The 129817-nt window shown below is 42.4% G+C and overlaps 1 protein-coding gene across 5 annotated transcripts; it reads left to right on the forward strand.

Moving 5' to 3' along the window:
* The first annotated feature begins 14107 nt into the window (after positions 1–14107).
* Positions 14108–120646, forward strand: colq (collagen-like tail subunit (single strand of homotrimer) of asymmetric acetylcholinesterase). Of its 5 annotated transcripts, none has more exons than XM_063069291.1 (18): positions 14108–14135; positions 17104–17302; positions 50230–50339; positions 51794–51895; positions 58474–58518; positions 60030–60056; positions 64150–64221; positions 66318–66380; positions 71935–71961; positions 73581–73625; positions 73812–73847; positions 89118–89198; positions 101113–101209; positions 102318–102457; positions 105631–105750; positions 107662–107782; positions 116839–116941; positions 118412–120646. In XM_063069291.1, exons 2-18 carry the CDS (start codon positions 17137–17139, stop codon positions 118479–118481), a joined length of 1425 nt encoding a protein of 474 aa, XP_062925361.1. In that variant the 5' UTR covers positions 14108–14135; positions 17104–17136; the 3' UTR covers positions 118482–120646. The 5 variants fall into 5 exon arrangements, with proteins under 5 accessions (XP_062925361.1, XP_062925360.1, XP_062925362.1 ...); XM_063069290.1 differs by lacking the exon at positions 14108–14135 and adding an exon at positions 14749–15001; XM_063069292.1 differs by lacking the exon at positions 14108–14135 and adding an exon at positions 14749–15001 and having other exon boundaries at positions 17160–17302.
* Positions 120647–129817: the final 9171 nt, after the last annotated feature.

The raw sequence follows: 129817 nt of genomic DNA on the forward strand, positions 1-129817 counted from the left end.
TAATAGAGATGTCAGAGGCAGGATTTTTACACAGATAGTGGTTGGGGGTATGGAACATCCTGCCAGGTGTGGTGCCAGATGCAGATACATTAGGAATTTAAGAGACTTCTAGATAGGTACGTAGATGATAGAAGAGAAGGTTATGTGGGAGAGAAGGGTTAGATTGATCTTAAGAGTAGGTTAAAAGGTTGCCACAACATTGTGGGCCTAACGGCCTGTATATTCTAAAGCTTATTACTTATTTTTAATGCTTTTTTTGGCAGGCTACAGATTTTCTCATGAGGTATACAAACAGGTGCCATTTTCAGCAATAATTCATCTATCAAATGGTTTTAACCTAGGCTAGTGACAAAGGGAGAGTGGGCCAAAGCAGGATTAAAATCTCCTCTCGAGGGAGAATCCTGTACAAAATTTGAATGATTTAATACAAAACTAAGTGGCTTGAACCAAAGCCAGAACAAATACTTCATCCAACAAGGCACTTATAATGGTACAACACTTTGGGATAGATGATTATGGTGCAGCAGGGGACAGAGCATTTGATCAGAAAGAGAAAAGCAGACTGTGAGGGATTCCAAATGGTATTGCTGATTCTCTGGAAAGCCAAATTAAGTCAGTTAGATCTTCTTTGGATATCTTTCTTCCACATCTTCTGCCCAGGCCATGCTAAGTCCTCCTGGTAATGGAGATGAAGAGTGCCACCTTTGGCTGGAGTCATGCTGCACAGAAATAGGCCCTTCACACCACTGTGTCCTAACCAGCCACTGTACCTATCTAGCAAATTCCATGCATCAGGACTGAAAAGTCCTGGCCTGAAGCAACGATTGTTTACTTCCCTCCACAGACTTACTTATTTATTTTGAGGTTCAGCGTGGAACAGGACGTTCTGGCCCAGCAACCCTAGCCCAATGACCAACTAATGTCCAAACTGATATGCCTTTGCAATGTGTGAGGAACCAGAGGAAACTCACACACTCACAGGAAGGATGTACAAACTTCTTACAGACGGTGTTGGAATTGGACTCCGAGCTGTAATGGCGTTGCGCTGACCACTACGTTACCATGGCGCCCCACAGTCAGTCCGATGATGCTTGACTTACTAAGTTCCTCCATCAATTTGTTCTTTCAGCTCATGATTAATATACAACTATATATTCATCAATATTTTTGATTAATAAGATACATTGAAGCTATAGAGTTTCTAATGAAAAAGGATCTAGAGTTTTCCTGGTGTATCTGACGAATAAACTCTTCCTAGGCTTCCAGCCAGGTACAATTATCAGTTTTAACCAACATTCTGATGACAAACTCCACCACCTTCATCATGGATGATACCAAGGCACATCTAGTTCGGTGGTATATATACCCCTGTCTTTTCCTCCTGATTGGTCTGTCCTCAACCAATCACATTTCCGCTGTCCCACCTTATTTACAACCGAATTCCAGTTCCTACTTTGAGGAAGACCTTCATTTTTGTTTAAGTTCTTATTCTCTAGTTTTAATTTAATGGCTTCCTTCACCATGCGGTCCCAAAAACCATTGGCTTCGATGGCACAAAACACTGCGCCACACTAACAAAAACAGCAGGAAAAAATCAGAATCCAGGAACACAAGCAACATGAACATCAATGTCCTCCAAAATGAGTCCACAGTGTCACCGACCAGTCCTTGCAGCATGGAACCCAAGGCTCCTGCACCTTCCTCCGTCAGCGAGAGGGAGAGGAAGGCCAGTTGTACGCGGGTAGACGGCGCTGAACACCCATGTCCTCATTGAACACCCTTGCTCGGTGTCTCAATCAGAGAGAAGCAATGGATTTGCCCTCGATGCCTAGTACAGCAATATCGTTGTTAAACTTTCATACACACCCAATGTGCTGCAGTGGTCTAACGGTAAAAAGGGGAGGGCATGCAGAAGAGATCAACATTCTTACTGAATTTTTACCTATTCCATTCCAGATTTCAATTCACCAAACTAATGAAGAAAGAAAACGATCAAAATACTCAGTGGACCCGGCAGCATTAATGGGGATAAGAAACAGAGTGAACAAGCCAAGTCACACGGCCTTAGATCATCCAGACAATACACATACCTATGTCAGGATGCTGTTCGTTGACTATAGGTCAGCGCTTAACATCGTCATTCCCACAGTCATGATTGATAAGCTACAGAACCTTGGCCTCTGTACCTCCCTCTGCAATTGGGTCCTCGATTTTCTAAGTGGAAGACCACAATCTGTATAGATTGGCGATAATACCTCCTCCTCGCCGATGATCAATACTGGTGCACCCAAAAGGCGTGTGCTTAGCCCACTGCTTTACTCCCTCTATACCCATGACTATGTGGCTAGGTATAGTTCAAATACCATCTACAAATTTGCTGATGATACAACCATTGTTGGTAGAATCTCAAATGGAGATGAGAGGATGTACAGGAGTGAGATATGCCAGCTGGTCTAACCTTGCACTCAATGTCAGTAAGATGAATGAGCTGATTGTGGACTTCAGGAAGGTTAAGACAAGGGAACATGAACTAATCCTCATAAAGGGATCAGAAGTGGAGAGAGTGAGCAAATTCAAATTCCTGGGTGCTAAGATCTCTGAGGATCTAAGCTGGTCCCAACATATCGATGCAACTATAAAGAAGGTAAGACAGTGGCTATATTTCATGAAGAGATTTAGTTTGTCACCTAAAACACTCAAAAACTTCTATAGGTGGTTTGTGATAGGCTGCTTCACTGCCTGATGGGTAGGGCGGGGGGTGGAATGCTACAGCACAGGAGCAAAAGAATCTACAGAAAGTTGTAAAATTAACTAGCTCCATCTTGGGTACTAGCCTCCATTGTATCCAAGACAATTTCAAGGACCAGTGCCTCAGAAAGATGGCATTCATTACTCAGGACCCCATTCCTAGGACATGCCCTCTTCTCATTGTTACCGTCAGGAAGGAGGTACAGAAGCCTGAAGGCGCACACTCAGCAATTCAGGAACAGCTTCTTCCCCTCTGCCATCTGATTCCTAAATGGGCATTGAACCCATGAGCACTACCTCACTTTTAAATATATATTATTTCTGGTTTGCACTAATTTTAATCTATTATATATATCTATATCTATATCTATATCTATATCTATAGATATACTTAGTGTAATTGATTTACTTATTTATTTTCTCTCCTGTTGGGCATATCCAGAAACTAGGGCTAAGGTCAATACAAGGGGGCATAACTTTAAGGTGATTGGAGGAAAATATTGGGGGGGGGATGTTCCTTTCAGGTTTCCTTTCCACTCAACTTGATCCACCTATGGTGCAATAGTCTCTGCTCTCCACTCTGTACGGTCTCACCTGGAAAAGGGGGTCTCATATACCAGACTGTTGTTGTTTGACTTCAGTTCGGCGTTCAACACCACCATACTGCAGAATTTGGTGGGGAAACTGTCCTCGCTGGGTCTCAAATCTTCCTTCTGCAAATGGATACTGAACTTCTCAACAGTAAAGCCACAGTCAGTCTGTGTGGGCACCAACATCTCTTGTCCCATTACGCTGAGCACTGGCGCTCCCCAAGGCTGTGTGCCCAGCCCACTGCTGACATGACTGTGTCGCAGCATCCAGCTCAAACCGTGTCATTGAGTTTGTGGATGACACAACAGTGGTTGGTCTTATCAAGAATGATGACAAGACAGAGCATAGAGAGGAAGTGGAGCGACTGGTGGATTGGTGTGAGAAGAACAACCTAAGTCTGAACACGGAGACGACTAAGAAGGTCATTATGGACTTCAGGGGAAGATGCAGACGAACCATCCCCCTATGCAATAACATGGCTCCTCCATAGAGAGAGTTAAGCGCATCAAGTTCCTGGAAGTTCACATCATGGATGACCTCACCCGCTCCCCTCATATCACCTCCCTGAACAAGAAGGCACAGCAGCGCCTCCACTTCCTGAGGAGATTGCGGCAAGCAAGGATCCCCCCCCCCCCACCCACCTCATCTTACAGGAGTACAATTGAGAGCATCCTGACAAGTTGCATCTCCACCTGGTATGGGAGCAGTTGAGCATTGAACCAGAAGTCCCAACAAAGAACTGTGAGAACGGCTGAGAGAATCATAGGGGTCTCCCTACTATCCACTGGGGGGCATTTATCAGGAGCACTGTATATGCAGGGCCCTTAATATTATTAAGGATCCTACCCATCCATCCAGCATCCTCTTTCACTTTCTACCATCAGCCTGGAGACTCTGATGCATAAAAACTAGAATGGTCAGGAAAGGAAACAGTTTCTTTCCCCAGGTCATGAGGCTTCTGAACTCCCTGCCACATCATATTTGAAGTGTCTCTGGTTAATTTTTTCAGTACCTTACAATATTTCATTTATGCACTTTAGTCTGTTATTTATGTGTAATTTTATCATTACCTTCATAAGTTATTGTATGTTACGTGTATTACAGTGCTTTACATCCTGGATCGAGAAACATTGTCTCATTTCTATATTCATTATATGGCTATATATGTTATATACATGTATATAGTTAAATGACAGTAAACGAGCTGTCTTGAGTTGAGGGGTAGGTTTTTTTTTACACAGAAAGTAGTGGGTGCATGGAATGTGTACTCGAGATGATGGTAGAAGCAGATACATTTGGGACTTTTAAGACACCTTTAGGCACATGGATAGGCAAATGAATGAAGGAAGGAAGAGTTAGAATGACCTTAGAATAGATTAAAAGGTCAACACAATATTGTGGCTGAATGGCCTGTACTGTGCTAAAATGTTCTATGTCAAAGACTCATGATGAAACCATGCTTGACCACTAATTCCTCCTGTCTGAGGATTACTGATAATTGGAATTGTCCATCCCAGAGAAGTGAATATTTTGTATCTGTGGACAAGGCAGATATTTGTGATTATGGGGACCACCATGAAAGTGAACCCAGTGATCACCACATCCACCCTGTCAGCCCCTGCTTCGCTCACTCCTTTTCCCCCACCTTTTTACACTGGCTGTCTCCCCTCTCTCTTTACAATCCTGAAGAAGGGCCTCGGCCCAAAACATCGTCTATCCATTTTCCTCCCTAGATGCTGCTTGACCCATTGATTTCCTCCAGCGTTTTATGTGCGTCTCGCCAATGATCCCAATAACAATGGAGAAGGAAGCTTGAGAGTTCAGCTCTTATCCTGAACACTTCTCCTAAATAAACGTGTTTTCTTTTCACTCCCCATTCCCATCCAGCGGCAGAGTACTGCAGCTGGTCGAGTTGCCCAGGTTCAACCCTGAGTACTGGTGTAGAGTTTGTACATTCTCTCTGTGACCATGCAGCTTTCCCCTCACATTCTTAATGGATCTGTGTGTCTGTGCTTCTTGGCAACAGTTCTGTCCATTCAAGATTATACCAACAGGTGGCAGTAAGCATTTGAAGTTCAATTCAACATTTCAACATTTAAGGAGATATTAGATACAGTCAGTGTTGTATTACCCAAGTCACATAGATAGTTCATACCTAGATTTAGCTCGGTGACCACAAGACCCTACACAGAATTGCGAAGACCACTGAGAAGATCACTGGGATCTCCTGAGACCCATCTGAGATATTTATCAGAAGCACTGTGTATGAAGGGCCCTTAGCATTGTCAGTGATTCCTCCTATCTATCCAATAATCTCTTTAACCCCCTACCATCAGACAGAAGGTACTGTTACTTTAGGACAAGGACTGTTAGGATGGGAAACAGCTTCTTCCCCAAGTCTGTGAGACTACTGAACTCCCTGCCAACACCCAGGTCTCATCACATATGAAGCACCAGTAATGTTATGCTGTTTACTTTTGACTTGTGTCATATATTTGTAAATTTGTTTACAGTAATATTACTTTATGTGTTGTATATGAGTTAAATGTGCACCTTGGTCCTGCGAAACGTTGTTTTGTTTGGAGGTATACAGGTACAGTATAACAATAAACAGAACTTGAATCTTGCACTTATATAATTTATCATTGATAAGCAAATGAATTCTGAGTCATGATGACATATCAGAGCAACACACACACAAATGTTGGAGAAACTCAGCAGGAAAGGCAGCATTATGGATGAAAATGGACAGTCGGTGTTTTGTGCTGACAGCGTTCATCAGGACTGGAATGAAAGACCGTATGACATAGGAGAAGGATTAGGCTATTCCACCCATAAAGTCTGCTCTGTCATTTCATCATGGCTGATTTACAAACCCCTTGCAAGCAGTGGTGGGAATTGAACCCAAGTTGTTTGTACTATGCTACCGTGCTACCCAGTGATTTAGACTCCACTGCTATTTGTGGCAATGAACTCCATCTATTCACTGGTTAAAGAAATTCCTCTTCATTTCTGTTCTAAAGAGACAGCTTTCTATTCTGAGGCTGTGCCCTCTGGTCCTAGACTCCCCCATGACTGGAAAGTTCCTCTCCACGTCAACTCTATCTAAGCCTTTCAATATTCAGCAGATTTGGTTGAGATTTCCCCTCTAATTTTTCTAAACTCCAGCAAGTACAAGCCCAGAGCCAACAAATGCTCCTCATACATTAACCCTCTTATTCCGGGATCATTCTTGTAAATCTCCTCGGACCCTCTCTAGTACCAGCACATCTTTTCTTAGATATAGGACTCAAAACTGCTTAGAAAAGTGCAGTGTGACCAATATCTTATGAAGCCTCCGCAAAACATCTTTGCTTTTTTTTCATCTAGTCTGCTGGAAATGAATGACAACATTGCATTTGCCTTCCTTAACACCGAGACAACCTGAAAGAGGGGAGATAAAGTCAGTGTAATGAGACAGGAGGGAGGAAATCAAGGGCTGGTAGGTTATGGGTAAATGTAGATGGAGGTGGGGGCTGATAGGCAATTGTGGTTTTAGAAGGAAAGAGGACATCTCATATGGCTTGGACTGAAATAAGAAGCCCCCCCACCCCATTTGCCCAAGTAGCGGGTACTGAGGGGGGAAAGGAATGTCTGCTTCCCACTTACAGGGAGCTGCAGCGCCTCACTCTGAACACACATGGAATTGATTAAATTAATGTTAAAATGTGAATTCTTGAAGACAAAGTTTTTCAACAGCTCACTTTCTCGCTGGGTACCGTTGTGCCGCACGAATTGTTTTGCAATGAACTTGAGAAGTTCCATTTTCTAATAGTAAAGCATATGGCAATGTATTGGTTAATGATATAGACCATCAGTTTATCAAGTGTTCATCCAAGTACTTTTTCTGAAAAAACTTTAAGGATTCACCATTCAAACTTTAAAGTTCAAACCTTGAAGTAAATTTATTCTCAAAATACATGTATATCACCACATAAACCCTGAAATTCATTTTCTTGTGGCATATTCAGTAAATCTGTAGAATAGTAACTATAACAGGATCAATGAAAGATCAACCAGCATGCAGAAGACAACAAACTGTACAAATGAAAATATATAAATAAATAACAATAAACAACCAGAACATGAGATTGTGTGAAAACGAGTCCTTAAAGTGAGATCATTGGTTGTGGGAACATCTCAATGGATAGGCAAGTGAGTGCAGTTACCCATTTTTATTCAAGAGCCTGATAGTAGAGGGTAAGTAACGGTTCTTGAACCTGTTGGTGTGAGTCCTGAGGCTTTTCTACCTTCTACATGATGACAGCAGTGAGAAGAGAGCATGACCTGGGTGGTAGGGATCCCTGATGATGGATGCTGCTTTCCTATGACAGTATTTCATGGCTGCTCAATGGTTGGAAGGGCTTTACCCGTGATGTACTGGGCTGAATCCACTACCTTTAGGATTTTCTGTTCCAAAGGCTTTGCTGTTTCCATACCAGGTTGTGATGCAGACAGTCAACATACTCTCCACCACACATGTAAATAAGTTTGTCGAAGTTTAGTTTCATAGCTATTTCAAACTCCTGGGTGTCAACTTCTCTGAGGATCTATCCTGGCCCCAGCAGATCAATGCGGTTACAAAGAAGGCACGACAGAAGCTATTTTTCATTTGGCGTTTGAGGAGTTTGGCATGTCACCAAAGACACTCACAAATGCATCACCGTCTGGTATGGGGGATGGGGGCTGTTGGTGGGCGGGGGGCTACTACACAGAACCAAATTAACTCAGTCAGCTCCATCATGGGCCTTAGCCTCCCCAGCATCCAGGACATCTTCAATGAGCGATGCCTCAAAAGGATGGCATCCATCCTCAAGGACCTCCATCACGCCGGACATGCCCACTTCTCATTGCAAACATCGGGGGGAGGGGGGGAGGCACAGGAGCATGAAGGCACACTCTTATCCCTTCAGCATAAGATTTCTGAATGAAGATTAAGCTCCTGAACGCTACCTCACTTTATCTTCCCCTTTTGCTCTACGTATTTAACCTTTATAATCTATATATACTTCTTACCGTAAGTTGTTATTATTGTTATGTATTGCAGTGCAATGGTACCAAATAGCAACAAATTTCATGACATATGCCAGTGATGCCAAACCTGATTCTGAGAACCCTCTAAGTAAGAAAATTCCATCAGATTCCCTTTACCAATTGCTTTAAATCTGTTCCCTTTTAGTGTTGCCCTTTCCACTAAGGAAATAGAGCCACTTATGTGTTTGTATCAGTCCTCTGATAATTTCATGTGCTTTTGTGTAATTCCTCCTCTGCTTCAGAGGAATTTTAACCCACTGAGTCCTTCCCCATTGTCCACTTCTTGCAAAGACCATGTGAATCTCTACTATACTGTTCATGTGAAGTTGTCATGATTACACCACTCTCAGGTTGGAGGAGCAACACCTTGTATTCTGTCTGGATAGCCTCCAACCTGATGACAAAACATCAAGTTCTCTAACTTCCAGTAATTTCTCCTCCCTCTCTTCCTTCTCTCATTTTCCATTCCCCATTCTGGGTCTCCTCACCTGCCAATCACCTTCGCCTGGTGCCCCTCATCCTTCCCGTTCTCCCATGGTGAATTCTCCCTTCCTGCCAGATTCCGCTTTCAGCCCTTTACCTTTTCCACCCATCACCTCCCAGTTTCTCTCTTCATTCCTCCCTTACCCCACCCACCCATCCTCCCTGTCACTTGATCTCATCTATCACGTGCTAGTTTGTGGCTCTTCCCCTTCCCACACCTTCTTATTCTGGCCTCTGCCCCCTTCCTTTCCAGTCCTGATGCAGGGTCTGGGCCTGAAACATCAATGGTTCATTCCTGTCCATAGATGCAGCCTACCCTGCTATCTTCCTCCAGCATTTTGTGTTTGTTTTAATTATTTATTGAGATACAGTGCAGAATAGACCCTTCTTGACCTTTGAGTCACGCAGCCCAGCAATCCCCAATTTAATCACGGGACAATTTACAATGACCCATTAGCCTACAAATTGCTACGTATTTGGACTGTGGGAGGAAACCAGAGCACCCAGAAGAAACCTACTTGTTCAAGGAGAGAATGTACGAACTCCTTACAGGCAGTGAACCCGGATTGCATGGACTGTAAAGCATTATGCTAACCACTTTGCTACCATGCCACCCCATAAGCCACACTACTTACATTCCACTCAACTTATTCCATTCGTCACACTGGGTCATATAGCACTTGGTCACCCTTCCCACCCCAAGTCATTAATGTTGACTGTAAGCAGCTGAGCCTTCAGCTCAGTCCTGAGACATTTCTTCAGTCATAGTGTCCTGTCACGTACCCTGTGACGGGTTAAAGAACCAGCAGAAATGGAAAACACTTTGGAGTCCGGTATTGCTGTTAACTAATGCTATTTATTAGTAACTACGCAATACAATAATATAAAATCAGATATATCAAACAGGTTAGCAATGATTATACTGTATATATAAGTGTGGAAATATAAAAACCAAGCTTCTTCAAGCCTAGGGGTAAATGGATACAGTCTTACGATGATGAGTAAAGTTCAGTTCAGTTCGTGGTATTGAGTTGAGTAGTGATGGAGAGAGAGAGGTGTTGTGGTTGTCCGAGTAAGCTGATGCCGTCGATTCTTCGCGTTGTCCTCTGAAGTCCCTTAAAAGTCACCAAATGTGACCACAACAAGGGGACCGTTTTATGTGGTGGAGTTATCTACCCAGGTGAGGGTTGGACACACTAATAGCTTCCCACCAGTCATACCTTTTCCACACTGCGAGAGCCACTGATCGATTCTCCTGATCGATCCTCCAAAAACCCACCTTTCTGGGGGCACAACAAAGCTCATCCAGTGTCCAAAATCATGTGTCTGTCTGTCTACCAGCTGACCTTGTATTTATCTCAGCATGCTGAACACCAGCTGTCCATCAAGTAGCTCCTCCCTTCTCTCTCTGTAGGAACTCAGAAGCTGGCAGTGTCCTTGAAGAAATTCCAAACAAACTGTGAGCAGTCTTCACCTCTCTCGCTCTTAAAAACAAGGTGTTTATGTGGTACAGCTCTCTCTCTCTCTTTTTAAAAGCACAGTTCATAAGGGATAATTCAGGACCCCCATCACAGTCCAAATCAGAAAATGGGGGGGGGGGTTATTGCTCCTCACTGTTTATGTCTGTTAACTAATCTTCATTGCACATGCATCCCATGAGCTCTAACTTTGTATAAATTAATTTCTTGCCCAACATCTTATCAAAGACCTTCTGAAAGTCCAGGTGCGCCACATTCAGTAGCTCCCCTGCATCCCGCTTACCCAGACTGCTGGTTATAGTTTCAGAAATGGCATCGCTCTCCAAAATCCTTGTTCACACTCCTCAATACTGTTATTAGTTTCTTGTGTTCTAGTATTTCAGGCACCCCTGCTGTCCGCACCCCCACACCACCGACCACCAATATCAGGGTAATTGGTCCATAGCACTCAATGTTTTTGGAATCGCTTCTTCCCCTTGCCGTCAGACTCCTGAATAGACAATGAATCCATGAGACACTAGCCCTTCCTCTTTTTTTGCACCGTTTATTTAATTTGATTGTCTTGATTTAATTTGATATACTGAATGCTGCTGCAAATTTCACAACATATGTTAGTGATAATAAAGCTGATTCTGATCCTGAATTGGAACTCCTTCAAAGTCCCAGTGATGCATTGACTTCGAGTCCCACTGACGTCTCCAAGTTTGCATTTGCAATTAATGCCTCTTTCTTTCCACGCTTTGTTCATTCCAGAACTATTATTTTCCAGGAAGGTTTGCTTTTGCGAGGAGAGCAAAAAATGTGATTAATTGATCTGCTCTTTCCTGTTATCCAAGATAATTTTCCCATTGAGAGAGGACCCAGGTGAACTTTTCCTCAACTTTTCCTTTCAACTTCTCAGTAGAAGTTTTATGCAGATGATTTTCTTTTTGTAGTTTCTGCTCAGATTATTTCAGTGTTTTACCATCACTTTCCTTATGAATCATTTGGGTAACCTTTGTTGAATTCTAACCAGAGTTTAAATGAGGCCATGCCTGTTGTCCCAGATGTTCATGTTATGCAGGGGAGTTTTTCTGCTGCCTCAGGGAATATTTACCATATGGTGGATCTGAGTCAACTTGCAGTGTGTAAATTGACAGAATGCCACTCAAAATCATGCATAAAATGTTTTGGGGCCTTCCAATTTCTTCAAACTGTCCATTAAGTAAATTAAAGTATTCCCCATGGGAAATTTTGAAACTAGAACTGCAATGGGTCACAAAAACAGTTTCTTCATATAAATTTAAACCAATACTTTCCAATATAGAGAGTGCAATCAGAAACAGCAATACTTCCCGCAAAATAAAATAGTTACCAATCGACAGGACCAGCCACTGAACTCAGTTTTCATGTTGGAAACTAAATACTTAAAACCATGATTCTAGATCTCAAAATCAACATAAAGCATTCCACATTTCATAGAAACATAGAAAACGTACAGCACAATACAGGCCCTTCAGCCCACAAAGCTGTGTTGAACATGTACTTACCTTAGAACTACCTAGACTTGCACATAACCCTCTATTTTTCTAAGGTCCATGTATCCATCCAGAAGACTCTTAGAAGACCCTCTCGTTTCACTGCCTTCATTTGCCGACTGTCCATTCTGTTGGATATGTGTTAATATAAGCACAAGAGGTTCTGCAGTTGCTGGAAATCCAGAATAACACACACAAAGTTCTGGAGGAACTCAGCAGGTCAGACAGCATCTATGGAGAGGGATAAATAGTTGGTGTTTCAGGCCAAGATCCTTAATCAAGACTGTGCACTCAAAGATAACATTTAAGAGAAATTTGGATAGGTACTGAGTCCTGAAGAAGGGTCTCAGCCCAAAACATCGACAGTTTATTCTTCTCTATAGATGCTGCCTGGCCTGCTGAGTTCCTCCAGCATTTTGTGTATGTTGTTGGATACACTTGCCAGGTAAGCGCTGTGGCATTGACCCACTGGCCGGGTCAGAACCGGGTTTGTTATTTCATTTCCAGATACAACGTGGAGTAGGCCTTTTTAGCCTATCGATTCACGGCCCCACGCCCCCGCCAGCAATCCCCGATAATCCCGATTTAACCCCGACCCTAACCAAGGGACAATTTGGCTTGTGGGAGGAAACCGGAGCACGCATGGAAAACCCACGCTTTCCATAGGGAGGACATAGAGAGGCTCCTTATAGAGGACGCTGGAATTGAACTCGGATTCCTTAACAGTGTCGTACTAACCACTACGCTACCGTGGCATTATCACCGACTTCGTCGAGAAATGCGACGTTTTGCGGGAGCAGTACGTGCAATATTTAATACACTCCATACATTACAAGAAGTATATATTAAAAATAAACGAGTGCAAAAAAAAACAGAACAAAATATGGTGAAGTTGTATTCATGTTTTTTTTGTCCAATCAGAAATCTGATGGCGGACTGAGAGAAGCTGTTTCTAAAACAATTGGTGTGTGTCTTCAAGCTCCTGTACCTCCACCCTGATGTCAGTATTGAGAAGAGGTCGTGGAGGTCCCCCTTTTCGCGGCATCGCCGTTTGAAGATGTCTTCAATGCCGGCGAAGTTACTGCCCATGACGGTGCTGGCTGCATTTACAACCCGCTGCCGCTTCTCTCCCACTCTCCATACCAAGCCCGTGAAGTCCACGATACATCTGTAAAAATCTGCTAGTCTTAGCTGACATACCAAATCTCCTCAAACTACCAACGTACTGTAGCCGCTGGCGTGCTTTCTTCGTAGGCCGTCAGAAATGTTGACACCAAACCGCTGAGACCTCGATGAGGAGAGGTGTATGTTCCCTCCACTTCACCTTCCCGAAGTCCATTATAAATTTGGTAAATCAATGATTCATTTTCGGAATATTTCGTGAAAGCTTCTTGGAGTTCGTCATCAGTTTTGCCTGCAGTTTTAATTAATTGAATGGAGCACTTAATGAAAGAGAAAACGATTGATTTAACCTTCGATTGCTTACAAAATATATTAGTACCCACTATACACACTGAGGAATAGCTCTCTCCTTAATTGCATAGCTACTAATTCAAGAATAAAGCGGTGAGGTTTAAGCGATTTGATTTACTTGGTGGAACGGATCAATAAGCATGTTACCGTCTTCCAAAGCGGACCCGTCTGCGTTAGACTGACCAAGCGTTCGGAACGGTCTATGCAGACTGACCAGACTCCGAGGCCTGGTAAGATCTCATACCGAACGGTTTTGTTGGGCTGACCAAATTCCAACGCGTGGTAAAAAAAACCTCACTGGGGCTTTGTTTAAGCCACACGCAGAGGAGAGATATACTGTATGCCAACCCGTTCTGTTACGGGTTAGTTCCCGAGTTTAACCGTGTCGGGCTGAACATACAGTTCAGGTTACACGCTGGTGTTCCGTGCACAGACTCAAACAGGGAAGGGCGACACCATTAGCGTTACACCTGTAGCTGTTTTACGCGGAATAGTCAAGAGTTAAAAGAGACAACCGCAAACAATTCATATAACTTTTATATTAGGGGAGGAGTTGATATATTGATCTTAATATCCATCCCGATATTCTCGTAAACCTCGCACGAAGCACCATCACTAGATTCAGATTTTTTATCACATGTACATCGAAACTTACTGTACAGTGAAATGCGTCGTTTGCGGTAACATCCGACACACCGGCTTCACTCGCCTCGGCGCTGAACAGGTTCCGTGGCTGTGGATTCACTTTCGTGGACTCTGTAGTTCATGTTCTGTGTGTTATTTGTTCGCGTTTTTAATTGCTTGCACGTATACCTGTCGGTCTTTGTTGTGTGGCGTTTTCCGCCGATTTTATTGTGTTCCTTTGTTTTAGGCCGCCAGCAAGAAGATGTTTCTCAAGGTTGTATACGGTATGCATACCTGGAAAATACATGTTCTTTCAACTTTGAACTTTGAACCCTGGGGGATGTCCTGGGTGCAGCCCGCAAGTGTCGCCACACGTTTCGGCGCCAAAATACCATGCCCACAAATGTTAACATAACACCACCGAACACAAGCAACAACGGGCAACAGTCATCTGGTTTAAATGTGTCCCCGTGGAGCTAGATGTGGGGATCTGTCCCATCGATAATGGGGTGATAACAGGGCAGGTTGTTGCCTTGTTATCGTGTTTGGATAAAGGGGGAGAGGGGAAGGAGCGGGAAGCGCCGGAGAGATCAATAAACCAAATGTTCGCGAGCTGTGTCGAATGACCGTGAGGGAGATGCAACGCGATCTGCCAAACTGCTGAGACCTTCTTTTTTCTCGATTTCTCGTCGATCCCGAGAGAGAATGCGACTTCTCCAGGGAAGCCAGTCGAACTTGAGACATTTCTGCATCGTATTACTTGCCCTGGCTTCAAGGGGAGGAAAAGGAGAAACATCCAAAACAGAACCAACGCAGTGAAAATAGATGAAAATCACACTCGATACTGTCCCAGCTGCCTGGAGAGCAGAATAATTCCCTACTGATTTTGAGATCTCGACCACACGCGCCGGCAGAGGGTGAATTGCGTTGACATTGTGTTTACAGCCGGTGCAATGGGATCATAACAAAGAGGGACGTTAAGATTAACCCCTCAGAAATAAATGATCGAAACAGGTAAGTCAGAATGAAGCGGTCAACAAAATATTTTTAAAGCCTCTCTGTAATTTGCTGATTCAAATTTTAATCACTTTTTCCCGTTTAAATTGAGAAACACAAGCTACCCTGTTGCCCCTCTGATTAGTGCGCTGAATCTTTAATGCATGTCTTTACCTACTATTACAATCTGCCTGGCTGCATCACTGTGTGGTACGGAAGCTGTAAGGCATCGGAGCACAAGACGCTATAGAAGACAGCAAAAACTGCCGAGGATCACCGGGTTCTCCTTCCCCGCTATTTGTGATATTTACCGTGAGCGTTGTATACGAAGGGCCCGAAGCATCGCTGAAGACCCATACCACCCATCCCACGATCTCTTTGACCAGGAAAGAGGTATTGGAGCCTCAGGGCTGGGACTGTCAGACTTGGAAACAGCATCTTCCCTCCGGCTGTGAGACTAATGAATACCCTGCTACCACAAGATCTCGTCACTAGGAGAGCGAGCTATTTACTTTTTACCTGTGCTGCGCACTACATGCGATTTGAATTGTATTTTATTAACTTATTTGTGGTAGTATGTTGTCTTGTGTGCTGTGCATGATATATGTTCTGAAGGTACACCGTGATGCGGAGGAATGTTGTTTCGTTTGATTGTATATATGTACGGTCAGAGGACAATAAACTTGAACTTAATCTCAGAATTTCGTGGGGATTATGAAATGCTTCATTCTATGTGATCTTGAACAAAAAAAACTGAACACCAACACTAAATTTCAAAATAAGGCATGTATCAAAAAGGCTTCTCCTTTTGAAGAAACGACAAGAGACCTGACTAGACAATAATTCGAACGTTCTGCATGGGGGGGGGGTGCTGAATTATTAGAAACCTTGGTTTTAGCGTCAAAGTTAGTAAAGCGGCATTTGGTTTGCTCAGGGAGACAGATCAAAGATTAGTCTAGTACGAGAATTAGGATTAACAGGGTGGATATGTTTCTTTTTATTGGCGATAAATTATGTGGTTAATTAATTCCCTATTAACATATTTATGTTACTAGAGGTGATATAGGACGTCCTGTAATAGATATAATAATACTAGATAATAATATTGATAATATATAATAATAGAACAGATCCAGCCCTAAAGAAGGGTCTCAACCCGAAACGTCTCATCTCCATAGATGCTGCCTAACCTGCAGAGTTCCGCCATCATTTTGCGTGCTCTTTTGGATTTCCAGCATTTTTCGTGTTTTAGATGGTGTAGTTCCTCTAATTGAGTTAATAGTGGTGCTACTTGTAGGGTTGTTAGTTAATGTGAGTGACATCCATCAGGGATAGGGAGGAAAGGGACGTTGTCGCCATTAAGATTGATAATACATGCTGTTTGTTTTGGGATTAAGATTAATAATATATTGGCGTTAGTGTTGAGAGGCCGACATTTGAGCTCCTACTTTATTGTTGGTGACTGGGTTTTTAAAAAGTAAAGTCATTGCTCCTTTGAAGGCTGGCAAATTTTCGCCCAAAGTTGACGGCAAAAAAAAAAGACAAATTAACAATTCCGGCTATTGCATTTCAGTGCTGGCGCACGCAATGCAGATGACACAGAAAATGCAGGAGGAACTCAGGAACCAAGGGTCTCGTAAAACGTCGACAGTTTATTCCTCCCCATAGATGCTGCCTGACCTGCTGAGTTCTTCCTGCATTTTGTGTGCGTTGCTCTGGATTTCCAACATCTGCAGAATCCCTTGTGTTTCTGCTTGCAACAATGGCACGATTTTAAGATATTAAACTGAAAATTTAAAACGATGGATTCGGAAAGGTGGTGTGTGTGCGCGCGCGCGCGCGCTGGAAATTATTGGTAGTCATTACGTTAAAACAAAGCTTCTGTCGCGGGTCCTATGAAAGACACCTTCGGCTTCAGAGTTTGAAGTGATCGATATGTTGTTTGACCCGGGCCACGAAAGCGTTGCTCTTTTCTAGGGATGAGGGTTGGGGTTTTCGGATATCCATGCTGCCTGACGGTTCAGATCTATTGATCACGTTCAATGCGCGATGCCAGTGTCTAATGACCGCGGTGGGGCTTGTGTTATGAAGGCAGCTGATTGCTTTCTGGTTAAATATAGCCGGTGTGCGGCAAGGAAAAGATCTAATGGGAAATGCCCGGCATTCCTCTCCAAAGGGCTCCTGCGACGCCAGCGTCAGGTTTGAACGGCAGCCGAGCCGGGATGTTCCCGATCGCTTTCGGACTTTGGCTCCAGCTCCTGCTCTGCCAAGGATTGGCTGAATCCACCTTCTTGGGCAATGTTTCTCCCTTGCAAGCAGGTATGATACAATATTATTCTGCCAGCCAACATATTTTGCTTGTAGCTCTGTGCATGTCGTCTGCAGTGTGCGTAACTGAGCGAACCCAACACCCCCGATTCGGCTAAGATTGTCCTGGTGAACGTAGGGACCCACCGGACAACCAGCCTGGCGTGTTATCGGGACATTAACTTGTTTGCATGGCCCAGTGTTAGATTTCTAATACCGTAAGTTGGCGCGTTTCTACGTCCATTCTATTTCCGTCCCTCAACCAGGGAGAAAGGACAGGGTCCTAACGCAGGTTCTCTTTCTAAAAATATTCCGCGTCTCTTCCTCATTTCTATGGGATCCAATCGGACGTGAATGGGTAAACATCAGCTGGCTCCCAACGTATCATATATTCTGCCAGGTCTCCTGAAATAACTCGCTCAGCCGACGAGACTTCGCGGGAAACTATTTCTAATTGTTTGTGGTTGTTGTCTTGGGAACCACCAAATTAGCCAGGAATACGCATAGTTAGTCCGCGTTAACACAGCAACTGAGAAGTTGTCAAAGAACACATTTAGTTTGAAAACCATCTCAGATGTAACGATTGTGCAACTGAACTTTTACATGATATTTAGAGTCTGTATAATTTCATTAAAGGCCGCCGTTTTCACCTCGTTTTATAATAGAACATTCATTGAGATTATTGAGACTTGGCCCGAGTAGAGTTTTGTAATACTTTGTGCACTACGAGCTGACATATGTTGTATCAAATACAATATTAAACTGGGATGACGGCCTTTTTAAATTTGATAAATACTGTCAGAAAATGTAGAGGCTCGACTGCAAAAACAGAGCAGCGGAGACGATTTAGTGGTGACCGATAATAGACCACAACATAACAAGCTACGAGGGGCCACCAAACAAGGGAGACCCGAAACTAAGCACAATAGACAACTTTAGGCAGAGAGGCTGAAGGCTAAGAGCAATTGGTGGAGACCAGCGGGTTCAATGAGTGGACGTGGACTGTAGATGAGAACTGGGATTAAATAGGCTGCAGGTGATGAGTCTGGAATGAGCTGCAAGTGAATCCAATTAGCTGGGTGGAGATTGGGAGGTTCAAAGGTGCATTTTATTATCAAAGTATGTATGCAGAATACAACTCTGAAATTTGCCTTCTCCAAATAGCCATGGAATACAGAAAACCATATAAGTAGTTGAAAGAAAGACATCAGCCCCCCCCCCCCATAGCATGAAAGGACAAGGAAACAAAAACTCGCAAACCCCAAACAACACATCCCCTTCCTTGAACAAAAACTAACGGATGACCCAAACCCCCAGCCCGCCATTCTGCAAAAAGAAAGAATGGACGAGAACATGAAAAAAAAACGTAGAACTGAAAAAGGCCAATACCAACTACAGTCCAATCTATAAATCTCAGAATTTCAATTCCATCTTCGAGAACATTAGGACCCAGCGGCTGCTCCAAGGGCAGTAACGCAAACCAGCGGCCCCTCCTACGGCAATCACTCATCCCAGTGGCCCCTCCAACAGCAGCTACTCGAACCAGCAGTCCCTCCAAGGGGCAGAGACTTGAACCAGTGGCCCCTACAAGGGCCAACATTTCAACCTGCCCTCGTGGTGCCTGCATGTGCAGGTTGGGAGGAGTCAGCTGAAGCAGCTCTGACAAATACAATGGGATTTAAATATTTGAAAATTATAGGCTAAAGTGAGCCTGACATCAGTAGTGGGAAATTTATTGGAAGGTATTCTAATGGGCCTGGATATTTTGATAGACATGGACTGATTAAGAATTGTTAGCATGTCTTCGTGCATGGTAGGTCATGTATAACCAATGTTCTAGAGATTTCTGAGGAAGCTACCAGGATAGCTGATGAAAGCAAGGCAGTGAATGATGTCTACATGGACTTTAGCAAGGTATTTTGCAAGGTCTTGCATGGGAGGTTGGTCAAGAATGTTCAGTTGCTTGGCATTCAAGATGAGGTAGTGAATTGGATTAGACACTTGCTTTGTGAGAGAAGCAGAGAGTGGTAGCAGATGGTTGCCTCTCTGACTGAAGGTCAGTGACTAGTGGAGTGCCACAGAGATCAGTGCTGGGTTTTGTTGTTTGTCATTTATGTCAATGATCTGGATGATAATGTGGTTAACTGGATCAGCGGATGACACCAAGATTGGGGGTGTAGTGGACAGTGATGAAGGCTATCACGGCTTGCAGTGGGGTCTGGGACAGCTGGAAAAAATGGCTGAAAAATGGCAGGTGGAATTTAATGTAGAGAGGTGCGAAGGCTTGCACTTTGGTAGGACCAACCAGCATAGGCCATGCACAGTGAACAGTAGGGCACTGAGGAGTTTGTTAGAACAAAGGAATCTGGGAATACTGGTTCATAATTCATTGAAAGTGGCATTACAGGTAGACAGGTGCATAAAGAAAGGTTTTGGCACATTGGCCTTCATAAATCAAAGTATTGAGTACAGGAGATTGGATGTTATGTTGAAGTTCTATAAGACATTGATGAGGGCTGATATGGAGTATTGTGTGCAGATTTGGTCCCTTACCTATAGGAATGATGTAAATAAGGTTGAAAGAGTACAGAGAAAATTTACAAGGATGTTAACGGTTCTGGAGGACATGAATTACAAGGAAAGATTGAATAGATTAGGACTTTATAAGATCATAAGACATAGGAGCAGAATTAGGCCATTCAGCCCATTGAGTTTGCTCTGCCATTCTATCATGGCTGATCCAAGATCCCTCTCAACCCCATACACCCTGACTTCTTGCCATAACCTTTGATACCTTGACCAAGCAGCAAACTATCAATTTTTGCTTTAAATATACCCACAGTCTTGGCCTCCTCAGCTGTCTGTGGCAGAGCCTTACACAGATTCACTACTCCCTGGTTAAAAAAATTCCTTCTTACCTCTGTTCTAAAAGGTCTCCCTCAATTTCAAGGCTGTGCCCTCAAATTCTGGACACCCCCACCATAGGAAACATCCTCTCCTCATTCACGTTATCTAGTCCTTTCAACATTTGGTAGGTTTCAATGAGATCCCCCTGCATTCTTCTAAATTCCAGTAAGTGCAGACCCAAAGCTGCTAAATGCTCCTCACGTGTTAACCTCTTCATTTCCAGATTCATCCTTGTGAACCTCCTCTGGACTCTCTCCAATGAGAACACATCCTTCCTGAGATATGGGGCCCAAAACTGTTGACAATACTCCAAGTGTGGACTGACCAGTGTATTATAAAGCCTTAGCATTATCTCCTTGTTTTCATATTCTATTCCCCTTGGAATGAAAGCGAACATTGTATTTGCCTTCTTTACCCTAGAGTTGACCTTCAAATTAACCTTCTGGGAGTCTTACCTGTGGACTCCTAAGTCCTCTCTAAGTACCTCTGATGTTTGAATTTTCTCTCCATTTAGATAATAGTCTGCAATTTTGTTCCTTTCACCAAAATGCATTATCATACATTTCCCAACACTGTATTTCATCTGCCACTTTTTTTGCCCATTTGTCCAATTTGTCTTAGGTCCTTCTGCAATCACATTGCTTGCTCAGCACTACCTACCCCTCTATCTATCTTTGTATCATCTGCAACCTTTGCCACAAAGCCATCAATTCCATTATCTAAATCATTGACAAACAATGCGAAAAGTAGCAATCCCAATACTGACCCCTGAGGAACACCACTAGTCACTCACAGCCAACCAGAAAAGGCCCCCTTTATTCCCTCTTGCTGCCTTTTGCCTGTCAGCCATTCCTCGCTCCATGCCAGTATCTTTCCTGTAATGCCATGAGACTTTATCTTGTTAAGCAGCCTCATATGTGGCACCTTATCAAATGCCTTCTGAAAATCCAAGTAAATGGCATCCATTGCCTCTCCTTTGTCCACCCTGCTTGTTACTTCCTCAAAGAACTCTAACAGATTTGTCAGGCAAGATTTCCCCTTACAGAAACCATGCTGACCTTGATTTATTTTATCATTAATTTCCAAGTAGCCTGAAACCTCATCCTCAATAATGGACTCCAATACTTTCCCAACCACTGAGGTTAGACTAACTAGCGTATAATTTCCTTTCTTTTCCCTTCCTCCCTTCTTAAAGAGTGGAATGACATTTGCAATTACTGTATCTAGTCCTCCAGAACCATGCCAGGATCTTGAAAGATCATAACCAATGCATCCGTTATCTCTTCAGTAACCTCTCTCAGGGCTCTGGGATGTAGTCCATCTGATCCAGGTGACTTATTCACCTTAAGACCTTTGAGTTTGCCTAGCACTTTTTCCTTTGTAATAGCAATGACACTCACTCCTGCTCCCTGACACTCACGGACATCTGGCACACTGCTAGTGTCTTCCACAGTGAAGACAGATGCAAAGTTCACACGCCATTTCTTTGTTCCCCCATTGCTACCTCACCAGCATAATTTTTGTGGGCCAATATCAGCTCTCACCTCCTTTTTGCTCTTTATGAAAAAAACTTAGTATCTTGCTTTATATTATTGGCTAGTTTGCCTCATGTTTCATCTTTTCCTTTCTTATGGCTTTTTTAGTTGCCTTTTGTTAGATTTTAAAAACTTTTCAATCTGCCAACTTCCAACTCACTCTTTCTACATTATATGCCCTTTCCTCGGTTTTTATGCAGTCCTTAACTTTCCTTGTCAGTCACAGTTACCCACCCCTGCTATTTGAGAACCTGTTCTTCTGTGGGGAAATATCTATCCTGCACCTTGTGAACTATTCCCAGAAACTTCAACGGCCTCTGCTCTGCCGTCATCCCCTCCAGTATCACCCTCCAATCCACCTGAGCAAGCTCCTCTCTCATGCCTCTGTAATTCCCTTTATTCCATCACAATGCTAATACTAATATGTGAGGGGGAAGTGTTAGATTGATCTTGGAGTAGGTTAGAAGGCCGGCACGTCATTGTTGGCCAAAGGGCCTGCACTATGTTGTAATGTTCTATCAAAGTATATAAACTCCAGTTTCTGTGTTTGTATGAAAATTCCGTTCGGCTCTGGACATCATGATTTAGGACCATCGTAAAGGACTTTGCAGAGGGAAAAGAGATTTGATAGAGTTGTTGAGAATGAGATTTACAGTCATATGGATGAGTTGGAGAAATTAAGGTGTTTTCCTCCATTGCTGGGAAGACTGAAAGGGGTTTGATGGAAATGCAGAATTTACATGAATCTAAAACATTACCAAAAACTTACGGTCTATAACCAGAGGTCACAAACCTAGGATAGTTTAATCCAGGGGTTCCCAACCTGGGGTCCATGGATCTCTCAGTTAATAGTAAGCCTTCATCTCACAAAAAAAGGTTGGGAACTCCTGATATAAGCAAAAGACTCAGAGACTACCTAGAGGAAGTGTTCTTATGCAGTGTGTGATAAGGATTCAGAATGACTAGCATAGTGACAGGAAGAAATTCAATTGTAGTCTTCTAAAGAAAATTGGAAAAACCTGATGGTGATGAAGTGCATGATTTGTGAAGAAGCATAACTGTAGAACTAAACTGATCTTTTGTTTTTAAACTTCTGCACCTAATTGAGGCACTAAATTGTATTTTCCCGTGCTGTAGTATACAGTTCCATGGTCATATATCATACAATCATAGGATTAGTTTGGATTGACATCATAGCTGGCACAGACATAGTGGGTGAGATGATCTCTTCCTGTGCTGTACATATCTATCATTGTACATCAGGATTTGCTTTCAGCATCCTTAACAACATCTGAGCGTAATAACGAAGAAGCCAATTAAAGAAAGCAAACAGATGATTGGAAAAAGATAAAGATTAGCTTGATTTTTCACAAGGACAGCAAAACCTACAGCATCGTTTTACATCAGATCAAATCAGCGAAGATTGTGCTGGACAGGCCACACGTGGCGCCATGCTTCTGCACCAAAGTAGCATGCCCACAACTCACTAACCCTAACCAGTACGGCTTTGGAATGTGGGAGGAAACTGGAGCACCCGGAAGAAACCCACGAGGTCATGGGGAGAACGTAAAAACTCATTACAGACAGCAGCAGGAATTGAACCCCAGTCAGTAGTTACTGACACTGTAAGTGTTCGGTAACCACGACACTAATTCCAGTCCTAGCCATGGAGAATTCTAAAACTTCTACAGATTATTTGGTTACAACAGTCCAATTATATAATGATTTTTACATTGTTTTGTACAAGGTGAGTTGTTTATGACCTAACTAGAATACCATTTTATAACCTCTTCAATAGCCCTACCAAACCAGAACATTTAGTAAGTTTTGTTGAAGTACACTTCCTGCTGAAGTCACTAAATGCATTGTCTGTAGAAAATAATGCTCTATTTTGATCTCTGGTTGGTACTGAAGCCAAAATAAAACTGCTGAAGGAAATCAGTAGCCAGGCAGCATCTGTGGATGGAAATGCAGAGTGAGGTTTTGGGTTGTAACGTGACATATGGAGGTACTTTTATTCTGTCCCTTCTATTTAGATGAAGGGTCCTTACCTTGATGTCAACTGTCCATTTCCCTCCACAGATGCTGCCTGACCTGCTGAATTTTTCCAGCCATTACTTTTTTTATGCTCCAAATTCCAACATCTGTTCAGAATCAGAATCAGGTTTATTATCACCGGCATGTGACGTGAAATTTCTTAACTTAGCAGCAGCGGTTCAATGCAATACATAATATAGAAGGAAAAAAAAACACAAAATAAAGTTATAATAATAAGTAAATCAATTACAATACACGTATATTAAATAGATTAAAATCATGCAAAAAACAGAAATAAATTTATCAAAGTACAAAGTGAATTTGTTATCAAAGTACACATATGTCACCATATACAACCCTGAGATTCAGTTTCTTGCGAGCATACGCAGTAAAAACAAAGAAACAAACAAAAACCAAACAAGATAATAATAATAAATAAATAAACAAAAAATATCGAGAACATGAGATGAAGAGTCCTCGAAAGTGAGTCCATAGGCTGTAGGAACAGTTCATTGATGGGGCGAGTGAAGTGCTCAAGAGCCTGACAGCTGAGGGGTAATAATTGTCCCTGATCCTTGTAGTGTGGGCCCTGAGGCTCTTGTACGTCCTTCCTGATGGCAGTGATCTCTTGTATGTGATCTGTACTGTTTTTGTTGATCTTAACCTCTATAGTATTGCAACAACTTGTCTTGGAGATTCCTGATCCTACCATTATCTCCTTGTTCCTTGCTAGAAACTTGTGCAGTCAGATTGCACTGGATCAGTTTTTATCCAATAGGAAATAGTCCAAAAATGTTTGCTAGCTTCACTGAGGAACCATGGCCAATGATTTTGGTAGTTAGCTGGCATCTGTGGGGCTATACTTGTGCCAAAATCAAAGAGTTCCATGGAAGGAGATTTTGATTTCAGATTCAGATTTATTTATCACATGTACGTCAATACGTACAATGAAATATGTTCTTTGCATTACCAACAAGCACACCTTGGGATGTGCTAGGGACATCCACATGTGGAAGTGTTGCCAGCCATTCTGATGGCAACATAGCAGAACAGAACAAAACAGAACGTAACAACAGAACAACACCAGTAAATCAAGCCCCTTTCCTCCCTTCCACACGCACGCGCAAACAGACTGTCCTCCATTCCCAGAACAGGCCTCCAGACTACAGTCTCTTGGCTTCTGCTATCGGACTATGACTTCCAGACTTCTGATCGACCTTTGGGCCATGATCTTCAGAATCGACTCCAAGACTAGCCGATGACGGGACCCTGAACTCCAGGCTCGAACTCTGGGCGCACCAACTGACTGGCCCTCCAGCTTCCTGGTCACGTGGCCTTTGAGTGTGGAGAGGAGCCCTGGACTGTGACAGTCAGGCAACTCAAGTCAGTTCAAAAAATGCAAAAGTTACCAAGTTGTTGAATCTTTAAGTGTATATTTAAAGACAGATAAGAAAGATGTGATTATGCTCAAGCAAATTATTATTTTGTGTCTTGGTTAATTGCACTAAGATACATCACTGTACACTTCAAAATAAAAGGTATGTGTAGTTGAACAAATAAGCCAAATGGTTGTGTATACTTACAAAGAAGATTTTTAGGTTGCATTTTGGAATGCAGCTAAATTTTCTGCAACATGTGCACTTCTGGAAAAAGAAGGCCTGATAAGCCTTCTTATAAGGCTGATTGCTTATATTTATGAGGTACTTTTAGGTTTCTAGAGGTGGCTTTGAGGATAGAGAGGGAAGTTAGGAATCAGGTTACAGTTTAAGGACAAACCGGAGTTTAAACGTACGCTCTGCATTCGAAGGCCGGCAAGATGGACGTGGTTAGATGCCAGGCTGGCAGACCAGTGAGGATGAGGCCTGGTGCTCTTAAATTGCAGCAGATCAGCAGTTTCTGAGATACAGAAACAACCCCATCCGGCACCAACAATCATTCCATGGTCAAAGCGACTTTGATCACATTTCTTCAATGTTTTGATGTTTGGTCTGAATAACCACTAAAACTCTTGACCATGCCTGCATACTTTTATGCATTGAGTTGCTACCATATGATTAGCTGATTAGATATTTGCTTTAATGAGCAGGTGTAAAGGTGTATCTAATAAAGTGTATACATTGGACTAATTAGTTTGTCATTCAATGACAAGAGGTGTTTTGCCTGTGCCATTTGACTTATAGTCTGCATTGACTTATAGATATGATACTATGTCATATTGGGACTTTACTATCTGTGATTGCTATTCACAAACTGCTTAGCTATTTAGTATTAAACACAAAATGCTGGAGGAACTCAACAAGTCAGACAGCATCTGTGGAGAAGAATAGAGTGTGTCTATGCAGCTGATTGAATCCACTCTGACCATCTATGCTCTTCCTACATTAATTCCAGTTATTTCTTTAATGCTTCCAGCTGCCTCCCCCATTGCTATGACCTGCCCACACACTAGCAGCAACTTACAGGGACCAATTATCTTGTGTTGGAACTATTCCAGATAAATTACTGAGAATAAATTCAACATGCAATACAAATTACTTAATGTATTAAAATGATGGAAGTAAATGTCCCATAGAGTCTGCTTGAATAAGCCGTTACATTTTGGTCATGTCCGGCAAGCCCTGTACAGATCTTTGACTTCGTCTATTACAGGAAACAGCATTTCATACCACAAGTTGGAGGAGTAACACCTCATATTCTGTTTGAGTCGCCTCCAACATGATGGCATGAACATCAACTTCTTCCCCCTCCTCCTTTTCTCTTTTTCCACTCCCTATTCTGAGTCCCCTCTTAAACTATTTCTTCTCCTGACCTGCCTATCACTTCCCTCTGATGCCCGTCCTCTCTCTTTCTTCCATGTCCATTCTCCTCTCCTGTCAGATTCCTTGTTCTTCTTCTTTTTCAGCCTTTTACTTCTTCCATTTTTCACCTCCCAGCTTCTAACTTCCCCCACACTTGGTCTAACCAGACCTGCTAGCTTGTAGTCCTTCCTCTCTTCCTACCTTCTTATTTTGACTTCTGCCCCATTGGAGACCAAAATTGCACACAATACTCCAGGTGGGGTCTCGCCAGGGCCTTGTACAACTGCAGAAGGACCTCTTTGCTCCAGTACTCAACTCCCCTTGTTATGAAGGCCAACATGCCATTATTTAGAATTTCCAGCCCCAGAGAAGATTCTCATCACGAAATGTCGACTGTTATTCCACTCCGTAGATTCTGCCTGACCTGCTGAGTTCATTTAGTATTTGGTGTGGATGTCTTGGATTGCAAATAAGAGTACATTCAGGGTACATCAGGAATAAATGAAAAATAGAATCAGAAACAGGCAATTTACCTACAACACAATTATGCTTCAAGTATTTATGATTAAAATAAAACAACTATGCCTTACCTAATTAACCTAGAGGTCATAGGTTAAGGGTGAAAGGTGAAATATTTAAGAGGGACCTGAGGGGGAGCTTCTTCCCACAGAAAACGGCGAGAATGTGGAATGAGCTGCCCTCGCAAGTGGTGGTTACAGGATCGATTTCAGCATTTAAGGGAAATTCAGATGTGTACATATATGGAAGAGTATGGAGGGCTATTGTCCAGGTGGAGGTTGATGGGACTGGACAGAATAACAATTCGGCATGGACTAGATGGGCCGATGGGCCTGTTTCTGTGCTGCAATGCTCTATGACACGATCCATCATCAGGGACTGCCACCACATACGACATGCTCTTTTCTCGCAGCGGCCATCAGGAAGAAGGTACAGGAGCCTCAGAACTCTCGACACCAGGTTCAGGATCAGTTATCAGCCCTCAACCATCAGGGTCTTGAGCAAAAGGGGATAACTTTACTTTACTTCATTTGCCCCATCATTGAAACGTTCCAAACCGATGGATTTACTTTCAAGGAGTCTTTGTCTCATGTTCTTGATATTTATTGCTTATTTATTTATTATTATTTCTTCTTTTTGTATTTGCATGGTTTGTTGTTGACTGCCTTAGTTGGGTGATCTTTCATTGTTTCTTTTATGGTTATTATTCTATAGATTTATTGAATATGCCCACAAGAAAATGAATTGCAGGGTTGTATATGGTGACTTTGTTATTAAAAATTTACTTTGAACTTTGAAATCCAGCAAGAAATGTTAATACACTGATGTGATCAGACTCCAGTCTTAAATCTGTCTGACTTTGTCACATGAAATACACACTCAGTGGCCTCTTTATTAGGTACCTCCTGTGCCTAATAAAGTGGCCACTGAGAGTATGTTTGTGGTGTTCTTCTGCTGTAGCATTCACTTCAAGGTCCATTATGTTGTGCATTCAGAGATACTCTCATGCTGTAATGCATGGTTATTTGATTTACTGTCACCTTTCCGTCAGCTTGAATCAGTCCAGCCATTCTCCTCTGACCTCTCTCATTAACAGGGCATTTTTGCCCATAGAACTGCTGCTCACTAGATGTTTTTTGTTTATCACACCATTCTTTGTAAACTTTAGAAACCGTTGTGTGTGAAAATCCCAGTAGATCAGCAGTTTCTGAACTGATACTCAAATCACCCTGTCTGGCACCAACAATCATTCCACAGTCAAAGTCACTCAGATCACATTTCTTCCCTATTCTGATGTTTGGTCTCCACAACACACCGATCAGACTCTTTCTGACTTTGTTGCATGAAATGTGTGCTGACTAGTTTTAGAGTGAGGCGCTTTGATTTGAAACAAGGCTAGCAACATACAAGAATCCCATGGCCCTGTTCCACACAGTATGTGACAACATAAATAAAGGCTCATTGTTCCCCCTTGCCTGCTTAGGTCATGGTAACATGTACAATACTCGAGAAAAAAAGAACAGAGGGAGATATATGCAGTAGGTGTAGATTTTGGAGCTTGTTCTATAGTTTCAACCTCAGCCAAATACTGCATTCAGGATTTTAATAACACAATGATTTACTCTTGGCATCAGGACCTTCCACACTTTCCAAATGCTACAGAGTATGTCACAATGTTAGTTGTCAGTTTTACTTACTTCTAGAACACAAACTCATGAGAAATAGAAGCAGGAGGCAGCTGTCCAGAAATAATCTAATTAACTACCACCCAGGTCATGCTCTCTTCTCGCTGCTGCCGTCAGGAAGAAGATACAGGAGCCTCAGGACTCCTACGACCAGCTTCAGGAATAGTTATTACTCCTCAACCATCAGGCTCTTGAACCTGTGGAGTTTCACTCAACTTCACTCACCCCCTCACTGAACTGTTCTCACAAACTATTGGCTCACTTTCTTCATCTCATGTTCTTGATATTCATTGCTTATTTATTTATTTATTACTATTGTTATTAATATTATTATTATTGTGTTTTTTTCTCTTTGGTGTTTGCAGTTTGCTGTCTTTTGTGCATTGATTGTTTGTCTGCCCCGTGGAATGTGGTCTTTCATTGATTCTATTGTTTCTTGGATTTATAGAGTATGCCTGCAAGTAAATGAATCTCAGGGTTGTATATGGTGACAAAATTTTACTTTGAACTTTGAACTTTTTTCCAAACCCAAATCAGAATCAGGTTTATTATCACTGACATGTTGTGAAATTTGTTGCTTTGCGGCAGAGTACAGTCCAATGCGTGAAAAAAAATTACGCATACACTTGTACCTAATAAAGTGGCCACTGAGTGTATAGTCATGGTCTTCTGCTGCTGTAGCCCATCCACTTCAAGGTTCAATATGGTGTGTGTTCAGAGATGTTCTTCTGCACACCACTGTTGTAATGTGTGGTTATTTGAAGGCGGAGAGGAAGATGTCAAGGCAGAGGTCACTGCACAGAGTTATGCAGGGTGGGAATTTTTTTTGATGTTAGAAGTAGCGTTGAGTGTTTACTTACTAAGGTGAGCTTGGACAAGTCTGTGGAGAGTTTTGAAAAGATGAATGAGTTTTGAACTTATATTGCTGAGCAAAAATATACTTTTCACACGACACAATGAGTACTGTGGTTAGTGGAGAAGATTGTCACAGGTTACAACAGGACATTGACAGGATGCAGAGTTGGGCTGAGAAGTTGCATATCAAGTTCAACCCAGAAAAGTAGGCACAACATTGTAGGCTGAGGGACCTGTGTTCTAGCAGAGTATTCAGTAGTATGCAAGTGTGAAGCATCGCACGTCAAGATTTGGAAAAATAAATAAATAAAATTAGATTAGTAAAGAAATAAAACAGGCCCAATGATACAAATCCCAACTACCTTCAAAATTCTACCTTTTAGGAATTGTCTCTGCTGTGGTATAGATTTGTTTTTTTATGGAACAAATGGTTATTATTTGGGATACTTCTATAAGGTATCCATGTAGAAAGTACGTTATAAACCAAGTGGGTGCCACGATAGTGGTGCGGTCAGCTCGATGCTGCTACAGCTTAGGGCGTTGGAGTTCAGAGTTCAATTCCTGCCACCGTCTGTAAGGACTTTGTATGTTCTCCCTGTGACTGTGTGCACTGGTTTCCTCCCACTGCCCAAACACATACAGGTTAGTTCGTTTCTTGGTCATTGTAAGTTGTCCTGTGATTAGGCTGGTGTTACAGAAGTGGATTGCTGGGCGGCACGGTTCATTAGACTGGAAAGGCTTGTTCTGCGCGGTGTCTCTAATAAATCACTAATTCCTCTCTCAATGATTTGACATGGGTCAGTGGACCCTTACTCTTTCTGAGCTGCCAGTAGCACTTTGCCGTGAACTCTTTCATAGGAATCCACATTTGGATGTGGGGTGCGGGGGGGGGCGGGGGAACAGTTGTTTCAATTGTACTAATTTTTTTATTAATGCAGTCCTGCAATATACAACCAAAAATCTCTTTGTAATGTGTAACAATACTGACGGACTTACAAATTAAAGCAACAAGCAACAAAGGTTTTCATTTTGAGTGAGATAATTATATAAAAGTGGAATGAATATTACAGACCTTTTCAATTATTAATTTTGATCATAGCTGATCTTTAGTTGCATTCTGGTTTATATGCTCCTTACAAATACTGTGGTAAACCATATATACCGAGGAGGACGTTAGAAGGGCCTTCCTGAAGATAAATCCAAGGAAGGCCACGGGCCCAGATAGCATCCCGGGACGGGTTCTCCGGGCCTGTGCAAGTGAGCTAGCTGGAGTGTTTGCTGACATCTTCTACTGCTCCTTGCTTCAGTCTAAGATCCCCTCGTGTTTTAAGAAGGCAACAATAATCCCAGTGCCGAAGAAGAGCAAGGTGGCATGCCTGAATGACTATCGACCTGTGGCTCTGACATCAATTGCTATGAAGTGCTTCGAGAGATTGGTTATGGCACACATCAACCACAGCCTACCGGTCAACCACGACGCTTTGCAATTTGCCTACTGGAGCAAAGGTCAACGGAAGATGCCATCTCTCTGGCCCTACATTCCTCCTTAGAACACCGAGAATAAAGACGCATACGTAAGGCTCCTTTTCATTGACTACAGCTCTGCTTTTAACACCATCATTCCAAATAAACTGATTCCTAAGCTCCAGAACCTGGGCGTTAGCACTCAGATCTGCAGCTGGATCTTCAACTTCCTCACAGACAGGACCCAGGCTGTAAAAATAGGGGACAAGCTCTCCTCTACAGTCACTCTGAGCACCGGTGCCCCACAAGGCTGTGTACTCAGCCCCCTGCTGTACTCACTGTACACCCATGATTGTGTAGCCAAGTTTCCATTAAACTCAATATATGAGTTTGCTGATGATACAACAATTGTAGGCCATATCTCGGGTAATGATGAGTTTGAGTACAGAGAGGAAATTAAGAACCTGGTGGCATGGTGCGAAGACAATAACCTATCCCTCAACGTCTGCAAGACGAAGGAATCGGTTGTTGACTTCACAAGGAGTAGTGGACCGCACGACCCAATTTACATCGGCGGTGCGTAAGTGGAACAGGTCAAAAGCTTTAAGTTCCTCAGGGTCAATATCACAAATGACCTGACTTGGTCCAACCAAGCAGAGTTCACTTCCAAGAAGGCCCACTAGCGCCTTTACTTCCTGAGAAAACTAAAGAAATTTGGCCTGTCCCCTAAAACCCTCACTAATTTATATATTTGCACCGTAGAAAGCATTCTTTTAGGGTGCATCACAACCTGGTATGGAAGTTGTCCTGTCCAAGACCGAAAGAAGCTGCAGAAGATCGTGAACACGGCGCAGCACATCACACAAACCAGTCTTCCGTCCTTGGACTCACTTTACACCGCATGCTGTCAGAGCAGTGCTGCGAGGATAATCAAGGATACGACCCACCCAGCCAACACACTTTTCGTCCCTCTTCCCTCCGGGAGAAGGCTCAGGAGCTTGAAGACTCGTATGGACAGATTTGGGAACAGCTTCTTTCCAACTGTGATAAGACTGCTGAACGGATCCTGACCCGGATCTGGGCCGTACCCTCCAAATATCTGGACCTGCCTCTCGGTTTTTTTGCACTACCTTACTTTCCACTTTTCTATTTTCTATTTATGATTTACAATTTAAATTTTTAATATTTACTAATTTTTACTATTTTTAATATTTAATATTTGTAATCCAGGGAGCGATAAGCACAGAATCAAATATCGCTGTGATGATTGTACATCCTAGTATCAATTGTTTGGCGACAATAAAGTATAAAGTAACTGGGTTACCTGTCTGGACATGCCTGGACAGGCCCCTCTGCTGACGGCTCCTGTGGCTCCTCCCACAGACCCCTGAATAAAGGCGATTGTGCCACTGCTCCTCCCACAGTCCAGGGCAGATACTCAGCATGGACATTGGACCATTTACTGTTAATAAAAGTCTTTCAGTATTTACTCTACTTCCAGTCTTTTGGAGTAATTGATAGTGCATCAAATACTGAGACTATTTTCCCATCCATTGATCTCAGTCTTGGAAAATTGATCCAGTATTGCATCATTTTGAGAGAATGATTTCTAGATACTTTCTTACTTACTGCTGGTGTTTAGGGCAGCATTGTAGGTCCTCCATCTCTGGCTGTTTTCACGTCTTCATTCCTCATGCCAGTAGCTTCCTCCTAGCTTTCACTACTGTAAGTCCCAGATGGAGAGTCGGGAATCTGAGATGTAGAAGGATTCTTCATTGCTGTTTCTGTAACAACTTTGTTTTACCAGTCAGGATTGTTAGCCTTGAGCTGAATCCCTGAACCTGGAGGACCAGTGGACCTCTCATCGTCTGGCCTCTACCCTTTGACCTGTTTGGCATGGGTGACCCTACCAAGAGCCAAAGCATAAAGCCCTGACTCCAGCCAGCATAGCTGTCCAGGTCATTGAGGTATGCCAGCCTCCAAACCTAACAACAAGGTTGTGGTCGTCTTGTATACCAGATAAGCACTCTGGAAAACTGTTCCTGATTTCACTCAGATTCAGATTTATTTATCACATGTACATCAAAATATACAGTGATATGCAATGTTTGCGTTAACAACCAAGGATGTGCTGGGGGCAGCTCACCAGTGTCACCAGACATTCTGGTGTCAATATAGCATGCCAACAAGGCTCAGCAGAACAACACAGAACACAACAATCAGCAAAACAACAACAGCAAATCAGATCCCTGTTTCTTCCAACCGCCTTCCCACCTACATACACAGTCATCTAACCTCAGTTCCGGAGGTCTTCTTCAGCCATTATCCTCCAGCGGACTCATATTTGCACTATCTTCAGCCACTATCCTCCAGAGACATCCTACCTAGTCCAACTTCAGCTCCCTGCCAGCCTACACACCCCCACCTTATGTACAGCCTGTACACAGTAGAAGAATTCAGGTGACAGGTGGGACGGCTTCACCCTCTGTTGTGAGGTTTTAGACATCTTCTGCCACCTGGGATCTTGGTTTCTTGCTGCATTACTGACTTGCAAACTGTTCAGCTAACAAACAGTTCACAGGAACATGTCCTTGCCATAACTTGGGAATGAGCTGTATAATTACCTTAGGTTTACAGTGGGAGCAGTGTATCTGAATCTGTGTCAATGCCAAAGTACATTAACCTGCTGTTACATCAACATCTAGAGTTACAAAGTTAGGAATTGTCTCTATACATCCGTACGGCAAGAAACCCTGTAAAATATAAAGTAAATTTCCTGTCAATACCATCTAATGGAGTATAAGAGTTTCCAGTGAATGTGGAATAATTTCTTGTTTCACAATAGTGACTCAGATTCAGATTCAATTATTATGAAGCATACAGTGAAAAACATTGTTTGTGTTAAGAACCAACACAGCCAAGGATGTTAACAACCTGCAATGGTCACCGGACATCGTTCACAATGTTCAACACAACACGCAACACAGATTACAACATGCAACACACAATACAACGCGTAATCCACAATAGAACATGCAACACTGAACAACAATTGGCAAAGCAACACAAAACACAACAAGCAACAAAACAGCAACTGAAAAACAAGCCACATTTCTGCCTCCCACCCACCTATGCACATACACAGACCTCTAACCCTAGGAGAGGTCACCTTCAGTCTCCAGCCTTTGGTAGACTCACAGATTCATAGACATTGGGCCTTTGACTACTCCAGCGGATTCACAGAAATTCACAGTCTCAGGGCTCTGGCATAGGATACTCGATGATAATGATCAGAGGAATGATAGATGGAACACACACAAAATGCTGGAGGAACTCAGCAGGCCAAGCAACATCTATGGAACAATGTACAGTTGACGTTTCGGGCTGGAACCCTTTGACAGGACTGAATGAAAGATGGAATTTAATCTTGATATGTATGATGCACATATTGATTTATTTTTTATTTATTTGTTTGTTTATTTATTTAGAGAAGAATTGTAGAACAGCCCTATCCGGCCCAATGAGCCTGACTGCCCAGCAACCCACCTATTTAGCCCTAGCCTAATCACAGGACAATTTACAATTTCAAATTAAACTACTAATGTCATAACGACATACATCAAAGTTGCTGGTGAACGCAGCAGGCCAAGCAGCATCGAAGTAGGTCAAGAGTCCATCTTATTGTACTAGGAAACCATTTAGTCACATAACAGTGGAGTAGAAGCTGTCATTGAGGCCCAAAACTGCTCACAGTACTCCAAGTGAGGCCTCACCAGTGCCTGAGAAAATCTCAACATTACACCTTTTTTTATATTTTAGTCCTCTTGAAATGAATGCTAATAATGCATTTATCTTCCTCATTACAGACTCAACCTGCAAATTAACCTTTAGGGAATCCTGCACAAGGACTTCCAAGTCACTTTGCACTTGAGTGTTTTGTTGTATTTTCTCTCCACTTAGAAGATAGTCAACCCTTTCATTTCTTCTATCAAAGTGCATGGCCATATACTTTCCAACACTGTATTCCATCTACTATTTCTTTGCCAGTTCTTTTCTACCAGTCCTAATCTGTCTAATTCCTCCTGTAGCCTCTTTATTTCCTCAAAACTATCTGCCCTTCCACCTATCTTCATATCATCTGCAAACTTTGCAACAAAGCCATCAATTCTATCATTCAAATCATTGATATATAATGTAAAAAGAATCGGTCCCAACACAGATCCTTGCGGAACACTACTAGTCACTGGCAGCCAACCAGTAAAGGCTCCCTATATTCCCATTCTTTGCCTCCTGCCAATCAGGCACTACTTTATCCATGTTAGAATCTTTCCTGTAATACCATGGGCTCACGTGTGGCACCTTGTCAAAGGCCTTCTGAAAATCCAAGTACACAGCATTAACCAATTCTCCTTTGTCCATCCTTCTTGTTATTTCTTCAAAGAATTCAAACAGTTTTACAGGTAAGATTTCCCTTGAGGAAACCATGCTCACTGCGGCCTATTTTATCATGTGCCTCCAAGTACACTGAGTTCTCATTCTTAATAATCATATCCAACATCTTCCAACCACAGATGTCAGACTAAATGGCCTATAGTTTCATTTCTTTTGCTTCTCTCCTTCTTGAGCATAGAGTGATAGTTGCAATTTTTCAGTCTTCCAGAATCTAATGGTTCTTGGATGATCATTACTAATATGACTGCTATCTCTTCAACCACCTCTTTCAGAACCCTGGGGTGTTCACCATCTGGTCCAGGTGACTTATGTATCTTCAGACTTTCTAGTTTCCCAAAACCCTTTCTCTAGTAATGGTAACTTCACATACTTCATGACCCCTGACAGATGGAACTTCCACTATACTGCTATTGTCTTCCACAGTGAAGTCTGATGCAAAATACTATTCAGTTCATCCACTGTTTCTTCTCCCCCATTTCTACCTCTCCAGCATCATTTTCCAGCAGTCCAATATCCACTCTCACCTCTATTTTACAGTTTATGTATCTGAGTAAACCTTTGATATCCTCTTTAGTATAATTGGTTAGCTTACTTTCGTATTCCATCTTTAACTTCTTAACGATTTTTTTAGCTGCCTTCTGTGATTTTTTTTAAAAGCTTCCCAATTTTCTAAATTCCACTAACTTTGATCTTTTATATGCCCTCTCTTTGGCCTTTATGTTAGCTTTGACTTCTCTTGTTAGCTACAATTGTGTTGTCTTTCTTTTAGAATACTTCTTCCTCTTTGGGATGTATGTATCCTGTTCCTTCTGAATTGCTTCCAGAAACTACAGCCATTGCTGCTCTGCTGTGATCCCTGCCAGTGTTCTTTTTCACTCAGTTCTGGCCAGCTTCTCTCTCACACCTCTGAAATTTCCTTTACTCCACTGAAATACTGATACATCTGACTTTAGCTTCTCCTTCTCAAATTTCAAGGTGAGTTCAATTATATTATGATCACTTGCCCCAAAGGGTTCTTTTACTTTTAAGTTCCCTAATCAATTCTGGTTCATTGCACAATACCAATCCAGAATATCTGACCCCCCCCCCCCAAATGGGCTCAACCATGAGCTGCTCTAAAAAGCCATCTCTCGTAGGCATTCTAGAAATTACCTCTCTTGGAATCCAGCACCAACCTGATTTTACCAATCTACCTGCATATTGAAATCCCTCATGACTCTTGTAACATTGGCCTTTGGCATACATTTTCTATCTCCTGTTTCAAATTGTAGACTACATCCTTACTAATGATTTGGGGTTTGTATAACTCCCATTGGGGTCTTTTTCCCCTTGCAGATTCTTAGCTCTATCCACAATGATTCAACACCTTCTAACCCTATGTCACATCTTTCTAATGATTTTTCATTTTTTCACCAAAGAGCAACACCACCACCTATGCCTTCCTTCCTGTCCTTTAGATACAATGTGTATCATTGGATGTTAAACCCCTATCTATAATCTTCTGTCAGCCATGATTCAGTGATGCTTACAACATCATATGTGTCAATCTGTAACTGTGCAACAAGTTCATCTACCTTAATTGGTATACTGTGTACATTCAAATATAACACCTTCAGTCCTGTATTCACCCTGTTCAATTTTGTCTGCCTTTTATATTGCAACTCATCCTGGACAAGGTGTAGCACCTGCTTAGCCCCCTGATCGGGATCATGTGAAGCTATGCAAACAGGTGGTGGATGGTCATGTGACCAGTTGGTGCATATCACAAGTCCTGATTTTGTGACCACTGATGCCAGGTAGACAGTCTCTGGAGTTTTGATAATGGCTGTGGTCACCCGTCTTGTAAAGACACTGTCCAGAAGAAGGCAATGGTAAATCACTTCTGTAGAAAAAATTGCCAAGAACAATCATGGCCATTGGAAGACCATGATCACATACATCGTACAACACGGCACATAGCGATGATGATGGTAATAGAAAGCATCGTATCAAGATGAGTCACAACTTGGTATGGTAAATGTTCTGCCCAAGTCTATAAGAAATTGCAGAGTTGTGAATGCAGTCCAGTCAATCAAGCAGCTTCTCCTTCATTGACTCCATCTGCATATCTTGCTGCCTCGGAAAGGTAGCCAACATAAACAAAGACCCCTCACATCCCAGACATTCTCTCTTCTCCCATCCTCTGTCAGATTCAGATTTATATGTTGCATGTACATTGAAGCATACAGTGAAATGCTTCATCTGCATTAACAACCAACACAACCTAAGGATATACTGGGAGCGGTCCGCAAGTGTTGCCAACATAGCCTGCCCACAACGTTCAGCAGAACAATACCAGCAGAAACAACAACAACAACAACTCAAGAAGACAACAACAGCAACACAAGACCCATTTCCCACCCTTCTGCCCACGAACCACACCTTCACAGGCATAGAGAGGCCTCCAATCCCTCGACAGGCCAACTCCACACTTCCAGTCCTGCGCCCTGGATTGTCAGACTCACAGACATCGGGCCTCCGTCTTCCAGTTTTGTTGCTGGACTTCCGGTCACATTTGGCCTTCGGGTCTGGAGTTCCAGACTCTCGTAGAGCTCTGACCCCTGTGACCCAGGCAGAATTTACAAAATCTTGAAAACACATACCATCAGAGTCAAAGACAGCTTCTATCCTGCTGTTTGCAGACTTTTGAACAGACCTGTCATATACTAAAGATGAACTCTTGATCTCCTGATCTACCTCATTGTAACCCTTGCATATTATCTGAATCAGGTTTAATATCACAAGCATATTTGTTGAAATGTATTGTTTTGCAGCATTAGTGCATTAGAATGCATAATAAAAAATATAAATTACAATAAGAAAAATATATAAAAATTAAATTAAATTAGTAGTGCAAAAAAAGAGCGAAGTAAAAAGAAAAAACATAATAGGTAGTGTACATGGGTTCATTATCCATTCAGAAATCCGATGGCGGAGGTGAAAAAGCGGTTCTTAAAGAAGTGTGTGTTTTTGAGCTCCTATACCTCCTCGTTGGTGGTAGTAATGAGAAGAAGGCATGTCCTGGGTGACAGGGGTCCTTAATGATGGATGCTGCCTTTTGAAGGTGTCCTTGATGCTGGGGAGGCTGGTGCCCATGATGGAGCTGGCTGAGTTTACAACTTTGAGCAGTTATTTCCGATCCTGTACAGTGGCCCCTCCATACCAGACAGTCAGAATGCTTTCCACGGTACAACGGTATAAATCTGTGAGTCTTTGGCGACATACCAAATCTCCTCAAATTCCTAATGAAATATAGTCACTGGTTTATCTGTTTACCTGCACTTTCTCTGCAGCTGTTACACTGTATTCCATATTCTGCATTCTGTTTCCTTTTACTGTCTCCAACCTGCCTGGATACCTTGCAAACAAAAAAAATACTATGTCTCAATACACATCACAATAATAAACCAATGTTACAATGTTAATTCCTGTTGGGTACCTGCTTTCAGATGATTATAGTGTTGTATTAGAAGTGTACAATTGGATTCATTTTGGCAATGTTGGCTTATATTTTTTTAAAAAATGAATTGCATAATGTTTGCAAGCCAGGATAGTATGATATAGGGAGTAAACAGTTGTCCATCAGCAGGCACCCCCTCTCCACACAGCTGGTGAATCCAAAGGAACGTCAGAGAAATTTGGCACCTGCAGCATCGCAGAAGTTGCCACTCAGGATTGAACTCAAGGTAGGACTGCCTTAGGGACTCCAGATCCGAGGTTTACCCCTGAAGCTTTGCCCGTGAGTGGGTACAGCTGCAAAGCAGTGGAGGTTTGAAATCAGTTTTCCTTGACCTGGACGAACTGCTAACCAAGGCTGATGAGCCTCATCTGCCCGGCTGCATAAGCATAATCTTACTGCTGTACAAAGATGCATGAGAAAATGAAATTATCATGAAAACATAAAGCTGTTAATTTTTGTAACTCCAAAACATAAACCTTCATTTTTACTTTAAGTGAGGGGCACATATGACATGGCGGCATAATGATAAATGCCATTCACTTACTCCGTACATATAACTTGTAATGAATGTAAATAGCAAAGAAAGCTTAATCAAAGGTATATTACAGATATGACTGAAATACTAAATACACATCAATCCTCCCTGCTTAGCTATAAACTCCAACTCATTATAGAATGCATCTCAACTCTATACACACACGCAAACAACTATGCTACATAATACAACTACTATACAGACATCCCCATCTTAGTAAATTTTAAATTGTCCCATTCAAGGCTAAAGGTTTAATCACTGTGGAGGATTTCTTCCTCTTGTGGGTAATGTCTTTCCCAACAAGAGAGGTCAGTCTGCTTGGCGGGTGAGACTTGTGGCTTTGAAACAATCTCAGTTTCGGAGGTCTCCTCTGTTGTGGTTGCAGGAGTTGACTCTGGGACTGCAGGAAGTGGTTCTGACAGTCTGGACACCTTTCTTCTTAAACAATTGACTCTGCTGTCCTCAATTGATCGATGTGTTGTCTCCAGATGACTTCAGACACAATCTCCACTGTGTAGGAGAGTGGTTCATTTCTGTCCTTAACCTTTGCAAGTGCCCACTTTTGATCACCTCTGTAGTCCCTCAGGAGTGCTTGTCCAGAAGTGAAAATGGGTGAACTGGATCTGTGCTGCATATTCCAACTATTTTGGGTGGCCCTGTAGACCTGAGACAGTGTGGGGTCTTTTCAGGTTTCCCTTTGGATCATCTCTGCAGTAATCGGAAGACCTTCAATTTGCATTAGGGAAGCGTCGGGAGAAAAGTCCTCCTTTGTAAATTTTTCAGGTATTTTCTTTTCCAAGGGTAAACAGGACAATCTATCAGTGCTTCCTCTTCAATTAGTTTTCCTCTTCAATTCAATCTTGTAATTGTGTCCTCCAAGAAACAGAGCCCATTAATTGCTGCTGCTGGTAGTGGAACACCCTTCTGTGTGTAGAAAATGGACACACAGTGGCTAATGATCAGTAATGTAAGTAAACTCTCTCTCACACAAGTACTGGTTAAAATGTTTTTACACCACAAACCAGATTCAAGGTCTCTCTGTCAATGTGTGTGTGATTTTTCTCAGCAGCAGTAAGGAAATGTAATGCAAAGGCTCTGAGGTGTTCACTTCCATCATTCATAACATGAGACAAGACTGCACCTTTGCCATAAGGCAATGCATCACAGGTAGACTTCACTGGTTGATGTGGATTATAATGTGTAAGTACAGTACCTGACGTCACCATTTCCTTTCTCTTTTTGGAAAGCCACCTCACACTGCTTTCTCTGTTACCATTTCTTCCCAATCTGCAGTAATGATTTCAAGCAGTGGAGCACGGTAGCCAGGTTTGGCAGAAATCTGCTGTAGCAATTGATACATCCTAAAAAGAGCTGCAACAGTGACACAGCCTTGGGGCATCCACCACTGCTTGAATTTTCTCAGCACACTTGTGTATCTTTATGCATCAATAGTGTGACCACAGTAAATTAAGCTTGGTTTAAAGTATTCACACTTGTGGCATCGTGCTCTGAGCAGCCTTGTAGCACTTGGTCCATATCTTTCTGCCAGAGTGTAGGTGTAGATGCTACTCCAAAAATAAGCCTATCATAGGGATAAAGCTATTTGTGAGAGTTTATGGTGAGAAACACTTTGGACTCTTCTTCCATCTCCAACTGTAGGTAGACCTCATCTAAATCCACTTTGCTGAAGTGTTTTCCTCCAGAAAGGTTTGCAAAGATATCCTCTATCCTGGGTAGAGGATATTAATCTACTTTCACTACTGGGCAATGGTGACCTCAAAATCACTACAAAGCTGGCTAGATCCATTCTTTTTGGCTACTGGGACCACTGGCATTGCCCACAGGATTCACTCAACTCTGGAAAGAATTCCTTCAGCCTCCATGTGATCTAGCTCACAGGCTATTTTATCACATATTGTATAAGGAACCAGATGGGCTTTGCAAAATTTGGGTGTGGCATTTTCATTTAACATTATTTTACCTTTGAGATGTTTGAGTTTTCCACTGCTGTGGCACTGTCCAGTAATTCACTTTCAGTTGACTGTATTGCAGGGGGTGTGGCATGAAAATGGTGAATGGATCACCAATCAAGTTATAGTTTCCTCAGCCAGTGATGACCCCACAATGCTGGCCCTCCTGTGTTTACCACATACAAACCCAGAGCAGCTTGTTAGTTGTTGTATTTCACTGTAACAAATGTTATTCCCATATGAGTAAACTTTTTATCCAGTATAAGTTCCTAGTTGGATATCTGCAGGCTTCAGTTCATTATCTTTGAAACGTCATTCAAACTCACATTGTGGAATGACTGAAACAGCCAAGCCAGTGTCAAATCCCATTTTAATTAATTTGTTGTTCACTTCTGGTGTAAGCCATATTGCTCGTCTGTTTGTTAGGTTTCACATGGTAGATCTCATGGTTATTCAGTCCTGTACCACTCTCATCATTATCAGATTTTTCATCAGCAGCATGCAGAATAAGGCTCTTTTTGAAACTGCAACTTGACTTTTTATCTTGTTCTCTTCCTTGTCAGTCCATTTATTTTATTTTACCTGACATGCTCTTTGTATATGTCCTACTTTGTAGCATTTTCTGCAATAACCCTGCATTCGTCTGGTGTATATGAGCCCCTGCCTCATTGGTAACACAAGTTTTTTGGCCAGGCAGTTTTCTGCTTGGACATTGCAATTTTGTTCACGCTCGCTTTCATTACTGACTGCAACTCTGTCTGCAGTTTCCACTGATACAGCAATTTTAACGACTCTTTTAAGTATGTGTGGTGCTTCAGTTAGGATGAATGCCTTCTTGTAAGATTCCACAAACTAAACAATTTCTCAGTGCATCATTAAGCCCTTCACTGAACTGACAATGCTTAGACAATCTCTTCAATTCAGCCACGTAAGCTGAAATAGGCTCCCCTGCCTTTTGATTCCTCTTATGAAACTTAAAGCATTCTGCAATCGACAATAGTTCCAGTTGTAAATATCCCTAAATTACTTGCACAATATCGCCAAAGCTCATTTCAGCTGGTTTGGTGGACATTAAACTTCTGTGCAAACTATATGCTTTTCCACCCAATTCACTCTTCTTCATTGGCTATTTCGTTTGTTTTAAATTACAGCTCAATTCACTCGGTATACAATATCCCGTTACCTTTTGTGCAATGGAATACATCTGTCTTTCCAATGTAGCCAGCCATTTCTGCTCTTTTTTTAATTAATGACTATTATCACCTGGTACTCACTGTTTATGAACCCGTGAATTCATCCGTTTTCAGCCTTTTTTTAACTCAAACGTGTTGCTGCACTTCAACAGGTAGGCAGTCATCTCAGGTTTATTTAAAACTTCCTCATCACCACTGTTATGTTTTGCAACTTCAAAACATACAACTAATTGAACGAAAAAGATGCACTTGTACTTTGTTTTTACTTTAAGCGAAGCATCCACATATGACATGATGGCTTAATAATGTATTCCATTCACATACCTTTACATATAACCAGTAAAGAATTACATAAACAACAAAGAATGCTTAATCAAACAATATATTTACAATATTACTCAAATGCTACTGAAATGTTAAATACCACTGAGGTAAACTACAATTTACTACAATAATATTCAAATTAATCACTGTCATTTGAAAGATTGAACTAAATTACTGTATGTACACCAACTGGTCCTGTATTCTCTCAAGTTCAGAAGAATGAGAGATGGTTCTATTGAAATACACAAATACCTCAGAAGGTTTGAAAGGGTAGGTGCGAAGTTAATTCTTTTCTTGTTTGGGATATAGAGAACCTGGTTCGCAATTTCAAAATAATTCATGTTGGGCAGAGATAAGACAATAAGACATAGGAATAGAATTAGGCCATTCAGCCCATCAGCTTTTCCCTGCCATTCCATCGTAGCTGATTTATTATCCCTCACCAGCGAGCAACTTGCTGATGAAGTACACCTGCAGTATTCTAATTTCTTAACATGTACATCAAATCATTGTAAGATATAATGAAATGTCTCATTTGCATCAACAACTATCACAGTCTGACTATGTGCTGGGGACAAGTTTTACCAAGTGTCTGGCACCAACTGAGCATGCCCAGAAGGCAGGTGCATAGGGTGGAATAAATTTCAAAGTATATTTATTATCAAAGTATGTAGACTATATACAACCTTGAGATTCAACTCCTTACAGGCAGCCACAACACAAACAAACCCAGTAGGGCCCATTTGAAAAAACAAACCGTCAAACACGCAATGTGCAGAAAAAAAAAACAAATCATGCAAACAGTAAAAGTAAGCAATTGACATTCAGAACTGAAGATAACAAAAGTGAGCCCATAGCCTCAAAGTCAGTCACAACTAATCCAGGAACCCGCTAATTTCAGGCCACAGCCTCAGTTCACTACTGAGACAAGCAAACCTCACAGAGCAGCAAGCTGAACACTGGCCTGTCCCTTACCTCTGACCCTGACACCCTGACCTTTTCAATCTGGCCTGGAGCTTAAATTTGATAGGCTGTCGAGCCTGGGGCCCCACTGCCTCAATCCAGCATGTAGCTGACCTTTCTGTCTGGCCTAGCGCTTAAACTGGTCAAACCTTGGGCCATTCCTTTCTCTCAGAATAATCTTCCTCTGCTTCAATTTGCTATGTTCTTCTGGAATATCTCCAAGTTCTATTTCTGCACTGTAAATGCCGGTGAGATCATATCACCTGTATGGATGTCACACACCACATCTGGTATGAATTGAAATCACAGAGTACAACTTGCTTAACATCTGTATTTCACCAGTGGAATTCCATCCACTTTAACAACAAAGCCCCTTTATACTTTGAACAGGGCCTCTGTCTCATTATCATTGAAAATAGCCATATCATAGTCATAGTCATAGTCATACTTTATTGATCCTGGGGGAAATTGGTTTTTGTTACAGTTGCACCATAAATAATTAAATAGTAATAAAACCATAAATAATTAAATAGTGATATGTAAATTATGCCAGAAAATAAGTCCAGGACCAGCCTATTGGCTCAGGGTGTCTGACCCTCCAAGGGACGAGTTGTAAAGTTTGATGGCCACAGGCAGGAATGACTTCCTATGACGCTCTGTGTTGCATCTCGGTGGAATGAGTCTCTGGCTGAATGTACTCCTGTACCCAACCAGTACATGGAGAGTGACGTAGTTAATTCAGAAACAAAGGTTCTGAACTTAAAGAGGGGTAACTTTGAAGGTATGAGACATGAATTAGCTAAGATAGACTGGCAAATGACACTTCAAGGATTGACGGTGGATATGCAATGGCAGGCATTTAAAGGTTGCATGGATGAACTACAACAATTGTTCATCCCAGTTTGGCAAAAGAATAAATCAAGGAAGGTAGTGCACCCGTGGCTGACAAGAGAAATTAGGGATAGTATCAATTCCAAAGAAGTAGCATACAAATTAGCCAGAGAAAGTGGCTCACCTGAGGACTGGGAGAAATTCAGAGTTCAGCAGAGGAGGACAAAGGGCTTAATTAGGAAGGGGAAAAAAGATTATGAGAGAAAACTGGCAGAGAACATAAAAACGGACTGTAAAAGCTTTTATAGATATGTAAAAAGGAAAAGACTGATAAAGACAAATGTAGGTCCCCTGCAAACAGAAACAGGTGAATTGATTATGGGGAGCAAGGACATGGCAGACCAATTGAATAATTACTTTGGTTCTGTCTTCACTAAGGAGGACATAAATAATCTTCCAGAAATAGTAAGGGACAGAGGGTCCAGTGAGATGGAGGAACTGAGCGAAATACATGTTAGTAGGGAAGTGGTGTTAGGTAAATTGAAGGGATTGAAGGCAGATAAATCCCCAGGGCCAGATGGTCTGCATCCCAGAGTGCTTAAGGAAGTGGCCCAAGAAATAGTGGATGCATTAGTGATAATTTTTCAAAACTCGTTAGATTCTGGACTAGTTCCTGAGGATTGGAGGGTGGCTAATGTAACCCCACTTTTTAAAAAAGGAGGGAGAGAGAAACCGGGGAATTATAGGCCGGTTAGCCTAACGTCGGTGGTGGGGAAACTGCTGGAGTCAGTTATCAAGGATGTGATAACAGCACATTTGGAAAGCGGTGAAATGATCGGACAAAGTCAGCATGGATTTGTGAAAGGAAAATCATGTCTGACGAATCTCATAGAATTTTTTGAGGATGTAACTAGTAGAGTGGATAGGGGAGAACCAGTGGATGTGGTATATTTGGATTTTCAAAAGGCTTTTGACAAGGTCCCACATAGGAGATTAGTGTGCAAACTTAAAGCACACGGTATTGGGGGTAAGGTATTGGTGTGGGTGGAGAATTGGTTAGCAGACAGGAAGCAAAGAGTGGGAATAAACGGGACCTTTTCAGAATGGCAGGCGGTGACTAGTGGGGTACCGCAAGGCTCAGTGCTGGGACCCCAGTTGTTTACAATATATATTAATGACTTGGATGAGGGGAATTAAATGCAGCATCTCCAAGTTTGCGGATGACACGAAGCTGGGTGGCAGTGTTAGCAGTGAGGAGGATGCTAAGAGGATGCAGGGTGACTTGGATAGGTTGGGTGAGTGGGCAAACTCATGGCAGATGCAATTTAATGTGGATAAATGTGAAGTTATCCACTTTGGTGGCAAAAATAGGAAAACAGATTATTATCTGAATGGTGGCCGATTAGGAAAAGGGGAGGTGCAACGAGACCTGGGTGTCATTATACACCAGTCATTGAAAGTGGGCATGCAGGTACAGCAGGCGGTGAAAAAGGCGAACGGTATGCTGGCATTTATAGCGAGAGGATTCGAGTACAGGAGCAGGGAGGTACTACTGCAGTTGTACAAGGCCTTGGTGAGACCACACCTGGAGTATTGTGTGCAGTTTTGGTCCCCTAATCTGAGGAAAGACATCTTTGCCATAGAGGGAGTACAAAGAAGGTTCACCAGATTGATTCCTGGGATGGCAGGTCTTTCATATGAAGAAAGACTGGATGAACTGGGCTTGTACTCGTTGGAATTTAGAAGATTGAGGGGGGATCTGATTGAAACGTATAAGATCCTAAAGGGATTGGACAGGCTAGATGCAGGAAGATTGTTCCCGATGTTGGGGAGGTCTAGAACGAGGGGTCACAGTTTGAGGATAGAGGGGAAGCCTTTTAGGACCGAGGTTAGGAAAAACTTCTTCACACAGAGAGTGGTGAATCTGTGGAATTCTCTGCCACAGCAAACTGTTGAGGCCAGTTCATTAGCTATGTTTAAAAGGAAGTTAGATATGGCCCTTGTGGCTACAGGGGTCAGGGGGTATGGAGGGAAGGCTGGGTTCTGAGTTGCATGATCAGCCATGATCATAATAAATGGCGGTGCAGGCTCGAAGGGCCGAATGGCCTACTCCTGCACCTATTTTCTATGTTTCTATGTTTCTATTATGTAGTGGATGGGAGACATTGTCCAAGATGGCATGCAACTTGGACAGCATCCTTTTTTCAGACACCACCGTCAGAGAGTCCAGTTCCATCCCCACAACATCACTGGCCTTACGAATGAGTTTGTTGATTCTGTTGGTGTCTGCTACCCTCAGCCTGCTGCCCCAGCACACAACAGCGAACATGGTAGCACTGGCCACCAGAGACTCGTAGAACATCCTCAGCATTATCCGGCAGATGTTAAAGGATGTAAAAGCAGGGGATTGTCTATGAGCTTTGAGTGTCTCTTCTGTAGATGTTGATCTTCTACACTCTACTTCAATCTTGGAACTCCTGGACTGATATACAAGAGGTTGTGAATCACTGGATCAGATTTCTACTTTTGTTATAATATTTACACCTGGGAATCGACATTTCCTAAGGGAAACATGCATTTAAAAAATACAGATGTTGGGAAACTGAAATTAAAATGAAAAATGAAGTAACATTTCATGTCATTATGTTTCAGACCTCATATTTATTATGTCCCTGGTCTTGTTGGTTCAATTGAAAAGGCAAATCCCTGTTTCTGGTGAAAGGCCATTGGTATAAGAAAATCATCAAGATGTTGCATGATCCACTGAGTATTTCTGGCAGTTTATTTTCTCTGTTGATTTAAAAAATAATTATACCTATTTAAGTGCTCTGGGCCTGTCCTTACTGGAGTTTAAAAGAATGAGGGGGTATCTCATTGAAGCCTATCAAACATTGAAAGGCCTCGATAGGATGGACATGGAGCGGAAGTTGGTAGATTCTTAATTAGTCAGAGTGTCAAACGATATTAGAGAGAAGGCAGGAGAATTGGGTTGAGAGGAATAATAAATAAGCCATGATGGAATGGTAGAGCAGACTCAATGGGCCAAATAGCTGAATTCTACTTCTATGTCTTATGGTTTTATATCCTTTAGAAAAAAAAAATAAACATCTAGATCCCAGCTGCTACCTAAAGAATTTTTAAATTACATAAATCCCAAGGGATTTTCTTATTTTGGAAATGCAAATGATACAATTAATTATCACTTTTTACCTACATAAAGTTGTTAATAAGACCAGTATTTATAACCCACACATGGATACCATTGGGGCTTCCAGGAATTTGCCTCAGGGGCAATTAAGTAACTGTAAACATCTCCCCAGTCAGCACAACATGGAGGATATTGTTCCATGGCCCTGCTGCATCTATATTGCAGATGGTGAATAGGTTGGTGTTCAAGTGTCTTTACTACGAAGCCGTGGTGAGTAATTGCTGTGTGTCTAACATCATGGAGGAGGTACCATTCAAGCAGGTTTCTTTGTTCTGGATGAAGTTGAACTTCTTGAGCGTTGGTGGAGGGGTATTCCATCTACAATGGTTGTCCGTCTTATCCAACGATGACAGGAAACCAAGGCAGGAGGGATTTTAAAGTGGAAAAGGCGTTGCATTGGGGCAGTTCCACTCTCTGGACCTTAGAAGTCTGGGTCCAGTGGTATGAACAAGCATCACAAACTGGGGTCTTTCTTGGTTGCAGTGGGTGACCATGGTGCTTTCTCTGATTTGTCATGCCCTTCGCTCTCCATGAAGTGTTACAGAACCGCCTTCCTGGCTGTTGGATCTCATCCGCCCAGTCCACCAGAACTGACTTCGCATGTTAGGGCAGGCACGTCCCTATCTCACCGGGGTGAGGCTGCCAGCTACCCTCACCTGTTTTAGCCTGTCTACTGAAGAGGTGTATCGGGGTGTGGCCGCTGTCACATGCACACAGCTACTTGGAGCAGTAGATGAGAGCTGAGTGTTCGGAAGGGACCAAAAGTGAGTGAGCTGCCCCAGAATGGACACAGCAAGTCCATTCACCAGGAATGCTAACTCTACCTGGACACCCCGTACACCCAACAGTATTCCTTCACAGTTCTAACATTTACCTTGCGACTGCTGGTCAGTCTTTGGGCTGACAGGAGGAGAGTCACTCAACAAGTCTCTGAGCACTTAAGCGTTAATAATTGCTTCTTATAGTGGGGTTGTCTAATTGAAACCTATCGAATGTTGAAAGATCTTAATAGAGTGGATGTGGAGAGGATGTTTCCTATGGTGGGAGAGTCTAGGACTAGAGGTTACAGTCTCAGAATAGAGGGGCATCCTTTTAGAATGGAGATGAGGAGGACCAGAGCGTGGTGAATCTGTGGAATTTGGTGACACAGGCAGCTGTGGAGGCCAAGTTTTTATGTTTATTTAAGGCAGAGGTAGATATATTCTTGATTGGCCAGGGCATGAAGGGATATGGGGAGAAGGGAGGAGACTGGGGCTGAGAGGAAAAATGGATCAGCCATGATGAGATGGCGGTTGCAGACTCGATGGGCCAAATGGCCTAATTCTGCTTCTATATGTTATAGTTTTATGGTCTGGGACCAGAGGGCACAGCCTCAGAATACAAGGATGTCCTTTTATAACTGAGATGAGGAGGAATATCTTAACCAGAGGATGCTAAATCAGTGGAATTCATTGCCACAGACAGCTGTGAAGCCCGAGACATTGGGAATATTTAAAGCAGTGGTTGATAGGTTCTTGATTAGTAACGACATCAACTGTTACGAGGCAAAGGCAGAAGAATGGGGTTGAGGGGGATAATAAATAAGCCATGATGGAATGGCAGAGCAGACTTGATAGGCTAGATGGTTAATCCTGTTCCTACGTCTTACAATAATTGAAAATATAGTTTCCTCGTTGCCCTGTAATGGAAATAGAAGCCTTTAACAGTGACACTGAAATGTGTAAAGCGTGATCACCAAAGGACTGGATTTCTGCAAGCAATAATCCCTGTAGTTACGATGGGCAGCCTGTCACCACAGCTTATCTCCGCCTCATGCTTTCAAAATGATCCGACAAGCTGACTTGAGCAAAAATAACACTGCCAACAGTATCTAACTTATCAGAAATTAACTTGTCAATTTTGCTCATAAATATAATTGAATATTCAGAATAGTGGATGAATCCATGATTTTATTCAGATCGATACTAATATGAAGACTCTACTGTTGAGCTGTTTATAACTGAATTGATTTAGCATGACTACATATTGATTAGGACAAAGTAGGCATTAACATTTATGTTGCTTGCATGCATTGCTTTGTTCAAATTCTAGAGTTTTTTCTTAATTTGAGGAGTTGGAACACTAACCTCAGTAAGATTCTGTTTAATTGTATTTTGTGATGTAGCACTGGCGCCTGTGGAACACAAAAACAGAAGCATTAACAAATGCTGTCTCTTGACCCCTCCGCCACCCCCGATGTTTCCACCACCCATCTTCAGGGAAAGCAAAAGTCTTGTGAGTAATGTCAAATTCCTTGGTGACATAGCCACTCTGCATTCATTCTTACCCATTCATTGCATGATGATCCCAACTGTCCCCAGCTGCATGGATTGCATTCCTGTTATCTTGAGCTTTGAAAGCTTATAATTTTCATCTGGAACACACTCCTCATTAAAATGATCGCTGAAGAGATCAACACACACAAAATGGTGGAGGAGCTCAGCAGGTCAGGCAGCATCTATGGAGGTGAACAAACAGTTGACATTTTGGGCCAAGACCCTCCTTCAGGGCTGAAAAGGAAGGAAGAATATGCCAGAATAAAAAGGTGAGGGGAGGGGAAGGAAGCTAGCTAGAATGTGGCCAAACATTTTAATTCCAATTCCCATTGCCATTTCAACATGTTGGTCCATGGCCTCCTCTTTGTGGCATGATGAGGCCACCCTCAGGGTGGAGGAGCAACACCTTATATTCTGTCTGGGTAGCCTCCAACCTGATGGCATGAATATCAATTTCTCCTAACCAGTAAAAAAAAACACCCTTCCTCCTCCCCTCTTCTTCTATTCCCCACTCTGGCCTCTTCCCTCTTGCACCTAGTGGGTCCCCTCCTCCTTCCCTTTCTCCTATGGTTCACTCTCCTCCCCTATTGGATTCCTTTGTCTCCAGCCCTTTACCTTTCTCAGCCACTTGGCTTCACCTGTCAGCTTCTAGCTAGTCCTCCTTTCCCTATGCCCACCCACATTCTCGCTAGCCTCCTTCCCCTATCCCCAGCTTTTTACTCTGGTATCTTCCCCATTCCTTTCCAATCCTGATGAAGGGTCCTAACCTAAAACATCGACTGTTTATTCCTCTCTATAGATGCTGTCTGGCCTTCTGAGTTCCTCCAGCATTTTGTGTGTGTTGCTTTGGATTTCCAGCAGCCACAGAATTTCACGTGTAATAATTTGCTGATGCCATAGATATGAAAGACAGTAAGGGCCCAACATCTTGGGGAAGTCCTGGGTCTTAAGCTGCGCATTTGATTTTAATTCATGCACTGTACCCAGATGTTTCAATATGACCTGGTTCTGACATATAATTTTCAGGTGTTCTTTTTAATATCTATCGTGACCAATATCATGACACAAGGCCAAGACCGTGGATATATTTCAAGAGAAAATTGATAGTTTTCTGATTGGTCAGGGCATCAAAGGTTATGGCAAGAAGACAGGTGTATAGGGTTGAGTGGTATCTGGGGTCAGCCATGATAGAATGGTGGAGCAGACTCAATGGGCTGAATGGCCTAATTCTGCTCCTTTGCTTTATGGTCTTATGATATTTGAAAGCAGTTCTGAAAATGCATGTCTTTGAACAATAACTTAAATTCCCATGAGCAAAGTGAGTCCTTTTTGCTACCTTAGCATCTTCTGAAAGAATGCATTTATTTACAATAACAACATAAGACTTTTTTCTTTTAATGTTGCTTTCCTCAGGAAGAAATAAATTTGAAGAAAGTACCATTGGAAATAAAGTCAAATGAATCGTTATGTAATGTAACAGGTATAATTGGTCCTCCTGGGCCTACAGGTCCCCAGGTAAGATTAATAGACAGTTTGGGATGAAGGTCGATTGAATATCATTCTTCTAGTTTAAATTTGTATTATTTTAATGTAACCCAGTGCACATCCATTTAATTTCATTCTTATTCAGCAATTCAAAGCTTATGCCAACTACCTTCAAATTTTTCCCTAGGATCCATTACTTTTCTTTATGCCATTTTTTATATTTGTCTTCGATTAATCTTACTGAATAAAATGTCAGCCAACTGCAAATGTGCTTTTGTGCCTCATGAGACGTGGCGGGGGGCTCAGCTATACTCGGGTTATAGAGGGAAATAAATGAAGCCCCAACTCACATTTAGTGTCAAGTGATACAGTGGGTGGCAAGGTAGCATCGCAGTTAGCGCATCAATTTACTGCGCCAGCGATCACCGATCGGGATACAATTCCCGATGCTGCTTGCTACGAGTTTGTAATTCTCCCTGTGATTCCGTGGGTTTCCTCTGGGTGCTCCAATTGCTTCTCACATTTCAAAAGACGTACATTTAGGGTTAGTGTGTGGTGGACATGCTATGCTGGCGCCAGAAGCACAGGGACACTTACGGCTGCCCAGCACAATCCTCAGTGATTTAATCTGGCTCAAACAATGCATTTCACTGTATGTTTCGATGTACATGTGACAAATAACTAATTTTTAAATCTTCAAAAAATATTTTTAGCATCAAGCCCCAACAATTCCCTTCCCATCCGTGTACCGATTCAAATTTCTCTTAAATGTTGAAAACAAATCTACATCCACCCACTTCCACTGGCAGCTCATTTCACACTCTCATCAATAACAGTATTGATACCATTAGTGGTTGCACACGCAAGGTGCTGGAGGAATTCAGCAGGTCACGCAGATCAATGGAAGAGAATAAGAAGTCCACATTTCGAGCCAGGATCCTTCATCAGGACTCATATTCATATTATTAGTTTAATAGTACTAATATTATAATATTAATTTAATAGCTGTCTACATGATACACAAGCTGGTACAATATGGAGAACAAGCTGTTGCTCATGTCGCAGCTGATAAATCCAAAGGAATGGCAGACACTGACACAGTTTGGGATCAGCGGCATTGCAGGATCTGCTAGTCAACTTTGGACTGCCTTAGAGACTCCAGCTGTGGATTTTTCCCTTCAAGGTTTACTCCCAAAGCCTTCCCCAAGGCAAGGCAGAGGAGGCTTGAGATCAGAGTTTTCCTTCTCCTAGATGAGCTGCCAAGCATGGTAACTGGTTTGAAGGTGCCATCTTCCCCCATCTGTTGAAATGGCTCTGCCGGTCTTAGTCGCTAAGCAACATGTGAAGGCCAGGAGCTGGACTTGGTTGTCAGAGGCTATTTGAAATGCATGCCATTGGGAGCATATAATAGGTAGTGGGAGCTTATCCCCACTACCACCCCTGCTATGACAACCTTAAGGAACCATATCATATAATAATAATAATTATTAATATTGTTAGTTTAACATTGATATTGTTGTAACATCATATTAATACAATATTAATATTATTATTAATTAATAATGTTAAAAAGAGCAGGCTTGAAGCACCAACTTTTAATTCATATGTTCTTAATGTTATATCTATATGTTATACCCATCTCTTATGATTTCTTCTGCAAAATCTCCAACCTAACCCAATCTAATTCCTCTACTCATAGGCCATTTATAATTATGCATCCTGCTTTTAATCCTCTGCCATTTAGTATGATCTGATATGAAAGCGACTTTCTAAACTGGGTATTATTTGCTAAAGATTGATTTTGTTGCAGTCACATTAAGGATATGTCCGTGTATTCATTTTATATAAAACATCTTTAAAATAAACCAAACTAAATCTAATTGTCAATTTTTTTTAAATTAAAATAAAAATTATTGAAAACATAAAGGTTCATTTATAAATCTTAAAACATAATATCATATTTCAAAATTGTCACCATTTATGACCCAAGATTCATTTTCTTATTCATCAGTCAAAACAATAAAATAATATTGATTGAATAAACTACTGTACTGTAATTATGATCTTTTTCTTAACATGACAGATTAATTAATCTCCACAATAATTTCCAACTTTTAACATATCCTCGATTCAATAAAAATCATGTTTTAAAAAATAATATAATCCAGAAGGAAAGTAATTAGTTAAGGGAAGTAACGTAATTGTATGACTATCCTCAGGCCATTATTGTAATAGAGGAATGGCCTGATACATATTTAGATTTTGCCAGCAGTTCTATGGAGAAAAGTTATTGTGGTGTTCTTCACATGCCAGCCATGCCTTGTGTCCATGGTCATGCACTGTATTGCAGACGGAGAGGAAGGTGGAGGTCAGATACTGGAAGAATGGATTTTGTACCTGATACCTCAGGTTAACACAAAGAAAGGCTGGAGTATGAAGGGCAGCCCCATTCAAATGCCTAATTGAAGTAAAGTGTTTTGTTTCCCAACCACCATACGGTACTATGTTTTAACCAATATACAGTACTATGCAAAAGTCTTACGCACCCTAGCTATACATATGTGCCTAAGAGTTTTGCTCAGTGCTGTAAATAAATGCATTACTTCATAACCTTTTATGTCTTTAACAGTGTTCCTTTTTAAATTACTTAAACATTGCTTTTGAATGCTTCTATTCAGTTCAAATAAGTTTTGACATCAGTACAATCTCTGAAAGCCATCAAGGTCTCAAGTTCGGCCGACTGAGCCCAGTCATTACTCACAAACAACTCCAGCCTGTAAACTTGCAAATTAGTTAATATATTGATTAATGATCCTTTTATTGGGATGTGGATGTTGGCAAGCAACACGAGCATTCATTGCTTGTCCTTAGTTGCCCTTGAGAATGTGCTTGTGAGCTGTCTTCTTGAACACTGCAGTACTTCTGATGAGAGTAGTTCTTATGTTCTTTTTGGGAGAAAGTAAATTTATTATCTAAGTACGTATATGTCACCAAACACTACCTTAAGATTCATTTCCTTGCAGGCCTTTATAGAAAATAAAGAAATAGAATAGAATTTGTGGAAAACTATACATAACTGACAAACAACCAAAGTGCAGAAGAGAATAAATTGTGCAAATAAAGGTATTTGTGTGTATACTGAGTTCATGAAAGCGAGTCTACAGGTTGTGGAATCACTCAGTGTTGAGGGGAGTGAGGGTATCCATATCAGTTCAGGAGCCTGATGGTTGAGGGGTAATAACTGTTTCTGAACCTGGTGGTGTGGGACCCTCCTGCCCGATGGTCATAGTAAGAAGAGGGCCTGGCCCTTGGTGATGGATGCCATTTTCTTGTGGCTGTGCTCCATATAAGTGTGCTCAGTGGTGGGGTGGGCTTTGCCTGTGATGGAGTGGGTGTGTCCACCATTGTCTGTAAGCGTAATAGACTGGGTTGCATCCATCACTGTCTATAGACTGTTTCAGAAGTTGGACAAGTGATGGTGAAGGATGGTAAGATAATACCAGGTCAAACACGAGGAAATCTGCAGATGCTGAAATTTCAAGCAACACCCATAGAAGTTGCTGGTGAACACAGCAGGCCAGGCAGCAGCTCTAGGAAGAGGTACAGTTGATGTTTTGGGCCGAGACCCTTCGTCAGGACTAACTGAAAGAAGAGATAGTAAGAGATTTGAAAGTGGGAGGGGGAGAGGGAGATCTGAAATGATAGGAGAGGACAGGAGGGGAGGGATGGAGCCAAGAGCTGGAAAGTTGATTGGCAAAAGGGATAATGAGAGGATCATGGGACGGGAGGCCTAGGGAGAAAGAAAGGGGGAGGGGGGAAGCCCAGAGGATGGGCAAGGAGTATAGTGAGAGGGACAGAGGAAGAGAAAGGAGAGAGAGAGAAAAGAGATTTAAAAAATTAATAATAATGGATAAATAAATAATGGATGGGTTACGAAGGGGAGGTGGGGCATTAACAGAAGTTAGAGAAGTCAATGTTCATGCCATCAGGTTGGAGGCTACCCAGACGGAATATAAGATGTTGTTCCTCCAACCTGAGTGTAGCTTCATCTTTACAGTAGGGGAGGCCGTGGATAGACATATCAGAATGGGAATGGGACGTGGAATTAAAATGTGTGGCCACTGGGAGATCCTGCTCAGGTTGGAGTCACACTCAGGTTGGAGGAACAACACCTTATATTCCGTCTGGGGGAGCCTCCAACCCGATGGCATGAACATTGACTTCTCTAACTTCCGCTCTTGCCCCACTTCCCCTCCGTACCCCATCCGTTATTTCTTTCCTTATTATTAATTTTTTTTCTTTTTTTCTCTCTCCTTTTTCTCTCTCTGTCCTTCTCTCCTTGCCCATCCTCTGTGCTTCCCCCCCCCTTTCTTTCTTCCTAGGCCTCCCGTCCCATGATCTTCTCATATCCCTTTTGCCAATCAACTTTCCAGCCCTTAGCTCTATCCCTCCCCCTCCTGTCTTCTCCTATCATTTCAGATCTCCCCCTCCCCCTCCCACTTTCAAATCTCTTACTATCTCTTCTTTCAGTTAGTCCTGACGAAGGGGCTCGGCCCGAAATGCCGACTGTACCTCTTCCTATAGATTCTGCCTGGCCTGCTGCGTTCACCAGCAATTTTTATGTGTGTTGCTTAATACCAAGTCAGGTGGTTTTCAACATGAAGGTGAACAAGCAGTTGATGGTATTCCCTGTGCCCTCTACATTTGTCCTTCTAAATGGTAGATATCTCAAGTTTGGGACGTGCATTAGAGTAGTCTAAGTGAGTAGCCGAAGTATATTTTATCAGTACCAAGTAAATGTCCAGTTAGAAATTTGCTAAAAATATCCATTTGCACTGTACTGCTACTGCAAAGCCACAAACTTCACATCGTAAGTCAATGATGTCAAACCTGATTCCGATTCTGAATTGATTTTATAAAGACAAACTTTATTCGTCTCATGTACATTGAAACATACAATGAAAAACAGTGAAAAGCCTGAAAGTGTTGCCGTGCTTCTGGCACGAACATAGCATGCCCACAACTTATGAACCCTAGCCCATTTATCTTTGGAGTCTGGGAGGATAGCAGAACATTCGGAGGAAACCCGAATGGTCACAGGGAAAACATACAAAGGCCTGACCGACGGTGGCAGGTATTAAACCCCAACTGCTGATGAATGGAACTGTAAGGTGTTACTCTAACCACTACGCTTCCATGCCATTAAGTTCATGGGAGAGAACAAGACAGTTATTGAATGGTCCATATTTTACATTTTCAGTTTGAAGAAATATACTGGCTTCTGATCTTGGAAAATAAATCTGAACACAGACATTTAGTGCATTGTGTGATATCGTCATTTTCCAATATAAATTGAAGTTGGTTTGGGAGCTCATTCATTATGTGCTATGTCATGTGACATAGGCGATCATGGTCTTTCCATGACCAGGATTGTTCTTGGCAAATTTTTCTCCAGAAGTAGCTTGCCATTGCCTTCCTCTGGGCAGTGCCTTTACAAGACGGGTGACCCCAATGGTTATCAATACCCTGAAGAGATTGTCTGCCTGGTGTCAGAGGTCACATAAGCAGGACTTGTGATAAGCACCAGCTGCTTGTATGACCATCCACCACCTGCTCCCATGGCTTCATATGACACTAATTTGGGGGCTAAGCAGGTGCTACACCTTACCCAAGGGTGACCTGCAGGCTAGCACAGGGAAGGAATGCCTTAAACCTCCTTTAGTAGAGATGAACCCCAGCCCATCACTCAGGCATAGTGACTGTAATTAGTCGTAATTAAATACAGGCGATTCTGTAGATGCTAAAAATATGGAGCAACCCAGAGATGTGGAGGAGTTAGAGTTCAGGTTGGAGGTCTAGGAACTCAGCAGGTCAAGCAACATCTATGGTGGGGAATAAACAGTCAGTATTTTGGGCAGAAACACTTCATCAGGACTGGAAAGGAAGGGGGGGGCAGGGGAAGGAGTGCAAGCTGGCAAATGATAAGTGAGACCAGGTGAGGGGAAGCTGAGTGGGTGGGGGGAGGGATGAAGTAAGAAGCTGGGAGGTGATAGGTAGAAAAACTAAAGCATGGAAGAAGGAGGAATCTGATTGGAGAGGACACTGGACCCTAGAGAAAGGAGAGGAGGGGTACCAGAGGGAGGTGAAGAGCAGGTAAGGAGAAGGGTTGACAGGGAATGAAAAAGGGAGAAAAGGGAGGGGGAGAAATTACCATAAGTTAGAGAAATCGATGTTCATTCCATCAGGTTGGAGGCTGCCCAATCAGAATGCGAGGGATTGCTCTTCCAACCTGTGATTGGCCTCATCATGGCAACAGAGGAGGCCCTGGACCACATGTTGGAATGGGAATGGGAAGTTCATTAGAAATGACTGACCACCGGGATATCCCACCTTGTGTAGCAGATGAAACAAAGGTGCGCGACGAAGGTCATAGTTACAATGTAAGGTTATAATTAAATCTTAATCATTTCGCAGAAAGGTGTGCATTTCAAATTGGTGTCATGGTCATTGTGGCCTAAAGGAACTGTTTCTTTCTTGTACTGCTCTATGATCTAGATGTAATGATTGTAGCATTTGAGATTTGCCATTTACCTTTGTTATACCATCAGGGCCCACGGGGAATTCCAGGCATTATGGGACCAAAAGGGGAGAATGTAAGTATAGGTGATTCTTTAACCTAAGTTTGCTCAAAGTTCAAAGTATATTAATTATCACAGTACATCTTTTTCACTATATACAACCCTGAGATTTGTTTCCTTGTGGACGTACTCAGTAAATCCAAGAGCCATAATAGAATCAGTGAAAGATCACACCCAACAGGGCGGACAAGCAACCCATGTCCAAAAGATAACAAGCAGTGCAAATACAAAAGGAAAAAAAGAATAATAATAAATAAATAAGCAATAAGTAGCAAGAACATCAGATGAAGAGTCCTTGAAGTTGAATCCATAGGTTGTGGGAACAGTTCAATGTTCCCTCTAATTTGTCGTGACCAGTGTGTGCAAAAATCTTGTGTTGTGCAATTTTTTGCCCAGTGACCACAATATGAGCACACTGAAATCATTTCTTCAATAAAAACAGTATAAGTAAGCCGTTTCTAAAACCTGTAAACAAATCATCGCAAACTCCTCATTGTCAACATCATCCACATCAGAAACTGGAAAAGGAAAATGTGATTGTGTACGATTGTGAAATATACTTAAAAAAGCCATCTAGATAGAGGGTGACAGCCTTTTGTACTCATTTTAAGTTCCTTTGTGCACTAGTAGCAAGAGATGTGTGCACGTGCACTTGCACACACCTTCGAGGGAACATTGGGACAGTTCAGTGATGGGGCAAGTGAAGTTCAGCATGCTTATAATTTGTGGTTTATTCCTCTTTAGCCAAGAGAGCACAGGAGTGTCCCCACATACCGAGGAGACTGAGACAATTGAGCTCACCATCACTCCCAACCCCGCCATTCTCACCACATCCTACAGGAGCATGATCAGGGTCTCTCTCTCCTCTCCCCCCCCCCACAAGCAGAACGTAGCTCAAAGGGATTGCATAAGCAGTGCCTCCAGCATCGTCAAAGACCACCACCCCCCACTCTCCCCACAATCTCTTTGAGCTCCTGTCATCAGGCAGAAGTTACCGCAGCGTAACTGTTAGGCTGGGAAACTACTTCTCCCCCCAGGCTTTTGGATTTCTTAACAGCCTGCTGCCACTCAGCACACACATACAACCTGTATGAATGCCTTGGTAGCACATCCCCCCACCAACCACTCCCTGACTCACAGACGCACGCTCGTCCTACACGTTTCATCTTTTATTGCTGCCGTTTCACATATTAATATGGCTGTTTGTTTAATTATAATAGTGTCAGTATCATTATACTGTCTACGTAAACATACACTTCAGACCTTATGTCAACTTGTCAACCTTCAGGCTGCGTCACTCAGGGACGTGAGCTACAATTACTTTGTGATGGTACGTGCTGGATGGTAACTATGCACTGTGCTGTGTTTTGCACCTTGGCCTCAGAGGAATGGTGTTTTGTTTAGCTGTATACATGTGTATGGTTGAATGAGGATAAACATGAACTTGATATAATATAATTATAACTATCATTTTGCAAACGCGATGAGAACCAAATGTCAATCAAGTGTATTTCTGTCCCTTTTAGGGAGAAATTGGAAGACCGGGAAGAAAAGTAAGGCCCAGGTTCAGAACAAACCTTTTCACTGGTTTCTGCAGTTCCTCTACTTTTGCTGATTATGTGTAATCTCCTGAGGAGTATACTGTAGATAGAGTAAATGCAAGCAGACTTTTCCCACTGTTGGAGTGAGACTAGAACTAGGTTCAGGTTAAGCATGAAACATGAAATAGTTAAGGTGGATCTGAGCTATAGAGAGAGGTTGAATAGCTTAGTATTTCATTCCCTGGAGCGCAGGAGAATGAGAGATTTGATTGAGGTATACAAAATTATTAAGGGTATAATTAGGGTCAATGCAATCAGGTTTTCCCCACTGAGATTGGGGAGACTAGAACTAGAGGTTATAGGTTTAGGGTGAAAGGTGAAATACTTAAAGGGAACATGAGGGGGAATGTCTTCACTCTGGGGGTGGAATGAGATGCCAGTGTGAGTGGTAGCTGTGGGTTTGACTTCAACATTTAAGAGAAGCTTGGCTAAGTACATGTTTGGATGTGGGAAGATCGGGGTCCTCCAGTGTCCCTGACAATTACACCTGCAAGAAATGCATCTAGCTGCAGCTTCTAACAGACTGTGCTAAGGAGTTGCAGCTGGAATTGGATGAATTCTGAATCATTTGGGAGTCTGTGGGGCTGATAGAGAGGACATACAAGGAGGTAATTACACCCAAGGTACAGGACTCTGCTAACTGGGTAACCATAAGGAGGGGGAAAGGGGATAGGCAGCCAGTGCAGAGTAGCTATGTGGCCATTCCCCTCAACAATAGGTATACCACTTTGGATGTTGTTGGGGGGGGGGGGGGAGGCGATGACCTAGTAGAGGAAAGCCACAGATGTCAGGTCTCTAGACAGAGCCTGGCTCTGTGGCTCAGAAGGGAAGGTGGGAGATGAGGCAAGCTGTAGTAATAGGGGATTTATTGGTTAGGGGAACAGAGTTGGTGCAGGATGAAGGCTTCAGATATTTGGATCATCGGGCTCCCTTCTAGGGAAGGTGGGACCTGTACAGAGGGAACTGTGCACCTGAAATGCTGGGGACTCATATCCTAGTGGGAAGGTTCGTTATTACTGCAGGGGAGGGTTTAAACTAGAGTTGCAGGGGGATGGGAACCAGAGTGCCAGAAGAGATAGTGAAGAAGTTTTGGAGACAGATGTTGTTAAGACCTTAGACAAAGTCAGGAATCAAAAGATCGAGCATGGTGGAACTAATATTCTAAGTTATGTACAGTGCATTTCAATACAGGGAGTATTGTACAAAAGACGGATGAGCCTAGGGCATGGATCAGCATGTGCAATTATGGCATTGTAGCCATTAGAGACTTGGTTGCAGGAGGGGTAGGACTGGCAGCTCAATGTTCTTTGTCTTAGATTTGATAGAGCGTGAGGGATTAAGGGGAGAGGGGTGGCATTGGGAACCAGGGAAAATGTCACGGTAGGTGCTCAGAATAGACTAGAGAGCTCATGTCATGGGGCTTTATGGGTAGAACTATGGCAAAAGAAATGGGGTATTATAGACAGACTAACAAATGGTGCTCAGGAAGATCAGAGTGGGAATCTATGCGTGGAACCGAAAGAGATGGGAGAACTCTTAAATATATTTTTTGCATCTGTATTTACTTGGGAGATATACACAGAGTCTACAAAAGTGAGGTAAAGCAGCAGTGAGGTCATGGACTTCATACAAATGATCGAGGAAGAGGTGTTTGATGTCTTGAGGCAAATTAGGGTGGATAAATCCCCAGGGCCTGACATTGTGTTCCCTCGTATTCTGTGGGAGGCATAGCAGAGATATTTAAAATATACTTAACCACAGGTGAGGTGCCAGAGGATATTTAATGTTGTTCTATTGTTTCAGAAAGGCTCTAAGAATGAGCCTGATATCAGTAGTGAGAAAGTTAGTCAGAGGGTGGTGAATCTATGGAATTTGTTGCCACGGGCAGCGGCGGAGGCCAAGTCATTGGGTGTATTTAAGGCAGAGATTGACAGGTATCTGAGTAGCCAGGGCATCAAAGGTTATGGTGAGAAGGCGGGGGAGTGGGACTAAATGGGAGATTGGATCAGCTGGTGAATAACTGGCAGAGCAGACTCAATGGGCTGAATGGCCGACTTCTGCTCCTTTGTCTTATGGTCTTATGGTTATTGGAAGGTATCCTAAGGGACTAGATGTATAAATATATGGATAGACAGGAACTGATTAAGGATAGTCAACCTGGCTTTGTGTATGGTAAGTCATATATAACCAATATTATAGAGTTTATCGAAGAATTTGCCAAAAAAGTTGATGAAGGCAAGGTTGTGGATGTTGTCTACATGGACTTTAGCAAGGCCTTTGAAAAGGTCCGGCTTGGGAGTTTGGTCAAGAAGGTTTAGTCACTTGGCGTTCAAGGTGAGATAGTAAGTTGGATTAGACATAGGCTTTGCGGGAGAAGTAGGAGAGTCAGTAGATGGGTGCCTCTCTGACTGGAGGATGTGGCTAGAGGTGCTGGGTCTGTTGTTGTTTTAGTTACCTATCTACAGGAAAGATATAAATAAGATTGAAAAAGAGAAAAGACTATTTACAAGGATATTGCCGGGACTTGAGGACCTGAGTTATAAGGAAAAGTTGAATATGTTCAGACTTTATTTCCCAAAACATAGAAGATATGAGGGGCATAGAAAGGGTAAATGCAAGCAGGCTTTCTCCACTGAGGCTGGGTGAGACTAGAACTAGAGGTGATGGGTTAAGGGTAAAATGTGAAAAGTTTAAGGGGAACAACTTCACTCAGAGAGTGGTGAGAGTGGAACGAGATGCCAGTGCAAGTCTCAACATTTAAGAAAAAATTGGATAGGTACGTGGATTGGAGGGGTATGGAGGGCTGTGGTCCTGGTACAGGTTGATGAGATTAGGCAGATTAATGGGTCAAGAGCCTGTTTCTGTGTTGTGGTATTCAACAACTCTACATGGATGGAAGAGGTATGGAAGGCTAAGCTCCAGGTGTGAGTTGATAGGACAAGGTAAGACAGAATAACAGTTTAGCACTGGCCAGATGGGCTGAAGGTCCTTTTCTGTGCTGTAGTGCTCTATTTCTCTATCCCATCTCAAATAAGCTTGTTATTGCATTGCTGATATCAAAATAATATGCCTCTTGGCTTCCAATTCGTACAGTGAGGGGATTTAGGTATTTAGATCCTTGGTATTACTCCACCACTGGTGTGTCATGGGAGTACACAGAAGTTCGAAAGCATTGAGCTGGCTGCTGGATGTGTGCCCAGAGACCCGGGATCTTTGGGGACAGAGCTCGGAAAAAGCGACACAACCCACTTTTAAAACCATAAATCGGCGAGTGGTTTTGTTATGTCTCCCTTCTTGCTGCGAAACGGGACACCTCTTTTTCCCTTATTAGAGAGAGAGTGCCTGTGGTATGTTGAATAACCGGGAGAACGAGCAGTCTTTGGGGTACTACAGGTCTGTGTCTTCATTGATGCTTTGTTGCACGCTTGAGTGCTCGGTGGAGGGTGCAGATGCTTTTTTGCTGGTGGGGGGGGGTCCGTTGCTTTGCTGCTGCTTATGCATGGGAGGGGGAGTTGGGGGGTCTTTAGAGTTCTAACATTTAACTGTCATTCATTCTTTGGGGCACTCCTCTGTTTCTGTGAATGTTTGCGAAGAAAAAGAATTTCAGGATGTATATTGTATACGTTTCTCTGACATTAAATTGAAACTGTTGAACCTTTCACTCTCACTTACTTTTAGCTTGAAAAAGCGATATACATTTATTTGCACAAGTAGTGCAATGAAACTGAGTTTCAGGACACCGGTCTTCCTAATTTGTTTTTGCATGATCTTCAGCCTTTGAATCTTCGTGTCTCAGTGAAGAGTGAACTGGTGCTCATTACAATGATTTGTGCTGCACTGTATTAACAATTGAATTCCTCGTTCTCTTTGCATCACAGTAAGTGGAGGTGAATTCCTGGACGTACATTGGAGTAAACACATACCACGCTGGAACCAACTATCACTGTTGGATAATGGCTGATTCAAATCCATAGAGTGTGATCTGAAAGCTTTTAATGCATCCAAATTGAGAAACTGGACTGATTAGTAAATGCTTATTTCCTAGGGCAGTGCAGGCTTACCGGGACCCCGTGGAATGCCAGGGCCTACAGGCTCTCCAGGACCAATTGGGCCCAAGGTAAGGCAACTTTATTTCCCAGGCTGATGGAGACACATGGCGCTCACACACAGACACACGAAAGTTTAAAGTAAATTTGTTATCAAAGCATATCACTACGTATCACCATATACCACTTTTGAGATTCATTTTCTTGCAGGCATTCACAAAGAAATAAAATAGAACCAATGAAAAACTACAAAGAAAGAAAGACTGCCAAATAGCCAATGTGCATAAGAAGACAATCTGTGCAAACACAATAAATAAATAATACTGAGAACATGAGTTATAGAGTCTTTCATCAGCCCTCCCCCACCCACCTATCTTCCCCCTTCACCTGTCAGTTTGTACTTCTTCCTCTCCCCCCCCGCTTCTTATCCTGGCTTCTTCCCCCTTCCTTTCCAATGCTGTTGAAGGGTCTCAGCCTGAAACGTTGACTGTTTATTCCTCTCCATTGATGCTGCCTGACCTGCTGAGTTCCTCCATCATTTTGCATTTTGTCCTCTGGATTTCCAGCATCTGCAAAATCTCTTGTGCACCCATATAAATGTCGCCCTTCTCCGGAATCTATGAAGATCAGACAAAATTTTAAATCAACTTGCCTTTCCAAATGATTGGGTGAGATGAGAACTAAAGGTCATAGTTGAAGGATGAAAGGTGAAATATTTAAGGAGAACCTAAGGAGGAACTTCTTCACTCAGAGGGTGTTGAAAGTTTTGAATGACCTGCCAGAGGAAATAATGGATTCAGCTTTGATTGTAACATATAAGAGTAGTTTGAATAAGTACATGGTTAGGTCATTATGGACTAGGTAGAATAACAATTTAGCATGGACTAGATGGGCTGAATGGCTGGTTTCTATGCTGTAGTGCTCTATAGCTTTATGACTCTGTATGTCTGCTTAATCCTATAAGTTTACAAAACAATAAAATTTATTCAGCCATAAAGTCTAAATTCAAGCACTCTTATCTGTAACAAACAGCTGACTGGCCCTTTGGTCAACATGGAAAAGTTTAAAAATAAAGTTTGTTCTCCCGGGAAGTCTCTTTTCAGTTCAGTGCTGAGTTGTTGACCTTTTCAGTGGCTCTGACCTCATCATGTTCCGAGGTGCCACAACACAGCTGCAATGCCACTTTTCAAATTCACGCTGTCGATTCAATACTGACCTTTAGATAAAAAGGTGGATTATACTCGCAAGAGATTCTGCAGATGCTGAAAATTTGTGCTTACTTTATTTACTTAGGCCCGTCAGCCTTTCTGGTGCATAGGTCGCTGACAGCAGCTCACCAGAGTCCTCTGGCCTTGGCCAATTGTTCAAGTTTTCCCAGGGGTAGCCCATCTTCTTGATTTATCCTTCCTCTACCAATAATTTTTTTGGAGTGTCTTTTGGTGTTTCTATAGCTAAGTTTTTACAGGATGGGGTTGCTAGCGCCATGCCCAAACCTTGTAATTTTGCCGTCCATAGATGTGGGACCATCCATGGCAGAGTTGGGAATCTTGAACAACACATACAAAATGCTGGAGGAACTCAGCAGGTCAGGCAGCGTCTATTGGAGAGGAATAAGCAGTTGACACTTAGGGTTGAGACCCTTCACCAGGACTGAAAAGGAAAGCAGGCAGAAGCCAGAGTAAGAAAATAGGGGGAGAGGAAAGAGTACAAGCTGGCAGGAGACAGGAGAGGGGGGAAAGTGGGTGGTTGGGGGAGAGGGGTCATGAAGTAAGAAGCTGAGAGGTGATAGGTGGAAGAGATAAAGGGCAGAAGAAGAAGGAATCTGATAGGAGAGGAGAGTGGACAACCTTGGAGAAAGGGAAGGAGGAGGGTGATGGGAAAAGGGCAAGAGGGAAGCCTGAACAGAAATAGAGAGAAGGGAAGGGAACCAGCAGTGTAGAAACTTGCAGTACCTCAGTGCTGCATACTTAACTGCATCATACTTTTGCCTACAAAAATAACTGTTCACTGATAAATTTTCCATAGAAGATAATATCCTTTTATTTTTATTAAGCAAGAAGAACCTTTACAGAGAGTTACTTCCTTTGGTATATTTTTCAGTCTCTGTGGCATTTAAATTCAAAAGTTTATTTATTCTCTAATTGTTAATCCTGTTTCTTATTTTAAGGGTGAAATGGGAGATATTGGATTAACAGGATTGCCAGGCGCTAGAGGACCAATGGGCCCCAAGGTTTGTAATATTCTCTTCTTGAGTGTATCTTGTGCTTGAATGTTTGGCTTGCTACCCACTAATTGAAAGAAATCAAACCTCTCAAGAATGGTCTATTTTCGAATGAAGCCTGGTTGTGTAGTTGAAGACATTGTATTTACGTTGTCTGATGAGATTCTATTGATGTGTTTATTCCACAGATTTTTAAAAAACTTTCGTTATAAAAGACCAGTCTTTTTGTCAATCTTTTACTCAATGTAACCTTTATGTATAAGATATTTTAGAAAAAAAAATGTTTAATTTGCATAAATCCTCTGTTTTTAAATTGTTTGGCATGGACTAGATGGGCCAAATGCCTGTTGTTCTGCTGTAATCTTCTATGATTCTATGTTATAGAGAGGCACTTTTCTCCTAACCTTGTTTCTTTTCTGTGAGTTTTTGGATTCCGGAAGAACATTTTATCAGCCAATATAAATTATATTGGAAGTTGCCATTCAATAAGAGCAGTTAGTATTGCAGTTATGAAACCTAATAAATAGTGAAAAACTTAGATAAAGTGGACATGGTGGGGGCATGTTCTAATAGTGGGGGGGAGTCCAGGACTCGAGGGCACAGCCTCAGAATGAAAGGACATCCTTCTAGAGCAGAGATGAAGAGGAACATCTTTAGCCAGAGGGTGATGAATGTGTGCAATTCATTTCCACAGATGGCTGTGGAGGCCAAGTCATTGGGTATATTTAAAGTGGAGGTTGACAGGTTCTTGAGTAGAAAGGGAGCAAAGGCAAGAGAATGGGGTTGTGAGCCTTGGTGGAATGGTGGAGCAGACTTGAAGGGTTGAATGGCCCTAAGGTCCAGCATTGGCAGAGATTCTTTCTTGAGGTGGAGGCAGGGAGAAGAGGGTTGAAGCGGAAGTAATGAGCAATTAGGAAAGTGTTAGTAGAAAAAAAGAGTGGCCATGCCCACAACTTACTAACACTAACTTGTACGACTTTGGAATATGGGAGGAACCCAGAGCACCCAGAGGAAACCCATGTGATCACAAGAAGAACATACAATCTCCTTACAGATAGCTGCTGCTTTGAAGCATTTTGTTAAGTGCTGTGCATGAATCTGTGGAGGCCAAATGATTCGGTATACTTGAAGTGGCACTTGATGGATTCTTGATTAGTAAAGTTGTCTCTAAATAAATAAATACATAAACAAACAAATACATTTTCCCACCATTAACAGGCAGTCAATTTGTTCTTACAGCTTGTAAATTTCTTAAGCACAAGCATAGCAGGGGGAGGGAGAGGGGAGGAAATTGCCACGATACATACAGCATCAAACAAGACAGGCTAATCATTTAGCTTCATGCTGGATGAGCTGATATAGTAATCTATTTTAGAAGCTGTTTTTCCGTCCACATTTTTGCACATACTTGGAGTAAACAAATATCACTTCTATAAATTTTAATTTAATTGAAGATATTTATTTTAACCTTCTACTTGTGGCTCCTGGTAGCTGTTTGCGTGCGACAGCAGGCACACGCCAGCAACTGCTTTGACAGGCAGGCTAATCTAGGTGAGAGTACCCGACTGCCTCATACAGTACTCCAGTGAGATGGGCACATGCCTGTTCTAGCAGGTGAAGTCAGCTCCAGCAGATTGGGCGGACGAGATCTACAGTGAGATCCAATGGACAGGGAGGTGGTTCTGCAACACTTCATAGTGAGCGAAGGGCATGACAAAGCACAGAAGAAGTCATAGTCATCCACTACAAACGAGGACCCTAGCTGGTGACGACTAATCATACCACTGGACCAAGACTTCTGAGGTTGAGGGAGGTAGAATTGCCCCAGTGAATTGGCTTTACTGTCATGTTGAACATGATGGACAACCACCACCAAACTCAGGTTAACATAGAAGTTAGAGGCTATATCGTTGTTGAAGCAACACGCAGCACATGTAGAGCCACAGACGTTGGAGCTGGAAATTCTAGAACATTCTGAAATTGGAACAAGAACATGAGCAGCCTATAACTTTGCACCTCACTTTGATTTAACTTTGTTGTTTTCATTTCATGCAAGATGATTAAAAAAACACAACCAATAGAGATGATTAATATGCTTTCAATTAAGATAGCTGAAAGAGGGATTTGGCAGAAGAACAGACAGAGCTTGGACAAGCTCATATTACAAAAGTACTGTGGTCCAGTTTTCCTGTCACTTACCCTCCTGCACTTTTGTCAGATCCCTACAAAACACAGTGAGGAATACAAGTTAAAATTTCAAAGTAAAATTTATTATCAAAGTACATATATGTCCCCAAATACTACCCTGAGATTCATTTTCTTGTGGGCATTTACAGAAAAATAAATACAATAGAATTTATGAAGAACCTATGCACGCCAGGTTTACTATCCATTTAAAACTACTCTCAGCAGGGGGGAAGTCAGTATTGAAATGGAATACTTCCCAATTTCTCTGGAAGAGTCCTACTTCAATATCACCTGGATTCCCTTGTTATCCAACACAAAAACAACTTGTGGGATCATATGGACTTCCCTGCAAAAGGTTTACATCATTTATTCACTATCCTCTAGCTGAAATTTAGCATTTCCTTAAGTGATGAATATAGGCAAAAAACCACAGTAGTATTAGCAGCTATGGAAGCTTTAATTCCATATGCAACAACATATCTTTGTTAATCAGGATTTCAACACTTGTAGCCATGAAAAAAAATTGAAATCGACTGGGTGTCCAACATTACAGCGTGTCGCTTTGTCGAAGACCACCCCACAGTTTAAAGTTCTTATTCAAGCTAAGCAACAACAGCCTCCGATTTGATATGTCCCTAAAAATAAAACCTAATTTTAATTTTCCTATATTTTGAATGTATAGTCTTGTTATTTAATCCGTTAAACACATATATTACTATGTCAAAAATTTGTTATTTGCAAGTCAATAAAATTGGTTTATTTTGTAATCCTATGTATTTTATTTTATACATTTAAATACATTATTTTGATCAGGGGTTCATAGGCTTCACTGGACTGCCAAAGAAGTCCATAACGTAAAAAACTTTCAGAACCCCTGAACAAAATCACCAGTATCTACTTAGTACACAATCTGTACTGGCTAGAAAAACAACCACAACAGGCACAGACAAACATTACGACTGGGAAGTTCTGCTCTCATTAATGCATCATTTTAACTTGTAATGATATGCCAATACTTTCAAAAGCCTAATAAAATTTATTATCAAAGTACGCACAGTATATGTCACCATAAAGTACCCTGAGATTCATTTTCTTGCAGGTATTCACAGTAGAACCAAGAAGTGCAATAAAATCAATGTTTTTCACACAAAGATTGACAAATAACGAATGCACAAAAGATGACAAACTGTGCAAATTTTTTAAAACCTAAATAATAAATTAATTAATAAACAAACAATAATCCTGTTGAAAGTCCTCCAAGAGGACCACAGCTTCTTATAGGGTCAATGACCCAGAGAGCTACAGTGGCTAGAGTCAGGGCCTTGGTAGGGTCACCCATGCCAAACAGGTCAAAGGGGTAGAGGCCAGACTAAGAGTGGTCCACTGGTCCTCCAAGTTCGGAGGTTCAGCTCAGGGCTAAATAACCCTGACTGGTAAAACAAAATTCTTATGGAAACAGCAATGAAGAATCCTTCTGTACTGACAGAGAGGGAGAAGCTTCATTGCTGCCCTAAACACCAGCAGTGTAATGGGTAGTAAGTAAGTAAACCTATCGAACGTCGAATGTTGAAAGGCCTAGATAGAGAGCATGTGAAGAGGATGTTTCCTTTGGTGGCAGAATCTATGAAGAAGAGGGCACAGCCTCAAAATAGAGTGATGTCCATTTAGAACAGCGATGAGGAGGAATTTCTTGAGCCAGAGGGTGGGGAATCTGTGGAATTCATTGCCACAGGTGGCTGTGGAGGCCAGGTCATTGGGTGCATTTAAGGTGGAGGCTGATTACTCAGGGCATGAAGGGATATGGGGAGAAGGCAGGAAAATAGGGTTGAGAGGGAAGTGGATTAGCCATGATGAAATGGCAGGCAGACTCAATGGGTTGAAATATAACCATTTGAGACAGGTATAGCAGCAACCAGTCAATTAACGTTAACACATCTAAATGGCATCTCCATGGTATGGAGTCTATCTCTAGTGTGTGAGAGAAAAAAGGTGGCTTGTTCCTATGGTAAGAATGGAAATCAAGTTGTTTCTGAATATACAGCAGAGCAGATACATATTGATTAAAATACCGTCTGCACAGGAATTGATTGTGCACACATGAATCATACAGTCATTGAAACTAATAAGAATAACATCAATTAGACATTTTCCAATGAGAGTGAAAATAGCTTAATAATCCATCAAAACCACTTTGTTACTGTCACTGTGAAGAACATGATGCCAAAATTACGACAAGTGCAATCCTGATCTAGTAGGAAAATATTAATGTATTTCTTTTTAAATTTCTCTGCAGGGATTACAGAGTTCTAATCCATCTGAATGGCTCACACTTTTCAAATGACAGTTCTTTTTGACTATTTATGAAAGCAAGTTTCATGTTAGCATGGAGAATGGAGCTGAGAATTTTTGTTTTAGTATGTTTTTGTGCTGTTGTTGTCTCCAGTTGTCAGGGTGCTCTGTGCCCGTGAACAGCGATAAACCTCACACAGAAGGACCTATGAACATGAGAGCAAAATTTTGACATTGTGAAGTAACGTCTGTTGAATTACAGTGTTACTGTTCAATTATAATCTCTTTAACTCCAATACTTCATTTGCACTTTATATTTTTTAAAATCTGAAAATAAATCAATCATGATAATTTCTGAAAATGGGTTCTTTGATCTGTAGATTGCTTTCACATTTCTCTTTCTCATTTCCAATATCTGCAATATTTATTTTAAAAATTGTACGTCATCTTTTCTGTACAATAGGGCTGTATTTATAATTGACGAAAATAAAATTAATTAAAAGAAATGGTTTTATTGGAAGAGTTGTACATTGGTTGAGTGTAAGGAGGAATAGTAGAGGGGATGGAGGATTCAAGTGGTAACTGCAGGGGGAGTGATTTTCTCTGGTAGAAGTTACTGTAAGAACTCAGAATACAATACTAAAATTGGAGTGAAGACCAGTTTCACAGAAAGTCAATCTAAAAATCTCGCACTGTGTCTGTCCCTCTCTCTCTCTCTCTCTCTCTCTCTTTCTCTCTCTCTCTCTAACCATCTTTCCCTCCCCTCTCCCCGCCTCAGTCACTTATCATCTCCTCCATCTCCCTTTCCCCTCCTCCCTCTCTCCTTCTCCATTTCGCTCTCCCACTCCCCTCCCTCTCCCCCCCATACACACACACACACACACGATTCTGTGAGGGGTGGGTCAACTAAAATTTTCAAGACTGTGATGGTTACGATTTTGTTGGGTCAATGTCTCAGGAAAATCTGTGTATCCTCATGCAACCAAAACCACTTTATTCATATTTAAAAGCAACCATTTGAAATCATATGGGCAGAAAGTTAGATCCTTGATGAAGATGAGATAATTGGATTTTTGTTCTCTTCTAGGGTTTGACTGGACAAAAAGGTGAAAAGGTTCGTAAGTTGCTAAAGATCCATAAATTAACCTTATAAAACTTTACATGAATGTATATGTATAGTCCATCTGAGCCAAGCAGGCTCTGTGTGTGAATGCAAAACCTTTTGCTAATGTGGTCAGAACAGGCTGCTGAAGTTGTCTTAGGGACAGGGTAACTATATCAGGACCTATGTGCTGTTTTCTCCAGCTATCTCTGAAGCAGGCATGTTTGGATAAGGGCAGAATTTATTAACCTTCTCCATGAAGGCTCGGATGCAAGTAGTGGTTTCTTAGGAAGGTGGTTTTTAGTATGGCTTGCATTTTCAGGATTGCTGAGGAGAAGATGATCAAGAAAAAGGAAAGCAAATGTGCTTCATGTTTGTTCCCTCCTTTCAGACTCCTCCATCTCCAGCACTTTACCTCGTCCATCTATCACCTCCAAGCTTCTTACTTCCACCCCTGTCTCCCCCACCCACCTTTCCCCTCACTTGGTGTCATAAATCCTCTGCCAATTTGTACCTTTTCCTCTCCCGCACCCCCCACCTCCTTATTCTGGCTTCTTCCCCCTTCCTTTCCAGTCACGATGAAACGTCTCTGCCTGTCCATTCTCTTCTGTAAATGTTGCCTGGCCCACTGAATTCCTCCAGCATTTTGTGTGCGTGTTACTGATACCTTCTGCAGTGTTCCGACCTGAAGCATTGACAGTTCTTCCCACACCCTCCCCAAACGCTGCCTGGCCTGCTGAGCTCCTCCAGCTTTTTGTGTCTGTTGCTCTGGATGAAGATGTGTTGGTGATAGCTGAGGGTGACGAGGTGGAGGTATGTCTCTACCAGAGGAGGTGTAAGGCGCTCCTTCCCTCTGCTAGCCTGCAGGTCACCCTTGAACAAGGTGTAACATCCACTTAGCCACCCTTCCCCCACACCCGATCAGGGTCATGTTAAGCCATGGGAGCAGGTGGTGGATAGTCGTATGACTCGGAAGCCCCCATAGGTCAGGGTCGACTTGGATGTTGTGTACCAGCTGTCTAGATACACAAGCCAGGGTAGTACAATATGCAGAGCAAGCAAGCTCCCCCTCCCCACGCGAAGAAGAAACCCAAAGCAACGGCAGAGACTGATATGGCTTGGCACCAGCAGCATCGCAGGAATTGCTAGTCGGTGTTGAACTCAACATAGGACTGCCATTGGGACTCCAGCTCTGGATATTTACCTTGGAGTTTTCATCCTAAAGCCTCTCCCATCAGTGTGTATAGCCACAAGGCAGTGGAGGTTTGAGATCAGAGTTTTCTTTCTCCAAGATGGGCTGCCAACCACACGCATGAGCCTCAACTCCCAAAAGTCACACGAGCAGCTGGTGCATATCACAAGCCCCAATTTTGCGACCACTGACTCCAGGCAGACGATCTCTGAGGAGTATTGATAATGGCAGGGGTCACCTCAGCTTTAAAGGCATTTTCCAGAAGAAGGCAGTGGCAAACTACTTCTGTAGAAAAATTTGCCAAGACAATTATATTCATAGACCATGATCGCCTATGTCGTATGACACGGCACATAATGGTGATGATGAAGATGGTTATAGTTGTCTTTGCTCTGCAAAGAACAGGTCACTGTTCTAACAATGTATGCTTTTTCTGCAGGGTGTAGTTGGTGAAAAAGGACAACAAGGAATCAAAGGAGAAATGGTAAGAATTTTGTTAAATATTTATATCTGTAGGCTACAAAGTTAATTACAGGTGTCTCAGATGCTCATATTTACTGTACCTCTGCCTTGCAGTATGGAATGTGCTGTAACTTAAGAAATAGAACTGTAAATGTTGCAAACTTCTCTGACCAGATGACTGATCCTCTGAATCTTCTTTATCATTCAGGGTGTAATGGGTCTTCCTGGAATGCTGGGACAGAAAGTAAGTACATAGCACTAAAAGAGAGACAGAATAGGTTAGCCCAGCTCGGCTCAAATTGTCCTTGCTGTATCATGATTTATACACTTTGTGACAATTTACAATGACATATTCTCCTACCAACCGGTGTGTTTTAGATTGTGGGGGGAAACCGGAGCACCAGGAGGAAACCCACATGTTCAGAGGGAGAAAGTACAAACTCCTTACAGGCAGTGGCTGGAATTGAACCCCAGTTGCCTGTACTGTAAATCGTTGTGCTAACCACTACTACCGTGCTGCCCCAAAATATTTCTTTTCCTCGTTCGGGAATTACTTTATTAGGTACACCTGTGCACCTGCTCGTTAATACAAATATCTAATCAGCTAATCATGTGGTAGCAACGCAATGCGTAAAAGCAAGCAGACATGGTCAGGAGGTTCAGTTGTTGTTCAGGCCAAATGTCAGAATTCGGAAGGAATGCGATCCAAATGATTTTGGCCATGGACTGACTGTTAGAACCAGATGGGGTTGTTTGAGCATCTCAAAAATTGATGATATCCAAAATGAAGCAAAATGAAACTATAGCATATGTACATTCTGGCTACAACACCTAGGAGCAGAATCAGGTTTTTCAGCCCATTGTATCTGTTCTGCTATTTCATCATGGCTGATCTGATTCCCTCTCAGTCTCATTCTGTTGCCTGACAGAACTGAAGACACTAAATAATTTACAATCAAAATAATATACAGGCAACAGATGTCACAGTACCAAGGGAACATAGTTCCCACTCATTTAACACTTGTTGTATTTTTTCTCTGTGCCATTCTTACATTTACTATTGCCAACTCAATATTAGCATATGTGGAAAATAATCAAATTGCAAAGATGATAATTTATATATGTGGTGTATATCTGTTTCCAAATTGGTTCACTGTAATCTCTCCCGGTAAGTGGTGGGCAGGATAAATGGGAAACCGAATTTTATAAACTCCGGAGCCTGGAGCTTGGCAGATCACAAGTTGTCAAACAGGCAACAAGACAGTGCACAGGTGTTGCAGACAGGGCAGTGACAACCTTGATCTTGTACTCCATTTCTTCAGCGTTAAGACGTCTGCAGAGATATTATCTTGCATATCAGCTTGTGGCAGGTGCTCGTGATGTGTAACCACTTGCAGAAGTCAGAATCAGATTTAATATCACTGGCGTATGCCGTGATATTTTCTGTTATGTGGTAACAGTACATTCCAATACGTAATAATAGAACATTATTATTGTAAGTTACAGTAGGAAGTATTATATACCATGTACTGTATATATATATTTTCTCTTTTTGCACTCTATATTACACACACACATATATATATATAAAAATAAATCATTAAACTAAATTAAAAAGAGAAAAAATAGTGAGGTAGTGTTTATGGGTTCAATGTCCATTCAGAAATCTGATGGCAGAAGGGAAGAAGTTATTCCTGAATCGTTGAGTGTGTGCCTTCAGGCTCCTGTACCTCCTCCCTGATGGTAGCAATGAGAAGAGGGCACGTCCTGGGTGATGGGGGTCCTTAATGATGGATGGCACCTTTTTGAGGTATCGCTCATTGAAGAGGTTTTGGAAGCTGGGGAGGCTGGTGCCCATGATGGAGCTGACTGTTCATAACTTTTTGTAGCTTATTTTGATCCAGTGCAGTGCCCAACCATCCCCTTCCCTACCCCCCCCCCCGCCCCATATCAGCTAGTTAGAATACTCTCCATAGTACATCTGTAGAAATTTACGAGATTTCCTTAGGCCTAGTATCATCTTCTGGTCACAATGTTTATGCTTTAACTATCTACTTTGTTTTGCTGCATTTTCTGTGTATGTTTAAAGCAGAGATTGATAGGTTCTTGATTGGTAAGGGTGTCAAAGATTACAGGGAGAAAGCAGAAGAAAGGACTTGAGGGGAAAATAAATCAATCATGATCGGATGACAGAGAAGGCTTAATGGACCAAATGGCCTAATTTTGATCCTATGCCTTATGCTCTTAAGGAGTCCTTTGCTCTCTTTCACTCACAACCGTCCAATTCCTTCTCCTTTAGCTCTTTACTTCTTCCAACCAACCCTTCCCGGCTTCAGACCACATTGGAGTATTGTGAACAATTTTATCTAAGAATCATCTAAGAAAGCTTGTGCCAGCGTATGAAAGAATCTAGAGGAGGCTCATGAGAATAATCTGGGGAATCAAATGGTTAATGTATGGGGAGCACTTAATGGTTCTTGGCCTGTATTGACTGGAGTTTAGAAGAATGAAGGGGGGATCTCGCTGAAACCTATTAGAAATTGAAAGGCCTAGATAGAGTGGATATAGAGAAGATGTTTCATATAGTCGGGGAGTCTAGGACCAGAGGGCACTGCTCAGAATAGAGGGATGTCCCTTTAGAAAAGAGATGATGAAGACAAACTTGCATAGCCCAAAGATGGTGACTGTGGAATTCATTGCTATGAAGGCCTAGTCGTAGCGTATATTTAAAATTGATAGTTTCTTGTTTAGTAAGTGTGTCAACTGCTATGGGGAGAAGGCAGGAGAATGGGGCTGAGAGGGAAAATAAATCAGCCAGTTGAACGGTGGAACAAACTGAATCAGCCGAGTGGCCTAATTCTGCTGCTATGTTTTACACTCTTATGGTTTCATGTGTGCTATTTAGCAGGCTGGGTGTTCCTTAATGTAGCAAGTGTGTAGCCATGTTCCCTTATTCACTCCTCCAAAGCTACTGGCATTTTGTCAATAAATGTGCCCTCTCTGTGTCTGTAGTTTTCCATTCCGTAATGAATATTGATGGATCTTTAGGACCCCTGACTTTCTGCAATACTCCAGGTGCTTTAATGCTTAATACTGATATCCATTCAGATAACTCAGCTCTTGATACTTCCGTATTATTGGCTGGTGTGTTGGACGGGCATGTTACTGCAGGTCCAGGGAAAGTATAATATCAGAATTAATCTTCATGCTCGGTTGCTTTTAGTAAATTAAACTGTATTCAGTTCACACATACAAAAGTGCTGCAATTGTCCATTTTATGCATATACCATTTTGGCATTTACTAGTGGCTAATAAATCTGGCTTTGAAATATTTTGGTCTGCAGGGAAAATTGTTTGCACAGTTAAAGCATCTTTATCTTGCTGCTACGTACACTGAGCCTCTCATCCCCTCCCATCACCATCTCCATGTACATACACAGCCTGCACCCCCTCCAGCCCTCCCACCCCTTCCACACCCTTGGCTTCACACATTCAAACACCACCTGCATGAAATGTAACACCATAAGGCTACAAGACATAGGAGCAGAATTAGGCCATTCAGCCCATCAAGCCTACTCCATCATTTGATCATGGCTGATTTATTATCTCTCTCATCCCCATTCTCCCTTCTCCTGGTAACCTTTAACACCCTTACTAATCAAGAACCTATCAACCTCCGCTTTAAATACATCCAATAACTTGGCCTCCATAGCCATCTGTGGTAACGAATTCCACCGTCCTCTGGATAAATAAATTTCTCCTCATCTGTCCTGAAGGGATATTCTTGTATTTTGAGGGTGTACCCTCTGGTCTCAGACTCTGCCACTATCGAAAATATCCTCTTTACGTCCACTCTATCTAGGCTTTTCAATCTTTAGTAAGTTTAATGAGATACCCCCCCACCCTTTTTCTAAAGCAGAGATCCCCAACCTTTTCTATGCCATGGACCAATGCTATTAAGCAAAAAGTCCATTGTCCCCGGTTGGGAACCCCTGTTTTAAAAAATACCTGATGATACTAAAATTGTACGCATCGAAACCTTGAAGGACAGAGGATAGGATGTGTTGCCAAGTTGAAAGGCCACCATATTTCAGAAAGGGATCCACCAATAATTTACAGAATATGATAAAGGGTATTTTAATTAAGGCAAAGTGGAGCCACTGGTAACAGCAGAACACAATTTGTTGTTAGAAAGCTGGTGAAAAGTAACACCCACAAACTGCTGGACGAACTTAGCAGACCAGGCAGCATCTATGGGAAAAAATACAGTAGACGTTTCGGGCCGAGGCGATGCTGCCAAGCCTGCTGAGTTCCTCCTGCACTTTGAGTGTGTTTTTTTGATTTCCAGCATCTGCAGATTTTCTCTTGTTTGTGGTGAAAAGTAATTCTGGTTTGTGGTTTCACTAGCTTGGTTTTGAGAAGCACTATTCAGATGACGGAAAGAGAGAGAGGGTGTTACAGTGAGACATAAATGAGACAGATATTTGATTCATCTGTTTGAAATAGGATTAGGGTTGCCATGTGACTGCATAACAAATAAGATATAACCAGATTGCGATATGTGTGTAGGTGAATGGAAACGACATTCTTGGCTGTCGTTCTTTAGACTATATACCACTGGCTTATGTAAGAATGGATACAGAGGCTACAGTTATGGGCAAATGTATGAAAACATTACTTTATTTCTTAATGAATGGCTAAAAAGGAAGAGGAAATAAACAAAGGTTTTCTTCATCACTGTTGGATTCTGACATTTTTAATCCAAAGTTTTTTTGGAAGTCAAGAAAGGGCATAAAACTTGCTGTTTCATGATCATTTATTCAGTGCTGATAGAACAAAGAGAAATTGAAGCAGACGGTAGCAGGGGCTAGTAGCTATGAACAGAGAACAGAAAAGACTGAAGATGGTGAAAAGTAATATTGGTTCGTGGTTTTACTAGTATTTATAAAAGTAATATTGGCTATGTGATCAGCTCATTTTATAACATGGATAAGAAACATTCCGTTCAAATATGTAGATAAGAGTTAAACAATTAGATGGCCATTATTCAAATAATGCGATGCCAGGAGAAGCTTCCAGAATCATACAGAATTGTAACCACTAGGGGATAAACAAAACAATTATTATACATACCGTGACCACTAGGCTGTCCATTCAATCCACTTTTCATCTTGTTCACCTCTATCAAGCCCTCCTCTTCTCCAAAGAGAGGATAGCTCTAACTGGCTCAACCTATCCGCATAAGACATGCTCTCTAATCCAGGCAGTACCCTGGTCAATCTCCTCTCCAAAGCTTTAATATCCTTCCTATAATGAGGTGACCAGAACTGAACACAATACTCGAAGCATCTTACCATTCACTGGATAACTCCTGAATAACCCACACAGTCTCTTAGCATTTCTCAATTTAGAGGGCATGTCTTATGTCATTCTGTACTGATTTGGTATAAGGTTATATACAAAATCCAGAAGGACATAGGATATCATTGGATATAGAATATAGTCGGTTATATATTGTATATAGTGTGACTAGTACAATTAGCCACACTAATTACGGGTGGTTCTGGGAAATTAATCAGCTAAAAAGAGCTAACAGGCTTCAAGAGTCCAGTTGAAGGGTCTTGGCCCAAAACATCAACTGTTTATTCCCTTCCATAGATGCTGCCTGACCTGCCAAGTTCCTCCAGCATTTTGTGTGTGTCACAAACATGAGAAAATCTGCAGTTGCTTGAAATCCAAAACAATACACACAAAATGCTGGAGGAGCTCAGCAGGTCAGGCAGCATCTATGGAAAAGAGTACACAGTCAATGTTTCAGATTAAGTTTCAGACATCGGGGATCAGGGCCTCAGCCTCAAATGTCAACTGTTCACTCTCTTCCATAGACACTGCCTGACCTGCTGAGTTCCTCCAGCATTTTGTGTATGTGTGTTGCTCAGGAATACCTGCATCGCCAGTAGTAGCAGGACCCAACACACAATGCTAAAACTAAGAACGAATCATTTGCAAACACACTCAGCAGAATGGCAGGTGGATGATCCATAGTAGATCTTCTGAGAGCCACAGAAGGCAGTTTTTGCTCATTTAATGCACTCCAACCTGCATAGGGACTGTTTGTCTCACTCCCATCAGGGAGGAGGCAACATACAATCCACACCAGGACACCAGACTCAAAAACAGTTACTTTCCCCAAGACATAAGACTGATTAACACCTCCACCCACTAACCTACTCCACCACACCCCCAACTACCACTACTTTATTATTCCTGTCAGTCACCTTATGTAGAGACACTCTTGTACTGAACATCACCTCATGGACATACGATCATTCGATGTATATAAGCTATCTCATATGTTTCTATTTGTTGTGTTGTGTTTTCTTTTATTATTCTATTCCTTGCCTCAAGGTGTTTCTTTTCTGCTGCATCAGATCCCGAGTAGCAATTATTTTGTTCTCAATTACACACATGTAAATGCGAAAGACATTAAACAATTTTGAATCTTGAATCTTGAATTAAGGAACAGCTGGAAGTGCATAGAAAGATATATCTAAACTAAGTATTCACTGCTCAATCATTCCACACTTTATCATCACTAACATAATGAAGGGAGTCATCAACTTTGATAGCAAGTAGCACTTTTAATTCCGATTTCCTTTCCTATTCCAAGAAGTCGGTGCATGGCCTCCTCTTGTGTTATGATACGGCCTCCCTCAGGGTGGATGAGCAAATTCTTTTCTAAGTAGCCTCCAACCTGATGACATGCATATTGATTGCTCCTAATAGAATTTGTTCTCCTATTAGAATTACCCTCAATCCTTTTTCTCCAATATTGTATATAACCTTATCCCAAGTCAGTGGGCCCCCGGGTGTTTGACATTAGAATTTGCAGCCAGCAACCTCTGTGCAATCCAGAACATAGAACACGGAACACTACAGCAGCATACACAGTAATTTCCACCCCCCCCCCCACTTCTATTCCCCACTCTGGCCTCTTACCTCTTCCCACCTGCCGATCACCTCCTCCTGGGTTCTCTCTTCCTTCTCTTTTCCTATGGTACACTCTCCTTTCCTATCAGATTCCTTCCTCTCTTGCCCTTTACCTTTTCCACCCTCCTGGCTTCACCCATCGCCTTCTAGCTAGCCTCCTTCCCCTCCCCACACTTTTTAGTCTGCATTTTCCTCCTTCCTTTTCAGTCCTTATGATTTGTCTTGGCCCAAAATGTCAACTGTTTATTAATTTCCATTGTTCCTCCAGTGTTTTTTGTGTGTTACTTTGCATTTCCAATATCTGCAGAATTTCTTGTGTTTATCAAGTAACCTTTACTACCCAGCAGTGTGTTCATCATGGTTCAGGCTGGATTTTGCCACGACCACGCAAATCACGAGGAGCCACAGTAGCGTAGAGTTTAGGGTGACACCATTACAACTCTGGGTATCTGGTGCCATCTGTAAGTCATTTGTACATTCTCCCTGTGATTGTGTGGGTTTCTGCTGGGTTCTCCAATTTCCTCCCACATTCCAAAGACATACCAGTTAGTAGGTTAATTAGTCATTGTAAATTGACCTATGGTTAGGGTAGGGTTAAATAGGTGGGTTACTAAGCATTGCGTCTAGTTGGGCCGGAAGGGTGCTGAATCTCTAAATACAGGAAATGAAATTAATTCCATCACAGCCTGGATCCAAACATGTTGAAGGTGCCAAATGACAAAGTGGAGGTAAGAATTCTTATATCAGACCATAATACTACAAGGCATAGAAGCTGAGTTAGGCCTTTCAACCCATTGAGTTTGCACCATCATTCCATCAACACCATTCTCCTACCTGCTCCCTATTATCGTTAATGCCCTTACTAATCAGGAACCCATCGATATCTGCTTTAAATATACCCAATGACTTGGTCTCCACTGTCATCTGTGGCAACAAATTATAGATTCACCACTTCCTGGCTGAAGAAGTTCTTCCTCATCGCTGTTCTAAAGGAATATCCTTCTATTCTGAGGCGTGCCCTCTTGTCCTTGACTCTCCCACTATTGGAAACATCCTCTCTACATCCACTATTACCTAGACATTTCAAGATTCGGTAGGTTTCAATGAGATCCCTCCCTCATTCTTCTAAACTCCAGTGAGTGCAGGCCCAGAGCCGTCAAATGCTCCTCACGCATTAAAGGCTCTCAGCATTTCAATCAGGTCACAATGAACAGCAACCAACAAGAAGCAAATCTGGGAAAATTGTTCATCTGCCACTTAGTGTAAGCGTATTGGAAATGTGTGTTGAAATTTTATGTTGAAAAGAATACAGTTTATGTTCAAATGTACTTTAAATTAGACAGGAAGCACGTAAATTGATATGGGGTTTATGGACATGTGGATTGTCCTTTGTGAATGTTGAAATTACCACACTTGTAGCCAAATGGAAAGGAAGAATGTTAGTGACACACTACCATCTAGTGCTATCTACTGGTAACACAGTAACTACAAGTATTTTGAGGTTCAAGGTCAAGACATGTTGCCAAGATGGACTATAAGACAATAAGGTATAGGAGCAGAGTTAGCCCATTTGACCCATCAAGTCTGCTCCACCATTCCATCACGGCTGGTTTATTATCCCTTTCAACCCCATTCTCCTGCCTTCTTCCTATCAACATTCACACTGTTACTAATCACTGTTACTCTGCTTTAAATGTACTCGATGACTTCCACAGCCGTCTGTGGCAATGGATTCCACAGATTCACTGCCCTCTGGCTAAAGAAATTCCTCTTCATCTCTGTACTGAAGAGACATGCTTCTGAATATGGAGAATGTACAGTCTTCTAACTCAAAGGCATCATATATAATTCAGCATAAAGTCATAGAATGCGAAAGGGAGTACTTATATTAAAAATAACAACTCTATAGGAGACATAACACAGGCTGATCAACAATTCATGCTGTTAAATTATCTTCGCTCTCAATTTGTGCCTTGCAATTTCCTCCATTCACAAAATGATGGCCGTGCCTCAGCCTCCTCCCAAGCTGTACACAGCATCTTCTGGTTTAAATATGGCATTGCAGAGAGCATCCTCACATCAGCCATTACTGTCTGTTTTGGTGCAACTCCCCCTCACAATGTACTGAAACTTCAGTGAACTGTCAGGTCCATTGAAAAGGTCGCTGTCTGTAGTCTACCAAAGCTGCAGGACTTGCATGTGTCCAGGACCAAGAAGGGGGCAGGAAAAATCATTGCGGACACTACCCACAGAGCAAACTGCATTTTCCATAGGCCCTCTTCTGGAAAATGCTTTCGGGCTATTAAAACAATAACCTTACACCATTTTAAAAGTTTCTTCCCTCAGGTAGTTAATCTGATCAACCATTCTAGTTAACCTTCCCCCACCCCTTCTATCTATTACCCCCATCACTGCACCGTAAACACTTTAAACTACTTTGTATAATGCTGTTTGCATTGTAAATATATGCCGGTGTTTCTGTATTTTTGCACATTTTATTCCATATCTGCACTTACACTCTGTTTATTTTTTTATATAATTTTTTATTCTTATAACTCTTGAATGTTATTTTTTTGTTACATGTTGCACCCTGTCCTACACATCACAGCAGATTCCGAATACATGTAAACGTATATGGCAAATCAAGTTGATCCTTGATAAAACAGTTGCTAGTTATAATATGTCCATAGAAAGAGGGTGTGGGTGAGAGAGTGAGAGGAGGTTTGGAAAGATAGTAGCTATGACTGGGCAAAAAGGCAGATTGTACATCAAAAGCTGAGAAATTCAGCAAGTAGAAAGGTGTCAACATTCAGTAGAGTATCACAATATGAATGTTTTCCTGACACTACAAAATTCTAAAGCACACAACACCCTGTTCATCGCATATCTCACATCAGTTTCCAGATAAAACTAGTCATGCCTTTGAACCTCGCTGTCTTTTTGTGAGAAAACTGTCTGAGTGTCAGACCATAAGACCAGTAGACATAGAAGCAGAATTTGGAACCTCTCCAAATCCCAAGACATCTCATGACATCAGCTCAAACATCCAACGTACCTGGAGATTGTACATTGGGTTTTAGTCTTGTACATCGCACTCTCTGGCCTTTTGGTCCCTGGACTCTGCCTGTAAGGTTTGCACTGTAAAGTCTCAATTTCTGTGATAAACTCTCAACATCTAGAAGAGTCAAAGGAAATTGAAAAATTTGTGCTTCCTTTGTTTGCTACAACTTCTCATTTGATCCCTAGTGTTGCGTCATGTCCCCTTCTTTGGAGAATTCGCCAAGATTGTTTTAAGACCATAAGACAGAGGAGCAGAATTAATCCATTTTCCCCATCAAATCTACTCCTGCATTCCATCGTGGCTGATTTATTATCCTGCCCACTCTCCTGCCTTCTCCCCATAACATTTGATGCGCTTACTAATCAAGAACCTGTCAACCTCCACTTTAAATATACCCAATGACCTGGCAATGAATTCCACTAATTTATCAACCTCTGGTAAAGAAACTCCTCCTGATCTCTGTTCTAAAAGGATGTCAATCTATTCTGAGGCTGTGATCTCTCGTCCTAGACTTACCCATTATAGGCAACATACACTCTATCTGGGCCATTCAATATTGAATGGGTTTCAATGAGATCCTCCTTCATTCTTTTAAATGAGGAAAAGCAAGTTCTCAAATGTCAGGTTGAGTCATTGAGGTGAGACGGACAAGCAGGTGGGTCATATTTACCAAATGAATGAGTTAAGTCAAAAGGTAACACACACAAAATGCTGGAGGAACTCAGCAGGTCGGGCTGCATCTATGGAGAAGTACAAAGAGTCGACATCTCAGGCCAAGACACATCACTGGGTCTCAGCCCGAAATGACAAATATTTATTCATTTCCATAGATGCTGTTTGATGGGCTGAGCTACTTCAGCGTTTTGGTGTTGCTCTGGATTTAGTGCAAAGTGGTCCCAGAACTACCATATTGGAAGACAAAACTCTGGAAACCGAAAGCAACAACAATATGGGGGGGGGTGTAATTACTGCCTCTATACTCTAAACAACAGAAAATCTGCAGATACTGGAAATCTGAGCAACACAAACAAGATGCTGGAGGAACTCAGCAGGCCAGGCAGCATCTATGGAAAAAAAAGTACAGTCAGCCCGATATGTCAACCATACTTTTTTCCCCATAGATGCTGCCTGGGGTGCTGAGTTCCTCCAGCATTTTGTGTGTATTGCCTCTATATCCTGCATTTTTGTTCCAGGGTTTTTTTGTTAATTAGTTCAAGAACTAAATGGTTACTGGGAAGTGGGTCTTCAGGTGTATTTTAAGGGTCTTTTAAGAGACGTTTAGGTAGGTACATGGAGCTTAGTAAAATAGAGGGCTATAGGTAAGCCTAGTAATTTCTAAGGTAGGGACATGTTCGGCACAACTTTGTGGGCCGAAGGGCCTGTATTGTGCTGTAGGTTTTCTATGTTTCAATGTATGTACTGTTACGTACCCCGTAACTGGGATGCCAAACCAGCAGAAATGGAACACGTGTTGGAGTCTGTGATTACTAGGAACTAATAAAGTTTTATTAAAGAAATAAGTAATACAGTACACTAATCACAAGGATATAAATGTAACAGGTTAGCAATGATGGTGTACACATATACACAGAAATAGGGGAATCGGAATCAATCAAGCTCTATCGCAGTCTAGGGGTAAAATGATCAGTCTTAAGTGAAGCAGAGTTCAGTTCAGTCTAGTGCAGTTCGAAGTTATCGCTGTTGTTGTACCATTGGAGAGAGAGAGTGAGAGATGCAATTGGTTTCAGGCAAACCTTTTCAATGCCTTCTGATCCCGCTGTGGTCACCGACTGCGACCCCTCCGTTCCGGATGCAATCGTTCTTCCGTGGTGAACCCGGCACCCAGGCAAGGGTGGACACACACCAGGTTCCCACCGATCATACCTTTACACCCTGTGAGCCTCTGACCAATTCCCGATAACCGGTCCTCCAAACTCCCACCACCTTGTGGGGCACACTGCTCTTTCCAGGGTCTCGTGGCGTGTGTGTCCCGTGCCTTAGCAAACCTGCTATTTTTATCCCCCTGCTGGGATATCACCTGTCCATCAAACTTCAAACAGTTCAGGTTCAAAGCAAACGGCCTGTCACAGACGCAAACATCGGAATTGTGATTCTTTCTCTTTAATCTCTCTCTTCTCTCTTATTAGCATTTTGAATGTTTCTCCATTGTCTTCTGTTATCTCTCTCATTAGCATCATCCATCCTGCAGCTCTGCTTGGCGTCACACATGACAGTACCGCCTCCACAATTGAATTTCCAGGTCACTGAATTTAGAGATAGCCAAGGCATACCTGAACCAATTAATAACTTCAAGCTGCAATATCCTCTTTTTTGGATTGGGAAACATTAATGCTCTTTTATCCAAACAAAACAGTACAAACAGAAGCAAAAAAGCTCTGTTAATTTGTTTCTGGTTACCTCTCTGACTGGAGGCCTGTGACTAGTAGTGTGCTGCAGGGATTAGTGCTGAGTCTGTTGTTGTTTGTTATGTATATCAGTGATCTGGATGATAACGTGATAAAGTGGGTCAACAAATTTGTGGATGACACCATGAGTGGAAGCGTAGTGGAGAGCAAGGAAAGCTATCAGAGCTTGCAGCAGGATCTAAACCAGCTGGAAAAATGACAAATGAAATTTACTGCAGACGAGTACAAGGTGCTGCACTTTTGGAGAACAAACTATGGTGGACTTTCGCAGTGAATGATAAGGCATTGAGGAGTGTAGTAGAACACAGGGGTCTGAGAATACAACTCCATAATTCCTTGAAAGTTGTTTCACAGGGTCATAAAAAACGCTTTTGGCACATTGACCTTCGTAAATCAAAGTATTGAGTTAAGGAGTTAAGATGTTATGTTGAAGTTGTATAATACGTTGGTGAGGCCCAATTTGGAGTATTGTGTGCAGTTTTGATCACCTACCTACAGGAAAGATATCAACCAGATTGAAAGAGTACAGAGAAAATTTACAAGGATGTTACCAGGACTGGAGTACCTGATTTATCGGGAAAGGTTGAATAGATTAGGACTTTTTCCCTGTAGTGTAGAACAATGAGGGGAGATTTAATAGAGGTATACTAAATTCTGAGAGGTATAGATAGGGTTAATGCAAGCAGCCTTTTTTCCACCTGAGTGAGTGAGACTAGAATTAGAGGTCATGGTTTAAAGGTGAAAGGTGAAATGTTTAAGGGGAACCTGAGGGGGAGCATCTTCATTCAGAGAATGGTGGGAGTGTGGAAAGAGCTGCCAGCAGAAGTGTGGTAGATGCGGGTTTGATTTTAACATTTGAGAGAAATTTGGATGAGTACGTGGATGGGAGGAGAATGGAGAGCTATGGTCCACGTGTACGTCAATGGGACTAGGTCGAATATCAGTTCAGCATGTACTAGCTGAGCCAAAGGGCGTGTTTCTGTGCTGTAGTGATCTATGCTGCTATGACTCTAGGGTGCTAACAGGTAAAGGAGAAATGTTGACCAGACTTCGGGAGAAAGTAGGAAAGGTGTTTAGAAAAGATGAAAGAAAGATAAAAGGCAGAAGTAGAAAAATATGCTAAAAAACATTAGTCAAAGCAGCAAGTCAAAACCAGAAGAGATGCTGAAAATTCAGAGCAACACACACAAACTGCTGGAGGAGCTCAGCAGGTCAGGCAGCATCTATGGAGGCGAATAAACAGTCAACATTTCAGGCCAACACCCGTCATCAGGATTGGAGAGGAAGGAGGCTAGAATGTAAATCTCTTCAGGGTAGGTATCACCAGAGGCTTCACCAGAGACCAGCAAATCATAAACACAAGATGATGCAGTCTGTGTGTTTCTGAGTGAAAGGAGGGCCCATAACGTGGTTTGGAACCTCGGAGGAGAGAAAGCACTGTCAGGTTATTAATGATAATCAGGAAATGGCAGCCTATTTGTACTCTTCATTCTTCCTAAGAAGCTGAGTTTCAGACGCCAGTGAAAGGCTAAAATAAGACAAAAAGTTCCTCTTGGGATAAATCCTGAGAGAGGCGAAGGAAAGAATTATTCATGCATTGGAAATTATATCCTTTTGCTCAGTAGACTGTGGATGTGAGCCATAGGTTTCATGACTGACCACTGCAGTATCCAATTTTGAAAAGGGCAGACAGAGCTAATTTCATTAATTACTGAATGGTTGCTTTAACATATGTGGTTGGAAAATTATAGTGTCACGTAGGATGAAATTACCAGCGTAGCCCTGATTTGGAGGCAAAAATAGCAGTGGAAATCTTGGTGCTCAGTGCTGATTGAACAGTAATTCAAGCAGCAACTTCCAATCCTCTCAGATGAGCTCACATAAACCTGGAAATCAGGAAACTGCTGTTCCTCAGGAAATGTTGCAGTAATTCTATCTCATCCAGAAGCCTGGCACCTAGAAGGCCCGAGTCCACTGCAGTCACGTGATCAGTGACCACAAAAATCTTTAGAAAATGTCAGAGCTTGCCCAATACCATGAAAGGAATCTTCACCTGCTTGGTAAGTCCTAATTCCTGACAAATCATGGCTCTGGCACCGAAAACCAAAAATTTCCAGAAGTTTCCAAAGCCTCATTTGGAATATTGTGAGCAGTTTTAGGGCCTTATCTAAGAAAAGATGTGCTGGCATTTGAGGGGTTCAGAGGAGGTTCACAAAAATTATCCTGGGAATGAAAGAGTTCATCTGTGAGGAGCATTTGATAGTTCTGGACCTGTACTTGATAGAATTCAGAAGAATGATGGGATGGGGGATATCATTGAAACCTATTGAATGTTTAAAGGCCTAAATACATTGTACATAGAGTGTATGTTTCTAATTGTGGGTGAATCTAGGACCAGAGGACATAGCTTTTGAATAGAAGGGAGTCCCTTTAGAACAGAGATGAGGAGGAATTTCTTTAACCAGATGGAGTTGAATGTGTGGAATTCATTGCCAGGAGGTGGATAGGTTCTTGATTAGTAAGGGCATCAAATATTATGGGGAGAAAATGTAAGAAAGTGGTTGAGAGGGATAATAAATCAGCCATGATGGAATGACAGAGCAGACTCAATGGATTGAATGGTCAAATTGTTTACCTATGTCTTATGGCCTCAGATGTGAAGATCCCACTAAAACAGCATCCGAATCAGGTTTAATATCACCGGCATATGTCGAGAAATTTGTTGATTTTGTGGCAGTGCTTCGTTGTAACAAATAATAATAAAAAACTGAATTAAGGTAAATATATATAGACATATACTTGTTAAGTAAGTAGTGCAAAAATGTCGTGAAGTAGTAGTCATTCAGAATTATTAATAGGTTTTTTAAAAATAAAACTACAACAACCTTTTAATGCTGCATTTTTTAAATAATAATAATAATGTAGCAATAATGTTTTACATTTGGCATGGTCAAGATTGGCCAAAGGGCCAATGTCTGTGCTTTACTATGCTATGATTAAGCATCTAATATTTACAAATGATACTTTTTCTTTAAAGGGAGAAATGGGTCCAAAAGGAGTAACTGGAGCCCCTGGATACAGAGGACCTGTTGGTAGACCTGGCAAGAGAGGAAAAACTGTAAGAGATATTTTCCTTTTGACCTGTTATATTTTTGATTCTGTTAGAGTTGGATTGGTAATTCAGGGTTTATTGTTGTATGACCTAATACGAGTCACCAGACAAATGTTCATGAGGAGAGGATGGCAAGCTATCCTCTCTGTAAGGAGATTGCACATTCTCCCCGTGATCATGTGGGTTTTCCTCCGATTTCTGCCACGTTCCAAAGGCACCTGGATTAGTAAACTCTGGGCACGTTATGTTGGCCCCAGAGGCACTGCGACACTTGCAGGCTGTGCAATTGTCACCCTCTGGCCCTAGACTGTCCCAGTATAGGAAACATCTTCTCCACCTCCACTCTGTCTATTACCACAATAGAGAAAGTGGTATTTGAAAATGGAGGATTAATTTGAAACATGGAGTTGTATTTTAGAGTTGTACAGTATAGAAACCCTGGCGACTCTCATCCCTTTCTATACTAATCCCACTTTCTGGCAGAAATTCCATCTCCTTCCATGCCTCACTTGTTCATGTAACTGTATCTTTAAATAAGGGGTTCCCAAAAATGTGGTCTCTGTTAATGGCAGGGGTCTATGGCATAAAAAAGATTGGGAACCCCCTGACATCCCACCCTGAAAAAACTCATTTCAGGGAGGTAGCACCATCAATTTGCGGGAAACTCCTGGAACTTCCGGGAGACGTGGGATGTCTGCAATAGAGTAGCTCCTTAGCAGCTAGCCAGCTCATTTAAATAACGTTAGCTATGCTAATGAATGAATGACACCTATTAAACTCACCTCAACATGTCTTTTACAGTCTTAACCCACCATGGGCAATAGAAAAGTCGCTGTTGCAAACAGTGCAGCGAGCAACACTGTCATTATTTTTGACCCCTCTTAGGCAGGGGTACACTTTAGTGTAGTCTGGGGTGACGTACGTTTTATATTTTTTTTTTGGAACACTCTGCCATGGCGTGCACTCTCTCTCTCTCTCTCTCTCATGCTCGCTCTCCCTCTCTCGCTCTCAAAAATGTTGATTTCCGGGACATTGTATATAATTTACGGGCATCAGGGAGTCACTATTAATATGCGGGAGACTCCCAGAACTTCCGGGAGAGGTGGGATATCTGAACCCCTATTGTAAGTAGATAGATAGATAGAAGTGGTGATGATCTGCCTCCTTCAGTCACTGCAGTCCTGGTGGTATCTCCAGAATGCTGTTGAACGTGAAGATACAGGAATTACACCCAGTTACGGTGAAGGATTCATGGCCTATTTCCAAGTCAGAATAGTGTGCGGCTTGGAAGGTGGTGTTGGCATGCAGCTCCTCCCCTTGCCTACTCCAATGAAAGAAGGCGTGGGCTTTCAGTTGTCAAAGCACCACTGGCAAATAACTGAAGCTCATTTTGTGCAGGGTACACAGTGTAGCAGGTCTGCACTGGTGGGAAAGGGAACCAATTTTCAGGGCGATGTAGGACGAACATTGTTTTAATTTAATTTTGTTTCATGCCAATACCAGTTGTTTTATTAGACTCTGCCTTGTTTCTTCAAGCACATTAACAAGTTTAATAATGTAATATTGTCACATTGAGGAATAGTTTGTAGTAAGGCTGACTAACACCTCTACCCACTAACCCACTAGCACGACTTTATCATTTTCTGTCAGAGTCACCTTATGTACAGACCTAATGTCACTTCTTGGAGATATAATCAATCTATGTATGTAAGCTAGTATTACAAACACGAGAAAATCCAGAGTTGCTGGAAATCCAAAGCAACTCACATAAACTGCTAAAGGAACTCAGCAGGCCAAGCAGGATCTATGAAAAAGAGTAAACAGTCAATGTTTCAGGCCGAGACGCTTCTTAGGACAGAATTCCTTTTTTCTCCCATTTTCTTTCCTGAAGAAGGGTCTTGGCCCAAAACATTAACTGTTTACTCTTTTCCATAGATGTTGCCTGGCCTGCTAAATTCCTCCAGCATTTTATGAGGGTTGCTTTGGTATATAAGCTATCATGTATTTACATTTATTGTTTTTTTTGTATTACTATTGTGTTCTTTAGCTTATTGTGGTTTTATTGTGCTGCATTAGATCCAGGGTAACAATTATTTCATTCTCTTTTACACTTGTGTACTGGAAATGATGTTAAACAATCTTGAATCTGCAAAACCCCAGACAATGCAGCTCTCAAATCTCAAATTATCTCTTTCTAATTAGTCATCAGGGAATAATGTATTAAGTGCTTGTGCTAATTATTCCATTTGAAACTCCAGTGAAAGTTAATTTCTCAGCTCTCAAAATAATTGTTCAAGTTTCAGGAAGGAGCATAACTGTGTTGTGGTTTCTAAGGTACTAAATTTAAATAGGCTTTAAATTTGAAGGATTGTGAACAATGACATTAATACGTGCTGTAATATTTTCAGTTCTATAAGTAAGGCCATAGAACGTAAGAGTAAAGAGCAACAGAAAGTGTGCATCTTTGGAAATCTCTTTGTGGAAAATATAATCTATAGAATGCCTTCAACAAAAGCACAAGAATGATGTTAATGATGGGGAGTGTTAGAGCTATGACAGTGATCCTGAAGGTTTTTGAAAGTCACCATTGACTAAGTGCATTATTAGAAGAGGAAATAATTTTGAAATTCAATAAAAAATAAATTACAAAAAAAAAGAGGAAATAATTTTAAGTTCCCTTTTTATATTTTAACCCATTCAGTATTCTCCTGTTGGGTTAAATGCTTCTCTTTAATTCAAAAACTGTTGGACATTGTTATTAATATATATCGTACAGCAATGACTCAGAATTCGCAGGAAACACTGATTCTTTCAATAATGACATGTTAACTGATACTAGTCAATATTGGAATGCTGATTTAAATTTAGATCTCAAAGTTCGAAATAAATTTATTATCAAAGTTCTGTACCTATATATCACCATATATTACCTTGAGATTTGTTTCCTTGCAGGCATGTAAAGAAGTAGAATAGAATTTATGAAAAACTATAAACAAAGACAGATAAACAACCCAGGTAGAAAAGAAGATAAATTGTGCAAATAATATGAAGTAAATAAATAATAGTGAGTTGTAGAGTTTTTGAAAGTAAATCTGTAGGTTGTGGAATCAGTTCAGTGATGAGGGAGTGAAGTTATCCATACTGGGTCAGGAACCTGACGGCTGTAGGTTAATAACTGTTCCTGAACTTGGTAGCGTAGGACCTAAGGTACCTATCACCCAATGGCAGCAGTGAGAAAAGAGCAAGGCCCAGATGGTGGGGGTCCAAGTAAACACTCCAAGTAAATGTGCTCAATAATGCCATGCTGGTTAAGTAGGGATTTTTTTTTCCCCTCAGCAATACCCAATTGAACAGCTTTTGAGTGACAATATCCATAAAAAAAGTATTACTCTGGCTATTCTGTAACTCATTTTGGGTCCAATTCATTTGAGTTAAAAGTAGTCAAAAGTTAATTATAGGAAGACTATTTTCCTATGTAAGTCTTGTCAAAGCACAGTATACATCCTGTTGGAATCTTCAAATGTTAATTGACTCCTATAACGCTTGCATGGTTGACTAATGCTTTCACTAACAGAAGTTCCCGTATCTATTTTAAACCATTAGCTAATAACTGTACAACTGAGTCAGCATCTGGAATTAGTATTCTGTTGCAGCTTGTACTGTTAGATCCTTGATAGTGCCCAATTTTATACTTGTTGAAGAAAAAAGGTCACCAAATTTCTATTCTCTCGTTTTATTTATGGCAAGCATTTTTGACAGATTTGTTAGCAAAAATAACCTGTCTGGCATGATTTAGCCTTCAGCTGTCTGGAGCTGGAAGTTAAACCTGTAAAGCTGATGATGCCATGTGCTCACATGTTTTTCTATGGTGTATTATATTTCTCATTTCTTCCTTCGAGGCGTAACCAAGAAAAGAATAAGGAAAGCGGGAGGCTGGGCAAAGGACGTTCTAAGCACTGATAGCTATTTTAAAATGATAGTTGCTTTTTTACAATGTCCTAATTTAAATCAAAATTTGATACATACATTGCAGGCCAATATAATTACTTTGACTATGCAAGTGTTTATATGAAAGCACGGGCTGAGATTTATTTATTAACCACAAGTACATTGAATCATGAAATGCCTCACACGCAGCCACGGCAGCCTGAGTGACCAGTGATCGGCATTCATTCCCCTCCCTGACTGTAAGGAGTTCGTATGTTTTCCCTGTGACTGTGTGGGTTTCCTCTGGGTGCTCTGGTTTCCTCCCACATGGTTAGGATTAGTAAGTTGTGGACATGCTATGTCGTCGCCAGAACACCTTTAGGTGCCCACAGCACAATCCTCACACGATTGGTCGTTGAAGCAAACGAGACATTTCACTGTATGTGTTGATGTTTCAAGGTACATGTGACAAGTAAAGCTTATCTAATCTAATTTTTAACCAACAACAACTGAGGCTGTGCTGGGGGCAGTTAACACTGGAGTGAGCTTGGACATGAATTAAAAGGAGTTGTTTTGGATCATGTCAGAGAATGAGGTATGCTGGTTTCACAATGTATGACTTGTCCAAACTGCACCAAAAATTTGAGATCCTTCCTCATTAACGTAATTGTTTTTTCCATCCAGAACCAAGCAAGTTGTTTTATTGAATGAGTCAAACCATTGAATCAGAAGTCTGGGAAGTCAGAATCCAGATCAGAATCGGGCTTATTTATTTATTTAGTAGTATGGACGCAAAATTAGGCCCTTCCAGCCCTTCAAACCATGCCACCCCAGCGAACCCACAACCCTGATTAACCCTCACCGACAGTAATCACAAGACAATTTACAATGACCAGTTAGTCGACCACATGTTTGGACTGTGGGAGGAAACCAGAGCACCCAGGAAAAACCAATGCATTGCACAGAGTTCCTTACAGAATGGCTCCAGAACAGACATCCCACCCTCCAAAAACTTATTTCAGGGAGGTAGAACCATCAATTTGCAGGAGACTTCTGGGAGAGGTGGGATGTCTGCAATAGAGTAGCTCCTTAGCAGCTGGCCAGCTAGTTTAAATAACGTTAACTATGCTAATGAACAAATGACACCTGTTAAACTCACCTCAACATGTCTTTTACAGTCTTAACCCACCATGGGCAATAGAAAAGTCACTGTTGCAAACCGCACAGTGAGCAACACTATCATTATTTTAACCCCTATTAGGCAGTGGTACACTTTAGTGTAGTCTGGGGTGACCTACGTTTTTGTTTTGGGACACTCTGCAATGGCGTGCTCTCGCTCTCTCTCGTGGTCGCTCGTGCGCTCTCAAGCGCTCTCGCTTGCTTTCTCTCTCGCTCGCTTTCTCGCGCATTCGCTTGCCTTCACTCTCGCTTGCTTTCTTGCTCTCTCTCTCTCTCTCTCTGTCTCTGTCTCGTGGTCGCTTGTGCACTCTCAAGCGTTCTCGCTTGCTTTTCTCTTGCTCAGTCTCAAAAAAATTCATTTCCATGATATTGTAAATAATTTGCGGGCATCAGGGAGCCACTATTAATATGCGGGAGACTCCCGGAAGTTCCGGGAGAGGTGGGATGTCTGCTCCAGAAGTTAACTGCTACGTTACTGTGACGCCAATATCATTGGCATACGTCATGAAATCTGCTGTCTTGCGACAGCAGTAGTGCGCTACATAAAATATACTATAAGTTATCATCAGAAATATATATTAAAAAATTAAATATGTCATGCAAAAAGAGAGCAAAAATAGTGAGGTGGTGTTCATTGGTTGATTGTCCATTCAGAAATCTGATGGCAGCAGGGAAGAAGCTATTGCTAAAATATTGAGAGTGTTGAGTACTGGAAGCCACAGCAGAAGAGAGCAGCAAGCAGGCATCTTAATTTAATTTAGTTTATTTATTTAGAGATACAGTGTAGAATTGGCTCTTCCATCCCAGTGGGCCATATCGCCCTTCAACCCATCGGTTTAAGCCTAGACTATTCAGAGGGCAATTTACAGTGACCAATTAACCTACTAATTGGTATGTCTTTGGACTTCATGAAATCCACGTTCATGGGGAATATGTAGAAACTCCTTACAGATGACGTCAGAAGTGAACTCCAACCTCTGATGCCTTGAGCTGTAATAGTGACATACCAATCGCTTGGCTACTGTGATGGCGTCATTGGGCAGCCTAGAAAGGAAGATGTAGCACGGTGCAGAGAACTCTCCAGTCTGATGATAAGCTAGTAATGGCGGGGGGGGGGGAAGAGTCACTCTGGGGGTCAGCAGCTGGAGCAGAACAGGATCTGAATGCAATTCTGCAGGCCTTTCATTCCAACCGTCATCACATCCAGTGATTTGGTGGGCTAATGTCCTGGAGCCCTTATGATTACAAATTGACAATAAACTGGACTGGTCAAAGAACACTGAGGCTGTCTACAAGAAGGGTCAGAGCCGCCTCTATTTCCTAGGAGACTGAGGTCCTTTAACATCTGCCAGACGATGCTGAGGATGTTCTACGAGTCTGTGGTGGCCAGTGCTATCATGTTTGCTGTTGTGTGCCGGGGCAGCAGGCTGAGGGTAGCAGACATCAACAGAATCAACAAACTCATTTATAAGGACAGTGATGTTGTGGGGGTGGAACTGGACTCTCTGACGGTGGTGTCTGAAAAGAGGATGCTGTCCAAGTTGCATGCCATCTTGGACAATGTCTCCCATCCACTACATAATGTACTGGGTGGGCACAGGAGTACATTCAGCCAGAGACTCATTCCACCGAGATGCAACACAGAGCGTCATAGGAAGTCATTCCTGCCTGTGGCCATCAAACTTTACAACTCCTCCCTTGGAGGGTCAGACACCCTGAGCCAATAGGCTGGTCCTGGAGTTATTTCCTGGCAAAATTTACATATTACTATTTAATTATTTATGGTTTTATTACTATTTATTATTTATGGTGCAACTGTAACGAAAACTAATTTCCTCCGGGATCAATAAAGTATGACTATGACTATTGTTCAAGGGGATTGTCAGACTTAAAGGCAAACATTTAATTTCTGTTCTGATCCAATCTCTTAATTATATAAAGAGCAAGGAACAATGTAAGTAATACAAAAGGGCTTTCCAGCCTAAAGCCATGGGGTGTCAACTGAGAGTGGACGCTAAATAACGGAACAGGTGGACAGGATAAAGCAGATGACACAGTGAATGTTGTAATATCCAGGCAACGGCCCTCTCAGAACTGTTGGCTTGACAAGGGCCCAACAAGATCACTGAGAATCCAAGGGTCATTTGGAGGTTGTAGCTAATCAGGTGCAAACCACACTGATCCACAAAAACCTACAGCATGATTGTCCACAATGCACAGCCAGTCACAGGAAAGGCTGCCACACTTCGCACAGTAGGAGGCACGCTGGCACCTTCTGTAATGAGCTCATGAGCCAAATACATTGTTTGACTCTCTGTGCCTAATTTTACAGGTAGATCAGGGAAATGCTCAAAATAAAGTTTAACGTATGGTATACAAGTCCTGGGAATGCATATATTTGATACGTTTTTCCATGGTTGACCACTTAGGTGCCTTGAACTTTGGCTTGCATCCACATACAATAATTTCATACTTCTTTCTTGAGTGACATACAGATGTGTTATTTACGGAGAGAAGGCAGGAGCATGGAGTTGAGAAGGGAAAATAAATCAGCCATAATCAAATGGTGCAGACTCAATGGCCCAAAATGACCTAATTCTGCTCCTTTGCCTTATGGTCGTCTGGTCGTTTTTCTGCCGCTATGTATGCATGTGGATGGGAGCAAGGAACGGGATTTGCTTTACTATTGTCGTTCTGTTGCCTGTTGTGTTCTGTGTTGTTCTGCTGAACATTGTAGGCATGCTTTGTTGGCACTGGAATGTGTGGTGACACAAGTAGGCCAGCCCCCAGCATGTCCTTAGGTAGTGTTGGTTGTTAACACAAATGATGCATTGCACTGTATGTTTCAACGTGTATGTGGTAAGCGAATCTTGAATCTTTCTTTGGATGCCTGGTGAGATGTAGGGAATTTATAGAAGTCCATTGACCTGATAAATACTGCACCCAGCCCCCATCACCACTACATCCACGCCAGCCACTCATCTCCGCAGACCCTCAGCCCCCTTCCATCTCCCCCATGCACTGTCACTTTACACTTACACTCCACACCTCGTACCTACACTAACAGTCACTGTCCTATTGTGTTTTCATGTCCTGCTGCTACCCAGAATTCACCTTTCCAAAAGTCACTTCATCACTTTATCATTTCTTGTCAGTTACCTTATGTTCAGATACTCCTGTAACTAATGTAATTTTATGTACATACAGTGCAATCATTTGTATATATTATATAATTTGTATATATTGTACTGTGTTTTATAGGAATGCTTTAATACTTACAATGCCTATAAAAGTATTCACCCCCTCCCCGAGAAGTTTTCATGTTTAATTGTTTTACAACTTTTGAATCACAGTGGGTTTAATTTGGCTTTTTTGACACCGATCAATAGAAAAGACACTTTCGTGTCAACGTGAAAACAATTTCTACAAATTAGTCTAAATTTATTACAATTATTAAACACAAAAAAATTCATTGCATAATTACTCACCCCCTTCAGGTCAGTAGTTAGTAGACCTACACTTGGCAGCAATTACAGCCTCGAGTCTGTGTGGATAGTTCTCTATCAGCTTTGCACATCTGAACACTGCAATTTTTCCCCATTGCTCTGTACAAAACTTTTCAAGCTCTGTCAGATTGCAAGGGGATCATGAGTGAACAGCTCTTTTCAAGTCCAGCCACAAATTCTCAATTGGATTGAGATCTGGACTCCGACTTGGCTAGTCCAGGACATTAACTTTGTTGTTTTTAAGCCATTCCTGTGTAGCTTTGGCTTTATACTTGGGGTTATTGAATGGCTGGAAGACAAATCTTCTCCAAAAATCACAGTCCTCTTGCAAACTGCATCAGGTTTTCCTCCAGGATTTTCCTGTAGTTTGCTGCATTCATTTCAGAATCAGAATCAGGTTTATTATCACTGGCATGTGACGTGAAATTTGTTAACTTAGCAGCAGAAGTTCAATGCAATACACAATCTAGCAGAGAGAGAGAAAAAAATAATAATAAATAAAATAAAACATAATAAATAAACAAATCAATTACATATATTGAATAGATTATTAAAAATGTGCAAATACAGAAATACTGTTTGTTAAAAATGTGAGGTAGTGTCCAAAGCTTCAAAGTGCATTTAGAAATCGGATGGCAGAGGGGAAGAAGCTGTTCCTGAATCGCTGAGTGTGTGCCTTCAGGCTTCTGTATCTCCTGCCTGATGGTAACAGTGAGAAAAGGGCATGCCCTGGGTGCTGGAGGTCTTTAATAATGGACTCTGCCTTTCTAAGACACAGCTCCCTAAAGATGTCTTGGGTACTTTGTAGACTAAATTTACAACCTTCTGCAGCTTCTTTCGGTCCTGTGCAGTAGCCCCTCCATACCAGACAGTGATGCAGCCTGTCAGAATGCTCTCTACCTTCACAATTTTTCCAGGGCCTGGTGTAGTGAAGCATCCCACAGCATGATGCAGCCACCACCATGCTTCACAGTAGGAATGATGTGTTTTTGATGATGTGTGGTGCTTGGCTTAATACCAAACATAGTGTTTAGTCTATTGGCCAAAAAGCTCAATTTTAGTTTCATCAGACCATTGAACCTTCTTCCAGCTGACTTCAGAGTCGCCCACATGTCTTCTGGTAAACTCTAGCTGAGATTTCTTGTGAGGTTTTTTCAACAATGGGTTTTTCTTTGCCACTCTCCCATAAAGCTGTGACTGGTGAAGCACCCAGGCAACAGTTGTTGTATGTGCAGTCTCTCCCATCTCGGCCACTGAAGCTTGTCACTCCTCCAGAGATGTCAGAGGTCTCTTAGTAACCTCCCTCACTGGTCCCCTTCTTGCACGGTCACTCAGTTTTTGAGGACAGCCTGCTGTAGGCAGATTTACAGCTGTGCCATATCATTTCAATTTCTTGATGATTGTCTTAACTGTCCTCCAAGGGATATTCGGTGACATGGAAATTTTCTTGTATCCATGTCCTGACTTGTGCTTAACAATAACCTTTGCTTAGTTGTTCTTTTATCTTCATGGTGTAGTTTTTGCCAGGATACTGACTCACCAGTAGTTGAACCTTCCAGATACAGGTGCATTTTACTACAATCAGTTGAAACAACTGGACTGCACACAGGTGATCTCCATTTAACCAATTATGTGACTTCTAAAACCAACTGGCTGCACCAATGATGATCTGGTGTGTCATATTAAGGGGGGGGGGTGAATACTTCTGCAATCAATTATTTTGTGTTTTATATTTGTAATTTATTAAGATCACTTTGTAAAGATCTGTTTTCACTTTGACATGAAAGAGTTTTTTTCTGTTAATCAGTGTCAAAAAAGCCAATTTAAATCCACTATGATTCAATGTTGTAAAACAAACAAAAAAAGCTTGAAAACTTCCAAGGGAGTTGAATACTCTTCGTGGGTACTGTATACTCATTGTGTTTTGTTTATCCTGCTTGGGATCCAGGGTAACAATAATTTTGTTTTCCCTTACACCCTCAACATACACAAACAATCCTGAATCTTGAATGTGGAGCTTGTTTTTATATATCTGGAAAAGACCAAGATCTCTTTGTAGAAATCACTTGCAGAACTCAAGGCCTTTCATGTCTTCCAATTTGTTGTTTCTGTTCCATAGACATGAGTGCCAAATGTTCCAGCAAGCTGTAATGATCTATATCATCACTGCAAACTCATAATTAAATTACAGTACTTATGATTTCCCCAAAGAGGATTGTAACCACCTATTCCTTTACTTGCGCATTTGGATCACAAACAATACAGGGCTAAAAGTATTTAATACCACCAACCTAGTCTGATGGGTACATTTGAGTTATAGCTTAATTTATAGCGTACAATCATTTACTGTGCCTTCACACCGAGAGTAAGTCTTCCAAAGTCCTATGGATTCATAGAGCAATAATGCATGAATACAGACTCTTTAGCCCAACAGGTCCATGTCGAGATCTCTGACACGTGCCAGGTGAATGTGCCACTTGACGAAAATAGAAAATAAAGACACAACTAGAGGTCATGGGTTAAAGGTAAAAGGTGAAATTTTTAACGGGAACATGAGGGGCTATGTCTTCACTCAGAGGGCAGTGAGAGTGTGGAATGAGCTGCCAACCCAAGTGGTGGATGCAATTTCCATTTCAACATTTAAGTGGTTTGGATAGGTACATGGATGGGAAGGGTACGGAGGTCTGTGGTCTGAGTGCAGGTCGAATAGGACTAGACAGTTTAAATGGTTCTACACAGACAAGATGGGCTGAAGGGCCTGTTTCTGTGCTGTAGTTTTCTATGACTCTATGATAGAGAGAGAAATATGATGTTTGATATTTACACAAGAGATCCTGCAGATGCTGAAAAACCTGAGCAACTCGTAAAATATTCATGAAGGGTCTCAGCCCAAAATCATGGACTGTTTATTCCTCTCCATAGGTGAAACCTGATCTGTTGAGTTCCTCCAGCATTTTATTTATTTATTTATTCAGCTCAGTAACAGGCCCTTTATGGTAACACACCGCCCATTTACATCCACGTGACCAATTAACCTACCAACCGGTACATCTTTGGAATGTGGGAGGAAATCCACGTGGTCACGGGGAGGATGTACAAATTTCTTACAGACAGCAAAGGGAATTGAATCCAGGTCATTGCTGCTGTAATAGAGCTACACTAACTGCTAAATTATCATGGTGTGTGCTGTTTTAATGTTTGATATTATTTCAAGAGGATTTATCATGTGCATTTCAATTCTACGTAAAGATTTTCAAAATGGTCTGTCACGTCTGCATTAAGGTGACCTATTTTGTTTTAATACATAGGGATTAAAAGGGGACATTGGTCCGGCTGGAATTATAGGACCTTCAGGTCCACCTGGACCAGCTGGTCTTCCTGGACCTCCTGGGAGATCTGGATCAGGTGAGAAATTAATACCCTTTGAATGGAGAAGTACTCTTGTTTAAAGCAATGAGAAAATATTGTATCTTATTTTTCCTGTCAAAATAATAGCAAAACTCATAATAATGGAATGGCCATAACAAAAGGCAAAGACAAACGGTCAATTAAACTCAAATGACTACAAACTCCTGAAAGAAAAACCAAATAAAAGCCCACAGATGCAGAAAATCCACACTCCTAAAAATTGCTGCACAATTAGCACTACCTAGTCTGTTAACTTTTGTCCACCTGTCCTCTGAACAACATAGAATGTATTGAATTTGCACAATGATCCAAGTTAAATTCACTGCCAAAATACACTCAATGGCCTCTTTATTAAATACACATGTACACCTGCTCATTAATGCAAATATCCAATCAGCCAATCATGTGGCAGCAACTCAAAGCATAAAAGTATGGTCAAAAGCTTCAGTTGTCTTCAGACCAGACATCAGAATGGGGAAGAAATGTGATCTAAGTGACTTTGACTGTGGAATGATTGTTGGTATCAGATGGGGTGGTTTGAGTATCTCAGAAACTGTTGATCTCCTGGGATTTCACACTCAGCAGTCTCTGGAGTTTACAGAAAATGGTGCATAAATCAAAATGCAGCCTGTGAGTGGCAGCTCCATGGGTGAAAACACTGTGTTAATGTGAGAGATCACATGAGAATGGTCAGACTGGTTCAAGCTGACAGGAAGATGACAGTAACTCAAATAACCACATGTTACAACAGTGGTGTGCAGAAGAGCATCTCTGAATGCACAACACATCGAACCTGAAGTGGATGGGCTACAGCAGCAGATGACCATGAACATACACTCAGTGGCCACTTTGTGACTACTGCGTTTATATTTTATTTGTTTGAGTAGAGATTAATACTAAACAGCTTCTCAAACAGTGAAAAATATATATGCCCAATATGGAAGCTCAGTTCTTTAGATTTTAACTGGAGATTTTAAAAATAATTAAGTTTTGCAATACTACATAGTTTTCCTTTCTATCTGTCTCTCTGTCAATTCAGTCTTCTTATCTTCCCTCCCTTCAGTTTTCCTTCCATTAGTAAATTTATTTTTTTTTTCATTTGAAGACCGCATAATGGTTGGACCAAAGGGTGAAAGGGGACTTCCAGGGCCAGCAGGTAGATGTTCCTGCAATCTCCCTCAAACTGTAGGCACCACAAGATATAGTGAATTCTCGTCTTTGATTAGTCCTCCACAAGTCCCAGCAGTAAGTATACTTTCAAAGCAGAAATTCTAATTTTATTTTGCAACTATTTGACAGTGCAGCTTGTTCCAAACCTTCAACTAAAATTTTCTCTGACACATATTTAATTTTTATGTTTTTAATGTTCTTACATGTGCCTTATTAGGGTATGCCTGTCTGATAAATGCATTACAGAAGATAAAGATGGGAGAATAATAGAATTTATTCATAACATGCCCAGGAAGGCTTTAAAAAAGCATCAAGCTGAACTGAATTTACTGTCAAAAATCACCCTGATGTATTAATGTTGTAGTACATAATCAATACATTAATTCAAAGTCAAAGTAAAATTTATTATCAAACTACATATATGTTACCATTTTCTCCCTTAAGACTAATTTTCTTGTGGAAAATAAACACAATCGAACTTATGAAAAGTGACACATAAAGACCGACAACCAATGTCAAAAGAAGAATTGTGCAAATAAATAAAGATTGATCATACTGAGAACATGAGTTGTAAAGAGTCTTTGAAAGTGAGTCTGTAAGTTGTGCAATCTATTCAGAGTTATGATAATTCAAGTTGTCCACGTCAGTTCAGGAGCCTAATGGTTGAAGGGTAATAACTGTTCCTGAACCTGGTGGTGTGTGATCTGATGTTTCTGCATTCCCTGCCTGATGGTGGTATCAAGAAGAGAGTATAGCCTACTGTAGATGGTGGGGGTCTTTGATGACAGGGTGCTGCCTTCTTGTAGTATTTTATTCATATGTACCATGTCACATGATGTGGTTGATCATGGTCTTTCGATGACCACAATTGTTCTTGGCAAATTATTCTACCGAAGTAGTTTGCCACTGCCTTCTTCCGGGCAGTGTCTTTACAAGATGGATGACCCAAGTCATTACCAGTACTCTTCGAAGATTGTCTGCCTGGTGTCAGTGGTCGCATAACCAGGACTTGTGATATGATCATCCACCACCTGCTCCCATGGCTTCATGAAGCTTTGATTGTGTGGGCTAAGCAGGTGCTACACCTTGCCCAAGGGTGACTTATAGGAATAAGTCATGTAAATATGCTCAATTGTAGGGAGGGATTTGCCTGTGGTGGACTGGACTCTATCCGCCTTTCTGTAGAGCTTTTCTGTTCTTGGGCATTGGTCTCTCCATACCAGGCCATGATGCAAGTAATTAGGATACTCTCCACTATGCATCTATAGAAGCTGGTCAAAGTTTTAGATGACATACTGAATATACACTAACTTCTCAGAAAGTCGTGGTGCCTTGTTTGTGATGGCTTTTATGTGCTAGTCCCAGGCCAGATCCTCTGATACAATAACATCATGAAATTCAAAGCTCCTGACCCTCGCCACCTCTGATCCTCTAATGAACAATGGTGCATGGACTGCTGGCGCCTTCCTCCTGTAATCAATAATCTGCTCTTTGGTTTTGCTGACGTTGAGTGAAAGGTTGTTGTTGTGGCAGCATTCAACCAGATTTTCACTCTTTCTCCTGTATGCTGACATATCAGATTACAGCTCTCTCTAAGCACAAGAGATTCTGCAGATGCTGGAAATCCAGAGCAACACACAAAGTGCTGGAGGAACTCAGCAGGTCAGGCAGCATCTATGGAAGGGAATAAACAGTCAATGTTTCAGGCCAAGATCCTTCATCTGGACTGGAAAAGAAAGTGGTGGAAGGAGACAGAGTACACGCTGGCAGGTGATAGGTGAAGCCAGGTGAGGGGGAAGGTTGGGGGATTTATTTACTTAACTTACTGAGATACCGGCCCTGTGAGCCACACTGCCCAGCAACCCCCTGACTTAATCCTAGCCTAATCACAGGACAAGTTACAATGACCAACTAACCCTTAAACTGTTATGTCTTTGGACTGTGGGAAGAAACCAGAGCACCCAGAGTAAACCCACACGGTCACAGGGAGAATGTACAGCCTCCTTACAGGCAGTGGCAAGAAGTGAACCAGGTTACCTGTACTGTAAAGTGCTCTGCTAACCACTCCCGCCACCATGCTGCCTTGAAGTGAGAAGCTTAGAGGATATCGATGGAATTCCTGGGCATTTATATTTCATATCAGAGGATCTGTCCTGGGAAGTGCCATTTAAACAAAGCACAGAACGCCTCTATGTTATTAGAAGTTTGAGCAGATTCCACATGTCATTTAAAACTTTGACAAACTTCCATAGATGCACAGTGGAGAATTTCTTGGCTGATTGAGTCATGGTCTGGTATGAAAACACCAATGCCCAAGAACAGAAAAAAAGAATAAAAAGTGGGGACGCAATCCAATCCATCACAGGCAAAGCCCTCACCACATCTACAAAGACCACTGTCACAGGAAAGCAGCATCCACCATCAAGGATCATCACCGTTCAGGCCATGCTCTCTTCTATTTGCTGCCATCGGGAAGGAGGTGCAGGAGCCTTAGGTCCCATAACACCAGCTTCAGGAACAGTTATTACTTTTCAACCAGTCAGGCTCCTGAACCAGTGTGGATAACTTCACTCACTTCAACATTAAACTGATCACTGAATGCAACCTATGGACTCCCTTTCAAGGACACTACAACTCATGCTCACAGTATGTATATTTATATATTTATTTATTATTATATTTGAGTTTGCAAAGTTTGTCTTCTTTTGCACATTGTCAGTCTTTGTGTGTAATTTTTCATTCATACTGTTATATTTCTTAGTTCTACTATCAATACTGGCAGAAAAAGTGAATCCCAGGGTAGCATATGGTGACATATACACACCTGGGTAATAAATTTCCTTTGATCTTTGAACTTTAAGGGTCGAAGTACAAGGAATCTGATAGGAGTGTAGAGTAGATCATGGGAGAAAGGGAAGGAGGAGGGACACTGGGGGAGGTGAAGGGCAGGTGAGGAGAAGATAAGGTGTAAGAGGGGAGCCAGAAGGGAAATGCAAAAATCAAGAAGGAGGGAAGGCGAAATAAATTATTGGAAGTTAGAGAAATCAATGTCAGGTTGGAGGTTATCAAGACAGAACTGAGGTGTTGCTCTTCAAATCTGAGAGTGTCCTCATCTACAAAAATTGATTTTTTTAAAGTTCTCTTGCTATTTCTTTCAATCAGACTGCATCCATCCAGAAGTACTTAAATATTGTAACAAGGGAATTATGAAAGTGAAGTGAGCAGGATTTCGTTTTTCTTTCTTTTAGATATTTGTTGTTGATAGTGAAGAAGAGTTGAAGAAGCTGAACACTGAAAACGTGCTGGCTGTCCGAAAAGATCAAAGAGCGTTGTACTTCAAGGACACACAGGGATGGCTGCCAATTCAGGTAGTGGGATTTTAACTCAGTTGTTCTTTGGCCTGACAACCAAAAGGACAATGAGATCAACAGTGTAATTAGAAAGCATTTCTCCTCCCCATTCTTACTTGAAGATTCAAGCGTGTTTATTGTCACTCTTCAGTACAAGTGTAGAAGATAACAGAATAATTGTTTCTCCGGATCCGATGCAGCATAAAAAAACACAATAAGTAAAAGGAACACAGTAAAAAACACAATAAATATAAATATTTATAATAAATATAAATAAGTGTGGTCTAATTTAAGTTTTATGTTTTTTGATGTAAGTTTTGGATGAAAATTAACAATAAAAAAACACAAAAATATAAATACTTCTGCTTGTTGCAATAATGCTTTTCATGCATGTTGCACTAATGCTGTGTCAGTACAATATAACGGTGAACTGCAACCGTTAACGTAAAGTCTCCACCAAATATCCACCACAAAAATCAAAAATCAGGCTTTCTGGTCATCTGCCCGATGAAAGCGAGGGTGGCGGGGGGTGTTGGGAATATCAGGACTGGGAGGGGTCTTTGATTTCACTGGCTGTTTTTCCAAGAGAGCGGGAAGTAAAGACCAAATCCATGGAGGGGAAGCTGGCTTTGGTGTTGACTAAGCTGTGTCAACAATTCTCTGCAGTTTCTTGCCGTCTCGAGCAGTTCGTTTATCATGTCAAGGCCTGATACTTCTGGATAGGAAGTTGTCTATAAATTGATGAGAGTCAATGGAGACATGACAAATTTGTTTGACCTTCTGAGGAAGTGGAGGTGCTGGTGTACTTTCATGGCTGTGGTGTTCCACAACCCCATCCCAGGGCAAAGGATTACTTAAATCTACCACTCCCATTGTCTCGACCTTTTCAGTTAGCTCTTCAGTGACCCATTTCTCAACCAGGTATCTCCCTACCTCACTTTCAACTTTAGGCTGATTAAGGTACTTCCTAATTTGGTCCTTTGTTAAACATAGAACATAGAACAATACATCATATACAAGCCGTTCAGCCATAGTGTTGTGTCGACCCTTTTAGTCTACTCTAAGATCAATTTAACCATTTCTTCCTGCATAATGTTCCATTTTTCTATCATCCATGTGCTCATCTAAGAGTTTCTCAAACGCCCATGAAATATATGCCTCTACCACTAGCCTGGCAGGGCTTGCTACACATCTGCCATTCTCCATGTAAAGAACTTATTTCTGACATCATCCTTATACTTTCAATGTTCAAAGTGAATTTATAATCAAAGCACATATATGTCACCATATGCAACTCTGAGATTCATTTTTTTGCGGGTGTAGAATAGTAACCATAATAGAATCAATGAAAGATGACTCCAGCTTGGCATTCAACTAGTGTGCAAGAGGTACAAACTGGGCAAATATGAAAACAAAGAAATAATAATAATAAATAAATAAGCAATGAATATGAAGAATCTTTGAAAGTGAGAACCAATAGACTCATTTTTCTCCAATCACCTTAAAAATATGCCCCCTCATATTAACCATTTCCGCCCTGAGAAAAAGTCTCTGGCTATCTGCACTGTCTATGCCTGTCATGTTGCACATCTTGATCATGTTTCCTCTCATTTTCCTTCTCTCCAAACAGAAAGCCCTGATCTTGTTCAACCTCTCCTCATAAGACATGCTCTCTAATACAGGCAGCATCCTGGTAAATCTCCTCTGCACCTTCTCTAAAACTTTCACATCCTTTTGGTAATGCGGCAACCAGAACTTGTTTGTTCTTGTGCCTTCTTCATTGCTTAGGTTTACTATTTGCTGGGACTTTGTCAAATAAGTTTCTGTCAGTTGTAATGCTGATCCAACTCCGTGATCCTGGAGCCAACCAAACCACCAGAAAATTACTGTACATTGCAATCCTAATCTGTGTTTTCTACTTCCATGTAGATCTCTCCTGTCCAGCAAATGCCTCAAAATCCCACAGGATTTTGTGGAGATGCAATAGTTCAAGTAGAAAACGGTGAAGAATGTGATGACGGTAACAAGATTGTGACTGATAGCTGTATAAGTAAGTGATTTTATTTATTTTATTTAATGTAAAAACTCCTTACGGATTGCAGCAGAATTTAACCCAGATTGCTAGTGCTGTAAAGCGTTACGCTAACCATTACGTTACCATTTACTGTCTAAAATAATCAGTATTTTAATTCTCACTGATCTATTTCCATAACTTAAGCACTATTGGTAATTGGTTATTTTGGAAATTGAAGCACCTTCAATAACTCCAAAAGACTGAGGTTTGGTAAAATACTGAAAGGCTTTTATTCGCTGTACAATACGACCTCCACAGTGAGTGTCTGCCCCCGGACTGAGGGGGAGGGGGCAAGGCGAACACCTTTATACAGGACTCTGTGGGAGGAGCCACAGGGGCAGTCAGCAGAGGGGCGTGTCCAGACAGTTAACCCAGTTACAACATATATATATGGCTTACCACATTCACTCCTCTTTTTTTTAAAAGAGTCCCACGGGGTGAAGTGACAGACAGTATTTAAACAAGTATATTTACAGGTTAAGTCTATCAGGCGGTCGAGTCCGTCGCTGTGATCTACGTAGCACCAGTGGTGATTGCATCGGCGACGGTGGTTGGGCTGGCTCCGGCCTGACTTGAGGTGCCAGCACATTAGGCATTGGTAATCCCTCGTGCGTGTGCGTCGCGGCTGGTATAGGAGTGTCTGTGTAGGGCTTGGAGTGCGCGGTGTCTCGTGGGTACATACATTGGTGGGTACGGGATCAAAAGTCACCACGGAGTGTTCAGGGTAGGGGCCCGGAGCTCCTGCGGGCGCCAGGTCGCGGATGGAGACTGTGTCCTCCCGCCCATCAGGTAAAACCACGTAGGCATACTGGGGGTTCGCATGAAGTAAGTGAACCCTCTTGACCATCGGGGAGGATTTATTGCTCCTTGCATGTTTCCGGAGCAGCACTGGCCCCGGGGACGTCAGCCAAGTTGGTAGGGTGGTTCCAGTGGTCGATTTTCTGGGAAAAGAAAAGAGCTGCTCATGAGGGGTGGCATTGGTGGCTGTGCATAACAGAGAGCGGATGGACTGGAGTGCCTCGGGAAGGACCTCCTGCCAGCGGGAGACCGGCAGTCCCTTTGACCTGAGGGCTAAGAGTGTGGCCTTCCACACCGTGCCATTCTCCTTCTCCACCTGTCCATTCCCCCGGGATTATAGCTCATGGTCCTACTAGTTGCAATTCCCCCAGCCAGTAGGTATTGGCGCAGCTCATCACTCATAAATGAGGACCCTCTGTCACTGTGGATATAGCATGGGTATCTGAACAGAGTGAAGAGCTTGCAGGGCTTTTATAACTGACGTGGTAGTGGTGTCGGGGCAGGGGATGGCGAAGGGGAACCGCGAGTACTCATTGATAACATTAAGAAAGTACACGTTGCGGTCGGTGGAAGAACGGGGGCCCTTAAAGTCAACACCCAGTCGCTCAAAGGGGCGGGTGGCCTTGATGAGTGGTGCCTTTTCGGGTCAGTAGAAGTGTGGTTTTCACTCTGCGCAGACTTGGCAGTCCCTGGTCATCATCCTGATCTCCTCAAGGGAGTAAGGCAGGTTCCGGGCTTTCACGAAGTGGAAAAGCCAGGTGACCCCCGGGTGGCAAAGATCTACATGTAGGGCGTATAGCTGGTTGATCTGCGTGCTGGTTCACGTTCCCCGGGATAGGACATCAGAAGGCTCGTTGAGCTTCCCAGGCCTGTACATGATGTCATAGTTGTAGGTGGAGAGTTCGATTCTCCACCTCAGAATTTTATCATTTTTGATTTTGCCCCGCCGTTGGTTACTAAACATGAATGCGACTGAGCACTGGTCAGTTAGCAGGATGAACCTTTTGCCAGCGAGATAGTGACTCCAGTGCCTAATAGCTTCCACTATGGCCTGGGCCTGTTTCTCCACCGCAGAGTGCTAAATTTCAGGACCTTGAAGGGTACGGGAGAAGAACGCCACTGGTCTTCCTGCCTGGTTGAGGGTAGCAGCCAGCGCAAAGTCGGAGGCGTCACTCTCCACTTGGAAGGGAATGGCCTCATCCACCACATGCATTGCTGCTTTGGCAATGTCCCCTTTTATGTGGCTGAAGGCCATGTGGGCCTCGGCTGAGAGGGGAAATGTGGTGGACTTGACGGGGGGGGCGGGCCTTGTCTGCGTAGTTAGAGACCCATTGGGTGTAATATGAAAAGAAGCCCAGGCACCTTTTGAGGGCTCTGAGGGTGTAGGAAAGCGGGAGTTCCAACAGGGGGCACATACGGTCGGGGTCAGGGCCAATGACTCCATTCTCCACGACACACCCAAGGATAGCAAGTCGGGTGGTCCTGAATACACACTTGTCCTTGTTATAGATGAGATTGAAAGCTTTGCCCGCTTGGAGAAATTTTTGGAGGTTGTTGTCGTGATCCTGCCGGTCGTGACCGCAGATGGTGATGTTACCCAGATATGGGAACGTGGCCTTCAGTTGGCACTGGTCCACCATCCGGTCCATTGCCCTCTGGAAGACAGATACACCATTTGTGACACCAAAGGGGACGCGCAGGAATTGATAAAGCCTGCCGTCCGCCTCGAAGGCAGTGTAAGGGTGGTCCTCCCGGCGGATGGGGAGCTGATGGTAAGCGGATTTTAGGTCTATGGTCGAGTACACCTTGTACTGTGCTATCTGATTGACCATATCCGCGATGCGGGGTAGAGGGTATGCGTCGAGCTGCGTGAACCTATTGATGGTCTGGCTATAGTCCACGACCATCCTATTTTTCTCCCCGTTCCGAACAACCACCACCTGCGCCCTCCAAGGACTTGTGCTTACCTCAATGACCCCCTCCCTGAGCAGCCGCTGTACCTCCAACTTAATGAAAGCTCTGTCCCCCGCGCTGTACCTCCTGCTTTTAGTTGCCACGTGTTTACGGTCGGGGTTCAGGTTGGTGAACAGTGGTGGGGGAGGGATCCTGAGGGTGGAGAGGCCGCAAGTGGTGTCGGTAGTGTGGCAGTTGGCATGATGTTGGGTGGGATGTGCGGGTCGGTGTGTGTGTGTGTGTGTGGTCAGTAGCGGGGTACGTGACATATCTATACAAAACAGGGGATTTATGACAGTAATTGGTCGGAGGGGCCCATCATACTCCATTGTCACGCTTTTCAGGTGGCTCTGGAAGTCCAACCCCAATAGCACAGGGGCACACATTTGAGGCATGACCAGTAATGTAAAGTCTCGATATTCTGTGCCCTGCACCACTAGCGTCGCTACACAACCCCCCCGGATGTCTGTTGTATGCGACCCGGAGGCCGTGGTGACCCTCTGACTTACCGGCCGTATCATGAGTCCGCAATGCTGCACCATGTCTGGGTGGATAAAACTCTCCGTGCTGCCCGTGTCAAACAGGCAGCTTGTCCTGCGCCACTCCACCAGGATGTCCATCACTGACCTTGCGAGCTGGTGGGGAGCTCTTTGGTCGAGGGTCACGGAGGCCAGGGTGGGGTCGCTATCTTGGTCTGGTGCAGTGGGGTGCCCCGTGAGCACCCGTTGGTCGTAGGCGATGGGAGGGGGTGCCGACCAAGATAGTCTCACACCTGGTGGCGGCATGCAGGGAAGATGGCGACCCCCATGTCTCTCACGTGGCGGCGGCGTGCAGGGAAGATGGCGACCCCCACGTCTCGCACGCAGCGCTGCTCGATCCCGCTTGCAGTTTGGACTTACAGACCTTGGCGAAGTGGCCCTTCTCTCCGCAGCTGGAGCAGGTAGCTTGTCGAACCGGGCAGCGTTTCCGGGGGTGCTTCTTGAGTCCGCAGAAGTAGCACTTCGCGGACTCGCGACTGGCGGCAGCCGAGGTCGATTCGCTGGCGGGTTGCGGGGTGTGCGCTGCCCACGAGGCTGTCAGGGATCACGTGCCTGGAGAGCCTCAGAGTTATGCAGAGCAGCCTCCAGCGTGTCGGCCAGCTCGATCGCCGAACTTAGGGTAAGATCAGCTTTTTCCAGCAGCCGCTGGTGCAGATACACTGACCTGGTCCCCGTGACGAAGGCGTCTCTCACTAGGAGTTCTGCATGCTGCGCCGCCGTCAGCTCCTGGCAATTGCAGGCCCGCATGAGCGTCCGTAGGGCCCAGACAAACTCAGCACTTGATTCCCCAGGCCATTGTTGCCGTGTCGCTAAGCGATGCCCAGCATAGATGCTGTTTATCGGCTGCAGGTATTGCCCTTTGAGTGCACTCATCTCGCCGTCGTAGCTCGGCTGGTCTCTGATCAGCGAATAGACCCGTGGACTGACCCTGGAGAGTAGAACTCTGCGCTTCACTACGGGGTCGGTCACTTTAATCTCCTCTAGGTACGCTTCGAAGCAGGCCAGCCAGAGTTCGAAAGCGTTTCCAGCTTCAGGCATTTGCAGATCGAGGTCTGACTTGTTGGGTCTCAGAGTGTGTTCCACGCTTTAAAATTTACAGCAAATAAAATTGAAGCACCTTCAATAACTCCAAAAGACTGAAGTAGGGTAAATACCGAAAGGCTTTTATTCGCAATGCAATACGACCTCCATGCTGAGTGTCTGCCCCTGGACTGGGAGGAGGAGCAAGGCGAAATCGCCTTTATTCAGGGGTCTGTGGGAGGAGCCACAGGGGCAGTCAGCAGAGGGGTGTGTCCAGACAGGTAACCCAGTTACAACATACATATGGTTTACCACAGAAATGACAGCAGGAAAATCTAAAACTATTCAAGGCGCAAATAATGCTATCGTCAGGCAGGCTCCAGAGGAGCTGAGCACCGTAATCAGCACAAAAGAACAGCACACGCTGATGCCTTCCCTATCATCGTGGGGGATTTCAACCAGGCCAGCATGAAGAAGTCTCTGAACCGCTGCCACCAACATGTCACCTGTGGAATCAGAGGAGCCAACACACTTGACCATTGTTATACCACCCTCAAGAACGCTTACCGTGCCTTCCCACACCCGCACTTTGGGAAGCCCGGTCACCTGGCGGGGCATCCACAGCACCGGTGGTTGGAGGAGGTGGAGGGGTGCTTACAGGACTGCTTTGGTTTGACTGACTGGACAATATTCAGGGACTCTTCTCCAAATCTGATTGCACATGCCACTGTTTTCACTGACTTCAACGAGAACTGTGTGGATGAGTGTGTGCCTTTGAAAACATACTGGGCATATCCAACCCAAAAGCTGTGGATAAACCAGCAGATTTGGTGTCTGCTGAGAGCTAGATCTGTGGTAATCAAGACCAGTATTCCAGAGCTACACAACAAATCCAAATATGACGGATGGAAGACTATTTTAAGGGCGAATAAACAATTCCAATTGGAATTAGAGACGGAATCGAATGTACATTAGCTCTGACAGGGTTTGCAGGCCATTACTTCCTACAAAGCAAAAACTAACATCATGAATGGCAGTGATGTTTCAGTCCCAGAACAGCACAACGCCTTTTATGTTCACTTTGAAAGGGAGACGAAAGGCTGATTTATACTTCTGCGTCAAATGGACACCGTGACCTACGCAAGTGGCCTACGCGCGTTGTGAGCATTTATACTTGTACGTTGGTGTGTCTGCGTCGCTCTGCAATTTGGGCACGTCGCGCATGCGCACACACCTGCCCGCGCAAGGCTTCACGGTCATGGTAATCTTTTTCGGAGTAAACAAGTTTAAAGCGAGGCGTCTTTTTTCGTAAAAGCGAAATGTGCCCTCCATAATTTCGGAGGTCTGTAAAGCTTTATGGAAAGCATTGCAGCCAGAGTTCCTTCCCTGCCCTTCAGTCGCCCAGTGGGAAGCTATTGCAGCGTAGGAGGAAATGCGAAGCTACCGAGCAGACCAATCACAGTTGTTGCGGTCAGCGTTGCCGCGACGGCTAATTACATTTTGGGAGAGATGCGCGTCAGGCTACGGCATAGGGATCCGTGTAGGCTCTGAGTAGGGTTCGTGACTACGCCGTACCTACGGCGTCGATTTAATGCAGAAGTATAAATCAGCCTTAAAGCTACAATCGTGTGAATCCCTGCAGCATCTGGTGACCCTGTAATCGTTGTCTTGGAGGCTGATGTCAGAACATCTTTCAGGAGAGCAAACCCTTGCAAATCGTCAGGCCCTGGTGGTGTACCTGGTAGGGCGTTGAATATCTGTGCCAGTCAGCCAGTGGGAGAGCTCAAGGACATCATCAATCTCTCACTGTAGCAGTTAGAGGTCCCCACCAGCCTCAAAAGAGCAACAATTATACCAGTGCCCAAGAAGGGCGGGGTGAGCTGCTTCAATGACTATCACCCAGTTGCATTCTCGTCTGCTATGATGAAGTGCTTTGAGAGATTGGTCACAGCTAGAATCAGCTCCTTCCTAAGCAAGGACCTAGACCTGCAATTTGTCTATCACCCCGGTAGATGTTTCACAGATGCAATCTTACTGGCTTTCCTTTTGGCACTAAATCACCTGGACACCAGTAATACCTCCGTAAGGCTGCTTTGTATTGATTACAACTCAGTGTTCAACACAATCATACCTTCAGTTCTAATCAACGAGCTCTAAAACCTGGGCCACTGTACCTCCCTCTGTAACTGGTTCCTTGACTTCATCACGCGGAGATGACAGTCAATCTGGATTGAAAATGACATCTCCATCTTGCTGACAATCAACACTGGCACACCTCAAGTATGAGTGCTTAGCCCACTGCTCTACTGTCTCTACACCGACGACTATGTGGCTAGGCACAGCTCAAACACCATCTATAAATTTGCCGATAACACAATTATTGTTGACAGAACTTCAGATGGTGCTGATGAAGTAGATCAGCTGGTTGAGTGGTGTCACAGCAACCAACTTCGCAATCAAAGTCAGTAAGACCAAGGAGTTAATTTGCACTTCAAGAAGGGTAAGACAAGGGAATGCACATCAGTCCTCATCAAGGGATCAGTAGTGGAAAGGGTGAGCAGTTTCAAGTTGCTGGCGGTCAACACCTCAGAAGATCTATCCTGGGTCCAACATATTGATGCAATTGCAAGGAAGGCACAACAGCAGCTATAGTTCATTAGGAGTTTGAGGGGATTTGGTATCTCACCAAAGACTTTTGCAAATTTCTACAGATGTACCCATGAGGGGCATTAGAACTGGTTACATCACCATCTGGTATGGAGGAGCCACTGCACAGGATCAGAAGAAGCTGCAGTAGCTGTAAACTTAGCCAGCTCCATCATGGGCACCAGCCTCCCCAGCATCAAGAACACCTTCAAAAGACGATGCCTCAAGAAGGCAGCATCCATCATTTAGGGGCCCCCATCACCCAGGACATGCCCTCTTCTCATTGCTGCCATCAGGGAGGAGGTACAGGAGCCTGAAGGCACACACTCAACGATTCAGAAACAGCTTCTTCACCTCCGCCATCAGAATTCTGAATGGATATTGAACCCGTGAATACGAACTCACTATTTGTTTATGCTCTCTTTTTGCACTATGTAGTTAATTTGATTTATATATATATATATTTCTTATTGTAATTTAAAGTTTGTTTAATTATTATATATTGCACTGTACTGCTGTCATAAAACATCAAATTCTCGACCTATGCCGGTAATATTAAACCTGGTTCTGACTGTAATACAGATTCAGAGCTCACCCACACAGGGTAGTGCATCGTGTGAACTCTATCAAATCAGAGTTCTGTTATTACTCGGAGAGACAGCACGGTGACAGGCCTTTCGCTCAATGTGCCTGCGCCACCCAGTTACACTTTGCTGAGTTCTCTGTCGCAGGGTCGACCGTGGATGTTGTGTCCTAACTGTCCGGATACACAAGCCAGGGCAGTACAATATGGAGGGCAAGCTGTTGTCCATGTAGCAGGCACCCCCTCTCCAAGCTTCCGATAAACCCGAGGAATGCCAGATCCTGATCCGTTTGGCACCAACGGCATCGGAGGAGTTGCCAGTCAGCGTTGAGCTCAACGTAGGGACACCAACTCTGGAATATTCCCTCAGGGGATTACTCCCAAAGCCATCCCATGAGAGACAGTGGAGGCTTGAGATCAGAGTTTTCCTTCTCCTAGCTGAGCTGCCAACCATGGCTGACGAGTCCTATCTGCCTAAAGTGACTGGTTTTAAGCTGCCAGTAACCTGCCTTTGCCCCTTCTCCTGTCAGTAGAAATGACTCCATCAGGCTTTATAGCTAAGCCATACGTGAAGGGCAGGAGCTGAGCTTTATTGTCAGAGGCTATTTCAGACGCACACCATTAGGAGCATTTTCTAGTTAGTGGGAGATTATCCCTACTACCATCCCGCCTGTAACAACCTTAAAGGACCCATGTGACCAATAACCTACAAACTTCAGAACAGTTCGGTGACAAGAGCCAGGCTGTTCACTGTGTCCACAAGTAAATACAGTATGACTGAGGAACGAGTGTAGGTTTTAGAGTCCAGTTATTTGGCCAAAGTTAGAATCAAAATAAATTTCTTATCCAAATATCATATGTTACATTGAGCTTCAATTTTTTGCAGGTACAGTAAATACAACAGAATTTATGAAGCACTATACTGTAACTAGAGACTGACAACCAATTTGAAAAAGAAGACATATTGTGCAAATAAATAAATATTATTTATAACATGACTTGTAGAGTCCTTGAAAGTGAATCCATAGGTTGTGTTCAGTGATCAGTTCAGTGTTGTGGTGAGTGAAGTTGACTATGCTGGTTCAGGAGCCTGATGGTTGTAAGGTAATACCTAAGGTTTCTGTACCATCTACCCGATGGTAGTAGAGGGAAGAGAGCATGGCTGGAATGGTGAGGGGCCTTGATGATGAATACTGCCTTCCTGTGACAGTATTCTCTCTAAATATGATCAATGATATAGAGGGTTTTCCCTGTGATATACTGGGCTTTGTTACCTCTTTCTGTAAGACTTTTCCATTCCTGGGCATTGGTGTTTCCATACCAGGCCATGATGCAAGCAGTTAGGATATTTTCCACTGTGCGTCTATAGAAGACAGTCGAAGTTTTAGGGGACATGGCGCTGACACTTCCAGTTATTTCAATATGTCATATTATTCAATAATTCAATAATCATTCAAGTATTATTCAATAACTCTGTTAATATACTATTGCAGATTGTAAGCGAGCCTACTGTGGAGATGGATATTTGCAGAGGGGATATGAAGAATGTGATGGCAAAGATTTTGGTTACCAAACCTGCAATAGCTACCTTCCTGGGTAAGTTCTCCTGATGGTCTCATGATGATATGCACAGTGATGAATGTCCTGATGGGAGTGTGAATCAAATTCTTAAATGAGCTCTAAAGTGGACATGTGTGCTAGGTACTTTTACCCAGAGATTTCTTTTAATACAATCCCTGCATTGTATTTTTCTCTCTTTTAGAGAAACCTGTCATCAGTTAGGACACTCTAACATTAGCACGCTGTAAACCCAGCTGAAGTTCTGCAAGGCTGCGGCATATAAGTCAAAGTCAAAGTAAATTTATTATCAAAGTGTTTGTACCGGCCGAGATGACAGGAGAACCTGCACAGGAGTTTTTAAAGTGGAAAAGCCCTTGCACTGGGGCAGTTCCACTGTCTCGACCTCAGAAGCATCACAAACTGGGATCTTCACAGGTTGCAGATGACAGCCATAATGTCTTCTGTGCCTTGCCAAGCCCTTCAGTCTCCGTGGAGCATTGCAGTACCACCTTCTTGGCAGTTGGATCTCACTGTAGATCTCATCCTCTCAGTCCGCCAGAGCTGACTTCACATGCTGGGACAGACGTGTCCCTGTTTACACTGTATGTCACAATATATTGAGATTTGTTCTCTTGCAGGCATTTACAGGAAAATAAGGAAATACAATCAAATTGATGAAAACTATACATAAACAAGGACTGACAAGCAACCAAAATGCAAAAGAAGACAAAATATTGCAAATAAAAAATAAATAATTTATATATTATTTCACTATTTTTCTGATGTAAAGTCATAAGAAAAAGATTATTCAAGTTTTCTCCATAAACCACTGGTATTTTGCATATTGTTCATACAGATCAAATCGTCATATAGTGCATTGAGGGAGAAAAAGATAAAATAATAACTGCAGAACAAAGTGTAACAGCTACAGAGAACATGCAGTGCAGGTAAAGAATAAAGTGCAAGACCAGAACGAGAATTAGAATCAGGTTTATTATCACTGACTTACTGTATGCCATGGAATTTATTGATTAGTGGCATCAGTACAGTGCAATACATTAAAAAAAACTATGTTATAACAAGAAATATATTAAAAATATATATTGCAAAACAGAGCAAAATATAGAGGTACTGTTCATAGACCGTTCAGAAATCTGGTGGAGGAGGGTAAGACACTATTCCTAAAACATTGAGGTAGATTCTGAGGTCAAGAGTCCATCTTAATGTACTGGGGCACTATTTCATGGGCTTTTAACAATGGGGTAGAAGGTGTCCGTGAGCCTGATGGTACACGCTTTCAGGCTTCTGGATTTTCTACCTGATGGGAGGGGGGAGGACAATTACTAACTCACGGTTCATGTACTTATGAGTTTTCTTTTTATCCTTCCTATTTATATTTGCTATTTGACTATGGATACCAACTTTAGTATTTCACTGTCCAACTGAGGTTTTGTTCGGATGGACTGCATTGTTGTATAGTCTTTCTTTGTGTCCTGTTTCCTTTAGGTCTTACGGAGAATTGAAGTGCACTTCGTACTGTTATATTGACTCCACGAGCTGTCACTATTTCACATGAGCCAAAGGGGTAGCTGCTGGAAAGCATCTCACTGCAGTACAGTACATTCATCTGGTGCCTCGCCAAGCAGACTGGGCTGGGATGCACAAACTCAGCTTTCCTTCAGTGCAACCATAACCAGCAGCTGAAAGGCTCGTCGATGGTCAGGTTTATTTCAAGTGATTGTCTGGATGAGAATTAGGACCATTGCATTTTGTCTTAAATCAACGGCAACTATGAAGCTGCAAAAAGGATATTGACTGCTTTTCCCCAAGACGATCAAAGTATACACATACCTACATTTACTGTTGTGGATGTCATATCTGAAGACTGCTCCTCCATGTTAATTCACGATTCTCAGGCAGGAATATAAATGAGGAAATATTGTTCCTCAAGAGACTGGAGTCAGTACTACCATACCTCAATGATGCACTGTAGTTTTACATCTATGTTTACTCAAGGAGAAAATTGACTGAATCCTTGTATTGAGATAATACAGTAAAGCGTCAAGAATTCAGTTACCAAACTGTGAAACACTATTTACTGCATTTGCATGACGATTGTGTACAGCAGTTCAATTATAACAGCACTCTGCCGTGCCTTGAATGCTGTGAATCAGCTGCTGCCCAATAAGGTATGTGTCCTTAAGAGATGTGCACAGCGCCCAATCTTGCCTAATGCTTCAATGGCTCACTTCACTAACAACTACTGATGCTAGAAGTCTATGAAATGTCAAAGTCTAACTCTCTACGGTCTTTGCAATCTTGCACATTGGAGCCTCCATATGAGACAAATCAGAATGCTCTCCATACGACAAATCAGAATGCCCTCCATTATACACCTGGAGAAATTCGCAAGAGTCTTTGCTGACACGTTCAGATTTATAATAATTGCAGTGTTAAATCTGAGTAAGAATTTAATTTCAATGTAAATTTATTATCAAAGTACGTACAACACCATATACTATTTTGAGATTCATTTTCTTGCAGGCATTTACAGGAATATAAAGAAATACAATATAATTTATGAAAAACTGTACATAAAGACTGACAAACAGCCAATTCAGAGCTGCATCTGGAGTGGAACACATGGTATATAGAAAAGGTTCAATGTGTGGTTGATTATGAGAAGTGGCAGAGGTAGAACAGGACACACAGCAGTTAATTCTGCACATAGGTAAGGTAGATGTTCATTTGAATGTAATACTTATTCTGCAAAACATCCCAGAGTTTAGTTACAATCTCCCTTTATCATGTATATTCTCATACACTGTTTTATGGGTTTGGGATATTTAGGGTGTTGCTTGCAAGTGCAGGGAGAATGGTGACACTATCATCCTCTTCACTACCATTACCATTTGGGTGTCATACACTCAGTGGCCACTTTATTAAATACCTCCTGCACCTAATACACTGAGTGTATGTTCATGTTCTTCTGTTGCCTTAGCCCACCCACTTCAAAGTTTAACAGGTTGCGCGTTCAGAGATGCTCTTCAGCAGACTGCTCTGGTACGCACGGTTGTATGAGTTATTGTTGCCTTCCTGTCAGCTTGAACCATCCTGGTCATTCTCCTCTGACCTCTCTCATTAACAAGATGTTCTGGCCCACAGAACTGCCGCTTGCTGGATTTTTATTTGTTCTTCGCACCATTCTCCGTAAACTCTAGAGACGGCTGTGGATTAGGATGGCAGGAGGTCAGCAGTTTCTGAGATACTCAAACCATCCCATCTGGCTCCAACAATCATTCCATGGTCCAAATCACTTTGATCACAATTTTCCCCCACTCTGATGTTTGGTCTGAACAACAGCGGAACCTCTTGACCATGTCTGCATGCTTTTATGCATTGAGTTGTTGATATGGGATTGGCTGATTAGATAATTGCATCATGAGCAGGTGTACCTAATAAAGTGGCCACTGAGTGGACATCAGGACATGAATGCCTTGCACTCTGAGCTGGGTCCTGACCACTGAGGCAGGACACCAGTTAGATAAAATGCATGAGATGTGGATGTCACGAGTAATACACAGGCAATAGATACATGGAAGTCTGCCGCATGAAATGTATATATCAACGAGGGCAAAGTAAGTTAAAGGAATGAATGCTTCTTTCACAGAAAATATTGTTGCATTTCATGTACCTCGCATGTCCAAGATACTGGAACTTATGATCTGCATTAATAAAACAAAAAACATAACTGATCTACTGCCTAATGTCCTGCTCATTCCACTGTTTCAATGAGACACTTGAAAGACCAACACACACAAAGTGCTGGAGGAACTCAGCAGGTCAAGGAGTATCTATGGAAAGGAACATACAGCTGACATTTCGGGCCAAGTCCCTTCATCAGGACTGGAAAGTAAGGGGGTAAATGCCAGGGGGGAAGGGAAGGAGTAGAAACTTGTAGGTGAAGCTAAATGGGGGTGAAGGTGGGAGGATAGGGAATGGGGGATGAAGTAAGAAGCTGGGAGGTGATTGGTAGAAACTGTAAAGGGTTGAAGAAGGAGGAATCTGATAGGAGAGAAGAATGGAGAAGCACCAGAGGGAGGAGAAGAAATAGGGTAAGAAGGGAGCCAAGAACATGGAAATGGAAAAAGAAAGAAGAGGAGGAGGGAGAAATTGCCAGAAGTTAGAACATCGATGTTGATGCCATCAGGTTGAAGGCTACCTGGACAGAATATGAGGTGTTGCTCCTCCAACCTCATCATGTCAGTGGAGGAGGCAATGGACCAACAAGTGAGGATGGGAAGCAGAATTAAAATGGATGACCACTGGGAAATCCAGCCTGTGTGGATGGAGGAAAGATGCTTGAAAGACTACCATGTGCATATACTGTGCTAAGTAAAATGCCCATCACTGATGGGATCTGCAAAGACAACACACACACACCCCAATTGATGGGCTTGGGTCTCACTGACATCATTAGATGGGTTGTCATTGTCTGCCACAGCTACCCAGACAATCTGCTCATTCAGGAGATTAATTTAGAGTGTTGAACACTAAAATCTTTTCGGCCCAGCATATTGCACTGACCTCTTTAAACCTACTCCATCTATTCAATCTAAACCCTCTCTCCAACATAGCCCATAATCTTCCATTTTCTTTCATCCTCGTGTCTGTCTAAGAGTCTCTTAAATGACCCTAAAGCAGGGGTTCCTAACCTTTCTGATGCCATGGAGCCCTACTAAGCAAAGGGTCCATGGACCCCAGTTAGGAACCCCTACCCTAATATATCAATCTTTACCACCAGCCCCAGCTGTGCATTCCAGGCATTTAACACTTTCTCTGTAAAAAATCTCTGACACTTCTGAAATGCCTGCTTCGCTGCCCCTGCTACAGTGTGATCCAGAATCTCCGGAGGGGAAGGCCCCGAGTCCTCGGCTTTGCTTGTTGCTCGGTGGCCGGGGAGGGGTTGAAGCGCTCGGCAGAGATGGTGCTCGGTGCTCGGTGTCGGAGGGCTGATCGGAGGCTCGAAGTATTTGGACGGACGCAGAGTCAGCTGCAGTCGGGTGCTTCCAGTGGTGATGCATCGGCAAGTTTGCGGCGCTGGAGGTTCATGGCAGGGAGAGTTTCTCCCTTCTACCGCCTGCATGAGATGATGAGGCTATCGGGACTTGAGACTTTATTTTACCATGCCCATGGTCTGCTCTTTATCAAATTACGGTATTGCTTTGCACTGTTGTAACTATATGTTATATAACAGTCCTGACGAAGGGTCTCGGCCTGAAACGTCGACTGCGCCTCTTCCTATAGATGCTGTCTGGCCTGCTGCGTTCACCAGCAACTTTGATGTGTGTTGCTTGAATTTCCAGCATCTGCAGAATTCCTGTTGTTTGTTATAATTATGTGGTTTTGTCAGTTTTAGTCTTGGTTTGTCCTGTGTTTCTGTGAAATCTTTCTGGAGGAACATTGTATCATTTTTTTAATGCATGCATTTCTAAATGACAATAAATGAGGACTGAGTGTCCTCATAATCTAATCTAATCTAATCTAATATCTCCCTTAAACTTTCCTCCATTCACATTAGAAAGATGTCCTCTGGTAATAACCATTGTAGCCCTGGGGAAAAGATGCTGCCTGTCCTCTCTATGTACGCCCCTCACAATCTTGCACACCTCTGTCAAGTCACTTCTCACCCTCCTTCGCCTCAAAGACAAAAGCCTTAGCTCGCTAAGTTTTTCCACGAAAGATGTGAACTTCAGGCTGAGTGCCTCAGTACTAAAGATCCAAAGGTGTGTCCTGGGAGGAAGCTTAGGGAAGACTAATAGCATTACTCCACTAATTGGCAATGATGACGACGTAATCTTTGGACTTCCTTTTTCATACATTAGGGACTAACTCTTGTTTGGGGCAGCTGAGTGCAGTCAATGAAGATGAAAATTGGGCCAGCTCTCTCCTGAATTTTCACCTTGCGATGTTATTTTAAATTAATCCCTGAGCTATTATACTTGAATTATGTGTTTTCCCGTGTAGGAACAAAATCTCTTCTGGAGTAGATAATTAAGTCTGAACCATCGGTAAAGGCTGTATGTTTTGTTGCCTGTGGCTTGGTACGCTGTGATTTTTCCTCATTGTCAAAAAAGTAATTCAAATCCCTGTGACTACAAATAGCAAGACATGGGGTTCCCAACCATTTTTGTGCCATGGGACAATACCATTAGCAAGGGGTCTGTGGTCCCAGGTTGGGAAAACCTGATCTAGATTGAAGCTTGAGTGCAATAGTTCAAGTTCAGGTTCAAGTTTAATTGACTTTCCACCATACACATGTATACAGCTAAATGAAATAGTGTTCCTTTGGGGCCAAGGTGCAAATCACAATACATATAGCACATATAGTTATGATAGCACAGACATCCACTAAAATAATATTAGCATTTTCTTATTTAGAGATACAGGGTGGAATAGGACCATCCAGCACAATGAGCTACACCACCTAGCAACCCATCTATTTAACCCTAGCCTAATCAAAGGACAATTTATAATGAACAATTAACAAACTAACCGGTACATCTTCGGACTGTGGGAGGAATAAATAAAGTCCCTGAGTATCTTGGCTGAAGATTGATGGTGATTGGGATGTTGTCCTGGAGCCACATTCCTGCAAGGAGAAGTACGCAGCAGTCCCTCATCTCACACTGGGTCAGTCACAAATGAAGGTAAACCAGCTTGTCTTTTGCGGAGCGAACACTGGAGAGCAGCACCAACAGGGGAGCCGGCCTGTAATACTCAGATATAGGATAATGTGTACAAAATGATAAAAGACATACTGTAGATCGAGTGGACAGCCAGAGACATTTTCTCAGGGCAGAAATGGCACAATTTTAAAGTGATTGGAGGAAAGTATAGGGGGAATATCAGAGGTAATTTTTTTTATATACCGAGAGTGGTGGGGGTGTGGAATATCCTGCCAGGGGTGGTGATAAAGGAAGATACATTAAGGGAATTTAGATATGAACATGGATGATATAAAATGGAGGATTCTGTAGGAGGGAAAGTTCAAAGTGATTTTAGAGTGTTAAAAGGTCAGCATGACATGGTAGGCCGAAGGCCTGTACTGAGCTGTAGTGTTCTATGTTATACAGTTTCATCAAGGGTCTGTACAAATTATAGCAAGGAGTGGTTTGATTGGTTTTAAATTTGCTGTGAGATGATTACTTTTGTTTGGCACAGATGAAGCCCTAGCTTAGGTAAAGTACGATATGTTCACTGATTTTGTACTGAATCTCCCTTCAACTTTACTCAGTAATCCTATCAACAGGATTCTCCTTTGACTGTGTTAGCACCAAATGCTGGAAGAATGATAAACACAAGAGATTCTGCAGAAATCTAGAGAAACACACACAAAATGCTGGAGGAACTCAGCAGGTCAGGCAGCATCTATAGAGAGGAATAAGGAGTCAATAATTTGGGTCTCAGCCTGAAACATTTACTCTTTATTCCTTTTCATAGTTGCTGCCTGACCTGTTGAGTTCCTCCAGCATTTTGTCTGTGAAAGTATTAATTCACATTAACTCTCATTAATTCTGAGTGTTCTCTCAGAATTTCATTTAATATACGTACAGTGGTTTAATTATTAAAGCTCAGTTATCTGGACTAATAATCCTCAAGTATGAGCTTAAATTCTACCACAACCACTGTGAAATTCAAATTTATTTGACAAAAATAATCTGAAAACTAAATTTTAAAAATCTTTTTGCAATTGAACTATTGGATTGAAACAAAGATTTTTGTAAAATCGACCTGGGGTTGAAAACAGCCAACATTTCCTAGTCTAGCCTAGCTTGATGCAAGACTCCAGCCTGCTAACTGTAATTTGAAATGATCCCGCATGCACAGAACTCAGAAACCAGTTAATTATTACTGACATACTCTTTATGTCATGAGATTTGCCATTTTGCTTCAGCAGTACAGTGCAAGACATGTAAATAACTAACTGAGGTCTCTGTTGGTCAGGGTTGACCAAGGATTTTGTGTCCTAGCTGTCTAGATACCAAGCCTGGGCAGTACGATATGGAGAGCAAGCTGCTGCTCGTGTAGCAAGCTCCCCCTCTCCGTGCATCTGATGAACCCAAAGGAACGGCAGAGACCGATACAGTTCGGCACCAGCAGCATTGCAGGAGTTGCCAGTCAGCATTGAACTCAACATAGGACTGCCTTAGCCTTACCAGCTCTGGATTGTTACCTCAGGATTTACTCCCAAAGCCTTCCCTATAAGTGGGTAAAGCCACAAGACAGCGGAGGTTTGAGATCAGAGTTTTCCTTCTCCTAGATGAGCTGCCAAGTATTGCTATCTTACTATGAGTCCTATCTGCCCAAAGTAATAGGTTTTAAGGTGCCAGTAACCCACCTTTGCCCTTTCTCCTGACTGTGGAAATGGTTCCCCCGGGCTTAGTAGCTAAGTCACATGTGAAGGCCAGGAGCTAGACTTGGTTGGCAGAGACTATTCAAGATGTACACCATTGGGAAAACTTAACAGGTAGTGGGAGCTTATCCCTACTATCACTCCTGGCAATAACAGCCTTAGGAAACCTGAGGTAACTATAAATTACAATAAATAAAGAAATTTTAAAAGAGGAATAACGATGGCATGTACACCGATTCGTGGGCCATTCAGAACTCTGATGGCAGAGGGGAAAAAGCAATTCCTAAAATGTTAGGCGAGGACCTTCAAAGTTCACAGCATGTATACTACTGTAAATTTATTATCAAAGTAGCATGTGTCACCGTATACTGTGTTGAGACTTATCTTCTTGCATAAAGAAACACAGTAGATGTTATGAAGAACCGTGAAGACCGACAAACAACCAGTGTGCAAAAGAAAGAGATAGTAAATACATAATACCGAGTTATGGAGTCATTGAAAGTGAGTCCATAGGTTGTGGAGTCAGTTCAGAGTTGAGGAGACTGAAGTTATCCATGCTGGTTCAGGAGCCTGATGGCGTAGGGTCATAACTGTTCCCAAACCTGGTGGTGTGAGACCGAAGGCTCCTGTATCTCATTCCCAATGGTAGGTGATCTGGAATCAATCTAGGCCCAATATGTTGACGCTGCACACAGCTCAGTTCCCTCAGCCATTCCTCTGAGGTTTGTTGTCTAAATTGGGAAAGCTATCTCACAAGCTCCTTAAGCAACAGCCTTACATATTCATACATCTGGAACTTCGCAGCTAGCGTTGCCAAACTGTTCCCTGGATGCAACCTTACACATTGTAGTTCGCCTGTAAAAATATAATTGAATCGGAGAAAGGAACTGTTTGGATGACTAATTAAGATACAGCTATCGGCTCAAAGCACAAGAGATTCAGCAAATGCCGGAAATCTTGAATAGCACACACAAAACGTTGGAAGAACTCAGCAGGTCAGGCAGCATCTACGGAGGGGGATAAACAGTTGATGTTGCAGGCTGAGCAGCCTTTGCCGTGGCTGGATGGGCTGCAGCAGCAGAAGACCATGAACTTGCACTCAGCGGCCACTCTATTAGGTACAGGAGCTTCTTATTTTTTATTTCTCCGTGCCCAGCATGGCCATTCAGGTTGCACGGTGAAGGCTGTTCAGACGGTTTGTGAACGGGATATTAAACTGCTTAGGAAATAACCAAATAAGCAAATTAATTGAACATGCCAATAAAAATGAACAGATTAAGACTCATCTTATTTATCATGCCATTGACATGAGAATTAAACTGTCTTGTGCTACAGTCTCCTGATACATTGTGATTACGTTTGAAATTGATTAGAGAATCAGTTAAGGAAATGGAGCCCAGGCAGTTAAATTAATGGAATCTATTCCCCAGATATGCATAAAGCATTACAATTATCTGATATTACAAGGCTGGGGAAGTCTGTCTGCAAATTACATTAAAGCTAAAGTCATTATATTTCAGTGACCTTTTCCTATTGCCTCAGTCTGTAGTGCTCAGCCTGAAATTACTTATTTCAGTAAACATAAAACTGGATAAATGTGGAATACTTCTTTACACTAAACTTCGAAGACTTAACATTCCCTATTGCAGCTCCATCTCTTTGACAGATTAAATCACCATTTGACAGAAGCTGTGGAGTTGCCTTGTGTTGCCCGACAATGCAGTTCGCTAAAACATAATGGAGAAAATGGAAACTCATTTGCATTTTAAAGAGAGAAGGACCTTAGATTTATTTACTTCCTTTTATGACCTCGGGCTGTCTACAATATCTTAGAGCTAATAACTTGCATTTTAAATTAAAGACACGATTTTAAGTCAGGCATGATTTGAATTACAGACTTTCAGGAGTGTAAATAATCGATGCTCATTCGAAAGGCTCTTAAAATTTCATTACAAGGATTGAATGCAGAACTGATCTGCAAAGGGGATGACGGAGACATGGTGATCATAATCTCACCGTGATTAATACTATTGCAGTCAGTATCAGTGGGACAATGCTAAATTTGCAATAGTTGCCTGTTGCCAGAGATAATTTCCTGGCTGAAGGAGGTAATTTTCTAATATTTGTGCAACAGGCCCATAAGACCATAAGATATAGGAGCAGAATTAGGCCATTGGCCCATCGAGTCTGCTCCACCATTTCATCATGACTGGTCCATTTCCTTCTCAGCCCCAATCTCCTGCCTTCTCCCAATATCCCTTCATATCCTGACTCGTCAAGAATTTGTCAACCTCTGCCTTAAGAATACCCAGTGACTTGGCCTCCAGAGCTGCCTGTGGCAACAAATTTCACAGATACATCACTCTTCTGGCTAAAAAAATTCTTCCTCCTCATCTCCATTCTAAATGGTTGTTCCTCTATACTGAGCCTGTGTCCTCTGGTCTTAGACTCCCCCACTATAGGAAACATCTTCTCCACTTTCACTCTATCCAGGCCTTTCAATATTCAATAGGTTTCAATGAGGTCCCCCCATCCTCTGAATTTCAGAGCGTACAGGCCCAGAGCCATCAAACGCTCGTCATATGATAAGCCTTTCAATCCTGGGATCATTCTTTCACACTTCCTATTCATACAAGATAACCAAGAAAACTTTACACTTGCTTTCAGATTAACAAGAGTTGGGTATTGGCTACGGCTTTGTTAGTGGATTTCAAAGTGAGAAGCAGAGTGCTAAACTCAATACATTAGTTTATGAATCTGAATCTGAATCAGGTTTATTATCATTCACACAATCTATGCTGTGAAATTTGTTGTTTTGTAGCCACAGAACAGAGGAATACATCAAATATACTATAAATTATAGTAAGAAATATATAAAAGAATAAATGTAGTGTAAAAAGTGAGCAAAAATTGTGATGGGTTAACTGTCCATTCAGAAATCTGATGGTGGAGAGGAAAAACTGTATCTGAAACATTAGTTGTGTGTCTTCAAGCTCCTGTACCTCTTCTCTGATGGTAGCAGTGAGAAGAGGGCATGTCCGAGGTGGTGGGCATCTTTCATGATGGATACCGCCTTCCTGAGGCATCACCTTTTGAAGGTGTCCTGAAAGGTGGGGAGGCTGGTGTCCATGACAGAGCTGTCTGAGTTTACAACCCTCTGCAGCTTTTCCCGATCCTGGACATTCGCGCCTCCATGTCATGCAGTCAGTTAGAACACTCTCCGTAGTACATCTGTAGAAATTTGCCAGGGTCTTTGGTGATGTCCAAAATGTCCTCAATCTCCTAATGAAATATAGCTGTTGGCGTACCTTCTTCGTAATTGCATCAATACATTGAACCTAGGGTAGATCTTTGGAGATGTTGATACCTCTGCCCGCCTGAATGGTAATACCTCCTGAGGCCAGCATGTTCCCTTTCACCTGATTGGCTATCGCCAAAAATAATCAGTGGGAAGTGAGATTCTCATTGGTTGAAGGGATAATCGTGGTGTCAGTTTCACTGAGCTCAGTTATTTCATACTCGTGCAGCAGGAAACCAACACCTGGATTCAGTTCTGTTCGAAAGGACAGCCCCGGACTGAGTTGGATGTACTGACTGATGGTGGAAAAAATGATAAATGCTAAAGTTACTGACAAAGTGAAGAATATAAAGTATTTTATTTTTAGTTACAGCAACATCACGAAGGATCCCACCCACCCTGTTCATGCACAGTTTGTCCCACTCCCATCAGGGAGAAGGCTACGTAGCACCCACAACAGGACCACCAGACTCAGAGAATATTTTCCCAACGATGTAAGGCTGATCAGCACCTCCACCCACTAACCCACCCCTCCACACCACCAACCACCACTATTTATCACTTCCTGTCAGAGCCACCTCATGCACGGACACTCCTGTGCTTAGTGTCACTTTACGGACATACGATCAACCTGTGTACATAGGCTATATTATATATTTATATTTATTACAACACACACAAGATACTGGAGGAACTCAGCAGCCCAGACAGCATCTATGGGAAAGAGTAAATAGTCAATGTTTCGGGCCGAGACCCTTCATCAGGACTGGAGAAAGAAGCTGAGAAGTCAGAGTAAGAAGGTGGGGGAGCGAGTGAGAGAAACGTACAAGGCGGCAGGTGATAGCTGAAACTGGGAGGGGGAGGGGGTGTGTGTAAAGAGCTGGGAAGTGATTGATGAAAAGGATGAAGGGTTGGAGAAGGGAGAAATCTGATAGGAGGGGACAGAATTCCATGGAGGAAACGGAAGACGCTGTAGCACCAGATGAAGGTGATGGGCAAGTAAGGAGATAAGGTGAGAGAGGGGATGGTGAAGGGGATGATGAAGGGGATCAGCCCAAAACGTGGACAGTTTACTCTTTTCCATAGATGCTGCCTCCAGCATTTTGTGTGTGTTGCTTTGGATTTCCAGCATCTGCAGCTATTCTTGTGTTTTTATTTATTGTGTTTTGTTTTATTGTTCTTTATCTTACTGTGCGTA

The sequence above is a fragment of the Mobula hypostoma genome, chromosome 17 (assembly GCF_963921235.1).
Source record: "Mobula hypostoma chromosome 17, sMobHyp1.1, whole genome shotgun sequence".
NCBI lineage: Eukaryota > Metazoa > Chordata > Chondrichthyes > Myliobatiformes > Myliobatidae > Mobula > Mobula hypostoma.

What these genes read in the sequence shown, in the direction of transcription:
- colq (XM_063069291.1), top strand. Translation starts at nt 17,137, where the DNA reads ATGCCCGGCATTCCTCTCCAAAGGGCTCCTGCGACGCCAGCGTCAGGT. An exon ending in TTGGAAGACCGGGAAGAAAA is followed by an intron (nt 60,057 to 64,149) that starts GTAAGGCCCAGG and finishes CTTATTTCCTAG; the next exon opens with GGCAGTGCAGGCTTACCGGG. An exon ending in TCCTGGGAGATCTGGATCAG is followed by an intron (nt 101,210 to 102,317) that starts GTGAGAAATTAA and finishes TTTCATTTGAAG; the next exon opens with ACCGCATAATGGTTGGACCA.